Source organism: Lepisma saccharinum, chromosome 2 (assembly GCF_977018435.1).
Source record: "Lepisma saccharinum chromosome 2, izLepSacc3.1, whole genome shotgun sequence".
In the NCBI taxonomy this organism is placed as follows: Eukaryota; Metazoa; Arthropoda; class Insecta; order Zygentoma; family Lepismatidae; genus Lepisma; species Lepisma saccharinum.
In genome coordinates this window covers 28,190,124-28,314,888 of record NC_139230.1, presented here as the reverse complement: position 1 = coordinate 28,314,888, position 124,765 = coordinate 28,190,124, and the positions used below count along the sequence as shown (strand labels likewise).

The window sequence follows — 124,765 nt, the reverse complement described above, 5'->3', positions numbered from 1 at the left end:
CCCCACTTCGAGTTTGTGTTTTAAGTCCACATTATTCACAGTAAGTCTAATCGGGACTGGACCTATAGTTGAAGGTAGGATCCGATCTACTATGTGCCTCCACCGGGTATCGAACCCGGGACCCCATGAGTACAAGGCGACGACGTTACCACTACCCCATCGGGTAGCGCCCCCCCCCCCCAACCTCGTCACTTCGAGAACTGAGCATAATAATCTGGCCAGTGACTAACAGCATTGTGAGCCCTCATATATTCATACAATTTCAGTTATAGCTTTTATATAATATATAGTTATAATAGAGGGTTAGTTATAAACTTACATTCTTTTTATATTTTACTACATTTCAAAAATCCCGTCTGTGGCCCTTGAAGAAGTTTTTCCTTTGCAGATGGAGGACCGAAGTTGTAGTCTCCACATAGCAAACGTGGGTAAATATTTCCTTGTAGAATACAAACAGAAGGGCGGTTTCATACCACAGCCGAAACTCAGTGTACATGTGACAAAAAAAATGACATGTGTAGGAAAATAATAATATCTAATGCCCCGAAAAAAATGCACCATGAAGTTAGCTATCCTTTCCTCAAGGATCGCGGCTTCGAATCTCGGTATGGGTGTTCATTGTGAGTGTTCCTTGATCAATTTCATCTAATCATCACTCACCCTCATCTTCATAATTAGCCAAAAGTGGTAGAAAAGCGAAGTAAAATAAATCTGTCAATCAATTGAATCGTTCCAGTTTATGAACTAGAAGAAAAAGAACTTACAGATGCCAATTTAATTAATCGCATTTTCTGAAAACAGGTTTTTGTCATCTTTACAATAGAAATAATATAAAATTAATAACTTCTCTTGTTGAAGTTAATTGAGTCAATCTTTAATACAAGACTTACTTATAGATTATTGAATAATGCGACGTGTTCCTCACTGTCATTTCATAACGCATTAAGAATCCAAGGGTTGGAAGTGGACCCTAAGTTGATCGTTTGTGATTGTTCCCTGGATCCAAATTCTAAAATCATTCTGATATGATGACATTGATGAATGGACACTCACTAACATCCATGCACATGCCGGGATTCGAACCCGGAACCCCTGGCGTCGTAGCGCGATGTGCTAACCTCTCCGCCACGGGGGCCGGCTCAGACAATTAGAAAGCCATGGCTAGCCTGCCTGAACACATCTAAAACCACGAAATACACGTCTTGAAACTTAAAAGTAGGTTTAATCTCAGAAATTACTTACAAATCGGAAGTTAATTAAAAACAATTTTATGGTAGCAAATCTATATCTCTATGCTGCATTACGCGCACCAAGCACATTTTCCAAAAAATTGGTATTATGAGGTTAAAGGTCCACCATTGCGAAACTCTTCAAACCGTTTTCTTTCAGATGTAATGATAGACCATATGCTGCAACGGATGCCCTAAAATTGCAGCGAGTATTTTTTCTTAGGCTCTCTAAATGCTATTCAGATAGAAACTTTAAAATATCAGCAGAATTTTGATCCCCCGCAACATATGAAATCGAGGTTTATTTTTGCTATCTCGAAACACTTTGAAATGCATTTATCGGTATCACTCAAACAATAATAGGAGATCACTGTTTCAAGACAAAGTTTCAGTTTGCTCCCAGAATCGATTGAAAAAGTGCTATGGCTGCCACAGCTAATTGAGGCCTCCTCCTTAGCGTAGTGGCTCACAATCCTGGTAACCAACGGTTCCCGGGTTCGATTTTTTTATGGAAACACATTGCACAGCTCTTCGGATATCATGTGCACTTTAAACTGTTGGTGCAGTGCATGAAATGGACTTAAAACTTTGACGCAACTAATTGAAACAAGCACAGGTACAAAAAAGGAATGTAGATGAAAAGAGATCCAGGTTGATTAATTTCTCTAATTTACTTCGCTTTTCTACCACTTTTGGCTAATTGCGGAGATGTGAATGAATGGCGATAAAAAATGATGAAAGGACAATCTCACACACACATGGACAAGACACAACAAAAGCCCCAGAGAGGATTATACAGACGCCAGAGCCTCGTTAGTCTGCAAAATGCAGTCCAGGGTTTATGGAAGAAGAGGGGTTGACATTTGGATAACCCAAGATGAAAAATGGTTTATTTAATCTTCAACATACGAAGGGGGAGGGATAAGTTCAACAAAAAGTACATCCGACTTCAATTAAATGTAAATCATGTAAATTGTCCGTAGGCTATATCCTGAGAAGGAATGGTTCTTTCAATTCCAATTATTCTCACACTAAAAACAACAACTGCCGCAACTAAGTAACAACTAATTCACCAAATAGATTTAGAATATTTGAAACCTGGAAAGTTTCGAAGTCCATACGTTACATATATGATAACCTTTGGTAGTAGCAATGCATCGAAGATTATCTCTAGTGTGTTTCAACACTCCGGAAGCACTAGAATGATGTTGGCTACTAGGAAGGGCCGTTGTTATGAATGTGTGACAAGAGCCACCGCAAAAGGGCTTCTGCTTTCGAAATATTTACATCTTGTGCAAACATGATAATGATCGCATTAGCGATACAGTCTCCAGCTAAGTACCATAGAAAAAAGGAAGCCTAAGTTTCAAGCCTTCTGTGAAAAAATGATGTTGAAAGAAAATTTCCGCCGGAACACAGTTAGATTTCTTGTTTGTGATCTTAACCTTCTACAGATTTTAGGGATGTGACGAAGCTGAAAATTTACCGATGCCGATGTACTCACCGATAATTTTTGGAACCGATACCGATGCCGATATTTAACCGATTCCGATACATAAGATTATTAAACAGAAATGGGATGTTATTTTCAGCATGACAAAAATAAATTTGCTATGTACATTTCTATTGCATATCATATGTATATACATGTACGTATATTCTCAAGAGATGCGAATGTACATTTGCATCTACAAAATGTTATGTGAACCTTTAAGAAGAACATGGATTCCCAAGAGATTAAACATTAGTACACAAGCAGTTCTTTGAAATGCAAAATGAATTCCTGTTCTGCCAGATTCAACTTCAGAAACACGAGATTTGGAAGCACTTCAGGAAGTAACCTACTTCTTCTCTTATCTCAAATCTGTTCAGCAACACTGAACACTCAATCACTGAATACTGATGCAGCAGGTATGCCCAAGTAAGTATTTTCTCAGGACTTGCTTCAGGTTTGAATATTCATTTTTGAATTTCCAATACAACAGCAGATCCTGGTTCAGCAATGTACTGTTTTATTTCAGATTTATAGTTAGGTTGATCCTCTGAATGAGTTTGCAATAATTTTATTACAAAAACTCTACAATAATGACGAATCATAACCAAATTTTCAATAAATCTTACAAAACTGTGATATAAAACTTATTAGAAGGTAAAAACTCTAGTATAATCTGTACCGGTTTAAATATCGGATTTTTGCCGATTCCGATACCGATGCCTATGTGTCAATTTCGGCCGATTTTCATACATCTGTAATCGGCTTCGACACATCCCTAACAGATTTCCTGTGGTAAACTACTATTCTAGGATTTTACGATGTAGCTAAATTGAGAAAAAGAATAAACCGTGGCAGGGGAACTTATTCCTTTTTGTCTGAAACAAATCCGCAGCTGAATTATAAATAAAGATATGGGAGACACTTTTAATCTTGCTTCCTCGAAACCAGGGTTGCTAATGCTCCAGGAACCCTTAAATTCTAATGTGTTCTATTCGATTCCACAACAGGACCGGAACCTATTCTCTCGCAAAATTTCAATTCGGTCCAAGTTGCGTATTGTGTCATTGAAAAAAGGTTCCTGGACCGTATTTAAATTGATCCGGAAAAAAATACTCCTGGACCGAATTGAAATACCTTACAGATAAAAAGGTTCTTTACGATCCAGAACCCATTTACGCTTGCTGATTTTCTCTCCTGGACCGGAATGGAGTTTATTTAAAATTCCTGGACCTTTAACAACACTGTTCGAAACCCTTCGAAAAGGAAAAACGTTTGCCAATTGAGCCAGATTTTGTTAACAAGTTTCAAGTCTATTATTCAGCTCGGTCGGAAAAGAATGAAACCGACTGTGTGAATGAAACATGTTTTGCGTCATGGAAAAGCGATTGTGGGTCATGTAACTAGGGACATTGGACTGTCAACAAGCGAAAGTGCATGAGCTTTCCCGCGAGTTGGCGCAAGGGGGGCGGGCGGCATTTCCATGTCAGCAGATTCCACATTCGACTCATTGTACGTATATTTTGTATTTGTTATGTTGCGTCACTTTTGTGACACTTCTGGGTTATCACGACAACGATGATGATTGACTTTTATATTAATGGCACATCAACGCACAGCTATCCCCCCCCCCCATCACAAAATACAGACAAAAGAACAGGGCCTAACGAAGTAAAATGAATGTTAAAAACTTTATATACATATATATATATTTAATAATACAGTCATAGATTCCTTAACAAGCTAAAACTACACTAGCTCCGAGGATAAAATCTCCATACACTAGTTAAAAGCTGGGGTTGTAAACATGAGCGTCCGCAGGTTTTTTTCCAGGGAAACAAACCACATCCCCCCCCCCCCGCAATAGTGTTGTTCCCTCAAAAAGCATTGCTCCAATTTGAATTTATCATGTTTATGCAAAAATTAAGACATATTATTGTGGCTGAAATGAAATTATATGTGTGAAATATATAATTTTTGGTTGCATTGATTTTCCAGGGGGGCGTGGCCCCCTTTCGGACGCCCATGGTTGTAAAGGGGCACTCTGCACATATAAGGAGAGAGACAGGACAACGCGACCCCACAGAGGATTATATTGGCTTTAGGTCCAGGCGCCGGAGCTAAGCTGGCCTACAAGACTGCAGTTAACATGTGGAAGTGAGGTTGACTTTTGGAGATTATCCCTTATACCTCATCAGTGGTGAAGATATAGTACAAGCAATGCAAGCACTGCTTATTAGAATATTATTTATTGTACTTAATGCCTTTTAAGTTTCCATCACACTCGATTTCGCAAAATTTCACTCTGCTTTCAGTCGCTGTATGGTAAAACCAACGCACCCAAAGGATTATATGGCGAAGCGTAAAATCTTGTTGGAGAAATGGTCCTCAGCCCTCCTGAGAAAAGCTGAGCATTCTACAGCCATAGTGCTTCTCGGAAAACAACCGAAAGCAGGAAACATTGTCAGCAGAAACCAGTAACTAATGTGTGTCTTCATGAGCATGTAAACAAGATCGTGAGGATAATAATAATTATTATTAATCATAAAATAACTGAAAGAAGCTATTATCATTCTCTAATTTCCATGGAGGCGAATGAAAATGCAAATTATTTTGTATTTCACGAATTTTAAAACTCGTTCAAAATTTGGCATTAGGGGTTGGGGCAAACATGGCAAAGGCGAGCGCTTGTGTTTCCTGGAAGAGGAATGTCTGCAGTCTGCACCCTGCGTCCAGCTCAAATTACATCATCAGTGTCGACAGCTACCATTAAGTCACTAGTGTTGGCAAGTAATTCAAGTGAACTGTTTAACAAATTTTACAAGTAAATTCAATAAATTCATGGCTTTTGAATAGAACTTGCGATGGGAAAAAGTATCTGAAAAAAGAACAATCTTCTGATATTTGTACAGTGCAAAAGTAAATTGTACACATGAGAACATTTTGTATTATTATGCCTTTGAATTTGTTTTAAGTCCACTGTATCCACAGAAAGGCTAATCGGGACTGGACCTATAGTTTCAAGTGGTATCCGAACTACTATGTGGCTCCACCGGGTATCGATTACAAGATGACGACGCTACCACTGCGCCATCGGGGAGGCCCTGTATTATTATGGCACTTTATTGCTTAAACATTCTTATTCCACAGCATAATTTCTATCTCAAAACTGCTACATCTTCTCTCCCATGAGTGATAAAATTAAGAAAATAGGTTGGTATCATTCTGTTGTTTCAGAGCTTTTCAAAGTGATCTTGTTTGGATGCTCTGAATTAATTAATCCACACAGACAACCAAAATACCTCCTTCAGTGACCAATTTCAGGTAGATATCATGCACCCTTTACCCCAATCCAATACCTCAGTATGAAAATTCTGGTAGGATGGTTGCATATAAGCTATGAGCCCAAGGCTATTTGCTAACCTCACCAGCCAGCCCAACTACATCACTCACACATTATCTTAGGTATGTCTAGAAGACTATCTTCCAATAAATCCAAACAGAAAATCTGCAATGAAATGCAGGTACTAAATTCTAAAATTACAAATTAAAGATTCGAATATACTAATGCTATGAACAATTTTTCTTTAAATAAATGAATGAACTTTCTCGGCAAAAAAAAATGTAAGGATTGTAATTTATTTGCAGGGACGTAGGTAGGTTGATCAATTTGGGGGGTCCACTTTATAGGCCCCCTGTGAGTGTGTGTGTGTGTGTTAGAAAGGAAGATTACTTTCTCCTGTGGACCGCCAACAATAACAATTTTTACACACAAACTCTGGAAATCCAGGACCATTATTTAGGAATCTAAATGCAGAATGAACTCATTAACTTAATAACGTCTAACAAGAAATTCTAGAATGTCTCAAGATATCCATGTATTTTTCTGTTATATCAGATTTGAGCCACAAAGAAAAATATGTCAATAGTCCTTATATTTGTAAATTTCTCTGAAAAACATTGGATGTTGCATCCTCTGGAAAACCTCTTTCTGATAGTCTCTTGGTGGCCTGGGATGAGCTAGGTTTAGTTGTAAAAGAGGGGTGTGATAATCGCACAAAAATGACTTTTACTTTTGTAAAAAATAATATTTTTATGGCAGCACTGATGATTTGATGGCACTGGATATAACAAAGCTTCCACGCACTCAAGTGACTGCTTTCTCATCTTTGCTGATAGAAGTCGCAGGTTTGATCCCTGGTAGGAGTTTAAAACTTTCTGTGATACCCCAGCATCCTGAGGACAATAGGGGAGCTACTTGAAATCAATATGGTAGCAAAGTTAGATTTTGAAACCAGAAAGGACTGTGTGTTGTCCATGCATGAGCCAATGGAAAACCACCTCAATGGGCTGATGTACCATAGAATTTAATTTTATTTACTAATTTTAGTTCTTTAGAGGACCTATATAAGTTTTTATCTGATGTTCGTTCTTTTCAGCCCACTTTTAGTTTTTCAAAGAATTCCGCTCTCAGATGCATCAGCACAACATGCTACGAAATCAGCAGTAGCATAGCATTATAGTACGCCCGGCGTTCCCAGATTTAAAATTTCAAAAATGCTTAAATGCTGTGATTATAAAGTAAAACGTGACTAATTTCATAAATGTTTGACCTTCATGGCATTATAATAGCTATTTTTCGCGATCCGCTTGCAACGCTCCACTCTCAACACTCGTTCTAGCATCTCTTTCCAATGCCTTTCCAGGCCGGACGCCGAGCAGGTTCGGCGTACAGGATTCTATATTCCTTGCTGCCTTTCTGGAGGGAAAGCTTCGATGTCTACAGCACACGCGTAAATGCTGTCTCGTACGCCAGCGTACGGTACGGAGCAAAGAGGTCTACCATGATTGGTTCATGTGACCCTTCCTGCCTTCTGAAGCAGACGACAGTGGTAGAATTCCTACCCGGTTCTTTGCTTTTCGCGCTCATGCAACTCGTGCCATGTGATGCTATAATACGCAATATTGACTGACGTAACTTTACCAATCTCAAATATACTGTTTCTTAATGGCCACTGCATTGTATAATTTATCGCACAAACAGCGATGTGCATTAGAAACTAAAAGATCAACACAGTTTTTGTCAAGTAAGTTGGTGAAGTCCTCGTGGTAGAAATTCAGCCTGTGGCTGCTCTACCACTTAACCCGCAAAACTATTAATTTTTTTTATTGTATTTTTTCGTTATTATCTAACTACTTAATATTGTGTGAATGGAAATGTTTAGCATTCATTTGAAAACTCTTAACATCGAATGGTCTCTGGACAAAATTATTTCAAAACGTTTATCAGCATTCTCAAGATGTAATAAACAGTGGTCTGAATTACTAATCGGCACTGTTACGTCAGTAGAGTGTACAATATTTGGATCATCCACTCTGCTTTGCACAGTGCGCCAAGACGACAGAGGTCTCTTGTTCGAATCTCGGCGTGAGCACGGGTGTTCTTTGTCAGTGTCCCTTCATCAATATCATCACTCATATTCATATTCGCAATTAACCAAAAGTGGTAGAAAAGCGAAATAAAATAAACCAAATCAATCAGTAGTTGGATCATCCACAACAATGACGTCTACTGTTGTGCAGAGGCACTTATGATTCAGGTAGGTTTTTAATGACTTGCATCATGCAGAAAGGTATTAAAAAAGTATAAAACACCAGAGTTCAAAACATTTGTGGCATAGTGAGGCATCTAATTTTCTAGCTAAAACCATAGAAAAGGTAGGTTTTCTATGCTAAAACATGCATTAAAAAAATCCGTCGCGCAACAGCCCATGAAGGGCCTAGGCATACCTACCGACTGCCGGTCTCCCTCCCACGCTTTCCTTCGTCACCTCTAAGCGTAGAGATCTTCAACAAGTATTGGAATAGTCGGGGGTCAGCCCGACGTATCCCCAGCCGTTATAGTAGGTCTGAAAACCCAGCTGACTTCAGGCAAATAAACAATACCTGTGGCGACTAATACCATAAGTAAATTATTAAGCAAGAAAGGGCCGACCCTACCTTCGGACTTGGCGTTCCTTTCCCTGAAATGTCCATGCTATGCCACTGGAAATCAGTGGTCCCAGATTTGGACCCTAGTCAGGCATTATTGCTAATTATTCAAGTCATCATTCATCATCATCATTGCAGTTACCAAAGTGATAGAAAAGCGACGTATAATCATCAAATTAGAAAAGAAAAATAGAAAATGCTTCTTGAAGTTGCAGGAGCTGAGTTCAACACACAGGTTTAGATTTCTACTCCCACAAGTAGCCAAAAATGACAACAGAAAATGCTTCATAAGTTATTTTGATTCTCTACATCTCATGATTACATTATGTAACTATTGTTTGCTATATATGTACAGTGGGTCCGGATAAATATCTACTAATAAGAAATTAAATTATCTTGGCAACCAATAGTGATAGGATCGTCCGGCTTTGTTTGTCTGAAAGAGAAACTCAAGTTTTATCACCAAGAGGTTGAAGGTGGCAATATTGCTAGAGCACATTCACTTCGTGTTTGTTTACAAGTGAGCAAAATGGCTTCATTTACAGTGTCAGAAAGTTGAGTGCTGTTTTTGGTTTGCTGAATTCAAGTCTCCTGTTATCGTACAGAGAAAATTGGAAAAAACAATATGGACAGGAACCACCAGAGCGTCATTCAAATGTTCGATGGCATAAACAATTGTTGGAAATGGGTTCTGTATTGTGGAAGGAAGGCAGTGGCACGAAACGTGTGATTGAGCCAAACGTGGAGGCAGTTCGGGAAGCTTTTTCAATGCAACCCACGAAAATCGATTAGTCGAGTGAGTACACAACTTCAAATCCCTCGATCAACTGTGCATGACATTGTACATAAATACACAAGAAGTTTCGGCTTAGAGCTTACAAGATACAGCTCATTCAAAAAATTAATCGTAATGACAGACCTTGAAGGAATGAGTTTGCTATTAAAATGTTATTGGCCATCCTCGAAGAAAGGCATTTGCTATTGATGAAGACAATGAATTCCTAAAATGTGTAGCATTTTCTGACAAAGCCACTTTCCATACATCAGGTAAAGTGAATAGACATAATGGCAGGATATGGGATGAGGAAAATCCCCACTTTGTGGTAGAACATTTAAGGGACAGTCCCAAATTAAATGTGTGGTGTGCGTTGACTCATGATTCTGTGATCGGGCCTTTTTTCTTTGAAGAGGATACAGTTACAGGAAAGACCTACTTGGAAATGTTGGAACATTATCCTGTATGCTGTATACCACATGGATACACATTTCAACAGCACGGAACTCCTCCGCATTACGCATGCAATGTCAGAAACTTCCTTGATCACCATTGTCCACAGAACTGGATTGGAAGAGAAGGACCTGTTCAATGGCCCCCAAGGTCCCCTGATTAGACAGACCCCACTAGACTTCTTTCTATGGGGGTACGTCAATCAAGACTCTTGTGTACCAAACACCAGTACAAGACTTGGACAATCTTCGGAAAAGAATTATCGTTGCATGTAAATCTGTGATGCCTCAAATGTTACAAAACAACTGTAGGGAGGTTGAGTACTGCCTTGATGTTTGTCAAGCAATAAAAGGAGCACACATGGAGTATTAAGGTGAGTGCATTGAATATTGTGTGTTGGCGATAAAACTTGTTGAGTTTCTCTTTCAGACAAACAAAAGAGGACGATCCGAGATAATTTAATTTCTTATTGGTAGATATTTACCTGGACACCCTGTATATTAGCATTAATTTAATTTGTATGTCTGTGTAACTTTACATCTAAGCAACTGCCAAATTTGCTAGTGGAAATGAAGAAAAATCTCAGAACAATAGGCGGAATTTTGTAACCTAACATTCCTAGGGCATGGACACTATTGAAAAACTCTTACTACATACATCGTTTTTTCCTTCAGTGAGGGGTGACTTATTCTTCAATATGAGCTGTTGCTGTCTTAGCAGAAAGCTTCCCATTTCCCCCTCCCCCACCCAAAAGTCTATCTTGCAACTTCTATCACATGCAACCCAGTGGCGGATCCAGAAACGTTTTGAGGGAGGGGTCCAAGATAATAAAAAGCTCTCAAAGCATACATCCTCAACAGTGTATGCATTATATAATATTACATGTATATTTAATAAAATATTTTATATTTCAATTGTATTCACGCCACTCCCAGTGAATCACTGCAGATAGGAATTGTAGAGAGACAAGTTTCAAACTTGTCTGGAAATTTCAAGGTAATGCAGAGAACAAGACAGACTTCTGCAAAATCAAAAATGATGCACTGATGAAATTCATGATGGAACAAATATGGTACAGTACCTTAATTAGGTTTCAAACCTGGCTTTAGCTTCGTACCACTTTACGCTAACCACTTTGCGTATCATTTGATTTGTCTCGTAAACTGGATGCACATGTATAAACATTCTAGTTTGGCCTTATTAAAAAATAGCTGAACTCTCCAAACTATCCATTGTGCATTGCACTGTGCCATGAGGCACATAGGAGATGTTATGACTCTAGCACCAGTGTTGAGTGACTTTTACCCTTTACGGTTTCCCCCTTTTATGAAAGGCCGAGTGTGTACCAGATGGACTTATGCAGTGATATAGGCAGGAAAATTCTCACCCAAGATTAATGACCTTGGTGACTTGTGAGTGAACCTAAACGAACCGCATGGTGGCATCTTTCTCATTCATCCCGGTTCAGGCAAAGGTTCGTCTTGTTGTTGTCAAGTGTGTCGTGTCTTACCATTTCAAAAGCATGAGGATATCCTTGCTGAACCATCAAATAATTAACTCACAGAGTTCTAGCAATGTATCCATAAATAAACAGGAATAGTTTTCAAAGATCCTGGGAAGGAGTGATTGTGATCTCAAGTGAATATGGACAGCTGTTACTACTTAACTGGTGGCCAGGGAGAGAAAGTGCATTTTCAACAGGTCTCCAACTTCCCTGAGTGGAACTGACCATAAAACCATTAAGGGCCATATTGGACAAGGAAGAATTGGGAAAATGAGGGAAGAAATGCCTTGGTTGCAGTTCATACAGGAGGAAAATTCAAGAGCAGTGTTTCAAACTGTAAGAAAAAATTACTGAAAAACTATTTTGCACCATTTATCCAGTATAATATACAGACAAATTTGCCGGCCACAGACTTTGGGGGGGGGGGGCAGTGCCCCCTGCTACCCCCCTTAACGTCGTCCCTGTTTATTTGGTTTATTGATGTGACTCAGGAAATACCATTACATATTTTTACTTGTACATACTTGACGGCAACTTTCCACAAACGAGAAGCCATTCTGACAATGAGAGATGATAAATGAAGGAACAGCAAGACAGGCCAATTTCTGTTTCAGTGATTGCTGGATTATGTTTCCTTGCTAGTTCCTTCACCTAAATTTGTGTTCTTTAGTATTTTATTGAACTTGCTGAGCTTGTGCAAGGGATAAACGTATCATTGTACATTATGAGGCATGATAGAATGCAAATAAAATCAGTTTTGTGATTGGGATTTTCCATAATTGGTGTCAATTCAGAGATAATGGGTCTACAGTTACACATTTTCCTGATATGACTAGTGAATGCTCCTTGTGATACAGTGAATTTCCTGGAAACTACATCACCGACCCATCATATCTTGTCCTGAACATCATCAAAGGTATCTGACTACAGCATAGAAAAAAGTTATTTCTCTTTTTATTACAACTAAATTAGCTGTCCAAACATATCTTAATTTCAGTACATTGGTTTTAACAATCAGGCTGAAGTATTCAAGTATGTTAAAGCAAATCTGCTAGGACATGCCAGGTGTTATGAAGAAACTTCACTTGTTCGACATGTAAAACTAGAAGTCTATTAGGCCTTTAGCAACAATCAATTACATCAGTTTACACAGGAATGACTACTAAGAGAAAAAGTAATCCCAGGTTGTATCAATGGGCAATTTGATTTTGAAAAAAGAATATCATCACAAATAATTCATTTCCACTACATTTCAACAAGAGAAGAGGAAAGAAGAAATGAATGACTTCACTTGAGACTTAAACTTGTGGTTTAAGAAAGAAGACCAGCTCATTTCCACTCTCCTCCTCATACAAGTATAGGAATGCTGAAATTCTGTCGAAAGTAACAGAAATCTTGAATACTTTACGAAGCTACTTGTACTTACTGTCTCTCACTTTTTTAATACCTACAACAGACTTCAGGGTCTACCACTTAGAACTTCACTTCTTTTCAGAGTTTGCAATAACCACTGCAAACAATGAGCAAATAATGCAAGTACCAGCACTGGAGGGAAAAAAAATCACACTGTAATGGACACAACCATGTCCAATTAAAAAAAGTACAGAAACACAGACTTACCACTTTAACATGAACATGAACACTTAATAAAGAAAATGGTTGAATTTTGCATTGAGTTTTTTGAAAATCAAGCGTATTCAGGAGCAGTTTCAGATTTGCATGTAAGCTCGCTCATATTCTATTAACTTCTGAAGATGCATAATTTACTTGTGAAACAATTTTCACTCTTGTTCACATGAGTGCAGACTAAATACGGAATGTAGAATTTGGGAACCACATAACCAAACATTCAAAAGTTGATTTCTCATTGCTATCATCAATCAAGAAACTTCATGATAATTCTTAAAGACATATAAATATCTCTTGAGATGTCAATATGTAATGCCATGTCAAGTTGCATTTTTCAAAAGTCTATTATATTATACTGATTGTCAGTGGCATATTCTCAAAATGTGACCTGGTTTATAACAATTCTTATTCATTGTATATATTTATTATATATTAGATGTAATATAAATAAAACACCAATGCAGGCATGCAAGTAAAACAAAAACAAGTCCAACAACTTCAAAAATTCTCTGGCAATTTCAATGTATGTAAAAAGTTGGTTTACCGGTAAACCAGTTAACATGGGAGAATATGCCACAGCTGATTGTGCGTCTGGGTGCCAGGACCTTGTTGGCCTGCAACACTGCAGGACTGACTTTTGTGTGCCTTTTCACCAGGCTACAGTAATCAAAATCAGGGGCCTCCCCGATGGCGCAGTGGTAGCGTCGCCACCTTATAATCAAGGAGTCCCAGGTTCGATATCCGGTGGAGGCACATAGTGGTTCGGATCCCACTTTAAACTGTATGTCCAGTCCCGATTAGCCTTACTGTGCATAAAGTGGACTGAAAACGCCAACTCAAACCAAAGTAATCATAATCATTATCAGTGATGTAAATTATGTGTTCACATACCCATGTTGTCTACATTTAATTTACATGTTATAGAAACAAATAAACTGAAAAGTAAACAACTGACAGTTGAATATGACCATATATTTCTCAAATCTAAAATATGTCTCATATGCCTTATACTTAACTAGAAACTGGTCACTACTGAAAAAGAATGGCACATACTTCCTACTTTTCTTTCATTTATTCTAAAATCTAAGACCTCGAAACATATTTTTGCAATGTAGCATAATCATATTCCACATTCACATCTGTCAATAGGCCTACTGTAAGCACCATGTTTACATAGAATTCTTTCAATGATGACTCATAAATCACTTATCACAATGTATATTAAGGAACTAACATGACTATCTGAAGTAACTTGGTTGTTTAGTTTCCATGACATCAACATCATGGCAAAAAGGGTTGTCATTAAAAACTGGAAACTATTTGTTAAGTGTGAACAACTTCTTCCTTTGCACACATTTTATTTTTTTAAAAAATGTGACTCTCTCAACAACTCCTTATTCACAACAAATATAACTAAAAAAAATCATCGAAAGGAACAATTTTCATTTACTGACCACTGACCATTACTGTATTTTCAAATATAAACATTAAAGAAAACAACAATGCCAAAAGAAATATTAATGTTCCATTCTTTGCTGTTTGCTTTAAAGGGTTTACTTGTGTTCTGAAGAAATAAACGTGCCATATGTTCAACTAATCAAACATTTTAAAGTTTGCATCCAGCTGTTTTTTACTTACAAAGCTCACTGCTATATGAATTGAATACATACGTGTTGCATATAAGCCAGTTTTAAGATCTGGTCATAAATAGAGATTGAATCTATGTCTGAAACTAAAAATGGATGCTAACATAGATAATTATTGTTTGTTCTGAAATTAACACCACTTTAAAAAGCAAACATTAGTCACCATTCTTTGCCATCTTCCATTGCTTTGCATTTCTTTTCTTTCTTGCAAACACTAATATTATGCTGAATATGTATATACCACTTTAAGGATGCAACTAAATTTTCCTTATCTTCCAAACAGCTGATTTTCTGATCTGTTATTTTATTCTACATCTCATTTAATACATATCTAATGTGTCTTAGTTTTTTCTTTACATTCTTTAAGTACAAATCTCCTGATTTTAATGCATTCTTGCCTGTATTAAAAATAAATATGAATCTGCTTCCAAGCAATTGTATATTTTTACTAGGTATGGGCCGATATGAAATTTTAGCCGATACCGATAAAGTACTGATATAAAATTTACCAATACCGATAACCAATATTCTACTGATCCGATATAAAATTAGAAATGGTCCTTGAAGAACCTGAAATGTTCATTGATCTCCTTAATAAATGTGTGTTTCGTGGTGACTGCAGTGCAAAAGAAGTTGAATATTTAGATATTTACTTTTTTAGAAAGAAGGGCATGTAGATTATCCATAAAAACTACAACAAAATGGCAGAATTTTGCACTAAATTATCAGATATTTATCGATATATCAGATCGGTAAAATAATCGGTAATTTTACCGATAAACCGATATGCCTATATCGGCCGATGCCGATAGAGTACCGATTAATCGGTCCCATCCCTAATTTTTACAATGCATTTGAAATATTTCTCGTAATTTGTTCATCATAGTTTTGTTAGCTGTTCAGATGAATTAATACTATTTGTATATATATCCATCTTAGGAGTATATAATATCCTCCTAGCAATATAGAATTAGTAGTACAGTCAAATCAAAATCACATAATTACAACCAGAAGGAACATGGTATGACAAGACAAATGTTTAATGCATAGATAGCATTCCAAATTCACATCATGTAAATACCTGAATCTCAATGCTATTACAATTGGTGTTGCTTCAAACTGTTTCCTACATGATGCAGTATTCAAAATACATGATCTCTTTACATCACGCCAACAACCTCATATCATTACTCATACCTGACAAGTATATGTTTATCTTCTAGAATATAAACTACCACATTACTAACAAAATAGCAGTCTTAGAAGACATCTAATAATGCTAGCACGTGTCAAGACTTATTGTATGAATCAATTTCTGTCATTTTTGAATCTACATTACTTTTGACATCAGATGTTTCACTAGGTTTCACTGGGGTTTCTTCCAAAGCAGCCAAATCAAGTTTATCGTCTTTATTATCCTCATTTTCATCTTCATCATCATCTTCGTCATCTTTCTTATTGTAAACTGTTGGGTACTCAGTCATACAATCTTGCATTGCTTTGAAAGTCTCATAACAATCACTGCCCTTAGGATCAGCTGAACTGTAAGAGAAAAATGAAGCTAATTAATATCAAAATAATTAAAATATGGAACAAATTTGAAGTGGCAGTGAACACATCATGAACAATTAATTCCAAATATAATGTAACTTAATGGAGATATTTATGGTATTTCTTGTGTATTTGGTGTCAGATAGGGAACGGTAAAGTGAGAAAGTGTAGTTGAGCAAAAGAAATGGGGAAAAATTAAAGCTGAAGAGAGAAAAAAAAAGGTAAAGTGCTCCCCTGTGCTATGCACCATGCCATGAAGCCGTACAGCTGAAGGGTTCAAAATTTATTTTTAATGTTTTGAAATGGCATAACAATGGTGAATTATTCTTACAAGTCCTTACTTTTCCTGCACAGCTAGTATTTCTTGGTCTTAGAAATCTCGTTGGCTTCTGTTATCATCCCAAAGATTTACAAGGAAAAAGCATGTAAATGCAAGTCATATATTGAAGATCACACAATCTTAGCAAAAATTATGACAACATAGCTTGGAAGTCTACATTTACATCTTAAATGTGAGTCCAGGCAGATGATTTGACAATGTTGACAACTATATTATTCAAAGTGTAAAAGTATGATACACTCTTCCTTAGATTCTACAATATGAAAATTTGTGAAAACATTAATTACCTTATAAAAAAAGTGGAATGAGGGCTTCATTTCTTCTCTAATCATTATTTCTCTCTCCAGAAATGAGAGCAATCAAGAGAGTTCAGGGTAAGTGACAAATTGCTTGATGTAGAAGATGGTCTACTTTCTACTTTGGTTATTGTGCATTACTTTTCTGCCTCAATCATGATGAGAATGATTGATAAAATACATGTGATCAGAGAACATGCATGCCTTAGTTCAGATTTGAATCCATGATTCCCTGTTTCGTAACACTATGCTATGGAGGCTTAAATATACTGTTAATGGTATTACGATATATTTTGGTCTTAAGGAAAAATAACTAGCCTCTATGATCTAGTAATTAGCATAGCGTTCTGCCAAATCTGCTTGTGCGGTGTGAGTGCACCCTTGTATTGGTTAACTTATTCAGTTTATTTATTTAACATAAACTCTATTTGTGGTGATTTGTTGTTGAAGCAGATACCTAAGGACCTTTTCACACAAAGTCACTTGGTTGAGTGTTTGTGGATCATTGTTGACTGTCTGTGGAGATACTCATGCCACACGTCAAATGATCCACAAATGTGCCAATATGTGCAACCACATTCAGCCCATACAAACTCTTGGTAGAGATTGACTCCATCCACTGAGGGTGAGTAGTGCCACTAATATTTTCTCAAAAATTTTTGGGCTGCATATAGCGGAAAGGTCACGGGTGACAATTTGAAGATAAATATTTGTATAGATCATCTTGAAGCATGGAGCAAATATAAAAAATGTGTTTCTCTTAGCACTGTTTTCTATGGACTACAGGGCCTCACTGATGGCATAGTGGTAACGGTGTCACCTTGTAATCAACAGGTCCCAGGTTCAATACCTGGTGAAGGCACATAGTGGTTTGGATCCCACTTTAAACTGTAGGTCCAATCCCAATTAGCCTTACTGTGCATAAAGTGGACTTCAAACACAAACTCAAACTCTAGTGACTACAGAAAATTTTATAATATAAACTCAGGGTCCTCCTGCTTTATGGAATATTGAAAGTGATGATTACAGCAATAAAAAGTAAAAGAGAATACTTGAGAAGTTGTTTTACAAAATTTTAATAAGACTTTCTTCTATTGTTTCCTTCTCATCCAGAAGAAACATCCTGTGATTTCAAATTTGCAACTGAAAGGATCTCTTTACATGGGACCACTGACTAGTTCCACCGATTGGCAAGTTTGTGGAGCAGTAGTGGCTCAAGGGATGGTCCTTAAATTTGTCACTGCCCAGAATGCATATCTTACTATATGATCTAGCAAATGCTCAACATCCACCACAGATGGTTCACAAACATTTCACTGAAGTTTTCAACTTTGGAACCTAGATTTCTCTCTCTCTCTCTCTCTCCTATAAATTCTAAAACATCTATTGCCGAATTTACTTCTACTATAACACTAGTATATCTTACCTGTAATGAAAGCATGAAAATGCCTCCCGAAATTCCACTCCACAAGGGCCAGTTACCATACCACCTAGGCATGGGCAATCCCAATTAATTTCGCCATTTGAAAGGATCAAACCAGTTGGTTCCTCAGGTTCGGGCAACACTACTGTGCTTGGAGTTTTGTGGTCCTCTTCGGTTGCAAAAATTATTTTATCCTTCCCTGTACATAAAGTAATTTAAGGTTAATTATAATTTTATGTATAGGTGAATGCACACATGTATACGAGGCATGTCCAAAAAGTAAGTTCTGATGATGTCCATATGCGGCAAGAAGAAAGATGGGAACCCTAATACAGTCTACTGCTAACTATCATGTGCCATAATCAGATTGTTGCTGGACCCTGTGGCTGAGTGGTTAGCACATCGTGCTGCAACGCCAAGGGTCCCGGGTTCGAATCCCACTCAGGCATGGTTGTATGTGAATGTAAAGTCATCAATTTCATCACTCATTCAAATCTTCGCAAATTAGCGAAGAGAAACAAAATGCAAAGTAAAATCAAATCAATCAAAACAGATTGTTGCACACACAGATCCACAGACAACTGTCTGAGGTGTACAGACCAGATGTCATGAGTGACAGTATGGCCAGATGATGGTGCAGACACAGAGAACCAATCCAAGGTGCACAACCCTAAATAGCAGAGTGCATGTGGGTTCTTTTGCATCACTTCAAATGTGAGATTGAGGATTGGTTAGCAGAGCACACTATGATGCCAGAGGTCCTGGGTTCAAATCCAAGCCTAGATATGGATGTTCTTTGTGAGTGTCCTATCACCAATTTCATCCTCATCTTTGTGATAGCCAAAATGGCAGGAAAGCAAAATAAAATAAACCAAATCAACCAATCAAGTGGGAGATCTTTGTCCAATTTCTGGCTGGACAACATTTTCACAGCAACGGTCTTTCGCAACAGATACATTGCTTCAACAAATACCTCAACAATAGTGGTGAATATGTCAAAAAGTAGGTTATAAATAAAAAAACATCACAACTGATGCAGTAAATATCAATTACTACTCATGTTCTTGTTTCATTTTATGGCTAATCAGAACTTCTGGGCATGCTTCATACTTTATTGATGGTTTGTTAAGAGGCAGATCTTTTAAGAGTGTAAGACTAAGTTGCTCAAATGGGAACTAACAGAAATACACTCATATCTTAGTTAACAGGTTGGATATTTTAATATAATGTATAATTATTATTAATATTGTGTATTACAGCATTATCATTTACTAATAGTCATGTATTTTTTATGTGACAGCACGGCACACAGCAATGTCCGTTGAACAACGGGAACTGCCGGTGGACACTACGAGTCAATGCTTGTGGTGTTGCCATGTTCTGCGTACAGCGTTACTCCGCTGAATAAAAATAAAATCGGTTTTGAAATGTGTATTGACAATGATAATTCATTTTAAAAACAGCTGCAAAGAGCTTCAAAACAAGACTAAGATTCTATTTGTAGGACTAGCCAATACTAAGAAAAAGTTGTTTCTCAAAATTGAAAAGAACGACTTTTTGACAAATTTTAAAAACCTGAAAATTAATAATAGTGCCATTTCTGCCTACATCCAAACTAAAATTTCATAATGATCGGACAACCCGTTTTTGATTTATAGAATTTCAAAGAGAGCGATCGTTTGAAAAACTCCATGAAGACAAGACACACTCGAAAAAAAAATTTGGTTAGCATAGATTAACGCATAATTGAAGAAGCTAAATTTTGATATAATTCGTTTTTATGTAGGTCTGCTGGTTAATTCTTAATTGGAGTCCAAACTCGAGTATCTATGATTTTTATTCCGATAGTAGTAATATGGGCAAGCAGTGAAGAAGAAATACAGACACAGCTTGATAGTTGGAATGAGGAAATCAGAAGAGCAGGAATAAAATTCAGTGCAGAAAAGAGTGAGGTGCTAATAACAACAAGAAACAGAGCCTGAAATGAACCAAGAATAAAGATGGACACTGAAGAGTTGAGGGTAGTGAAGAGCTTCAAATATCTAGGAAGCATAATTGAGAGAAGTGGAAGAATAGATGAAGAGGTAAACAAAAGAGTACAAATGGGTGGTGGACTATATCAAAGCATTCGAAGATTAATATGGAAGAGGGATGTACCTATGAAATGCAAGAAGGTATTATATAACACATACTATGTGCCAGTAATTATGTATGGAGCAGAGACTTGGACAATGACAGAGAGAGACAAAACAAAGATGCAGGCAGTGGAGATGAAATTTTTAAGGAGTATATTGGGGAAGACTAGAAGGGATAGAATAAGCAATGAGGAGATCCGACAGACAGTGGGGGTGGTGAAGCTTCAGGACAGGATAGATCAGGCACAGACAAATGAGATGGTTCGGACACATGAAGAGAGGATAGATGCAGAAAGACTACCAGTAAGAGCTTACAATGCACAAGGAGTGAGCATAAGCCCAAGGGGGAGACCAGGATATCAGTGGAAAGAGAGGAGTGGTGGAAGACCAGGAAAAACTGGAGAGGCTTGACTTTTATGCTGACCCAGCCAGAGGCAGGAAATGGCAAAGGATGATGTAAAGCTACCCGAGTACTGATTTAGTTGGGACAGTCCATTCGTTTTTAATCTCTGTCCCTACTTTTTTCCCCAACTGCAGTCGATCACCATTTTTAAAAATCAGTGATATGTATAACATCATAAGTTCAGAAAAATTGCTTTATAACCATGTTTCATGAAGTTCCTTTTTATCATTTGAAGAATCAAGAAGAAAAATTACACTGGAAGAAAGCTCCTTCCTTATAAGATAACCTTGTTTGAGCCTGCTGTGTTGTTTTCTGTCTTCATTACCAGAACTATGGTTATTGATTGATAGAGTTGGTGTTTGAAGTCCACTTTATGCACAGTAAGGCTAATTGGGACTGGATATACAGTTTAAAGTGGGATCCGAACTACTATGTGCCTCCACTGGGTATCGAACCTGGGACCACTTGATTACAAGACGGCGACGCTACCACTGCATCATCGGGTAAGCCCTACAACTATGGTTATTGTTGAATATTGTAAATACTAGCATAAGCAGATTTTTCTTTTGTGGAGGGTGCTGGAATTGTAAAGGTGGATATTACATAGATACGAACGAGGGAGGGGGGTACACAATTAAATATTTCATAATTCCTGTTTTTAACCTTATTTTTAAAAGTTGTTCAAGAACAAGAATGGTAATCGGGGGCCATTTAAATGGGGGATTGTATTTACCACTTTGTTTTCTTCCTTGAGTTCTTTACTGCTTTCATTTGAAAATTTTGATTTTCTCAGAATTCTGGAAGGAGCTGTAACTCCCATCCGCTCCTCCTCTGCATATGCCAGTAGTTGTAAGAGTATACAGCTGTGATGATGACAATGAGTGGCTTGAGCTCGAAAAAGGAGAAAAGAAAAATCTCTCTTGTTGTATATGGTAAATAATTACATTCGGTTTTAGTGTGGATAATTAATGCTAAAAGAGAAAGAACAATTTTGTGTACTTTTTTCATGAAGACTAATAGATTTTCTAAATCTGATGTATTTTTCTTGAGGTAGAGATTGAACTTTTTCCCAATATTTCAACATTCAAGGTTCGTCCATGCATAATTATTTTCTGTAATTTTCTCTGTCATTCAGTCTTAACTCATTCAGCAAATTCATATGGTTGCATAATGCTCGTTACAAAAACTATTTCCATGGCCAGAATCTTATGTCTTTTCTTTTTTACAAATGCACTAGCTAAAATAACACCAAAATATGCAGCTCTGTGTTTTGAGAGCACAGAAGCCATGTCTTGCTGTGAGAAATGAAACACAATGGGTAGCTACGAGCAAACAACAAAAAATTAGCGGAGTTGATTTTCTCACTGCGAGAGTGTAACAATTTGACTTCAGCTTCAGGCAAACGTAGGGTCTCGGCAATGGGTTGGGGGCATTTTCCCATCATCATCTCTGTAAATGGATGGCCTGCTTTAGTGTCCTTAACATTAGCCCCATTCGCCGAGCCAGACAAACTCAAGTCATCTTGAAGATCTTGCACATTTAGCGTCCGGTCGGCGGAAGTTGACGTCATGTCTTACAGAGTAAAAGCATCTGGCCATTCAGATGGCTTACAGACATCTTGCAGCCAAGGAAGTCAAGGAAAAGTTGACTTGTTTCATCTGCGCAAGATGGCAGCATCCGTGGAGATATATGCACTTTGGGATAATGTTATTGTGGGGATGACTATATTTATACTTGGCGATGCCTGACAACATTGTTTGTATTCAAGATAAATAAATTATACTTTGAAAATGTTTAAATATTGGTTTGAAGCGTAAGAAGAGAGAAGTCAATTGTTTCTCATATCAAGACTATGTTCACTGAATATCTTGTCTGCTTCAAAGAATGAAGAGCGTAACTTTGATTCAAGATTTGAACAATACAATCTACTTTAATGAATGCTAAGTATATATCCATAATGACACCTAACTTTCTTTTCTATTTAGAATAAATATTTTGATTGAACTCTGATTATTATGAAGCTGTATATGAAAATGAACTAAAAATTGATTTCAATTAGCCTACTTAAATTCAATTAAACGTATGACCAAAGAAGATATACCACATTTACCCCCTTTCCAAGAATAGTGCCTATTTTTTCATTCTTTCCTAAATATATTTATTCTCAGTAATTTTCCCCCTTACAGTTTGTATGCTAGTTGTTGCATTGACTAGTTTAATCCACAGACTGTGTGTGACTTGTTTTATCATCCAGTGATTCAGCTAAGATGATCTTAAGCCGGAAGCTGGTAGTCTCGTGTTTCCTCCCAGGTGTACCTTGCAGATGTCTGGCTCACCGAAAGGGGCTATTAAAATAACTTCCCTAAATGCTTCCAACAGCTGATCACATAACATTGGGTCTCAAGCAGACACGTGGGGGGTACGAACTAAGTGTCTCAGATATTATAATAATAATAATAATAACAATAATAATATTTAAATTAAAATAATTATATTAAATCAAACTAATACTAATTACAATACATAAATTAATATTATATTATTATTACACGAATAGCTAAAAAGACTCTATAAGAATATAGAATAACAGTGCATATTCATTACGTAGCTTATCTGTAGTTAAGATCGGAATAATTTACATAAAAGCAAGTGTCCGGGCAATGAAATTAATGTCAAATAGATGAATAATTGAATATTTATCGAATAACAAAAATGATGTTACATGTAGTTGGAGAAAAGTAAGTTTCTGATTAATATCTTATGCATATTATTTTGAGTAGTAGTGTACAGAAATATTCTTTGTAATGTCATTCAAAGCCATATGATTCCAATATAATCCTTGCCTTTAAAAAGTTCAGAGGAAATTAATAACCATTGATTATGCAACAAATGCTAATATTTTCATTACTTAATTTTAGTACTTGGTAAGTCTTTCGGGGGGGGGGGGTCCGGACCCCTGAATCCCCCTAAATATGTCTTTCCTGACCTTCAAAGCCGTATGATCCCAATATAATCCTTGTCTTCCAATACATTAGAGGAAATTATACAACAAATGCTAAACGGGTATTTTCATTATTTAATTTTCGTACTTACGTCTTCCCGGTGTGTGTGTGTGGGGGGGGGGGAGGTCCAGACCCCTTAAATAAGTGCTTCTTGTCCTTCAAAGCTGTATGATCCCAATATAATCCTTGTCTTACAATAAGTTCAGAGGAAATTATATAACAACGGCTAAAAGAATAAATATTTCACTATTTAATTTTAATACTTGATAAATCTTTCGGTGGGTCCGGACCCCCTGGACCCCCCTAAATACGTCCTTGGTCTCAAGCACCAAATCCACCTCAAACCTCACATGAAAATATGCGAAAACCCCATGTCTGAAATGAGAGTAAACCAATAGGCCTACCCTCCCATAGACCTCGTTAAAATCATTTAACAAATGTAATTCAAACCTCACTTGCCATTACACATGAATATCAGTATAAGCAAAACTCATTCTCTGGAAAGTCATCACCACTGACCAAGCACAAGTACCTGCAGATCCCTTGAGAGAATGTTAACAAGATAATAACACTAAAATAGAGCAGCTCAACGATGGCATGCGGACCACATCACTGGCAAGGTGATTACTTACTGCATGTTAGGGAAGTATTTTTCCAATATGCATAGCTCTTTACGAACGGCCATTCGTTTACATTTGTCTTGGATACGGACTGCTGCTGCAATTGTGTCATGTGACGGGAGCTTTACGTCCCTAAATGTTTTTGTTTTTAGGTTAGGCAGGTCAGGTTTGGGGCTTTAAGCATTCAAATAATGAACCTAAATGTTGATCACGTAATATCTGGACTCAAGAACGGAATCCACTTACGAGCTCTTGTAGTAGTATGGGTGAGACGAACGTAAACCAAGAAAAGTGGCTCGTTGGGATGGGAAGCACGGATGCTTGCGTTAGATACTTCGATAAAATTTTAGTATGCCCGAAACTTATTTCTTCAATTTTTCAGGAGAAAGTACTTACTGAACTGACTTTCCGTACACTTTTGAAAGGTCATGGAAGTGTTTTTTCCCCATCGCTGAATTTATTTTGCCAGTAAATCATGTATTTTTGAAGATTAACGTCTCTCCAATGCACGAAAGCTGTTGCCTCTATGTCCTTCCACTACCTGAATCAAATGCATGTGTTCAATGATGTAACCCCTGGTCAGGGTTTCCAACCACACCGTTGTTTTCCAAGAACATGACAATTTTGAAAATGACAATTTTAACTATGTCTGCCTAACCTAACTGAACCTAACCTTGCATGGTTCATGGGGCTATTTATGAATGGTCTGTGGGGCTACGTGCGTGGTTCCTGGAAAAAAAAATACAAAATCGGTAACACGAAAGTAGGTATTTTTCGATGAAGAAGGTTGCAACACTGCATAACCATCGACAACGCTAGTCAAGATTTTTCCGCGATATTACGTGAACGCAAGCGAAAACGAACAAACAAGAATTACTCGATATGTCGAAAATTGAGATTATTTGCGTGAAAAAAAACAAAACGAAATGGCACCTTCAAGAATCCTTAAGAATGTATAATACGTACGTACCAATGTGAAAAAGAAGAAGATAAAGGAATTTCAGACGTTTCGGGGATACTAAACTTTTAATGTTTCTCCAAGCTTGAAATTTACTTCCACAACCATTTCCACTTCGCCAAAATAGGTCCTATGAAACTTGCAAAAATCATTAAACCATCGGAACTGTTGCCAACCTTAGTGTAACTATGATGTAACACGGCCCGTGATTAATTGCCCAAGCAGTTACTGAACCCGCATGCAAATGAGTTTGGGTAACCAGGCACAATCATTTTTCCGCTCCCTGCAAAACAGGCTAATAGCTATTCTGAAAAATGGAATACATTGATCGATTTTGTGCCCTTATACACGTATTCCGCATATACAAGCATGTAAACCATGTACCATGCCTTTTTCTGAAGTTACATGTTAAATTGCATGTTCATTTACTAGTAATATTGGCACACTTACCACGCTGCTTGCAATAAGACATGTTCCATTACATTAATTTTCTGCTAGGTAAGAACGGTTATTATCTGTCACTTACAGAAAAATATATGTATAACCGTTTAGAATAATGCAAAATATTTCTTCAATTTAAAGGATCTGAAAATTTTAGATTTAGCTGCTTGCGTTACTCGCATGCCGGATGAAATTACAAAGCTGTCTGCATTACTCGGATCTCCCTTATCACACAACACTCGAGCAACATTGTGTTCTGACGTCAGAAGACAAATGCCTACATTGTTATGTTAGGTTTGGTTATATTAACATAAATACAGTGAAAATTTATAATTTATCCTAAGAGAACTAAACCTAGCTAGCCTAACATAACAACTTAGGCTTTTAGCGGAATAATGAAAGTATTCTCCAAGGACGTCAGAACGCAAGGTTGCTCTAGTGTTGTGCGATAAGAGAGACCCGCACTCTGTACGTGCTTCGGGTTAGTGAAATTATCCCCCACCAAAATTCCAATGAATACAGGATATCACCATAGAATGTGATATCACAAGATAATGAAATATTGTGTAGGGAATAAATGTCACATAAAAATGTAGATGTGCTGCATATAATGTAGCCTAAAACATATTGTTCTTATGTCTGATTAAATTGTGAATGGATAAACTTTGTGGCCAAAATATTTCTCACGAGTAATTAATGATTTTTATTATATTGGTTGCCTTTGCATATGTACCATTATTCCGATTCATTCATTACATATTTTTCTGGAGAAAACTCGCAAATATTTATCGTACGGAACGTCGGATTTTTAAAAATTTCGAATCCCTACCAATAAACTTCCGTCCTGCACACTTCTATATCATTAGTAATGTGGTACTGTATTTCTTTATACAGCACATTAGTCCATTGGGTCCAAGTGTTCATATTAAAATTCAGAGGTTTAATCTCTCCCTCATGCAAAACATGGGTCCTGTTTGTGTATACCAAAACTAATTTTTCTAAGGATTTTCTTAATGTACCGCTTTCATGCATACAAACAGAAATGATGTAGCGATAAGAGCTACAAGCAAAAGTCTTGGAATATCGTCTGCAGATCGTCTGCTTGTTGTGTACAAAGCATGGCAGATTGTGATGAGGACGTTGTGTATGAGGTAAATAGTATTTGCTGTTATTAGGTGCTTAATAATGAAATACATAACCACTTTTTATTTCTGTCGTGCTTGTGTAATATCTTAAAGTCGGAAATTCTAAGTTTTCTCTGCGGAAGCAATTATTTGTTCTAAAATGGAACGCAAGCGAGCCGTGACGCTTAACCTTCTGAATGCATATTAAAATTGCATGACTTAATAACGAGCACAGTTGACCAACATACAGCTGATAACTTAAGCCGTCGTAAACATAATGATGACTTGCTTTAGAAACTCTAAGGAACACCTTATCTGACCTGTTTTCAGTTCACCATTAGTATACCGCTGAGAAGAACGAATGCTTCGTGCTTCCAGCCTCTTTTAGTGTATCAGTATCTGTTTCTTTTGTGAAGTTTGAATGAGAATGTCGTCAGTAAGTGTCAGTTTAGCCTGATGATGCAGCCTCTTTCGGAACATTCAACATGCAACTCTATCGATCAGATTCAGGAATCGAATCCAGTATGTAGCCATGGTTCTATCTTATGATATGGGCTATATATTGTATTTTTTTTACTTTGTATACAAATGTATTTCGGTGTGTGTGTGTGTGTGTTTTTTTTAAAGTGCTATGAATTATAACTTGTTACTAGTGTCATGTTGATACCAGTTGCTTGTTAATAAAATAAACAGTGGTAAAATATATGAAGGTACACTGAAACAAAAATTTCAATGGTTTGTTAGGAATTGAGATAAAATTTGCTAGTGTCACTTTATCACTTAATGAAAAGACAGTTTAGGCTGCAACAAATAGGAGAAATCTCGGGTGGATATGCTAAGTCGAGAGAACCTGAAAAATAAATTTGTTTCATATATTTATCCTTTTCCACAAATATGTATTTAAGTTCACATCATTCACAAGACCATAAAGTTTCCAAAATTATAATATGATTTTGAATTTGTGTAGCCTTTTTGCAATGTGAGGAACTATTTGTATGGGTTCCCCTTGTTCCAAATTCAAACTGTGTAATTACGATATCACCATGTTACACTGACATTTTCTACGTGTGTATAAGCACATACTGAACAGGCTTTCTGATTACTTACTGCTTTTTTTGTGCAGAACAATTCATACCATCTCAATTGAATTGTACACATGTGAGTAGGTTAGGCACATCAGGTTTGAGGGCTCTTAGCATTATAATTATGAATCTACTCATTTACAGTGTTATTATTTGAACTTTCCTTCATTTCTTGCACATGTATCATGTATGCTTGATACAATGCTTTTATGTGCTTTTATACAGTCCTTCAGACAGTGGTAACTTGTAAGCAGTCACATGCACAACCTATTTTCATAGCGTAAGTGCTCACAAACTAATACTTTCTACAGGTCTGTTCACCAGCACATATTAAGCAGCCACTCCAAGCATTGATTGCTGCCATCTCTGCAGCTATATATTTAGTTCATTTTGCAGAAATAGGTTGAGTTTTTTTTTGTACATATTGCATAGATTTGTGGTTTTTGTGTGAAATTATTATTGCTCTATCAAAATGCTTCTGTTAGAAGGTTAGCAGATTTGCCATAGTGTCTCCTCCCCTTCCATCATCTCTATTATGTGTACAGAACATTATTGAAACTGAAGAAGTATCAGATTGGGTCTCCCCGATGATCTAGAGGCACAAGTGGTTCAGATCTCACTTTAAATTGTAGGTCCAGTCCCGATTAGTCTTCCTGTGCATAAAGTGGGCTTAAAACCAAAACTTCAATTCTCACCTGCTGCAGCCAAAAGTTTTGATTTGAAGTTAAATTTTTGGTGCTTATACATGTGGGGACCCAAAGGAAACCAGAATCATTCTCTGGTGGTCAGGCCCATTTGTAATACATGCTTCCACCGCTTTGTAACTTTCTTTTGATGCCTTCTGCATCAGTCTGCTGTCTGGTGTCATTGAGTGTAGTCCTGGTACCACATAGTAAATTATTTTGTTTAGCACCTTCCGCTTGTTCGTCGATTTTTGTGATGGCTGCAAAGTTTGAACAACGTGTGGCTTTGAAACTCTTGTTTTCTGTTAGGAGAAACAGCAGAGGAAACAGTTGTAATGCTTGAAACAGCTTACAAGGAAGCTGCTCTGGGGAAAACACAATTTTTTTAGTGGTTTTCCCGCTTCAGGAATGCAGACCAACCTCGCTCAGGGCGACATGTCAAGTCAATGCTGATTGCATTTTTCTGATGTAAATGACGGTAATGGTTCCAATTGTTTTATGATTTCTCCTAGCACAAAGACTAATTATTGTAGAATTTTGGAAATTATTGTCACATGAAATTTGAACCTTCCTTAAGGCAATGAGCACTGTTTGGTCAAAAAAAGTTATTTATGTTGAAAAAAACAACTTGAAAATTACCTTACGCACTTCTCATGGACAAGATATTCTCCGTCGCCAAGCAACAGTAAATATCGTAGAAGTGTGGGAATGAATGTAGAAGTAAATCGGAACCTTAGTAGAATGCATTTAGGGACTTTATTTTAATGATAAGGGAACCAAACCTAACCTGCCTAACCTAACCACGATACCATAATGAACAAAACCTTAAGTAATCGCTAAAACTCTGCAGTATGTGCTAACAGACGTACATCGAAATCGAACCATGTAAAAATTGTATTCGTAGCATGATGAAATCACAATAAAACAAAAGGAACTTGGGCCTAAATGACATTGTTCATGCAGAATTCATTCGTAATGGTCAAACTGATTACCAAGCATTTTACCTACAAGTTCTGAAACGTTTGCATGATGCAGTGAGACGAAAACGTCCCAAGTTGTGGCAAAGTAGGGAGTCACCATGACAACGTGCCAGTGCACAAAGCTTTGAGTGTGAAACAATTTTTAACTAAAAACAGCATGACCCAGCTTATCCACCTGCCATATTCACCCAATCTCACTCTGAGCGACTTGTTTTTATTCCCCTGAATGAAAAAAGTCCTCAAAGGAAAACATTTTGTGGATTTGGAAGAGGTGAAGGAAAAAAAAACGATGGAGGCATTAAGAGACTTCACTTTGCAATAGTTTTAGAACTGCTTCGAAAAGTGGAAAACACATTTAGACCAGTACATTACATCAAATGGATAGTACTTTGAAGGAGATTAAATTTGTTGCACCTAAAATAAATACCCAATTTTTTATTATAAAATTCCAGTTTCTTTTGGTTCCCCCAACATACAAACTCAAAATATACCTCACCTACTTAGATCTTTTGAGTAAACAAATAATATACCTACTGTAAAATCTAAAAATGTGTAAAATTTTTATTATATTGATCCATATGTATTTGAAATTCTGAGATATTACTATTAATATTACTATTTTCAGGGTAGTGAACTTCATAAATATCTGGTTGCTAATGGATTAACAGATTTTGAAGTTGTAAGTCCAAGTCATGACAACATTCCACACAATATTGGATATGACAGGAGTGTTCATAGAAATTGGAAATACAAGGTAATGTAATAATATATTGCTTGTGAAAAGAGAGAGAATGATTAGTTAGAAAATAATATCTTTTTTTGTTCTTTTCATAATTCCTGGATTTATGTGTCATTATTTGACATGGACGTATATATAGAAAAGGAGAAGCATGTTTCCATGAAATAAAGTTTTCATTCTTGCATCTTCTCTTTGGTACAAACTTTCACAATATCACCTTAGTCCAGAATTATGACAAAACCAGTAGCGTATGCAGGATTTTATCAAGGGGGGAGGGGTTATTTCTAAAACTTTCTCCAGTTTCACACTACCATTTTTTTTATTATACTTTAATTAAATAATAATACTCATAATTAATTAATAAAACTTATAATTAATTAATTAGCTGAATTACTACCAATACCACTACTACTATTAAGTAGTAGAGATCTACATAAATATAGTATTTATGAAAACAGTAGGACAAAATTACTTTCTAGTCATTCGATTTTTATCAAATTCTGGGAGAATTTTTTTGTTTCTTTGTTACGAAATAATTGTCTGGTCAACAAGGTGAGACATTTTAAGTGTGAAGAAAATCCACAAAAACAAGAAAATATATTAAAATACATTGAAATAATCAAAGTATGGAACTCATCAAGGAGCTGCAGTGGTCTGGTCGGTAGAGCATCTGAGAACCACGTGGGAGATCCAGGTTCAATTCCCAGAATTGGTTGGAATATTTCCGGCTTCTTCCTTGCACAAATGTCGCCAATAATTCACATCTGGATTGTCTCGCTGTTCTTACCAACAAAACGTTTTGCAATAGTTAAGCTTATTGTTGTTTGAATAATTGTCTAGTCAACAAGATGAGACATTTTAAAGAGAGAGACATTCAAATGTGCTGCGGTAAACAATGAGAAGGCGGACTGGTGACTGTATTCTTGTCCGCCTAGCCTTTGTCTATACATTAGCCACTTACAACGAACCAAGAACTTTCTTTAGTTAATTCTCATTGTTCGCACAAAAAAATATATGTTCATTGAACGCTGGTGTGCGTAGAGGGGTGGCTGATGGGGTTACAGCCCCTACCGAAATTTTGCGAAAATCAGGTCATAATTATTTCCCACGTTGTTCCCGCATAAAACGGCTCTGGGCTTCATCCAGCCTCAAATTAATGGGTGCCTGAGGGCAAGCCTGGGAGGTAAGGTGCCCGAAGAGTGGTGATGATAACATCAAACAAAATGGCCGGTATTGAGAATGTGTGTGGCCCTACCCCCCACATTCCCTAAATGAGCCTTCATGACATGAGCTATATGCACAGGGAATTTACCTTTACCTATGCATGTAATATTATTTTTCGTATAATGCTATCTTGCATAAAATGGAAACAAGTGTGTTTCAGATATGATTGACCAAATATAGTATTTTTAATAGCCTCAAATAAAAAGAAAAAACTTTGTTCGCCACTTGCCACAGTTACTGACAAAGTTAATAAATTCAAAGTTGTACACTCACATTAGGTGCAAAAATCATGACCCTTTATCAGTTTAAGATCATCTTTGGAGTAATTGTTTTATTATAGACGAAAGCACTTTTAGTTCATCTTCTAATTCAGTAGCCTTCATGTGTTAACATTCCAGCAAGTTTTCTACACTTTTCAGATGAAAGATCAGATGGCATGTCTTTATGCTTACTAATATCATAACATATATTGAAAAATTCACTATGATTTTTAAGCTGATCAAATCTTTCTCTTAGAGCTCTCTAGGACCTGGTAATAAAAGTCAACTTTGTACCTTTTTGGTGCATCTTCAACAGTTTCATCATACTGAAACTGCTTCTTCTTTCGATTTCGGTCCTGTACAGTGTTGCCCATCTGTGGATCATTTATATCTAAATTCAATGCCAATTCTCTATCATCAACCGGGACTCACAGGTCGCCGCCCCCCGATGCCTCCACAAGTGGAGGGAGGGAGGCCCTGCCAGGCTGCCAAGTGGTGTCTAAGAAACTTTGAAATTTTTCATCACTCCTACCTTTTTCAAAGTGCTGATATGTTTGCAAGAAATATAACAGCATCTATCAAATCGTAGATTAATGTTTTGAAGACATTTGCTCATTACATTATGTGGAGTAAAAAGTCCTACCAGATAACTTGTGAGCACAGGAGCATAAAGCCACACAACTGGTTTGCAATACATTGAGCCTCATGTGCAACCATTTGGACAGTTTTATTGTCGCCAATTATTTGAAGGAGAGCACCATAGACCTCTCCCACTTGATATCTCAACGGAGTTAAGGCATCGAATCTGCTTCCCCACATTGTGGCTCTCGGTGGTTTTCAAGTGAGACTACTGATATGTTCCTTCAAAACGATGGGTTGACATATATTCACTTCCAAGTTATATAATATATTATTATAACTTTCAAGTTTTCAATAGGCTTATTTTTTTCTTTTCTTCAAATTTTGCTGTCCTGAAAATTTGCTGCTTTGGGCAGTGGCATGGTTCGCCCCCACCCCCTTCCGCCGGCCCTGCATTTACTATTCCAGCCCCTCCCGAAAAAAAAATTCTGCATACACCAGTGTATTGAACATTGTTGCAACTGAGATACAAAACAACTTTTTTTCTCTTTTAAATCATAGTTGCCCTCATATTTTATTTTCAAGAATTGGTGTTTATTTTTAAGGCATTCACTCTGAAAGATGCATGTGTTTGGAATGCTGTGCTTTTCTCCGTGCTGCGTGGAAATAATAATTCAAATTATTATTATTATTAGTAGTAGTAGTAGTAGTAATATAATAGTAATTGTATTGTCCCAGATCTTTGACTGTGATAACTTGGCCATTTTGAATTTTTTCCACATCATTTTTCATAATATTTTACAAGCTCAAGGGGGGGGAGGGTTAAACCCCGTAACCCCCCCCCCTTGTGTACGCCACTGGACAAGACCCTTTCCATTGGGAATGTGATATGCATTCTTTACATTTCAAAGGATTATGTGCATATAAATGAATTGGTTATTGAGGGTTGTCGCATTGCATATTATGAATAATATGGAGCACAGATGCTTGAGGTAAATCTTCTATTCCAAGACATCTTGATCTATAGAAATCCTTGCTTATGGTTATGTTGGATTTGGTTTTGCAAATTTATATGTTTATTTTTTTATAATAATAATAATTTTTTCATGCTGAATCAAGTGCTGAAATAGATTCCACCCTGTATCTATTTCAATCACTATGAGCTTTTCTATCATCTGTATGTACTTTTTAAGCTACAGTTTCCTGTCAACATCCTGTTGCAGTAGTTCTTGCTTGATGTGGCTCACAATGGCCAATAAACTTTTCATTGTCACCCAAGTAATGCAAGAGATAAAGTTTAAAGAGAGTGTGATGGTATACTTGTCATATTTGCTGAAAGAAAAGAATCAATTAGTGGTCAATCATGTGGCTATGCAGGCCAGAGTAGCTCTGCACCAATGTTATCCTGCACTTGCCAGAATAAAAGTTTGGCCAAAAATGGATCTAATGTAACCACTACAATGCAACAAAAATACATGAGTAGAATTTGTGTGGTGTTGACAGTATTATTAAGATGCTTGATATTGATTAGATATACTTCAGTATGAATGGAGTATGCACTTGTCTTACCCACCATGTGGCTACACCACAGTGAACAATTTAATTCCAGATTACATACAGCATGTTGCAATACTTAGAATTCTGGTTTCCAGTCTCTCCCAAGTTTTGGCATAAGTGTTCAATCTTTCTTATACATATATTGTCATTCATCCTCATTTGTAGGGCCTCCCCGAAGGTGCAGTGGTTGTGTTGTCACCTTCTAATCAAGGTGTTCCAGGTTCAATTTTCAGTGGAGGCACATAGTGGTTTGAATCCCACTTTAAACTGTAGGTCCAGTCCCAATTAGCCTTACTGTGCATAAAGTGGACTGAAGACACTAACTCAATCAATGAATCATTCTTATTTGTGTTTTGTTAATTTTTTACCTTTCTAGGCCAATCACAATGAAGATAAATAGTGCTTTGATGAAGAAACAAACACAACGAAATGTCCTTGCTTTACCCAGGATTAAAACATGGGACTCCTGGCTTCACAGCATGCTTGAACTTTGATTAAGGGGAAAACAATATGTTAAGCCTTTAATTTCAGTAATTGCTTCAAACCAACCATGTGCCATTTAAAATTTATTGTCTGTGATAATATGGAGTGGCTCTATACACATTCAGAACATGATAATGTGGTATGAACCTCAGTTTCTGTCTGAGTGGAGTCCTCATCTGATTTGATAAGGATATGATTTACTATTGTGGCATGGTTTTCTTTGAATGTTTGTGCATTTATCAGAATGCATTTGCAGTATTTGATTTGTTTTATTTATTTTCAGGAACTCTGGGAGATGCTAAAATTCTCCATCTTCCAATGGCTGGTATTCATTCAAGATGGTGTGTTTGGAAGGTCTGAAGTAAGTCAGTGTAACATGCAGTCATTTAAGAAAGATATATTGTAGAATAATTATTGGATATTTCAATTATTGTTTTCATATATACACAGTATTTTCAAAGATATATTTATACTCATACATTCTGAAGAAGAATGTGAGTGCATTCAAAAATTTCAGATACATGTCTACAACCTATGTTTGAACATTTATGTGTACGTATGTATTTACATTAAAGAAGGAAGAAAGAAAACACTTACAGACACTGGAAGAATTTAAAATTTTGCAGCCGCATCTTCAGATGTATAAGATGCGGGAGTGGAAATTTAAATTCTTCCAGTGTCTGGTGAGTGTTTCCTTTTTGCTTGTTATTTAGCTCTTATGGTTCTCCTTCCTTTGATCTACAGGGCCTCCACGATGGCGCAGTGGTAGCATCATTGCCTTGTAATCAAGGGGTCCCGGGTTCGATACCCGGTAGAGGCACATGGTGGTTCAGTTCCCACTTGAAACTGTTGGTTCAGTCCTGATTAGCCTTACTGTGCATAAAGTGGACTTAAAACACCAAATCAATCAATCAACCAACCAACCAACCTTTGATCCACCTTTACATTAATGCATATACATACTTATATAACTCTCGTAGGCTTTCATTTGTAGCTGTATTTATTCACAAACACATTAACATGAAACAAAGCACTCAAAAGGTTAAGGAGATTTCACACTGAAGTGATGAGCGAAGTTACATTTCTCTAGAAGCAAATGCAACCTTTCTTCCCAGAGTGCCTCTCCAATGGGATAGTGGTAACACTGTCAGCTTGTAATCAAAGAATTCGAGGTTCAATCCTTGATGGAGGCACAGTAGTTCAGGTCCCTTGAGAACTAAAGGTTCTACTTGCATAAAAGCAACATGTACACTGCCATACACTTTCATGCCTTTAATTAAATGAAACATTGGATAAACTGTTGTTTTCTCTAAATGCATGCTATCCACAAGTGCTTTCATGCTTCACTCTTTTTGAAATAACATGCTTAATCAGGAAAACCGAAATGGATAAAGAAAGACATTTAAGTGGATGTAAAGGAGAATATAATGAAGAAATACATCAGCGTTCAATCTAGAGATACATAAGCTAAAGGTGTTAGAAGATTGTTTGGTAATGATGGTATCATGGTAGCATACAACCCCCCACTCAACATCAGGAAAGTGTTTAACAAATGTAAACATTTAGAAAATGGGGAGATAATGGAAAATCTGCGAGTGTATAAAATAAAATGAGGAACATGTAACAAAAGTTTTGTATGTGAAACAATCAGTTCTTTTCAAGAAATATTCAATGAACCAGGTTCAGTGAACATGTGATATTCACCAGACATCCAGTAGGGGACTTTAGTCTGAACTAATACAAAAAAAAGAAATTGAATGAAAAGTCACCAAATCAAGATGAATGTGTGAACAACGAGTATAAGAATTAATTACAATGAGAGCAAAATAGAGAAGCATGGGCTGAGTTATTAAAAAAAATTCAAGAGTAAAATTTTCCATTTCTTGTCATGATTGTTTACCAACTACTTGGGTGAGAAGGAAGAAGGGAGGAAGGAAAGTTAACAGACAATATTAGCTGATCCGGTGTTACTCAGATTTTGTAACATATGCTTAGAAGGAAATTCTACCAATCACCTTTTTTGACTGAACACTCCTTAGTTTGTTTTTCCTCTTTCATACGAGGTGTGGCTAGAAAAAACCGGACTGTTGCTACAAAATCTTTTATTGGTTATTTTGTACAATACAAACATTATCCCCTTCAAAGTACTCCCCTGCACTATCGATACACCACTCCATATGAATCAACCATGTTCATGACCTCCGTCGCTTTTGTTTTCACAGATTCTATGGTCATAAATCTGGTTCCTTTCAGTGCTGATTTGACCTTTGGGAATAAAAAAAAAGGTCGCATGGAGCAAGATCCAGTGAATAGGATGGATGTTTTAACACTGTGATTCTACACATGGCCAAAAAAGCCTTGACTGACAATGTCGTGTGGACAGGAGCATTGTCCTGATGAAGAATCCATGACTTGCTTTTCCACAAATCAGGTCTTCATCTTCTAACTCGCTCACGAAGGCTCATCAGCACAGTAATGAAATAATGTTCGTTGACAGTCTTACCTTCAGGTACCCAATTCGAATCACTTCACCGACATTTGCAATGTTGGATTCCGTTTTTGACGTGCAAGGCCATCTAGAACGCGAGTCGCCTGCAATCACTTCTCGTCCACCTTTAAACCTTTGAAACAACTGAAACACTTGTGTGTGTGATAAACACTCATCTCCGTACACTTCCTTCAACAAACCATAAGTTTCTGTGGCGGATTTTCCGAGTTTCATAAGAAACTTCAGATTGATACGCTGTTCCACTTTCACACTTAACTTTTTTTCCGACGGAGCATAGATGTACGGTTTACTTCGTCTACAAGCTACAGCGGAACTGAGCTCCGCGCATCTTGAGCAATCACACAGTCGATAGGCAGGATATCACGTTATACACTCATGCACCACTTGACCTTGATGTTTGTCGACATCAACATCAATCCGGTTTCTTTCTAGCCACACCTTGTATTTTATCATTTTTAGTCTTTTACCTATTGACTAATTTTGTAGGTATTTTTTTTTTTAGCATTTTAAACTTCTTTTGCCTGCCAGAAAAAGGCCAAAGGGTCTAAATGTTGTATTGGAACCCAAAAAAAAATACTAATTTAATATTTTTCTTATTGTGAAAAAGTGGTTATGTGAACCTTCAATAAAGTGTTAATATTTTTCAGTATGATCCATATCTGGGAGTTGCAGTGGACCATATACTGAATAGTCATCTGCTCTTTGAGGAGGATGCTCAACTAGTAGAAAATGTAAAGCCTGATATAAATCATGAGGCAAAGAAAATATACAGTTCCAGGTTAGCCTTTTTTGTTTTGTTTTTAATTTAAACTTCAATTACAGTTTCTAGAATATGATATGTTCTTGCTGACCCAATTAATATTTAATGCTGAGTATTTTAATTATGTGAGCTTATTATAAACATAAAAATGTTTAGGTATCTTTATGATAACTATGATCTATGTGGATGTGTGGCCTGGGTCGAATTAAATATGTGAAGTGTCTAATTAAAATTGTTCAAATGGTTTCAAGGGGCCTGTAAAAAATCTTAATTTATACGTCTGAGATCCATTTTTCTGTCTAGTGTAGAAATTAGACCATTTTCTGGTGTTTCGCTGATATTGAATTGAATTGAATTGAAAAGTCTTTTTATTTACTACAGAGCGAGATTCAGCCTTGGGCTGCTCTACCACCTAACTCTGGTGAATAAAAGTTACAATACATACATTTATAATACTGAATAATACTGAAATCAAATAACATAACATGAATGAATTTGACATAAATGAAAAATAATAAAATTATAACAGAATACAATGCACATTAACACACACACACACATATACACACGTGTACATACGCAATTTCCAAATCGATACTAAAATAGTATGCATACAGGATGAAATAAATATTCGTTGTGTCAGATAAGTGTTTGCAAAATACATGGTTTTACTTTACTTGATTCCTGTTGCTTAGCCGTACGAGCTAATGCTCGATTGTTGTCTTTGCAATAAAAATAATACGACTTGTTCTTTGAAGTTTTTGGGTGTTGTAACAAAAGAAACTTAATCGGGAAGAGCATTCCAAACCTTTGCAGACCAGAGGGAGAAGGAGCCTTCGAAACTGACAGCAGAGTGGCGGGGAATGTCGATTTTTCGCCGACCTCTAGTATTGTATGGATGTATGGAATTTCTAAATGCCAGTTTCTCGTGGAGATAGCTAGGTGTTTGCAATTTTAATACTTTATATATTGTAGAACACTGATGCAGAAGGCGTCGCCTAGACATGTTAAGGATTTTGTATGTATTGAGCAAGGGTAGGATGTGCTGATTTCTCCTGATCGACAGAACGTAACAAATGCAAGAATTCTGTATTTTTTGTATTCTGTTCGATATTTTACGTTGTAAATTCATGCCGTACACCACATCACAGTAATCGAAAATAGGATATATTAGAGTTTCGATGAGATATAATTTCGTTTCTTTAGTGGAAAAGTCTCTCCTCCTGTAGAGTGATCTCATTATTGTTAGCGCTTTTGTGCATTGCGCTGAAATATGCCCTGCCCAGGAAAGTTTGGGATCAAAAGTAAGGCCTAGATTTTTAACGGTTGGTGCATAAATTATGTTTTGGTTTTTAATTTTGATGTTAATTGTATCATAATTTACTTTTTCAAGATAATAGTTAGAGACTAAAATTGTGTATACGCATTTATTCTGGTTAATTGCGAGCCCATTTGCAGTGAGCCACTTGTTAAGGGTATGTAAATCATTGTTTAGATTATCTATCTTGTTTAACAAATCCGATGGTGATGACGATATCATCAACTGCGTATCATCCACGTAACAATGTATATTACAATGGCTGATGGTCTTTGATATATCAGCGACGTATAAGGTGTATAAAAGGGGGGCCAGAATGGAAACTTGCGGGACTCCTCCGTTTAATGTTGTCGGTGATGATCCAGTGTCGGCAGGGTAAAAAACCCTTTGTCTTCTTTCGTGTAGATATGATTGGAACCAGTTTATTACAGGCTTCGAAAAACTGTAGTATTTCATTTTTGCTAGGAGAAGGTTATGATTGACAAGATCGAAAGGTTTAGAAAGGTCTAATAATACTAGTATAGTTAGTTTTTTATCGTTAATCGAACGTAAAATATTGTTCGTGACAGATAATAATGCCGTGGTTGTACTATGAGAAGTACGGAAACCTGATTGAGAATCAGGTAAGATTTTATATTTTGCAATGTACTCTTTTAATTGTATAGATACTATCTTTTCTGTGACTTTTGAAAATATTGATAGAATGCTGATTGGTCTTAAATCGCTTAGAGAGGTTAACGTCTGCTTTTTGGGGAGCGGAATAACTCGAGCTTCTTTCCATGCATTTGGAAATTGGCTGGTTTTCAGAGAAAAATTTATGGTATGCATGAGTGCCGTAAGTATGAAGGGAAGGGCCAGTTTAAGCATTTTGCACGTAATGTTGTCCACTCCTGCAGCATTTGATTGAATACTGTACACTGCCTTTTCAACCTCGGAATCTTGAACCTGGCGAAAGGATAATTTTTTTGCATCGTTTTGAAAGAAGTTCTCTAAGAAATACTTGCACTCCTTTGCAATAATGGCGTTGTCTCGAGGAACACTGTCGTAGACATTTGCAAAATGCTTACTAATTTCAGAGGGACTGCTCAGGTGAGGCGGAAGTTCTCCCGCGTTCCGTTTGCTACCGATACCAATTGTTTTCAAGCTATTCCACATATTCTTTGAATTTCTCTTGTTATTTACAATAAAAGAAAAATAAGCTTTCTTCTCTTGCCTCGTAACAGAGGTGGTAAAATTTCTTAATCTTTTATTTTCGTCCCAATGTAAAATTAATTTGCTTCGGTTGTATTTACGCAGTGCACCATCCCTCAGTTTCATGAGCAGCTTAAGATTATCCGTTAGCCACGGCGCTGGCTCTTTCGTCACCCTAACCGTTCGTAATGGGGCGTGAACGTTAAACAGGTCGACGAGATTTTTCTCAAGAAATTCTATTTTAGAATCGATGTTTCCAAGTTTAAACGTTTCATTCCAATTGATGTTTACAGCATCTAGACAAAAATTTTCATATTCAAATTTCTTAAAATCTCGGTACGTAACGTACTTGACTTTATCCCTGGGTTTTGCGCAATGCAATGACACGCTCGTCAAGCAGTGGTCTGAAGTTCCGATTGGACTCGCGATTTCGAAAGAAGATACAATGTTGGGGTTGTCAACAATTATTAGATCTAACAATGTTTCGGAAGACTCTGTTATTCTAGTGGATTTATCAATCAATTGTGTTAAACTATACGATTTTATAATATCTTTAAGAAACAGGGTCTCCGCTTTTTGTGTGTTGAGCATGTCGCAATTAAAATCGCCTAGCATAAGGAAAGTGTCTACACTGGCATAGTTATCTGAAATAATTTCTTCTATGATGGCGAGATTTTTATAGGGTACATTTGGTGGACGGTAAAACGTGCAAATGCCCAGCTTTAAGTCACTTACACTAACTATCATGCTAATATATTCAATATCATTGGCTTCGTATGGTCGGAAGTCTACGAATTTTACTGCCAGCGCCGAGCGGATAAATATGGCAATGCCCCCGCCTTCTTTCTTGTTTCTGTCGTTACGGAAAACCGAGTAACCGGGGATGTTGATTTCGTTCGTCCCGTCTGCGCTACAGAGCCACGTTTCCATTATTATTACGATATCGTAAGCACGTTGGCGTACCACGAACCTCAGTTCGTGTATTTTCGGGATTAAAGAACGAACGTTTGCGTGTGCTATGCTGAGGTCGGATAAATTAGGCAACCTCTGCTTCCGAACCAGGGTGTCGTGGGTCTTTGACCTAGTAACGGGGGTTGAGACTGTTTGATGGTCAGGCGGGTAGGAGTCGCTCTCTCTCATGACGTTTTCACCCATTCTTGAAAGAAAAAGGCGCTACTGTTTCTCCTTCCCTCCCCTCTCTCTGCGGCCGATCAGAATACGTAGCTGTGGGGACATTCTTTGATCAAAAAAGCGAACAATATATCAAGGCAAGCACTTACCTGACTTACAGGAAAATTTCTAAGACACACATCCAGGTTATTTCTTCTCTTCATCGGGTGGAAACGAGTACACAAACAACGACACACAATCACACACACATTTACACACGCTATTGCTTGAGACGAAGACACAAACCCATAATATTTTAATGGCAAAATAGAATTAAACATATTTAGATTATTAGTTTTCATGGCTCTTGTAGAATACACTTCCTACGAGCGACATAGGAGGCACTTGCTGCTATCCCAGAGTTTTTTTTTTTTTTTTTTTTTTTTGTTTTTTTTTTCCGCGTATTACGGCTAGATTGTTTTACAGGTTTGATAGTTGTCTACACGATGTGACATAGTGTTTCGTGTTACCTTTCCTGACCACTATTTTCCCATCTTCCGTGTACAGTCATGGAAAAAAGTTCTTCCCCATAAGGCTTTAATAGGAGCAAGTAATGCAGGAGGGTAGGCAACACATATTGCACCCTTCGATGATCGGGTGATTTTGCCTGTCTTAACTCCGAGAAATGTGTTCCACGCGAAGGTCAACATGACAGGAAAGCAAAGAGGGTCACGTGACTATTGGTTACGTGGAGTGTTGTGCTTCTCCACGTCCCCAGTTCTTGATCCACATTGCAGAAAAAGTAGAGCTGCATGCAATATATGAAAATAGGTTGTTTTCAACTACACGCTTAATTATGATTTTCCCAATTGTAAATCTATCAGACGTGTCTCCCGATTTAGTCCGGACAGTCTTTTACTTTGAATTCCTGTTTGTCATAGGCGTAACTTGACGGGAGCAGAAAGGGCATTTGTAACCCCCCCAAAAAATCAGGTTTCTTAAAGCTGCTAAAACAGGAATTAAATAATATGATTTGACGCGTCCAAAAAAAGTATTATATTGAAAGATTTTTCCCAAATACGTAGATAGAAATTTAATACTTTGAAAGTGTCTCAGATTTGTTTATTGTCACAACTTAGTGTGGCACAGGTCTACTACAAAAGTGGAATTTCGTAACAGAAATATGAACCCACTCCTTTTATTTCGTAGCCGATTTCATCTTGAAACTGAAATTAAGAATATTAGTTAACAATGTCATTGGTAAACAATAAAAAAATGTGTTAGACCCAATTCTTTAATACCTTATCATAATCTTTATCGCAAGTTTAAATTTTGTTGTAAGTCCACTTTATGCAAAAAAAAAAAAAGGTAAAGTTCTCACCTGTGCTTGGCGCTACACCATGAACGCGTATAAGGGGTGTGGGGGTAACGCCCCACACTTTCTTGATTCGTTCGTGAGTGGGGGTGATGTGATCAGCATCACGCCCCTGACCGCCTTTACCCCCAGGGTTTCCCCCAGGTACCCATGTCATTCGACGCTGGGTGGGCGCTGGGGCCGCTTCCAATGTTAGAAAAGTTCCCGGGCTTGAACCGGCCGGGAATCGAACCCGGGGCCTATAGCATGGTAGTCAGACGCGTTACCGACTGAGTCACCGGCACAGATAGACTAATCTGAAGTGCATACAGTTTAAAGTGGGATCCGAACCACTATGTGCGATCACCTGGTATCGTACCCCAGACCCCTTGATTACAAGGCCTTCCACTACGCCATCAGTGAGGCGCACACAATCTTTGTATTTCGACCTTTTTAAACCTATATGTATCGTATAATAGGTTGTTTAACGTTGTTATGCCTCTATGGATTATACAGGGAGGTTATTTCAGTCGTTCACCGTCAGACGGTCGGCCGTCGAGCGCCCCGTTCATGCAACAGTTCCCGGCAAATTGACTTACAGGAAGTCCGTAACAGAAACCGCTTGCTTTGTAATGTTTCCACTTTTCACAATTACAGTTACAATTACAATTGAAATAAGCACGTACCTTATCGCAAGGATGCTGGAAAAGGTGTCCTCCCAAATACAAATATTTCTGGCACCTTATTTCTGACATCTAATCCTAGATTAGACATCGCTACTTTATCCTCAGTTTTTCGCGACAGCGCCGGCAGCTTATCGGGGGTCGGGGAGTTGTCAGCCGCGAGAAGGCGCTTCATACTGAACGAACCCAACACCTGTCGCCAGTGATGCCAACCGTAGGGACATGTCCCTACGTATAGGAGACTTTTACTATATTTCGCCCGCGTAGGGACAGATTTTACCAAATAAGGGCAAACTTAGGGACTTTTTTCAATCTTGAAAAAACAACATTTTATTGTGCAAAGGTGCAAAGCTTCCTCGCCAATCAGTTGCACTTTCTTCGTGCTCGGTTTGGAATGAATGGATTAGTTTATCTGGATACTTTAGCGAGGAGGAGAACAAAGAATTAACCAACAAATCTCCATCAGAATTTTGAAACATGTTATCGGTTACCAAGAACTTTCAAGGCAAGTTCATTTTTGAAAACATTTCCACTCTCGCGAAAATAGTGCTAACATTGCCACATTCTAACGCGGAAACGGAAAGAATATTTTCAATGTTAAGTGATACAGAAACAAAAAAAGATAAATAAAATGGGATCAGAATTGTTGAAGACTGCAGGAAATACAGCATCACCAACCAATATCTATCTCTTCACAGCAGCGGCATGTATGACTTCAAATAACATAATCAACAGTAAATGACTCAACGTTATTCATTAGGGGTGTGCGGGATCCCGAAAAGTCAGGACCGGGATCGGGAAAAAATTTCCCGTCCCGATCCAAACTTTTCGGGATCCCAAACAGTGGGGAAATACCGAATGGTCACTTTAAAAAGTCGTTAATTCTCGACGTTTTCTGCATTGTAAGTTTCTGGAACTTATCGGAAATTGTAAGTTTTTATTCTAGAAATGCAAAAACAATCACTTAAAGTGAAAAGCAAATTTTTTCGTCCCGAATGTCGGGATTTACAAAAATTCCCGTCCAGACCCAAAAAATTCTGTCCCGCACACCATTATTATTCATTAAGGCAAGAATTTACAATACCGGACCATTCTGTAATTTCTATGCTACGTCTTATACTCACGAAATAATTAGTCGTGATGATTTATCTCAAGTTAACATGTTGGGGTGAGGTAAAAAAAAATATTCATTAACGTGAAGAAGTTGTAAAATAAGCTTTTCAATTCTCGCAGTGATTCTCAGTATACAAGTATGGTAGCCATATTTGTTGATATGAACAATTGACGACGTTGGCAATTAGTTACGCTGTCTACAGCGTTGCCACACTGTTGATTTCATACTTGGAGAGCATGGATCGTGTAAGAATGGCGGAAGAGAACAGTAAAAATGTTGTAAATGTTGTACAGATTGTTAGGTGGAGTGTGCAGGAGGATGGCCGTGGGCTAATTAATAAACTTATGGATTTCGGTATATTGCCCAAAGAAGATGCTTACATGTGACAGCGACAATCACGATGTAGAAGAACATGTGGAGTGTGGACTGATTTGATTACAGGTAAGTTTGGCAATAGTGCATCGATCGTAAAAGTGCAGGATACGAAAATGGCGTCTTCGATGATGAACGTTTGCCGTTAAAGTGCTACGAAAATAAGATTTTTTATCGGTTCGTAATCACAATTAAATCAAAACTATTCACGTATAGCCCCACTGACCATTCTAGGTAAGGTTAGGTTAAGTTAGGTTAGGCAAGGCAAACATAGTTAAAATTTGGGGTCGAAAAACCATGCACGGGTAGCCCCACAAACCATTGACGAATAGCCCCACGAACCATTCAGGTAAGGTTAGGTTAGGATAGGATAGGCAAACATAGTTAAAATTTGGGGTCGTAGTAATATCAGGAATGTATATTTCGTTTTTTAAGTATTGGAAACACAAAATCTTCCGGTAAATAATGAGCAATCGTGCCGATCGCGGACCACTCAATTTCACTTATTTTGCAATTTCTACAGGTGACCCCCAAATTTTAACTTCAAATTCGTGATTATAGGAGGCCTCAATTAGTGAGTATGCGAAATATTACAAAAATCGGGGAGGGGTCCTGTATTGTAAATTCGCTCCTCCATTAATTGTGTAAGCACCGAGCAGAAAGATTTCGTAAGTAAATGTGTATATTTTATCTTCTGTTTTGCATGCTCATGAGGTGTTGTTTTTTTCAGTCGCTTTACTTGGCTTTACGTGTTTGTAGGGACATTGCCGAAAAATGGTTAGCAACACTATCGGCTATCAGACGTAGTGAGTGTACCGTACCCTCATGCACACTTCAGTTTGCGTTTATCAGTACGCGTGTTTTTTATACTGTTTTATTGAGTTAGTGCTATTCAGTGCTAGTGCTTTATTGTGTGTTAATTGTTATTCATTCATTAGTTATGCCGCTAAACAAATATAGTCTTGAACAAAGAGTTTTTAAGTACGATAATTACGTGAAAACGAATTCTTGCAGAAAAGTGGTCAGGCAATTACGACAGACAGGATCTCTTGAACCTAAGAAACGTGTTGTATTGCTGTTGAAGGAGGTCATTTTCAACATCTCTTATAACACAGGAGGTTAGTGATCATCATTATTATTATTATTACTATTAAATATCATTTTAAGCTTTCGGTTTGCTTTATGCGCCGGGATGCTGTCTTCTATTTCTGTCAAACTGAGGATAATGTCAGAAATAAGGTGCCGGAAATATTTGTATTTGGGAAGACACCTTTTCCAGCATCCTTGAGACAAGGTACGTGCTTATTTCAATTGTAATTGTAACTGTAATTGTGAAAAGTGGAAACATTACAAAGCAAGCGGTTTCTGTTACGGACTTCCTGTAAGTCAATTTGCCGGGAACTGTTGCATGAACGGGGCGCTCGACGGCCGACGGTCTGACGGTGAACGACTGAAATAACCTCCCTGTATTTAGCCAGTATTCGAGCACATAGCGTCAGATTTCATAGAATATAAGCTTCTCTTCCATGTTTATGGTTTCCTGTCTGCAGTAGAAAAACTGGCAGGTTCCCATAGCTTTTCTTTCAATAGTCTTCCAATGGTTGCATATCATATCACTCAAATTTGATTCATTCGTTTCGAACACAATCCCCGATGGCGCAGTGGGATCGTGGGCGCCTTGTAATTAAGGGATCCCGGGTTCGATACTCGGTGGAGGAACATAGTGGTTCGGATCCCCCTTTAAACTGTAGGTCCATTCACGATTAGCCTAACAGGACATAAAGTGGACTTAAGACACCAAATCAAGCAACCAACACAATCCCGTTATTGTCCAGATTATCGAATCCAGAACCTTCGTCGCGAATAACATAGGCAGGAAGACAACGTGAAATAACCGAACAGAAACAGAACCTAAAACCTACATCGGATAGATTGGATTAAGTCGACGATACAGCACGGGTTCTGAAATGAAAAAGAATACGAAAGTTGAATGACCTCTATACGCACCCACTTTTCCTCCACTCAATGGGGAAGATATCCTTCTAGCTGAGAAGCCTTTACGTAGGAGTGCCCTGAGGGAACTTCAAGGTCAGGACGATAAAGTGTGCAATGACGGGACCAAAACATACGTCAGATAGCTGTGTTCGTCCTTATTTCGTACGCCATTGATAACTGGAACACGTGACCTCGTCTTTGGTAAAGCAGAAGCTTGCTTGCTTGCCACCACCCTTTAGTTCAGTGACCTTCGCCCGTAGTCAGCAAGAGTGAATGACTCACCATATACTTGTTGTCTGTGAGGCTACACAAGAATAGATATTTCGTCAGTGGCTGTAAGTATTGTTTCATCTGCAGTTATATCAGTTAACATTTCAATAGTTTCCTTCCTAATGGTTACGTTAGTGATAAACATGTAAATTAGTTCTCGAGAGTTAACGTTTTATCTATTTGAACGGGGGATTTTTATACAGCCTGCATGTATTATTTTTTCCTGAAACAAGAAGAAATTCGAAGACGCAAAAAGAGTTGTATAAGAGTAGTTAACAAAAGGAAAAAAGAAGAAGAAAACGAAAATGTAAATGCTGAAATAAATTAAGGTAGAGATCGAGTGAATAACATTTTGTCATGGGGACTCCTCGATGGCGTAGTGATAACATCGTCGCCTTGTAATCAGTGGATCCCGGGTTTGATACACGGTGGATGCACATAGTGGTTAGTATCCCACTTTAAACTGAAGGTCGAGTCCAGATTAGCATATCTGTGCACCAAACCAAAACTAAGAAAGAAATTGTCACAGTGTAAGAAAATTTCATGTTCAACCAGATACGAAACAAAAGGGAATAATATATTGCAGGTTGGAGTTCACATCTGTAGCATCTAACCAGCACAATTATGAATCGCAACATATCGTATCAGATCCATTTTTATTATACATGTATGATAATATAAGAGAAGTAGAGGAAAGAGAAAACCAAGCGAAACACGGACGCCTTCTCCAGAATTTCAAATCTCGTTACATAAGGTTCTGGGTTGGAGTCCCGAACAGGCATGACTTTCTTGTTCTTGCCCTTTTATCTGCTTCATTTCATCATAATTCATCGTTATGGTTTACCTGCAGGGGAAGAATAATGACAATAATTGCCAATACAAAGCCAATGACAAACAGAACAACTCGATTACGGAGGTGCCAAGGAAAAACGAGACTTGACAGTGTCTCCGTCTCTCGGTTTGTCGAATTGAAAATTGCTCTCCCGTTCTCGATCTCGATTAGTTAAATATAGAAATCGAAAATGTATGTGAATGAATATACATGTATTTTATATATTCCGGTTTTGTAGGAGATTTCGTGAGAGATGAAATAAGTACTCTTCCATCGTATTTATTTTTATAATTTTTATTCCCTGTTCGATGATCGCGACGATAAGGACGAGTGACCATTACATGAAATTGATGACGAAATAGTCAAACACCCCCGACAAGGACGGTATTCAAACCCGGGAACTTTGGCGACGATATCGAATGTCAATCACTTAATGAGCTTGACCACCGAGCCTGCTTAATGTTGTTTCTGTCAGGTAATTCGTAATAATATCCCACATTCACTATCATTTGCTTCATAATTTATCTTATTGTTGTGATTAACCTGAATTCAAAGAATTAGTTGAAAGGCAAAAATGCAAGATTGAATGTCTCTGATGTTACTTCGTGCCGAATAATATGACGTGGTATTATGATATGAATTTATTAATCATATAATATTCATATTCATTCCATTGTTCGATCCCAATTGAGCACACAAAATATGGTATAATGTCCACTCCATGGAGGAGTGGTTAGCACAGCGCGCTACGATGCCATGGGTCCCTGGTTAGAATCTCGACTTGGGCGTGGGTGTCCTTGGTGAGTGTCCCTTCATCAATTTCATCATAGCATCACTCATCTTCATCGTTGCTATTTGCCAAAAGTGAAAGAATAGCAAATCTAAATAACAAACATCCAATCAAATCGAACATCTCTACCGATTTAATTCTATACGGTACCGAATTCCCACTTTATTACTTTATGTTACGTCATTTTACAGCATCTCAATTGTTTTCCGATTCGAAAACATTTGGAATGTTGTTTTGTGCAGTTGATTGTGCATTGTTTCGTTGTTTGGATTGTTTAATTAACGTCGCATTAATTAGTTTTAGACCAATCGTGACGGAGGAAGCAAGAGCACAAAGAAAGCGAAAAAGACAAGGAAGAGACCACGGCTTTCTTTAAAGATAGCATCCCGTGAATACAACTCAAGTGACTGCAGAACATTATGAATAAAATTTATTTCGCTTTTTCCTTTTATTTCTGTTTCAGTTATTTTACTTCGCTTTTCTTCTACCACTCGCGTTACTCGAGTCGGTGAGGAAGAATTATAAACTCGTGAAATGGACGATGGTACAAAAAATATATGCCTCTCCCACGGTTCGATTTGATTTGGTTTGATTTGGTGTTTTAAGTCCACTTTATGCGCAGTAAGGCTAATAAGGGACTGGACCTACAGTTTAAAGTGGGATCCGAACCACTTGTGCCTCCACCGGGTATCGAACCCGGGACTCCCACGGTTCAAAACTGTCAGTACAAAATATTGTCTTATTTTTAAAATTTACGGGCAAATATGGTTTGTCACGTAGCAATTTTCGCTTATCTCTTTCTCAAGGGGTTCCATTGCCTCTCTGATGTCGTAGTGGTAACGTCTTCGCCATGTAATGAAAGGCTTCCGAATTCAATACCAAATAGAGAGGCATTTGGTTCGGATCCCATTTTAATCTGTAGGTCCAGTGGATGAACTGGACTTAAACAATTAACGTGTGGCATGTGGTCTGTGATGAGAACCATCATTTAAGCGAACCTTCTTGACAATGACTCTAATATCACTTGAAAGAATAGTATTTCCTTACGAGTAGCTCTTGTCAAGAAACCAGTTCCTGAAATTTTCTTCTGGAGGCATCGTAGCACCCAGCTGTTTGTTGTGGCTGGGGCACGAGTCATGTGACTAATGCTATCAAAGCTCAAGCCTTCCCGAGAACTCGGAATCACCAGGCAAACTTAAGCGAATATTTTGTTATTTGGGTTGCATAAACAACAGGCTTTAAGACGTTACAAAATTCTACGTCCCGTGGTCCAGGTATTTTTTTCTAAGACTGTACACCTGTTTGAGACCGAACTTCTCGATGGCCTTCCTGAGAAGCTGCAGCCGTGCACTGCAGAGATTTTCTCTTATGGAGATTCCAGATTTCTTTAGTTTCCTTTTGTTCCTGAAAACTAGCGACCTTGCCCTGTAATTAGTAAATTTCACGATGATGCCTCTGTGCGACCCGGGAGACTTCGGACCTACCCTGTGCGTTCGGCACAAATCACCGTTGCTTACGTGAACCCCTAAATGCTCCTCAAAAAGAGACAGGGCGATGTTGTCGGTACTTTCCCCTTCGGTCTCTGGAATTCTGAAGATACGTATGCTATTTCTTCTTTGGTATTGTTCCAGATCCTCTGTTTTTTCTTGCAAATTTCGGATATTTTCGTCTCTGTCCGCGAGTTCCGCGCGAAGGGAGTTGACTGCTGCACTTTATAATTAATTACAAGTCTGTCTGTCACAATGGTCATTTTTAATAATAATCCGTCTCTTTTTCTATTATAATACTTATTTTACTGGTCTGTTTTATTAGGGATGTGACACATTAATCAGTCAGTACACTACTGGTATCAGCCGATATAGGTGTATCGGTAAAATTACCAAATAATTTACCAATCTGGTATAGCTATAAATATCTCATAATTTAGTGCAAAATTCTGCCATTTTTTTGTTATAATTTTATAATCTCCATGGTCTACTTTTTAAAAAAGTAAATGTCTAAATATGCAACTTCTTTTGCACTGCAGTCACCTGGAAACAAACATTTATTCAGGAGGTCAATGAACCATTCAAGTTCTTCAAGGACCATTTGAAATTTTATATTGGATCGATTATTGGTATCTGTAAATTTTAAGATAGTGGAGTTAATTTACATTTATTGCATGTAAACTTACATTTTAATGTCCTGGTGTCATTCTATAAATAAATAGTATGTGCATATTCACTATTTTTTACAAATACAGTGGAACCGAATTTTGCATTCCCAGATTTTACATTTTCCCACATTATGCATTCAATCCTCATGTTCCCAATGTAACGAAGTGTTATAAAATTTTCACCAATTTAAAATTTTCCCACATTTTAAGTTTTTCACCTTGGCCCCTGGAAAACATAAAAAATGAGGTTCCAGTGTATTAAAATATTTGGAATGTGTTTTTAGCATAGTGTTTCCTTAGGGAGCTCTCAGACTGATGTGGCATGTGTCCCTGCTTCTGCATCGTGTCAACTTGGTCTGTTGGTAGCACATGCATGGCGAATGCTTTTCTACAGACTGGATGGAGCCAGTGTTGCTTGTTGCTCGTCACTTCAGTGTGTTAACCCTGCGTCTCTTATCACTTCAGTCCAAAAGCTCCCTTAGTGTATGATTTCAGTGATGTGCAAAATTTTGAAAACTGTTCCCAAACTTGTTTCTGGATTTTCACATCCCAGGGTAGAGGGCATTGCTTCTGGAAGTACTTGCCCCAATATCACTCCTTAGGACTGACTCTGCTGTAGCCCAATGTTTACAAGAGTGCAGATCCTGGTAAAAGCAAAAGTATGTTTTACCATTGGTGCACTGGCAGAACAAAGATTTAAGAGAAAAATTTAAGGCATATCTTGAATTGTGGTGTACCTTGAATGGAAGAAAAGACAATAGAATGGACAAAACATTATTTTCTATTTCCTTTTGTCATCTTTTTATGCATGTTTTATATCAGTGGCAAATTTTTAATAGGAGGGGACAAATGCAGTTTTTGGGTTGTTGGTCATTTTTCAGTAGTGGAGACCAGGACAAAGTGATCCCTCTAAAGTATAGTAAACCACATTTGTTTAGTCACAATTCATTCAAAATTATTACACTTTTTTGTGCACAGCTATTATTAAGAATTGTTTTGGAAATTGTAAATCAGAACTATAACTCAGACTAAATGCTTACATAAGATAATACAGTTGACCAATTTGCCCAGGGTGTAATGGGTACTATGATGCCCCCCCCCCTTGTTTTGTAGTTCATTTTAGTTATTGTTATTTTTAGGTATGTTACAACAATTTATATATTAGGGCATGAGGAATAGTTTCTGTGAGGTTCTTCCCTCCATGGCAGCTCAGAGCACTGTTGCCAGCTTAGCTCTTTTGGAATCAGATCTGGCTCTTTCATGCATTGAATGATGCCATTACTGGTGCTGGCCCACATAGACCAACTTTTGCCATGAGTATATATTTTGCATGTGACGTGATATTGTTATATTGGCTGCATAACCCCACCCCCTCTTACCTCCCTGTCTACTTTTTATAGTGCCGTGGCTGACATGAGGATGACATAATATTGTTATTAGGGAATCCTTTATTTTCGATTTCATACGACCATCAGTGGATTATTGAGATGGATGATGCTGCCAGATCTAGATGGTGAAAACTAAGAATAATTTGTCATCACTTTAAAGTTAATGTTAATAGCAGCATCCCCACACCTTTGACACCTAAAAATACCCTATGAGGCACTTTATCAAGCTTTCATAAATCTAGCTCCTTGAAAGTCAACTTAAGTTTCATTTAATGTGAAATTTAGCTCTTTTATGCATCAGGTTTGGCAACACTGTAGGAGGCAAGGAAAATGCATTACGCTTATGGGAGCATTATTTTATTTGTTCTTTCGGGAATATCAAACATCCAATGGCATAAAAAAGTACATGGATGGAAAAATGACAAGTCGAAACTCCCATTTGATTAGCTGTAACTGAAGTTGAAATTGATTCCCCATAAGGAATACATGAGATTCTGTAAATACCTATTCATGTTTTTCGAACATCGTGTCTAGCTTAATAATCAATATAAAAAATCACTTCCACTTGCAACATGGATAAAAATTCATACTCTCTTGTCCTCCCCAATGGCACAGTGGTTGCATGGTTGCCTTGTAATCAAGGGGTCTCAGGTTCGATACCCAGTGGAGGCACTTTAAACTGTAGGTCCAGTCCCAATTATTCTTACTGTGCATAAAGTGGACTTAAAACACCAACTCAACCAATCTCTTGCTCAGTCGATGTTTTTTTAGTAGCCGTGCCCATTCCAATGATATTGAAATAAATGCACAACTGGTGTGAAACTGTCACTCTTCCCCTTAAGTAGAACATAAAACTACACACAAAATGCAAAACTAAGACAAATTGCAAAACTATCACTTAACTTTACATCAAGAGATCTTGAAATAACTTTTTCTTCTGTAAGTTTTAAGAAAAGATTCAGAATAACATTAACTCACACTGGCAAACCTCAGCTGAAGAGGTGGTTCATGACTTTCCCACATGATGGAACAGAAATTAAGCATGATCATTTTGTCGTGGTCTTCCCTATTTTTGCAGATTTTTATTTCATGTTTATAATTTTTTGTGTTTCTTAACTGCATATTGCTCCATCATTCTACAATTTTATTTTATTCTCATTCTCATTTTATTCTACAATTGAAAACCAATCTCTCATTTTGGCACACAAACAACTGAAATGGGAAGGAACTGGAGAATTAAATTAGCATGCAGCTGCAAGTAAGAAATACAATTGCACTTTACCTGTCAGTGTCCCCCTTAACTTTGGTAGTTTACACCACCAAACATCCCATTGTGTCAAATTATTTAAGTACTTTCCAGGATGTAAGGGATTGAAAATTACTTGTAATAGGGGATACATGTGATCCCCTCGAAAGTATTGGTGCCCTATTAAAACAATATCATTGCCAGTTTGCAAAGATATTGATTTTTTTGCTCGCTGTGCTCGCATTACAAGCTTTTCTTGTAAACAAATAAAAGAAAATAAATAAATATCCAATTTATATATATATTATTTGTTTGTTAGTGAGGATGTGTTTTACAACTTCTTAGTGAATAGTTCCAATAGTATATGCAGCTGTAAAAATACTATTAGTGTAAACTGCAGTCTGCATGTCGTAACAACTGTACTAAATTTCACTTTAAAACAAAATAATTTTTGCAAAATTTGACATCAGGCAATAATTGAGGACATTAGAAGGGCAAAATATTTTGTATGACTTGACTCCTGATGTCAGTCATAAAGAGCAAATGTCCCAAATTTATCATTACATTACAGTGTCTTCAGATGGAGAGTGCAAAATCGAAGAAAGTTTTGTTGGCTTCATTACTACTGACAACAAAACTGGCGTTACCTTAACTGAAGACATTTTACATGCTGTTCAGAATGATGGCCTTTCCATATGAAACTGCCATGCTAGTGCTTTGACAATGACAGTAATATGTCGGGGAAATACTCCGGTGCTCAAGCTCGCATTTCTCAGCAGTTTTCTACAGTTTGCTATGTTCATTGTGCATCACACTCATTAAATTTAGTTGGTGTTCATGCTGAGTCAGCAGACACAGAAACCATCAATGGATTTGTAGCAATTCAAAATGTTTACAGATTTTTCATCATTGGGGTGGTTTTAAAAATCATGTTCATATTACTGTGAAGAGTCAATCAGCAACTAGGTAGTCTTCAAAAGCAAATGCAGTACAATCTCTAAGTACCCAATTTCCGGATGTCTGTGCAGCTTTGAAGGAAATATGTGACCTCTCAAAAGAGTCACCCAAAACAGTACACGGTGCCAAATGCTTGCTACACATCCTTAAGAAGTTTAACTTTCTTGTGTTGTTATTCTGCTGGGCTGATATTCTTCGATCTATAACTTGACAAGTTTAAAAACAAGATGCTGCAAATAGCTGTTGCGCATCTCGCACCACATTTCCCAACTCCATTCTCTGCAGTGACATTGGTTCGATGTGTTGCAACCTGGAGGGAGCAGAATGGTCTGAGGATTTTCAACGAAATTTGTATTCGCTTTTTCCTGGGCTATTTTCTACCTGTCAGAGTACAGAAATTCAACTCATGTTTCACCAACGACTCTTTTCCTTCTTTTAAAATTTGGCCTCACCGATGTCGCAGTGGTAGCGTCGTTGCCTTGTAATCAAGGGGTCCCGAGTTTGATTCCCGGTGGAGGCACATAGTGGTTTGGATCCCACTTTAAACTGTAGGTCCAGTTCCGATTAGCCTTACTGTGCATAAAGTGGACTTAACAACAAATCAATCCAATCCTTTTAAAACTTGAGAAACCATCCATTTAGATACTCCCATGGCAGCGCTTGTGGACTCGACAACATTATACTTAAGTTTATGTAACTCCTTCTGATTTCGCAAATATGTTGCAACATTGTAAACAATTTATCTGGTCTGTCCTGTAAGGGGCTTTCCAGAGCAGTTTGTGGATTTCGTTGGACCCGGCATGATTTGATTTTTGCATTTCAAAAATATGCAGCCAAGAGTAAAGAGCAAGATGTTTCTCTACATTATAAACCTTAACGCGTGTGCGTAATTCTACAGTTTACGATCCGGGCACCGCACGCATTTTCAAAGACCGGATTAAATCAAATGAACCACTGATAAACTGATATGAGCCAGCACCGTCAATCCACACAGTACAAATAGTTTGTCATATTTGTTTTAGCTTAATTTTGCTGAGTTGGCACCACTCGTACTCTCAAGGCCAGACCAGTACATAGAAGAGTGGTCGGGAGGATGATGTAACAGGAAGTGCTCCACAGCGATCTGCGCATATCGGGACTTAACTTGTCATGCTATATTAACGACGTTAACCTACGGCTACAAGAAAAGTCTGTTACAGTAGATATAGGTGTTAGTCACTTACAGGGACTGCAAAGCTTTCTGTCTGCCAATCGGGAAACAATTGTGACGAACGCTTTTGAGAAAAGCAAACAGATCTGCGATGATATGGACATTGCAAGTAGAGAACAGCATCCAAAAAAGAAAACCAAGTTTTCGATGAAGTTGCAGAAGATGAAAGTGTAGCCATAAATGAAGAACAAAAAATTAGGAAGAGCTTATTTTGTGCATTGGATTCAGTTTTGTCACAAATAGGCAATCGATTCAAGCTAATAAATGGAGTTTTGGAGGATATTTCCGTAATTATTCCAAGCAATATGGCAGTTATGTCAGAAGAAACGTTGAGAAAGGGAATCTTTGATCTGGCTTTATTATACCCCAAAGATATCAACGGAAGTGAGTTACTTCATGAACTGTTGTTATTTAAACATCATGCCCAAGAATTTTTAAAATACTTTCACTTGGAATGCTTGCCAGAATTGTCACCACTTGCTGCTCTCTCATTCATTCATAAAATATCATGTATTGAGTTGTACCAAAATTTTGTCACTGCATTGAAACTATTTTTAACTCTACCTTCGTCTATTGCATCTTGTGAAAGGAGTTTTAGTAAGCTAAAGCTTATAAAGAATTACTTGCATTCTTCCATGAGTCAAGAAAAGCTGACTAACCTGGCTATTTTGTCTGTTGTGAAGTACAGAGTTCAATCACTTGTGTTCGATGATGTTATTAATGACTTTGTTGCTCGAAAGGCAAGAAGAGTGAAACTGTAGCTAGTATGTTCGCACAGGAGAATTGTCAAATAATCATGTACTGATTGTAGTTCTTAATAAGTTTTTGTTTTCATTGTTGTTGATTTCAGCTGATCAGTACAACATTTTGCAGTGTAAGTAATTTTTACTTTATGAACATTACATTCATACTGAATGATTTTAGCTAGTTTGTACAATGACTTTGCAGGATACTTGAAAGGGTTTCATGTAATGAAAGAAACATTACATTACATTAATAATCTTTCTTAGAGATTTTTCTGCTGCCTAAGAATCTTTCTTTGAGATTTTTCTGCTGCCTAAGAAATATATATGCTATTCATATGGTAAGATATTTTTCTTGCAAGGATTAGTTTCATTTCTAGGTTATTTTATCATTGCACACCGAAAGGTTAATAATGATCCTTGATTCACAAGAATATGTGTATAAGCACAAACAACTCGATAGTTGTAATTGCTACAATTACATACAATTGCTACAATTATTAGCATACGTGAAACATCAATTTCAATGAACGACATTATTTAAGTAAAGCACAACAACAAATGCTTCTACTCCTCCCTTAAAAAAAAATGGTAGAAGTTCGACAAGGTGAGTGTAGGGGGTGCCAAAATTTATTCTCGCTCCGGGCGCCGAAATCTCTAGCTACGGCTCTGCTCTCTTCCATGTAGTACACAGATTAACGAGGCTCTGGTGCTTGGACTGCAGCCAGGATAATCCTTTGTAGGAATTCTGGTGTGTTATCCATATAATCAATCAATCAATCAATTGAAGTTCTTTCTCAAGTACAGGACTTTATTGCCATTTATGAAAAATTCAAATTTAAATATTAATGTCTAAAATAACTTCATATGTTATAATAATAACAACCCTATTGAGAGGGCCTACCTTCCCAACTGCTGGCCTCACTCCCACCTGATTCTACACACTCACCTGAGGTGGAATATTGTCCAACCAGTTATTGGGTGAGTTGTGGTCAGCAAGATGAACCCCCAGTTGTTGTTGTTGTTGTATGTTTTCATGACTGGGTTATGCTACTCACTCATAGCTTCCTAATTTCCTCACAATGGTGGGTGACCACAAGTCCTATACACAGGCTGAAATCACAAGAGAAATGTTATTATGCTTCCCCCAGGAGACTAGATCCTGCATGCGTCCCATAGCCTAATGCCTTAGACCAGTGGTATTCAACCTTTTTTCTCCGCATACCCCTAAAGAAACTTTTCCACTCAAGCGTGTACCCCCCCTTTCCCCGAGTTATCCTTAATTCAGATTATACATAACTACATCTGAAATAAATTATGCAAATCATTACCTATTAAATAATACAGTTTTACTATAAAAAGGAGAATTATAAAATAAATAAAGAAAAATTATGGGTATAGCAAAAATATATTATGAACTTTAATATTTCTTACCTGTTAATGAGATGGCTGAGCTTGTTTTCTGCACACCGGCTCCTTGATTCGTGGCTGAATCTTCGCTAGTGCGAGTATCAGTGGTGATTCTGGATTCAGGCGATTTCTGTGTTTCGTTTTGATGGCTGTCAATGCAGAAAAACCCTGCTCACACAAATAAGTGGAGGGGAAGGGAAGAAGGAATGTGATGGCAGTGTCACTAAGTTCAATATACTCTCTGCGTGCATAACACCAGAACTCGCAAATAGACACGTTTTCGAATTTTATTTCAAGTGATTGATCAGTGGACATTTCCAGCAGACTTTCTTTTAATTTTACAGGCGTCTTTCTCAATTTCTGGAAAGTATTTCAAAAACTGTAACCTGAGATTTTCTAGGTGGAATTTGATTATTTCCAGAAGTTCACCAGCAATACTAACATAATTTTGTCCACAATATTCCAACACAGTTGGAAAATCTGCAATATTTCCTTCATTAACGCAATCAATCCAAAGTAATACTTTCTTACAAAATCCCTGCACTTTCTCACGGGCTTTAAAAATATTTTTGTCGAAGCCTTGGAGTTGAAGATTGAGATCGTTAAATTTGTTGAATATATCCGTCAAGTAAGCTAGTTGGCAAAGCCACTGTTCATTCTCAAAATACGTCACCAGATCGGATTTTAATTTTGAAAAGAAACATTTTTCCTTATTTTTCAGTTCAAAAGGCGAGTCAATACGCATCCTCGGGATAACCACCGCACCTCGGTGTGCATAAACAGTTGAGTGTGTGCGGATCCCATCTCCTTGCACTTTTTTTGAAAATACGGGAGTTCAGTGCACGTGACTTGATTAAGTTGACTACTTTTACAGCAGTGTTTAGCGTTTCGTGTAAATCAGGAGTTATTTTTTTCGGGACCAAATTTTCTCTGTGTATAATGCAATGTTCCCAAATTATTTGAGGGTTCATTTGGCGAATACGAACAACAAGACCAGTTTTCTGACCTGTCAGTGAAGCAGCACCATCTGTGGACAAACTTACACACCAGTCCCATGACAAATTTATTTCTAATGTTATGAAATTATTAAGAATTTTAAAAATATCCTCTCCCTTTGTATGTTCTGGTAATGGTTTACATCCCAGAATTTCATCACTAATAGCACATTTCTGAACGTCAAAATACCGAACATATATAAGTAGCTCGGCATCATCGGAGACACCCACTGATTCATCGATTTGCATCGCAAATCTTTTGTCCATTTTTATGCTTTCTACTATTTGCTCAACAACATCTTCTGCCATGTCATGAATTCTATGCCCTACACTTTGTGTCAGAATTCGGAATTGTTTTATTACATTGGCGGAATTTTTGTGTAACATTTTATCTGCTATAATCAAAGTGCCAGGAATGATAAGAGATTCAACCACTGTGTAGGGTGATTTATTTTAGGCAACTAACAACGCTAACTCATACGATGTTTGCAGTGCCACCTTTGTTGATTGTGTAAAATTCTGTATTACATTTGAACTTTTACCTAAATTTTCCACTTTGCACCTGAAAAATTCAACTGGGTTGTCTTTATACTCGTTATGATTGGTTACCAAGTGTCTGTGAAGAAGGGATGGTTTCATACACTTACTCGATAAAGTTTGATTACAAATAACGCAGAGGGGAACAGGTGGTTCACACGTATTCGATACAAATCCATATTTGATATAAGATTTATTGTAATACCTGTATTTCACATCTTTTGAGATTTTCGACTTGCTCGTAGATGGTTCAACACTATTTTCACTGATATTCGGTGGAGGAGGAACTGATTCTGCAGCACTTTTCACTGTCGGTGGTTCAACACAAGTGCCACTTTCACTTGTCTCACTGATTTTACGTTTTCCTCTTATAATGAATTTATCCATGATGCAACAGAAGCTAAAATCACCACACTAATAACGAGAAACTGAATGTAACTATAAAGAGGGAGAGACGAGAAGAAACCGCACCTTCACACAACAGTCACAAAATAACACTGAACTCCCCTTTCTCTCCCCTCTTCCCTCCCTCCCCCTCTTTCTTTCTTTCTCCAGTCCGTAACGTACATTCACAAACACTCCCATTATTGTCAGCGTTTGAAACAAACAATTCAAATACAATGCAGAGCACGATTAGCAATGAGCGCAGCTGCAAGATTTCATTTTTGCAAAGATTAAACAAAAGTGATTCTTGGAAATAGGGGATAATACAAGTTCTGAGCATAACAATAAATCAGAGTTAGAATCCTTTAGGGTGGTCGGTGGGGGGAGTAACATGAAATCCCCAATCGATCCCTTTTTATATTTACTTTGAGGAAAATGTTGACAAAGAAATGTCTATTTTCTTTGCTTCCCTTTATTTACATTTTCAAGTTATCTGTCAGAAACAGTTTTCATTATTTATAATTATTTTAAATTGTGCGTACCCCCTAAAAAGTCTTCGCATACCTCCAGGGGTACGAGTACCACAGGTTGAATACCACTGCCTTAGAGCACATGGTCACAGTGTAGGACAGTTTATGTATTATTTTGTTAATGTTTTGAAGTAAATTTTTAATAATTATAAATAACTTAAAATATTATTTTAAATAATTATAAGATGATGATTATGTTTATAAATGATATCAAACAGCATGATTCTGACATTTGCATAATAGTGCTTATAAATGTAGCAATATATGCATTTAGAAGATAATATTTGTACTCTCTTACGCTGTTTACAAATATCGCTAACTGTCACGTGGATCAGCTATCAGCTATAAAATTCCTTCACCCTCTTATCTAATGTATGTAGCCATAGCTGTGATGAATTTTGTTTAGAAAAGCAATGTGCAAATTATAGATTTATTTACAAAACCAGAAGGCATAAATTATATCTTCCACAAAAACACAAACACAGGATTTTACACTGAGATACAGGCTATAGAAATTTCAGATTGGTAAAATTTTGAAAATTCATTTGTCAATGAAGTACTGATAATCCCATCCCTCTAATATTGTGTAATGCATATTTTATTATTTTTAAACTTGCTGCTAGAAGCTCTACATGTTCTTGAAAAGATCATGATACCTTCTGAGTTTTGTAGTTTGAAATGTGACTAACCATGATTCTTTCCTACATTGTTGCAGGTCTTTGAAAGCTGAAACCATTGCTCTGGGTGGTTCATGTGTTATTGGAAGCCTTTCTTTATGGTGCTATTCTTCGCAAGCTCTTATATTGGCACTGTCAGTGTCATTCTTCATTCTGGTCTATTTATGCTGGAAATGGAGGAAACTGATTCTAAGAACTCATCGGATTCAGAAAATTATCAGTCTTGTAAAACTGCTTCAGGATTTTCGCCTTACACTGAAGAAATCTTTAAAATTAGTACAAGAAAATGACTTGATTTTGAGAGGATTTACATTGTAAGTACACAGATTACATTAATTATTCCTATATGTATTTATTGCTATGAAGTAGTTATTTTTTTAAAAAATAATAAGTGAAATAATGTGCTAAATCATGTTCATCTTAACATCATCCTAGGATAGTTTTCTGGCAGACCAATGCAAAAATTTGTGTCTTCCCCTTCTACCCAGTTTTTAACCATGAGGTTTGGTAACAACATTCAACATATGAGTAGAGTGTATGGTATTTACAAGTAACACAAAAAAAAATTATATTGGTCGGAGCGAATTGACAATACCGGAAGCCTCTTCGATTGTATCTTCAATGTTTATACACGGAAGATGCCATTTTCGTAACCAGCAAATTTGTATGCTCGATGCACTGTTGCCAAACCTACTTTTAATCAAAGATTTAAGGATGTCGAATCAATCCCTCTTAAAATATGTTTGATACATCATTGGAAAGTTTATGAATCAAGGATTCCATAACTGTAAAATTTGAGGTAAGGAAAGAATCTGAATTGGAAAAAAAGTAGTATTAATTGTCCCCCGATTCCGTGCTCTGTTACTGGGGTAATTGACCTACCGCCCCCAACAGCTGCCGTGGCCCCGCCTACACTATGCTCCGGCTACACACCTTTTTCTATAGAGTCCCTTTTAATGAAAACATTGAAAAATACGAATGAAAACATGATTTTAAGAAAGTTTAATTCTATTTGAAATTCGCATATATTTATGTTGAATCATAATTAGTTCTCATCCATCCTCCTCCATACTCCATTTCACAATCTGTGATACATTAACAACTTTCTTGCGCTTATCTTCTGGCATTCCTGCACGATCCATGATTCCAAGTTTCAAGTCAACAGTCTTGCAACGCTGTAGACAGCGTAACCGATTGCGATCGTCAATTGTTTATGTCAACAAACATGGTTTACATACTTCTATACGGAGAATGAATGCCAAAATGGAGAAGCTTATTATACAACTCCTACAGCTCAATAATTAATTTCTTCACTTCACCCCAACATGTGAACATCAGATAAACCACCACGACTAATTATTTCGTGAGTATAAGAAGTACAATACAAATTATAGAGGCTTCCGGTATTGTCAATTCTAGCCTATTGGTCTGTGTGGACATCCTTAGCTTTCCTGAAGCAGGGGGGGAAATGAAAGAAAAATGTATCTAGGAAAGATGGTTGAACCATAAAAGAAGAGGCTGAATTAAAATGTGCAAGATATGAGAGACCTTGAACAAATGAAGTGAACATCCACTCAAAGATATTGGAAAGGTAAAAGTAAAGAGGGTGATTCAGAATGAAAATATCAAGTGTACGATTCAGGATTGGTCATTATGATGGAAGGAAATATATTATTATTTGTAACCATGGTGTCATTAACATGATGCAGTTGCCCATCCCATGTACAGGGATCATAATAATAGGAAATAACATAGCTGCCATACATTACTGAGAAGCCCTGAAGCATGGTGTGTCTCTTGTGCTGGTACTTGGCTATGGCAGCTTTCCTGGGCACAGTTTCATTTCTAGATACTGGTTTGTACTCCACTGTCTTTTTGTTCCTTCCTCTTCATATAAGTTTTTAACCTTTAGCAGTTGGGAGTCTCTCCCACCCTCTAGCCTCTCTGGCTGGGAACTTCTTTTGAGGTGCATGCTTTTCAAACTTGCCACCATGTACAAAAAATCACAGCAAGAAAACTAATTGTCTCAGAGAGGTGATTTTGTTTTCTAATGACAGGACTTGTAGCAGAGGTGAAATTTGTACATTTTAGCTTCCAATAATGAACAATATAAATTACAATTTTACTTACGTTTTTTGTGAGTATGGTAAGTTTTCTTCAATTACGACGTTTCGAGAGATAACTTCTCTCTTCTTCAGGTTTCGTTGTTATAAGCAATTCATAAAGTCGTTGCTTCCTCAAGATATTTCTTCCATAGTCAACAGGTTAGATGAAATGTGAGCGGGGAAAAAATATAGGAAAATCGATTGCACACTGACAATTTACGTGCTTTAAAGCCATCGTTTACTTAAGTTAAAACCTATTATACAAACTTATTTGTTCTCCTGTATAAATTTCTCAAAAACTGTAAAAACTTTTAAAATTCTAAAAACTGTTCACTATTTCACAGTCAAGTTGTCTGCAATGAGCTTCCCTTGCGAATGTGGAAGCAGTCGAACGGGCTGTCTTTTGTTCATGATTTCCCCTCCCTCCCCTCCTGATTACGTCATATCAGTTCAAAATCTTCTTCTTTCGAAGCCTTGCGCAAAACTTCTGGGGTGACATGGAATCCAAGGCTCTTATATTCTTTCTTATCCCATTTTTTAAACATTCCTGTCCAAACTTCATGTATATTCCCATCGTCCCTATTTAAATTGTTCTCTCTTTCTTTACAAATATATGATCCTTCATAAACATTCCTTCTTCCTAATTTACTCTTCTCCCTTAAAACTCTACTCTCCACAATTACATGGCCTTCTTCGAGGATATGTTCTGACAAACCCATTTTGGGAACCTTTTCTCTTATGTCTTTATCATGTTCCCCCCACCTTATGTTCATGTTTCTCCCCGTTTGGCCGATGTACTCTTTATTACATTGTAATTTATATTGTTAATCTTGTGAGTAATTCGCACATAGTAAATATGAACATCCAATAATGAAAGTTAAAAAAAGAAGAAAATCAAAATTGTACACTAAAATTCATTTTCACCACCCTCCTATGGCCACCACAAAAGACCAAAGTGAATTAAAAATGTAGTGTGTATGTGACTTGATTCCTACAATCACATTGAAGGTAGGTGGATAATTCTTGGGAAAAAAAAAGTAATAAAAAGTGTAAGGAAAGTAATGTAGACATCTTACTGAACAGATTTTTGGAAATTCGCTTCTGGCATCTACCCTATGGTCACTGGATGCACCAAATTTTCATAGAAACATGACAAATGACCACTCTTCAAAAGAATGCAAACCTGCCCTCCAATTATGCACATCATTTTTGAAAGAAATAAAAATTTTGAAGTAATTTTGAAAATTGTAGATCTCCCGCTGGACCCCTAATTTTTGTATCCCAAGAAAAACAGTTCTCATAGTTCATGTACTGTATACAATCAAACATTTCTCAGTTCCAGTGGTAGTAACAAAATCTTCTGACTCTGACCTCATATTTTCAGTGATATAAGGGATTCAGAACACAAGCAGCATAATTCCACTTTTCATGGAAATTGAGTTATATGTGTAACTTAGAACTGTGCAGTATCAGCATTTCAGTGCTAGAAGTAAGTATCTCATAAGTTTCAAATTCTTGCTCTTAGAGGCACCACTATGTTTGTGCTCCAACAGCTAAACATAATACTGAGTTACCTAAATGTGCCTTTTTCTCAAAACTGTCTTGAATGGAGTTACGCCACTGGTGCTCTGATCCCCTCATATGTCTGGACTGAGCTTTGTTTGTGAACAATACCTTGTAAACATCTCAGTCCCTTTCTGTCATTATATTACTGGTGAAACCACGTTAGAAGAAGCCATCAGTGAAAAATAACTACCACTGGTGGAACAAACCTGCCTCTGAAAGGTCGACAATGAACTCGGGTCCGTAGGAATTCACAGCTGGAACTAAAGCATTTTATTGAGCCATGCCTTCCTGTCTTTTCTCTTATCTTAATACATGGAACCCTGGAATATGACACAACTTCCTCCCCCTCTCCACAACTATTGATTTGATAAGGGAATGCTAATGGGTGAACTTGCCTGATTGTTTGTTTTCAGAGACATGTTTGCATGCCTAGTAAAGCTTTCTCAGCCAGATGTGAACATCTGCATTGAAATTGGGTTCCTTGGTGCATGGAATTTATTTAGATGCATTTCATGTGTGTAATGTGAGCGAGTGATTAATGAACTATTGATGAAGCACTTTACCCAGCTTCCATGTGAGGATAAACTGTCATGCCTAAAGAAGAGAAGAATGAAGTTGATTTGATTTTGTTATGCAGCATCACCTTTCTGACATTTTTGGCTAATTGCGATGCTGAGAATGAGTGATGATATGATGAATTTGATGAATTGACACTTACAAAAATACCCATACCAGGATTCGAATCTGGGACCCCTGGTGTCAAAGCATGCTTTGATAACAATTTTGACACAGAGGTTGTCAAGAAAAGAATGGTGTTTTTACTCAAATGGTATAGTCCAGGTTAGAAGTTTATTATATTGTTGCACGTAGGCCTACATAAATATTCACACTACGGTATGATAAGACATATTTCTGTATAATTTTGTAATAATCTTGCATATAAAATCAGCTATTTTATAATTTATTCTTTGTACCTTTAGCGCAATGGATAGTTTGTATTATCGATGGCAGGATAAGGAAGTTGCTGACAAAATTGAAAGCAAATGCTGACTTTTCTTACCAACTAGTACAGCAGGCCCGTAGCTAGAATTGATCTTCAGGGGGGGGGGGGGGCTCATGGGTTATCAGGAGGGCTTTGTAAACCAAGTTCAATTTTCAAAAGTTTAACAGTATAAAATGAAGGTAAAATGTGTGTTGGGGGGGGGGGCATTAATTTATATGAAATTTAGAAATATCATACAAATACTACATTTTTTCTACGATATATCTCTTAAAACATAGTTGTTGTTTTTTAAGTGTTGACTGCTACTGAAATCATCCCTTATTGCACACTTCATACTTTTGATGATACAGATATTTATGTCATACAAGAAGAAATGCACAATATTCAATCATAGTGCCTACAGCCCCGGCGGAAGCAATGAAACTCCCCTTTGTTTCAAAAACTTCGGGGCTGTTTACCTTTGACACAGATGCGGAGGGAATTTACATGATGTCATCAAAGTCACAGATTTCTGTCTAAGTGGGAGGTTGCAACATCGGAAGCGATAGTACAGATAAAGAAGCTGCCCTGTGAAAGAACCTTCTAAAGTCCAGAGAAGAGAATCTTCTAAATACTTGCCACTACTTATACTTCTTCTTACAAATAAGCTGAAGAAATGTGTTGGCTGTTGTTCATGTTCTGTGAGTTGTCCTTCACCAAAGTTGTCAGCAAAATAATATCTGCTGTCTACTTTTTCACTTTTCGCTGCAAACAAATTACAGAAAATAGTTTTGCCTAATGTCAAGGGGACTGAGGGCAGTGCCAGGGGGGGGGGGCTTATGGCAGTTCCAGGGGGCTCAACCCCCCCCCCTGGCTACGGGCCTGCAGTACAGAACAATAATATCCACCCTTTTTTCTTATCCCACCGACAATTGATAGCCGTGCGAACATTATTGAGGAAAAATGTTCTCTGTCATTGTTGTGAAGACACCGTAAACAAGTAAACAAGTACACAAGTTTCAATTGTTCTTTTTTTTTTTTTCTCACAACAATTTTAAATAACATTCAGAACATTACAGCCCCTACTCTATCGGCAATCAAGTACGCTAGTTTCAAAATCACTTGTCGTTTGAGCCACGCACATATCAGTGTGTATATTCTGTCCTGGCTCACTTTGGGGCAGGCAAACGAAAACAAGTATCTGTGCAAGTAGTGACGCGAGACTGCTCCACCACCAATGAACATGTGAGAGGGAATGGGATTACATGAAGGGGGGGGAGTGACACTGCAGTTACCAGCATTTGTAGCAGCATGTACTACTTCGCTCTTTGTAAGTGCATTGTGGGACGGAAACATATTTAGTGTAACTTGTTCTGACAAAAAAATTGTAGGTTGTTTTTTCAGATTCTATATAGTTAAAATCTGCCTAAAAAAGGTGTTTGTGTATTGATTACCTAGATTTACCAGAGCTGTAGTGAGCTGCTAATTATGCTCTAGTTTCCACATAGGTGTAACTCTGACACAATAGTAAATGAAACATAGGATAATTACAGTGAACCTCATGATATTTTCATTATTATCCCACTACATTCTTCAGTTAAAGAAATTCTGACTTCATTTAATACCCCACCCCCACCCTAGTTGATCTTCCCTGGAAGATACTGACTTACCATATAATGAGAAATTCGAAAGTACTGTTGTGCATATTTTTGGCTTTACTGGAAATTTTTTCAATTTTTGTGACATAATTACATACATATTTCATTATAGGATATTAAGTCCCGAGCCCTAGTGATAAGTCATGAAGCAATGAAATAAACCCATCAATGAGGTAACTGCATTATGTAAAAACATTGAGAAGAGAAGCTTTTTGCCTACACATTGAGCAAAAAAACTTTAACATACTTTCTTTTGCATACAAAGCAATGTACAATGTGATTACAATTTGGTTAATAAGAAAGAAAGAATATCATGCCTGAAACACAGTGTGTGTGCCCAGGTAATGCATTAATCATCATCATCACATGTAGTGTGGATCCTTGGATCACTTGTCACAAATGCAACAGATCCACTTCGTACGTACATGAAACTGAAACCCATCAGGTCCCTTGTACATGTAGTACTTGCATTTGCATATCCTGTAAAAATCTTCAGGTGAAGATGCTCCAGCGCTTGTACAGAGTCCAAGCTACCATGGTTCGATGCCCCTTTTTCTTTTCTGTGACTTGCCAGTATAGTAGTGGAGATTCTGCAGCACCTCTGCAAGGCTACAATCCATGTCCTTTCAAACACTGGTAGGTTGTTGCTGAGTCTTCCGCTGTAGCACTTGTTGAGTACATGGGTACAATCCTGTACCATGCTCGAAATGCGTTCCTCTTTACCCTATGTGGCATATTTTCAAATGATGAAGTCCCCAGATGACTAAATTATTTGTTTCATGGTATAACTTGTCAGTCCTTTTGAATGTAGTGTATAATTTAGGAATGCTGAAGTGACTGGGAGTTGTTAAGTTAATTTTCTGACCACAATTGGAGTTGAATTGTGGTATCGCATGTGAGTGAAATTAGACAAAAGCACCCTAAGACAACATATGAAAAACAGATATTTCCTATAGTAATATAATTAAGCCTTGTTTCCATATTAAAAACACTAAGTTGCTGACCAAGGCAGATTTATTAAGAAATATATACACTTAACAAGTAACGTTTCAACCCTGTATCAGGGTCTTCCTCAGATGAAGAACTAAACTAAAATGACGAAATACAGATACAGAAAGATTACATACACATAGCAGGGTGACTAACCACACAAAAACAAATCATCTTGAAGGTCCTTACCTTGGAGGATTTCTCCAAAGGAAATAAATACACATCACCTCTTGACAGTTGACTAATGGGCCTACCACACTGACAGGTGATTGACAGGTCAAGATTAGCCAGAGTCTGGAACTACCTGTTTATCATTCCCCCACCCCTCCTGCCTTTTTGGATATGGTTGAATACCTCCTCCCCTGGACTTCTTCTCTTCTCTTTCTTCCTTGTTCGTTCTTCTACTTTTTCCTTCCTTCCTTCTTCTCATCCTTTCAATTTTCTCTCACACATTCTTCCATTCCTTGTTTATCTTGAGTCCGCCATTCCAATTCATGATGTCTTCTCCTTTCTTCTCTATTTCTTTGGCCTCCTTCTATTTTCTCACTAGTTCTCTCTTCTATTTTCCTATTCACCTAGCCGAATACCATTATACTTCATGTCCCGTTTCTTTAGTGTGTTTGAATATGGCATTCCTGTCTCTCTTCAATCTCACATCATCCATATGTTGCTTTAACCTGTCTTTAAGTCTCTTCTTTGTTTCCCCTATATATACACTTTCACATCCTCTACATTTCACCTCGTAGATAACCCCCTCCTCTTCTTCCTCTCTCTTTTCTTCCTTCTTCTTGTTGGCTATACTTAACACAGTGCGTCCTCCCTTCCTGTAAGTTCATATACCCACTTTCCTCAGCACTTTGCATATCTTCTCTGTGGCCTCTCCCATACTTCGTATACCAAACCATCTCTCTTTTTCTTCCTTCTCTTTTGGTCCTCTCTCTTTTATTTCTTTCCTTCTTCTGTTGATGTTGTGTCTGTCTTTCTTTTCATAGCCATTCTCTTCCAGTTGTTCCCACAGGCTATTAATCTTCATTTCTTCTTCCAATTTTTCTGTGCATATCTTCTTTATTCGGTCTTCCACGTTCCTTATAAAATTATGTTTTGTTGCATCACCCACATCACTTCTCTTGTGGCAGAACACTCCTGCCGAACACTTCTTTTGATACCATGTAGCCACAATCCCCATTCCTCTCTTCTTCTTCATCATAATATCCAAGAAATTTAATGTCCCTTCCTGTTCAGTTTCGAGCTCAAGGAATATTCCTGCTCTCTCATCTTCTATGTCTTTAACTAAATTACTCAGCTGCCTCTTCATTCCATTCCATATCCCAAAACAATCATCCACATATCTACAAAACAGAATTAACTTATCTCCTCCTTTCACTATCACTTCCTTCTCCCATTCATTCATAACCAATTCCGCTAGCACAGGGCTCAAGCAAGAGCCTATATTCAGACCTTCACTAATCTTGATGATTTTACCTCCCACTCTGCTGTACCCAAGTTCCCAAATGGTTTCCAGTGCTTGCACCACTCTCTCACTATCCCATTCCCCTATAATGCTCTTCCCCATCTTCCTTCTCACTATATCCACTACGTGCCCCCTTTTGATGCTCAGGAACATGCTTCTAACATCTAGGCTGAACATTGCGGTTTTATCCCCAGTCTCCTTCAGACCTTTTATAAGGTCCACCACCTGCTCACTGTTTTTTACTGCTCTGCTTTCTTGTTCTCTCACTAACACTTCAATTACCTTTTTTAGGTCCCGGGTTCGATTCCCGGTGGAGGCACATAGTGGTTCGGATCCCACTTTAAACTGTAGGCCCAGTCCCGATTAGCCTTACTGTGCATAAAGTGGACTTAAAACAACAAATCAATCCAATCCAATTACCTTTTTTAACTTCTTCTCCAAGGGTTCCAAAATATTGTCCCTGCAATCCATCACTGGTCTTAACTTTATCTCTTCTTTATGTATCTTGGGAAATCCTTTTAAATTGGGTAGTCTTCCTGCCTCCTTCATGAACTTTTTAAACCCCCTCCTCCCACAATCTTTTATGATCTTCTCTCTAATATTGCGTTCGTCTTCCATTCCACAAATCTCCTCATATGTGTCCCCTTTCAGGTCTTCAAACTTCTTCTCGTACCATTATTTTTCCATCACGACTGTGGCCCCTCCCTTATCTGCCTGTTCCACCACCACATCATTCCTTGTCTTGATTCTTTTCATACCCTCCCTTTCCTTCTGGCTCAAATTATCTAGTCTTCACTGTTTATCCATTTCTTTCTTCAATATTGCTGCTGTTCTTCTTCTAATCTTATCCCTTTCTGCTTCTTCTTCAATCTGTAGCACTGCTTCCTCAATGTCATATACAACCTCTTGATAGTTGACATTTTTCTCCATCACTTTGAAACCTTGGCCTAATTTAAAAAAAGCTTCCTCTTCTTCCGATATTTGAACGTCTCTGATTATCACCACTCTTCTCCTGCCATCATCGCCTCCTTCCTCTCCTCTTCTATTCTCTCTCCATCCCAGATTTTCTCCTTTCCTCTCCATCTTCGGTTTCACCTTCTCTCTAAATTTTAATTGACAGCTTCTCATTTCCTGGAATGTGAATTCTCTAGTAAAAATGGCGAGTCCATCTTGTATGGTTTCTTCCATTCCTGCCAGTTTCTCCTTCATTGTCCTTATTTCTTTCTTCCTCTTTCTTATTTCGTTCCATATCATTTCTTTTTCTAGTTTCTGTACTAACCTCTTCCATCTCCTGGTGCGACAATCCACTCCCTTCTTACTTATCTTCAGTCCCTTTGGTATAGGGGAAATGAAGAAGAGGCTGAAAGACAGGTTAAAGCAACATATGGATAATGTGAGAGTAAAGAGAGACAGGAATGCCATATTCAAACACACTAGAGAAACGGGACATGAAGTATAATGGTATTCAGCTAGGTGAATAGGAAAAGATAAGAGAGAACTAGTGAGAAAATGGAAGGAGGCCAAAGAAATAGAGAAGAAAGGAGAAGACATCATGAATTGGAATGGCGGACTCAAGATAAATAAGGAATGAAAGAATCTGTGAGAGAAAATTGAAAGGATGAGAAGAAGGAAGGAAGGAAAACGTAGAAGAACAAACAAGGAAGAAAGAGAAGAGAAGAAGTCCAGGGGAGGAGATATTCAACCATATCCAAAAAGGCAGGAGGGGTGGGGGAATGATAAACAGGTAGTTCCAGACTCTGGCTAATCTTGTCCTGTCAATCACCTGTCAGTGTGGTAGGCCCATTAGTCAACTGTCAAGAGGTGATGTGTATTTATTTCCTTTGGAGAAAGCCTCCAAGATAAGGACCTTCAAGATGTGGTTAGTCACCCTGCTATGTGTGTGTAATCTTTCTGTATCTGTATTTCGTCATTTTAGTTTAGTTCTTCATCTGAGGAAGACCCTGATACAGGGTTGAAACGTTACTTGTTAAGTGTATATATTTCTTAATAAATCTGCCTTGGTCAGCAACTTAGTGTTTTTAATATGGAAACAAGGCTTAATTATATTACTATAGGAAATATCTGTTTTTCATATGTTGTCTTAGGGTGCTTTTGTCTAATTTCACTCACATGCGATACCACAATTCAACTCCAATTGTGGTCAGAAAATTAACTTAACAACTCCCAGTCACTTCAGCATTCCTAAATTATACACTACATTCAAAAGGACTGACAAGTTATACCATGAAACAAATAATTTAGTCATCTGGGGACTTCATCATTTGAAAATATGCCACATAGGGTAAAGAGGAACGCATTTCGAGCATGGTACAGGATTGTACCCATGTACTCAACAAGTGCTACAGCGGAAGACTCCGCAACAAACTACCAGTGTTTGGAAGGACATGGATTGCAGCAACTTTGTGTTTTTAGATATTTCCTATCTTGTAGACATATACTATGCTATATACGAGGGCAAATCAAACTCTGCACCTAATTTTTTTCTAGCTTGTTATAAGTGTTATTACAAAAGCAAGATATACGAGCGATGCAGTAGGCTTTTCTTGGAACGGCTCTATTGTAACTTTCGATTTCTTCCATGGCACGGTGCTGTTATCAGTTGGCAAAGATGGCCGGAGTGCTCAGGAAGTCCACGCCATATGAGCAGCGAAGTGTTATTCGTTTTTTATGGTGCAAAGGACAAACAGCCACAGATATTCACAGGGAAATGGAGCCAGTGTTTGGTGACAAGTATTTATCAGTGCGAAGTGTGCAGTGGTGGTGCAAGGAGTTTTAAAATGGACGGGAAAATGTGGAAGACAATGAGTGATCGGGCTGACCTCATTCCTCACTGACACCGGAGAACATTACCCATGTTGATGAAATGGTGAAAGCTGATCGACGTGTTCATCTGAAGGACACACCACACCATGCTCTGCTGTTTTGACTCGGGAGTGTAATGCAGTATCCACATTTCATCGCCAGTGACAATGAGGTCCAGGAAACTGTCACCTTCATCGACGTAACGCTGCAAATGGTTCAGTGACATGACCATTCACTTGCCCTTATGGACATCATCAAGAAACTTAGGAACCCACCGACATGACACCTTGCGGTATCCCAATGAATCGTGAACAATGTCGTAAACACTACCATAGGAAATGCCAAGTTCAGTGGCAATAACAAGCTAGAAAAAAATTAGGCGCAAAGACTTTTTCGATTTGCCCTCGTATTTTTCGGAAATTTTTTAGACTTTTTTTTTCAAAGTAATGAAACAAATTTGACAATAATTTCAGTACCAATTTTTGTAATAATTTTTTTTAAATATATTGGTTAGTTTAAGAGGATAGTGGGGGCTAGTTTGCAAATGTTGTGACCACATTAACTGTTGAACATTGAGAGCTTTAAAGTTATGATTTTTAAGGAAACTAGGCAAACTGGAGGATTGGTGTGGCATTGACAGATCAATGAGGTCAACAGTCTTCCAAGACAGAGGATGAAAAAAACAAGTACTCGGTCTTGCAGGGTCTCCAAATTCTGCTTTTATTGTTAAATCTCAGTCTAGACTGTCTTTTTGGAGATAAAAATTCCAGCAATATTAGGGAAACATCATTATCCTTCGCCGTTTCCTGCCTCTGGCTGGGTCGGCATAGAAGTCAAACTTTTAAGTAAAACGTTTGTAATATTGAGTTGGTCCGATTCAAATGTCCAGCAGACACGTGTCACTTCCAGATGCTATGTAAATCAAATCAACAATTCCTGGTTAGTCAAAGCAGTCTCCCTCTGCATCCACACACTCTTACCACTGCTCCGTCATTCGACGATTCCATGGGAAAGAAGTCAGAATTCTGTGATGTGAAGAAGTGTCAACTGCATGCTAGACACCTCTCTCATCGGTGAATTTTCCTTTGACCAAGGACCGATTAAGATGGTGGAAGATGGGGTAATTGGTAAGAGAGAAGTTGAGGGAATAGGTTGGGTAAGGGAGGGTTTCATACTGGAACTTACTGAAGGCCTGCACAGTTTTTTGTGTAATGTTGGATGGGCATTGTGATGCAACAAGAGGACACCATGTCTGTTGACCAGTACTGCATACCTGCAGACAGGTTGATGGTGCATTTCATGCAGTTCTCCACTGTAATAATCTGCAGTAATAGATGAATTATGAATCGCCACAATAGTGGACAAGCAACCAGTAGCGAACCTTATCTCTGTGGAAGGGTGGTTTTGGATAATGTGGTGAATGTTGATCACCATTATTTAATTGTGCTGATCATTTATGATTGTTGAACCATATTAAGCATACAGGGGAAAACAATCAAAGTCCACTTCTTAACTTTTTACAGGAATGCAATTTGAAGTTTGAAAATGCTACAGAATGAAGCAGAGAAAAATTTTCCCGATACTGATTTATGCAGGACTATGAGTGTTTTTCCCCCTCTAAAAGTAGGCATGTGGGAATGTAGTACACCATGCCTACAATAGCATGGTATCAAAATCTCAATATTCACCAAAAGTGGACCTAGATTGTTTTTTCCTGTACTCTTCATATCTAGTTTTCATCAGACACTATAAGCTGAAATCCCTGCAGTTTATTCTTCAGACTAAGAGACTTGCACACATCCAGACAACATGCTTTGTTGACCAGTGTCAACTCACGTCACACCAACATGCCCAACTTCTTCACCTTGCTGGTGACATTGGGGTACCGAACAACAGTGATATGGTGTATACTGAGCTTATCTGCAATAGCACTAACACTTTGCTGTGGGTTAGCTTTGACAATATTCTTTCAGAGCTAAACTGAATCTGCTGTCGGTCCGTGGCCACCGAGCTCAATTTCCAGTGTTTTATTTTCAGAACGAAATTTTACATACCACCAGTGTATGATGCTTTCGTTTGCCATACCTTCTCCAAATGTGATGTTAAGGTTATTCACCCCAAGTCATGCAGAATGTCCGAGTTTAAACTCATACACAAAAATAACTTGTTGAAGATGTATGCTGTCCATGGTTCTTTGACACCCGTTCAGCAGCATTACACCTACTGATGGACTGGGTAGCACAGCTGTCATGTGGATGTGTGGTGAGGTTGCAACTAAGCATACCTGACTTTGGTAGACCAGTGTTCGGAGGGGGTGTTTTCACCATACATGGAATTAGACATTCGAATCGCATTATCCCAGTATAACATGTGGTTTAGTACATGCAGGGATGGAAGTGGGTCAAGTAATTAATATTGTGACCTTGATTATTTCTGTAAATTTAGAGTTTTTGAGTTCTGATTAGCTAGATACCCTGGATGTCCAGTATTGTATCTGTGTGATGCTGATTGACACTTTTCAAGATGGCTGATGGATGATTTAATTTTGCTATGTTGCGAGTGCTCCAAATTTTGCTCATATTTTCTGGACTAACCAATAACACTCAATTTTTAAGGCATTGATTTAGTACTAACTTTTTTTAAATATAGTGTATCTTTGAGGAGAGGCAGGTAACTAATTTTTGGCTATTCTACCTTATGGTGTAAAATTAGCTTTTTAGTAAAAGTTTCATAGCAGCTAGATACCTAAAGTACTGACATTATATTGCCTTTAAGCCTCTCAACTTGTAATCCAGCCCCCCTCCCCCCCACCCAGGTGGAGCTGCATTGCACTTTAAATTGTAGATCCTGTTCTGATTAATCTGTCTGTGCATGAAGTGGACTCAAAAGAAGCTTTACATTTTGTTTGGTATTTCATTATAATAAATCAGTCAACAAATTTTAAGAGGCCGAACCTTTTTAAAGCTACTGTAACAAAATGCTGGAAAATATATTTGGCACATGTGATGAAGAGAGTTGCCTAAACAGAGATACATAAACAATTCAAGATACCTATGCCCCAGCCATTCCATTGCACTATATTTGCCAAGAGCACCTTTGACTATAGCATGTTGAATCTGCATAAAAGAGTTATGCAATGTCTCCAAAGTGAGGTTGCAGATGGGAATTATTTCATGGTATTGAATATAAGTGACAGTGGCAAAGGTGATGAGATATTCAAATTTGCCACAGTCCTTGAAGATGGCGAAATTTTTGCTAGGTTTTCATTTGGTCCAGCTGTATGTTGCACTAAGCTTATCTCAGGGCTGTACTCAAACACCTAGGTTTGTGGGCATTCCCATTCAGGACACAAAATTTAAAAGTGTTTAAGATTCTAATACAGTGTTTGTTGCATGGGTCAATTTTAAATATTAGGCTATAGAACTGAATTTTCTTTGTAACAATAATGATGATAAATAATAAATAACAAATAATGTCTTTTATGTAATAAATACGCTATCCACCAAAAATAGGGTGACCATACATCCCGTTTTGACTGGAACAGTCCCGTTTAGGAGATTTGTCCTGGTCTTCCCATCCATATTTTAAAAATCCTCAATGTGTCCCATTTTATAAACATCTAGAACCAAAAATTAATCTAAATTTGAGACATTTCATGTTAAAAAACTCGATGAAATTTTAAAAGTAGTGTCATGGAAATGTCGTTTCAAGTTATTCATAGAAATTTGTTATTTTTTATATTTAGCATTGCTTTTCTGCTACTTTTGGCTAATTGTGCATAACAATCCAATTGCTACAATTTCGTCAAGACTATGAATAGGCAGCAGTTTACTGTTTAAGTTAGCTTGCATCACGGTTTTTATTGTTTTGTGTGTGTTCCGTTATTTGTAGAGCAGTGAATAAGTATGACCAAGAAGCGTACGTGCAGTTTCAATGCGGGCCTGCATGAAGAATTTAAATTCCTGAGTCTCGACACAAACTCGAAAGACAATTCCTAATGAATTAGTGAATGCTAATGTTCAGATGACGAATCAAATTTTTTGGGTCAGTGGTAATTTGCAGAGCAATTGTAACATAACTTCAAGAAGACTGGAAAGGAAATAAAAATAAGATTTGTTTGTCCGATAAATGGGTAGATACAAATTTTGTTGTCAGTTAGAAGTGGACCACTTATGTATGACGCCCTCCTGAAAGCGGTGGAAATTGTATTATGCTTGCCTAGTACATCCACTCCTGTTGAGCATGTTTGTTCAATCCAGAACAATATGTGGACAGATGAAAATCTTGCTTACATGTTTCAACAATGAAGTCTATCTTGTTGGTATGAGTTAACAGAGAGTTGGGGAGGGGTCAGTTAGAGATTATGAACAGTTGTGGCATTCTTCAACTTTAGCTTAGGCTTAACATCAAAGGCTGATCAGGGGATTGGGGAAACACCATATAAGTCATTCTGAGCCTACTTTTATCCTTTTGATAATGGTAGATCATATTTCATTTGTTGTTTATAATTTATCACTTATGTAATCCATACTTTAACTAATAATAATAATAGTTTTATGATTGCTGATTTTCCAGGAGGGGGTAAACTAACTTACTTGGGACGTACCATTTTTGGGTCAAAAATATTATGGTCACCCTAACCAAAAAGTAATTGTGGTGTGTGATGTGGGGCTTATGAGCAGCTGCTCTGCCTAATCATCCAAGGTGGTGGGTCTCTGTTCACAATGTTCCAATGGAGAAGGATGCCCCTATTGCTGCCTGAATATCCTGTCTGATGGTGGCCATCAGCTGTGTCCAGTTTTTAACAAGTTCATGTTTCTTGGTTTGGCGATCTCTTTTGGTTACCTGGAATGTTTGCCGTTCCTACAATGTCCCTCCACCTTCCACTTACACACAGCGAATGCCACAGCTGATTTGGACCTGCTTAATTTTTCATCTGTTGTCCTGCTGGACAACCTACTGAGGTGGCATCCTACTATTTACACCCTTATCGAAGTCAGACAGCTCTGCACCATGTCCTTCACAAATGGTTCTCTTGCTCACTGAAACAGTTCAGGTAACATGAGGGTCGCACAAGTATACAGCGTGTCCACAAAAACACTCCTCGATTTTATTTGGTTATAAAATGAAAACTTTGAGGAATATTGTGTTCATTTTTTGGGTAAACATGTAAAAACTCATAAAGTTTCATGTGATTGAATTTCATTACAGACACTCAATGTGTGCCCCACCTGTCACACGACAAACATCTAAGCGATAATCGAGCTCATTCCAGACTCTGGAAAGCATATTGTGCGTGATTATGTTTACAGCTTCTGTGATTCTGTCCTGCAGAATTTCAATGGATGCAGGTAGGGGAGGTACGAACACTATGTCTTTGATATACCCCCACAAGAAAAAAATCGCAAACACTAAGGTCCGGTGACCTAGGAGGCCAGGGAAGAAACACCTGATCATGGCGTCCAGCACAACCTATCCATCTGTTTGGCAGGACCTCATTGAGAAAGTTACGGACGTTACGATGCCAGTGCGGTGGTGCCCCATCTTGTTGGAAAAGGTAGTCACCTACCTCAGTAAGTTGAGGCATCAACCAGTTTTGTAACACATCCAAGTAACTGTCGCCGGACACAGTTTCGCCTTCAAAGAAAAAAGGACCATAAACTCTCTGTTCAGATATGGCACAAAACACATTACACTTAGGAGAATCACGTTGTATCTCCAGCGTGGCGTGGGGATTCTCCAATCCCCAATATCTGCACATTGTGTCTGTTTACCTTACCATGCAGGTGGAAGGTTGCTTCATCACTGAAAATGATCTTCGACAGAAGATTGTCATCATTTTCCATTAACTGCTGGAGATCCGAACAGAACTGCTGTCGCTTTGGACGGTCTTCAGGTTTTAACTTCTGCACCAGTTGCAGTTTATATGGCTGAAAGTGCAAGCGTCTTCGTAACACCTTGCTAATCATACTTTTTGGGATTTGTAGTTCAATACTCGCTCTGCGCACTGACTTTTTGGGGCTCTGAACAAAGGTTTCCCTCACACTCTCAACAACTTGCTGTGGGACTGTCGGTCGGCCAGAGTGCCCTTTCCGCTTGTCACAGATGCACCCTTCTTCGACGAAATCCTTGTACCACTTCAAAATGGACTTGTTTGAAGGTGGTTCCACACCAAATTTACGCCTGAACGAACGTTGAACAGACAAGACACTCTTTGTTGTGTGTAATTCTAACACACACCAACTTTGTTGCTGTTTTGAAAGCGCCATCTTGAATTTACTGCCCTCTAGTGGAAAAATGGGTCAATTTCACAACCTGTAGGGAATAAACAAAAATATTTTGAGTTACTACACCTTCTGACACCATACTTACAAACATATTGCAAAAAGTTTTCATTTTATAACCAAATAAAATCGAGGAGTGTTTTTGTGGACACGCTGTATTAAAAAAGAAGAAAAAATCTGTCATGGGATGCCCAATTACTTTTTGATAGATTAAATATTCCAAGTCAGTGCATGAAGTATTAATATTGTTTTACAAGATTTGATAATTAAATAACAGTAACAGCAATGAGTGAGTGGGGAGGGGGTATTTTCCTGAGAGCCATCACATTTATCTAAATGTTTATTGAATTACCAAATTTTGATGGCATGTTGGAATGAAATAAGAGGCTGAATTGCTCACCAGCTGAGTTACGATGTTCATCCCTTTGCATTTCTCTAGCCTCTGAACTGCAGGTAATTCTACTCTGTAGTGTGTGTGTACAGAGTAGTGCTAAGAAATAAACTTTCTTCCTAATTATAGTAATCCGTGACAAGTAAGCTACTTCTGCTACCCTCCGTCCCATGTTGCCCAGGGCTGTCTGTACAGCCATACCTGTAGGGATTTTTATATGTAGTTTCAGCAAGTTTCATATTCGAATATGTGGTAGTACTATCTGCCATTTTCACGACTGAGCTCTACGAAGTAGATGAAAGTGATTGGCTGCCTCCAGTGATTGTTTGTTAGTCAACAGTACTAGCAACTGAGTTGTGGCGATCAATCACTTATGTAAAAGAGTGGTATGGGATGACCTTATGGAAAGGCACTCAAAAGTCAATCTCTTTGCGTAAACTGCATGATTGCAGGCAAATGAGGCTCTGGCTCTTGGACCCACAGCCATTGTAATTGTCTGTGGAATTTGTGATCCTGTGCCCTGTCAATATGTGTTAGTGATTGTTCCTTCATCCCTCTCATCTAATTGCCATACACCCAGAGGCACAACACAAGTACCAGGATAAATGTAATAATAATAACAACAACAACAATACTAATGACATTATTATTATTATTATTATTATTACTAGTGGTAGTAGTAGTATCAAAAACGTTATTATCCTCATAAATTACGCAAAGAGGGGGTAGAAGTCAGTGTTAAAGCATTTCTTTGGAACAAACAATTTGAAATGTTTTTTCAACACTGTCAATTTCACATTAGCTAATAATGGAAAACAAGCTCAGAAACTGTATTTTTGAATGGCAGAAAATCTATGATAAATGCATTCCAAGCCGGCCCCTGTGGCCGAGTGGTTAGCACATCGCGCTGCAATGCCAAGGGTCCCGGGTTCGAATCCCACTCAGGCTTGGTTGTTTGTGAATGTCTGTTCATCAGTTTCATCACTCATCCCCATCTTCACAAATTAGCCAAGAGGCACAAAACGCGAAGTAAAATAAACTAAATCAATCAATCAATCATTCCGTAGATAATAATTTTTGTACATACTATAACATGTATAACTTTTGTGTCTTACACACATACAGCATGAAGCGACATAAAATACTGTATATATGCAACATGCTAACATTAATTGTGCACGTATTGAAAGTTCATTCAATACATATATACAACACATGTTATTTAAATACATTACATTACAGAAAATAACCATATTTCGAGCGAAGCGAGCAAGAAAATTTTTACATCGAATTTTTGCAATTTGAAACAATATTGATTTAATAGGGCACAAATAATTTCACTGAACGCCATGGCGTTCTCTCTTATACAACTTTTTTCATTCAGATCGCTCGGCATCCATGGCCGACTCTCGCTGCCCCATAGCTAAGGGTCTGAACTTGACAAGCGAGTAAGAAAATTTTACAAAATTTATTTTAATTTGCATAAAATTTGAAATAGAAGGGAGCAATCTCTCCTCTGCACCCCCCTTGCAGGTGCCCTTGGCCGTCAATGTTTGCATCCCCCTTGCTCCCCCCATTTGCTTCTAATAGTGCCCAAATAATATCACTGGGTTCCAAGGCATTCTCTCTTTTAGAAGGTTTTTTCATTTAGATCATGGCTGACTCGATCGAGCCGCCACCTAGCTACTTCTCTGAAGTTGACGAAACTGAGTAAAGCAGGTATTGCGAGCAAGAAAATTTTACGGAATGTTCTTTTATTTGCATAAAATTTGAAATCGAAAGGGGCGATTCTCCTCTGTGCCCCCCTCCTTTGCAGGTGCCCTTAGCCGTCAATGTTTGCCCCCCCCCTAGATTTGACTTCTGTCGAAACTTTGGGGAATTCCCCCCCCTGTGGTTGCACTACTGCATACACCTGTATGTCGCGATTAGCTAAAGTGGCAGAAAAGCGACGTAAATAACCAAATACGATTTTTAGCTATAAACAATGAAACTTTAATCCCAGTGTGGCTTTGTAAAAACATTTCATAAAAAATCTCACTTTTCCTTGGAGACTTTAGAAACCAAGATGTAACCTTTGCGTGCTAGATATTTTTAATTATATATATATATATATATATATCTATATCTATATATATATATATATATATATATATATATATATATATATATATATATATATATATTCACTGCAATGCTCATCCATTCTTTGTTCAGGATTCGCTTTTCTTTTTTCATCGTTTTCGTCGTTTCCTAGCTTTAACAGTATTAACTGTTAAGGAATTAACTGGGCGGAAACTATGCAAATTCGGACGCATTGAGGTTAAATATGCCTTCGCCACATTTCAAACTGTAGTGTGAAAGTGCAGTGATTTTTTTTCTTGGAAGATGCTTATAATTATAGTTTTGATCCTCATACCAACTTTTATAGCGCCAGACGAAGCTAAAGTACATCTTTAATTCCTTCTTTCCATTCTGTAATGGTGTTTATTGCATTATCGGTCTTTCAGAGCTGGAAATAATTCACTATTATGTAATAATAAAAGGACTCAAGAGCGTACCGCGGTAAACTGCAGTTATTCAGGACATATCTTGCATTCTGATTCTTAAAGGCACGACATTCCATCGTTTCAGAGACCATTAGCAGTCGCTTGAGTGCAGTAGGAAATATTGGCCCGATTCCGTGCTTCTCATTTTGTGCTCGATTGGTTAGGAGCCACGGATTTAAAAGGGGAGGGGTGTTCAGCACAGGACCTTCAATTCGCGATTAAAATTACCACCTGAGCGCTAGTGTCGCTTCCAATATGGCCGCTCTAAGTAGGATAAATCTTTGTTTACATTCAGCAGAGTACAAAATAGCAGCGTGTTGTCATGACTGGTATGGTAGAAAACGTTTAAATTACGCATTATTTTTAAATATTGCGAATGCGATGTGAATTCCAGGTACTGTAACAAACGTGAAGCTGTACTGAGAACGAAGCATTTAATTATGATAGGCAAAAATAACATGGAAAATGCAGACGAAACTATGTATACGCACTGGTTGTCCAAAGCAGTGCTGTATCATCTGCACGTCATATTGTAACTGGGGTTTCTCGGAAATTATTTGAGAATAAAGGAATTAAAATTGGCCTGTACTTGAAAAGCTGGGACAGGAGAAAATTGCAAACATATCGTTGCAGTTCTTTCTGGAAAGAGAAAGGCTGGTTTAATAATAATATTCACGATTTCATGACCATGCTATACGCACTGAAAAAGGACATCGTACTGAATGAAACAGTAACATTAGCATGTCCACCTTTTTTTTTTCTGGTTACATTTTACATTAATTCATTCTCAAACTATTTTCATCTTCTCTCTTAATCGACTAGCGCCTGTTCCAAATTTCACACATACGTAATACCGGTAATACATGGACGTATTGGGTAAGACGCTTCATGATTTTTCGAGGGAAAAAAAGCTTTATTTATAAAGTACACTTTAAAACTTTACTTTCATGGTAATATATATTTATCTCTCGAAAAATAAAGTAAGCAGACTCGTGCATTCTTCGTAATTTCCTTGTCGAATTACAGTGTTATATCCCCCACACCAATCTTCTGTCAATTACGTTTTCCCTGATTTATTAACAAAGTTCATTTTGTTGATTCCAAAGGGTGGAAACACATGAAAACTTTTAATTTGTTCTGACCCATAAAACGACTTAGAGCAAAGAAAAAGCCCTTAACAGTAGACCTTACTCTCTCGCATATTCCCCATGCTTTAAACGACTTCAACACAACGTATCCTACTTAGAGTACTTCCTGGAAATCCCACCAGATGGCATATCGATTAATTTTAATCGCGAATAGGAAGAACAATACTTTGAAAAGGGCCACAACATGAAAAAAGTGAGACAACTCGGCCTAACAGTTATGACTAGACCTCGGATTTTAGGTTCTAAAAAGTGTGCTTTTAGGTTCCTAAAATATGCTCTAAAAATCCTAAAATAATTTCGAAAAATCCTAAAATAAGTCCTAAAAATCTTGTTAGGCTCGAAAGATCCTGAACTAGGTTTAAAAGAAACCTTAAAATAGTTCAAAATTCCTGAAAAGTACTGATTAGGTATAGTCACCGGCAATGAAAATGGGACACCTATATCCTGAAATACGCACTATCTTGCATAACGTTGTGTGTGGTGCCTAACCCTACGGCGATGGCAGAACTTACCATTGGAAATTTGCTATTAAAATCCACTCCGCCGTATAGTTAGGCAACAATTATTTTTGATGTTATCCACAGTCAAACTCCGCAATTTTGTCTGTGAGGATCATCTTATATGCTGAAAATAATCTTTCAACAAAAACATAGTCAGTGGCGCAAACTTCAGTGTTGAATGCCAGAAAGCACCGAAGTGACGTGAAAGTGAGCAAGGCCACACATATCAGAAGTTTGCACTTTGGGCTGTACAGATAACAGTGGTACCAGACATTGTGCTTTGTTTAGAGCTTTGAAAAATCACCATGGACTTGGAGGAAGGGAAATCGACAGAATTTTTTATTTTTTTCGCGACCAAACAAAGCAAATGCCTCTGTGTGACACAGAAGTCCTGTAAAACCTTTAAAAATATATAAAAACCTAAAAAAAAGCTTGATTTAGGCGCACAAACCTAAAATAGGTTCTAACAAGCATAATAGTTTTTTTAGGCACTATAAAACTTCATCAGTTGTTGCGTTTTTTTTAACGAAACGCTGACATAACATCATTTCTTACATACGTGTAAAGAAAAAATAGGTTAAAAACCTAAAATCCGAGGTCTATACTGCAGGAGGCCTTAGAAAGAGCTTTTCGCGGGCTAACAGCAGACGTCGCTTGCACACTATTGCCGATACTCTGCTGTCGTCTGCTCCTCAGCCCAACAAACAGGCCGAGGTAGCAAGAGGCAGAGGTCACTCACCCTTCCAGAAGGGTGCAGCGAACTAGCTGTGGCAACCGGACTCACTCATTCGCGGACCTGATTGGTTCTCGCAGACACACCCCCATATTGTCGTGTGCTGTAAGCCCGCGAAGCAATCTTTCTAAGGCCTCATGGATTATAGTTATGACTAACGTTGCGTGTGATAAACACACACATAATTATCAGTATGGGGGTCACGAATATGTTAGCCCTGGCCCTCGCGTCCGTTTAACGCTTTAAACTAGTTACGAGAACTGACCTTTCATCAATCATGTGAACAGTAGAACTTCAGGGTTTTCCCCAATGGCGTAATTGTAACGTCGTTTCCTTGTAATCAATGCTTCCTTGGTTCGATACTCCTCGAGAAGGCACATAGTGGTTCGGATCCCACTTTAAACTCTAGGTCCAGTGCATAAAGTGGACTTAACTGAAATTGAACTTCTTCGCGTATACCGGGGACCAGGAGGTAGGTTTGTTCCATCGTCTAATACTGATAGCCGCATGTAACGTTGCAACTCTGAACTGTAGTCAGTCTCCATGATGGAATTGTTAGCGTAGTGCGCTATGAAACCAGCGATATTGGGTTCGAATCGTGTTTAAGGATGTTCATTGTGTTACTGCTTCGTGGCTTTCATCTTCATTCTCGCGATTAACCTAAAGAGGAACAAAAGCTATTTCAAATAACCAAGATACCGATTGCAACTTCGAAGTGTACAAATGTTGTTTTACGTCTTTCGGTTAATCGCGACGATGAGGAAGGTTGATCGTAATGCCCCATCACTGGCAGGGCGCGTTGAGTGGTCGAATCGCGATGGTTTCGGTTTGGTGTTTGTTTCTTTGAGTGTCCTCTCATCAATTTCATCTAATCGTTATTCATTATTATCGTCGTCGTTAGCCTAAAATAAGAGAAGAACGACGTAAAATGAAGAAATACAAATCGGAATGTTGATTGCATGAAATAATTCTGCTCTGGACTCCCACAATCTTTACGTGCAAGTTTAGGAAGTAATATAAAGCAGGATGAATGCATTTTACTATCAAAATAATATGTCTATACTGCTGGTAGAAGACACCGCGATTTGGATTTGTAACTGAAGATTTGCAATTTATTGTAGAAAGTGTTTATTGCTGAACTTTGCACATGCCAAGAGCGTCTCGTTGAAATAAACTACGCTTTTGGAATAACTATGATGAAGTTTTGACTCAAGAATTTTTCAAGTACTACCTTATTACGATATAAATTTGATTCTTTATCATCCGCGTGTTCGTGCGAGTTGATATCAAGTGCAGAGAGAAATATTTGTTCCACTTACAAACTGCTAATTGTTAACATTGTGGGAAACAGCTCGCCTCGAATTTAGGAGTCAACAATTAATCGCGAGTGTATTTTCTATAACAAAAATACTGTGTGAAATATTTAAAGCTACTTATAAAAATATAATATCAAAACAACTCTTTCTACCTATCCTTGGAAATAATAATATAAATTAATCTGTAGTTATATCAGAATGTAAAAACCTTGCAGTGGTAACGCTGTCACCTTGTCATCAAAGGGTCTAGGGTTCGACCACACTGGAACCCATTCATCCTCATCTTCGCGATTAGCCAAAAGTGGCAGAAAAGCGATGTAAAATAAACTAAATCAATCAAACAAACCAAAGACTAGGTCGCTTCAAATCGTTGTTTTAGTAACTTCCCTCGCATTTCCAAGAAACTCTCCCGTTTTTGGTGGACAATTGACTGCCACGGTGTGAAGCAGAATTTGGTCCGAGCAGAGTTCTTGGTTCCCTTCTGTAAAAGCAAATGTATGTGATCTGATCTTGTTTTCGTATCGCGTGTGAAAGTGTCACCAAGTCTTCCTCTGGAAACCGTGTATCATAATCAACTGAACCACCATATTTGGCAAGACACAGACGTCACTCCCGATGAAGTCGTGGACAACTTCTCAAAGAAAAACATCTTCGATGGGGTGGTTTGCTAGGGGTGCCGCGAATAAAATTTAAAAACACAATTGAAATGTATATTTTGTGATCATTGATACTCTATCTGACGAGGGCTTTTTATTATCTTGGATCCTCTACCTTTTCTGAATCCACCATTGGTACAATGGGCACAGTATCGAAACCATGAATTTCCGGGGAGTTGATTTTAAAGAGGAGTATATAACTTATTCTAGTAGTCTGTCCTATATTTTTTCATATTTTCATGTATCCGAAGTTTTTTTTAGTTTTTTTTTTAGCTTTTCTAACAGGGCTGTTATGACCTCCCCGTTGGGAGTGGGCGCACGTCCTTGAGCAACACATTGTCTTGACAAGAACTTGTAACGTCCACTCACGATCTTACCATGTTGCAAAGTAACCTTTTGAGTATTTTGCGGACTTAATTCAGAAGTCATAGCTGCTCTTTTAAAAGGCCTTGCGGAACTGGAGCAGGGGCTTCAAGTGTCTGACGCTTCCGGCCGGCTGCACTGAAGACCAAGAGGGTGCTCCAGAACACGAGCAGGGAACATGTTTGAAAACACCAAAAGCTTTTTTGTTCAAAGGGGTTGTTTCGCTAGAAAGAAAATCAAACCGTAGAAGAGGTTAGGAGGAACATTAATTCAGTTAGTATCAATAGAGCATGCAGAGGTTGCTGACAAAAAGGACATGCCTGCGTTCGTTCCAAGTGGTTGCCAAGTTTCTGGCGTGCCACTCAACCCCCTTTCCCACCCCACCCACCTTCAAATCTCACAACGTTTGGTTTTCATTTTTAAACACTGCGCTTGAACTCTATGGTCGCTGGATAGATGTACTTAATAGATTTTCATCCGAATGTTTCGTTGTGATCCATACAACTCCCAAACATGAAAGACTCGACGAACTGCATACTGTTACACCCCTCGTTTCTCAACAGCCCTTACGACATTATAAGGAAATACTGAAGCTTAGTAATAGCTCTTAGAAGTTTCAACAGTTTCTAAAGATCGCAAGGCTGTGTGTACATTGTGTCTTAATTTCAAATGAAGCTTTGAGTTTACCGATTTCTTATTCCATTCTCAAGATGTTGAACTTGATTGCCGTTTGCATTTCCAAATCTTTGTCTCGGAGTTTCATTTCGTCTTTGATAGACTTATTCGGGGCTGGTCGTCCATTGTTCGGCCTACGTAAGGTTTCCTGTGAATTCCGAGTCTTTCGCGTGCTGAACAGATGTTCGATCCTTTCGATTTGGAAGAATCGTGGAGCGGAAAAGTTGAGTGTGTTGTTATTTCTTCGAAGCAGGACGTTGCCACACTTCAGTCGAACAGATTTAGTGTTACGACCTTCGTGTGTACGTCGCATTTCGACTCCTTGAACTTTTGTAATTGTTGTTAATTTAGATTTCAGAATGTTTTCTGTACGGAAACTTTTCCTTTTTCCAATTGGGGCTTTATGACCATTTTGTGCCACCGAAGATCGATGTAAATAGCCTGAGGCGGGGGGGAAGAAACTGAGTTTTTCCGTACATACTTCGTTTCTGCGTCGATTCAGTTTCGGCGATGGTGTAGTGTTAACGTCGTCGCTTTTTTTAATCAAGAGGTCCCGGGTTCGATACCCGGTGGAGGCACACAGTGGTTCGGATTCCCTTTTTAAATGCAGGTCCAATCCAATGCATAAAGCGGACTTAAACTTCAGTTTCGCGAAACGCGGAAATATCCGACAACAGAACTTCTGTTGCCTGCTATTGAAATTAAATAGTGTAACGCGCGGAACCGAAGCAGGAATTTCCGGCTAGAAGTCTGCCGCGAATACAATTTAAAAACACAATTGAAATGTATATTTTTGTGATCATTGATACCCACTGAGACGCCGGAAGTGAAACTGTTCCGTTCTGTTGCAACGCTTCCGGCGTCTCAGTGGGCGTCAAGCTTCATACGGACACTTCTGGGTCGTTAGAAACCCATTGACTTTCAGTGGAATCGTTCCGTGACGATACATCGTAGACTCGATTGCTATGAAGTAAATTTAGAACATAATTTTGAAAATGCACGTCAACGAACGCGTTAAGTATTGGTTTATGATGCGAGGTCAGAAGTGCGTTCTACCAGTGGCGCAGGAACCCTTTTGATTCGGAGTGGGGTATAAAAAAGTTCAACCTACACATACACACACATGGGCTATTCTATTTTAGAACAGGCCACAATTTTTCAAATATACTTTGCATAACCTTGAACTTTTGAATATTTACAAAATAATTTTGATTTTTAAAAAATGTGGCTAATTTCAACATAGTTGAAACATGCCCGAAATGGACTGACTCTCCGTGAAATCTGCAGGGCATCTTACTGAAACAAATGAGGACTAGATTTGAAAGGAATTTGTATTTGCACTATCTGTGATAGTGATATGAAAATTATAGTCCTGTCAACCCCCATCGATGTTGTTTGGGGGGGGGGCCTCTGGACTCATGTTTTAATGAATCGACATACTAGTCGCAGTACTATAGATCGACCACAAGGAAAAAATCTTGGGACGAAAAGTCCCCGCGCAACTTTCCCTTCTTCCGTTCAGCTCGGGCCATAAGGAAGCATCGTCCACTAGCCCCCTCCCCTACTCGCGGGAGTGCGGTGCACAGGAGTCGCGGGTCTGCGCAGGTTGTTTTGCTCGTGGTTCCACTATATTTAAAATGACTGTCTGCGCCAATTTATTCGTTATTCGTGCAACAAAATCGGCGTGACTTTCCCTACTGTTGCCTACAAAACGGATATTGAGAATCAAAACAAGTTTGAAAGCAGACGATGCCATTTTGATGCACCAGGCCCACGAGCTCTGTAGGCTGCTGCAAAAGGATGACGTCATGACTTAATCTGGTGAAAGTTCTCGTGGACAACGGTGAATCCCGAAAAGCGGCCTGTGGTTCGAGCTTTACGGGTCTCAAAAATATGGCCAGCCGAATCGGTGCGGAGTGACGATGCGAGGCCGCGGTATGCGTAACTTCGCAGCGGCGCTGCAACGGTAGTACGCACTGCCAGACTCGAATTTCGTACGTTCGAATTCCTAGTCTGTCTCGGGAATCTGTGGAGCAAGGTCGCGCATAACAGTAGTGATGGCGAGAAATCGAGTATTCGGAGCAGAACAGTACGCTGGTAGCTGCATCCGCGTTTCCCCCCATGCACTCACTTTCTCTCTCTCACACGCACTCACTACTTGCGCAGAGGACTTGTTTTCATTCGCTTTCTCCAGAGATTCCCGGGAAAGTTTAGATCGGCCAACTCTTTGGAAGTTTTGTGTGTGTGTTCTCTCGTGGCTTATGTAATTAGCATATTTTGGGTCCCGTGTGCAATTTTGTGATAGAATATAGCAGCTGGTGTCATTTTATTCGTGATGTGAACATACAGAAAGGTGATGGTAACCATCTCGGACCCGCGACTAGGAGAGAGGGTGGGCTGCAGCCACAAAAGTTATGAAAATTCCTATATAATACATTTTTGTAGAAATTGAGTATTTTTATCAGTATCATGAGATAAAATTATGATCTATATTTCCAAATCGGAAAAACGGCATGATTGTTGCAATATTGGCTATGGTGGCCGAAAGTAACTTTCAATTTATTTAATTACTGCATTCCGAATTATGATGAAAGAGTAGTGATGGGTATCATTTTATTCCTTATTGGATGGCTTATAGCGTGGGCGGAGCAAATTTTTTAAGACTTCTGGGAAAAAAAAGTTGTGCTAAAGCTTTCTATGCAAACATTGATTTATCCGCATCCCCTCCCAATGTTTTCAGAACACTCCCCCATCCTTGTAATTCTTTAAACAAATGTCCAATCTGGTACTAAATTTCCCTTATCCCCAGAAAACGAACTTGCATCCACCAGATCAATAATTCTGGATAAACCTCTGTATGTAAATATGATTTGCTTACATAGATTATACAATTCAGGGTTCTGAGCTAAATTTGTTGATATTGTCGCCATATTGAATCCAATACACTGGAAAAGCATTTCTGACAGAAAGCAAGCTTATTACAAAAGTAATTGTGATAATGCATAGGTGTTGTTTCCTTCCTAATGTTATGTAATAGCAGAGAACTAGGGGTGATGAACTTCGACCCACAACTGAGGCATGGGTGGAGAGGGCAAAATTTTCAAAATTTGTGAAAAAACTATTTGTTATGTTGAAACTTCCTATTAGGATTTGGATCATTTTTATTCTCTATGACATGCATGTAGATTATATTATGTGTTTTTTTTATTTAATATATTGATATATATCCACCATATTGAATTCAACCTGGTGTAAATGCAAATTACCATTAATTAGTGGTAGAACACTGTAATAATACATCAACTATGGTTGATTTCTCGCACAAAAAAATAGTTCAGCCTTATAATACAATTTAATTAAAATAATGGTAAATTTCTCGTATGGGACAGACGGCTGAAATTTGCTAGTTCATTTATTTTGAATATTCGTACTTACGTATTTTGCATTGAGAAACATTGTTGAAGGTGGCATTTCGCTTATTTCATGGAAATAAGCTCTATTTGCGACATATCGAGTAAGTTTTCTTCGTTTCTTTTTGCCTTCGGTAACACACAAAATGGCGGGCACAGTTTCACTACCGTACTCGGCGTGCAGTGTTTCCACCCCACTGCACCCAAAAAATACCTACGTAGCCCCACAAACCATGGACGCATAGCCCCACGAACCATTCATACATTTATATCGAAAAATAGATGATTTACCGGCAAAATTCAATGAACGATGTGAGAAAACACTTCCCCGAACTTCCACAAATAGAAAGAAACTGCATTCGGTAAGTAATTTCTCCTGTAAATTTGAAGAAATCTGTCTGTCCCTTACGAGAAATTTACCAAAGTAATAACAATATTATCTTATGTAATGAGTATTGTAAAGTTTTGATCATGAGAGTGGTAACGATTCAAACAGATTGTAGTTCTCTTGCAGTCTCTACATGAAGTGTAGATTTTGTTCAATATGTGGAATAGTGGCACCAGGGTTCAAGCTAAAAGGAGTGTCAAGGAATTCTCCTTACATTTCATGTACATAATATGATGATGGTGAGATAAGCATCTTACTCTTAGTGCAGTCTTTTGCCTAATAGTATGTTTAATCTCTGATAATTTAACCTTTGAATATTATACTCAGATTTATTTTGTGTTTAGTGTGGTTTCGTGTATTTTAAGTGAAGTTACTTTAGTGAAATTACATCGAATGCCCTTAATTATTCTGTATATTTTTGTGATGTGGTAAGTTTTGATTAATTTATTTGACTAATTAATAATGTAATTTAATTTTCAGGGTTAATACAGGGAGCCAAGTGTGGCGACTAGAAGATTCCACTCTTACATTTCATCCAAAAAGATGGCAACTTATGCCTGGACTTCGTATTGCTATTTATGAGTTTGGATGGGATGCATCAAACCTTATTACATCAGCTACTCGTGAACTGTTGAAAGCTTTTCCATTGGCTGGTCATGTGGACAATGTAAACCATTACTTATCATTTATGGAGCTAGAGGATCTTAGTCTGCCAAAATATCATCCTGAGAAGACTGTTGATTTATCTATCAAGGTTCTTCAGGTGAGCTGTAGATTAAGTGTTGAGGGGTGTCAAAATACACAGTATCTCACCATGGGACAAATAATCTCAACTTAGGCACTAGCCTGAGACCCCATGCTACTGCCCGTGCCTCCCCACCAGTTTTTTGCACAGTTTATTATGAGTTTATGGGATGTTTGTGCTTCCAGTTTAGCAACTATAAATTACTTATAATCTGATTTTTCCTGGCTTCATGGATTGTTTGACATACTTAAAAATTTCAAAATTTTCTGAATTATTTTTTAAACAACGTATCACATAAAAAGTACTACATGTTCAAATATTTAAGTCAAAACTAGTTAATATCCACTGTTCATTTAATTGTAGAATGACATCATGAAATGTAAATATTATTTTACATGAAGCAGTGTAAATTCACTATAGCATAAAATTCAATGAAAAGTGAACAAAAGATAATTATGATAGACATTGCTATTAGATGTGATTAAAAATTACGTAAAATAATAGTTTTACATTGAACGCACCCAGTTTTTGTATTAAATGTAATGAACATCACACCAGTAACACATCAGAAATGAAAAAAATACTAATTTAGAAACATTTTTTATTAGGCTCTCATACTTCTTGCTTTCAACCTTCAATGTGTTCTGATTGATTTATATTTTTTTTATTATACTTTGGCTTTCTTCTACTTTTGGCTAATTGCGAAGATTCAACATGTTTATTAATTGCAATAATGGTTATTTTGTGATTATATAGGACAGCTGTACTTCAGACTAAGAAACAGAAATATCTGATTTTCTCAGACCGCCGAAAAACTTTGGTTGTAGGCCCTGCATATATTGTATGCCCCAGGCCCTGCACCCACCTAAGGCCAGCCCTGACTCAAGTTAACAAGGTTCCTGGGTTCGAATCCCACTCAGGCTTGATTGTTTGTGAATGTCCATTTATCAATTACATCACTCATCACCATCTTCGCAAATTAGCCAAGAGGCACAAATCGCAAAGTAAAATAAACTAAATCAATTAATCAATGACTCAAGTTAACTGGAGCTTGCTTTGTATATATTTCTGAAAAGTTTAAATCTTACCCTTGGAATATTTTCTTACCAGCAATGCGGTCAAGGCATCTACTCTGTATAATATCATTTACAACTGGTGATTTTAATGATCGAAGGGATTTTGGAATTTGTGAAATGTAAATTGTTCTAAGTGCCCATAAATTAGCAAGAGGTTGTGTTGAGTGTAAGAGTTGCATAGACTTCATAGGGACACCTATGGAATAAATTGCACAATTTCTTTATATATATATAGCCGGACCCTGTGGCTGAGTGGTTAGCATATCGTGCTGCGATGCCAAGGGTCCCGGGTTCGAATTCTGCTCGGGCTTGGTTGTTTGTGAATGTCCATTCATCAATTTCATCACTCATCCCCATCAAAAATGAGACTGATCATGCATAATGGACATTAGGGTGAGTCGAAAAAATCAATTTTTCAAGTATCGGATTCTAATAGGGCTCAAAAGTTGCGTATTTGCATGCTAATCAACGTTGGATCTTCAGTTCGCTTTTAATAGTTGCCTGAAGACAGAAAAATTATATTTTAAAACCATGCGCTACATTTTGAATTCGTGCAAAAGTCCTAAAATTTTAAAATTTAAGTGAAATATTGTTTTTTGTACCGTTTTACAAACAGACGCACTGTGGTATTTTCAGTTATATTTAAAAGGCCATCTTTCTTAATAATTCGTTAATGTGAGCGATTTTATACATTCCACGGCCACCCTGGCAGAGTGGTTAGCACATCACACTATGATGCCAGGGGTCCTGGATTCGAATTCTAGCTTCAGCATGGGTGTTTGTGAGTGTCCATTCATCAATTTCATCATATCTTCACTTATCCTCATTTTCGCATATTAGCCAAAAGTGGCACAAGAAGTGAAGTAAAATATAGCAATTCAATCAATTCTTCTTCTATTTAAAGCAGCATGTAGTGTAAGAATAATAATGAGTAGAGGCATGCATATTTCGTTTTTGACAAAACACAAAATGTGAAATAACACATTGTGATGTTAATTTTTTATGTTTCTGAAATATGTGAGGTCCCTTCTTCTACCCTGTTTTGTCATGAAATGAATTGCAAAATACGAGAGAGACTCTTAAACACAAAATTTGGAGTATATTTACCAACATGACACTTTCTGAAGTTTGAATTATAAATTGTGAGTTATGCAATTCACGGAAAATTGATTAATTCTGCTGTAAATATTTGAGATGCAAAAATGGACCCCTTTATACAGTAATAAAGTAAATACTTGGGTAACTACATAAATGCTATTAGAAGGGATATGTTTATTTTGTGTAATAAGTGCAGTTTTTAAATCAAATTTAGGATTATATTCACAATTTTAAAACCAAAATGTCATTTTATACACCGCTTTTGATCCGATTTTTCACCACTATAACACCAAAATTTTATTTTACTTACTGCCTTTAAACCTGAAATGGACTGTTTTTGTACCGAAATTTTGTTTTTTATTTACCAAAAATATGTACCTCTAATAACGAACTCATATTTTAACTATTTTCTTGATGTTTTTAACTAAAAATGTTTATGTGATTATTACTGTTGTTACATGTTCTCTTCTTGATTACTTGCAGGATGTGTATCATACTTACTTGCTACTCCAATCAGAGTTTCTTCGACGTCTTTCCTTATGTTTTTGCCCTGATCTGTGGTTGAAGGGATCAAATTTCCAGTTGGATTCAGCAACTGAGATTTCTGCCAGGCTTTCAATAAGTTATTCAGATTTGTTGAAAGATTTAAATAGAGACTATAAACTTTTTTCTTCATATGGAGTTTCAGAAAGTAAATGTAGTGAAGAAGATAATGCTAGTACCAAGCAAGACACTCCCAAGAAGGATTATTTGAAGTTTGTTGATCCTTATGTGGCAGTTCATAGTGCAGGGCTTCATTTACAATCTCTTTTGATGGGTGTCAGGTCTGTAGAAGAAATGTTGGAAAAGGAAGAAAAAGTTGCCAATATACCTGATGAAGAAGGGAAAGAAAAAATAAACAACGTCGAAGGTTTACAGGAAATTGAGGACCAGCTAACTAAATTACTGGAGGAATTGATATCGTGTAGGGATTGTTTTGATGAAGCTCTGGGTCAGATATCAAAATTGAAATGTCCAAGGAATGAAGTTCCACATAGTCCCCCACCAACGCCTGTGGATGATAACAAGAGTGAAACTAGTGTGAAATCGCCAATACCTGTCGGATACACAGATTTGGATCCAAAGGTTCAAGATGAAATATTTGAAGCATACATTACACATGAAATATGTGATAGTGATGGTGAGAGTGACTATTTTGCGTTGACCTCGGAGGAAAAACAGAAAAAGCAAGAAGAGAAAGAACATTCTAGAAGGTTGTTGCAGGAGTTAAAGGTTGTTCTTATTGAGAAAGCTCGTCAGTGGAAAGATCGAGAAGCCAAAGCCATTCATAAAATATCAGACAACAAGAAATCTCGCATTGAAAAATCATTTAAAAATGTTTTACCTGAAAAGGAAAAGTCAAACTGTAAAGCAGATATTGGTATACCATTAGGAAAACCAGAAATGAGTGTGGATAAAATTAAATCTGCTTCAGATATATTACTTGATGGGAGAGAAATTACTTTACCAAAAGGAACAGTTAATTTAAAACACAAAAAATTGTTTTCCCTTGATTATAGCTCATCAGAATTCCCTGAAGCACAGGCAAAGAACATTAGTTCAAAAAGTGATCTTGTGAATTCACTTTCTAGTTGCCAAAACTCAACTCTGTGTGCTGACCAGTCAATTAAAGATAGTTTTCAATATGTCAGTGACACCTCAACCAATCTTAACATTTTAACAGCAGGTAGTAAAACAAAAGTTGGCAGTAGAAGTGGTGATGATTCGGTTGAATTGCCTCTAGGTATTGACTGCCTTGAAAGCAGTCCATTGTGGCCTTTGCCTAGATTCAAACGACCTGCACCTAAACACAGAGCAGGAAAGAGTTTAGCTCACATAAGAAATATTCGTGCTAGTAGTAACAAAACTTCAGAACTAGAAAAAAGCCCAATTCCTGGTTTTGATACAAGCTTGGCTTTACAGGCTGTTGCTAAATTTCAGCTTTTTAATACTCAACAAGAGATTGAGACATATTGTGGAGCAGGTGAAGATTCAGACTGTGAACTTGTAGAAGAAGAAAAAAGTAAAAATATATCATGACAACCATGCCTTTTTTATGTTGTAAAGTTGCATGACTTATGTATTATTTCTATTTGTGATAAGGAATGTAGAATACATGCTAGTATCACTTTTTGATTTGTTTGAATAATATTTTATTAGTAGTAAGTGGTTAGAATTTTTTTTCATGGTTTGTGTTATATTTAGTATAATAAAGCTACTGTTGAGGATGAAAATATTGGGCCACATGTCTGTGCTTGCAGCTCCTGATGAAATTGGTACAATGAAAAGCAATCTCTCTTATTGGAAAGCTTGAAGTGCCTATTAATGTTGCCACTATTTTCTTAACCCTCCTTCACCTTGATTAGCATTTCTTCTTGTGAGCTAATTTCTAGCCATACTTTTCTTTTTGTTCTTAAATCTTTAATTTTGACAATTGTAAGGAAAATAGCAGTAGCTCTTCTTCTACAACATTCTTCCTCAATGCTTTTATGGAGAAACATATAAAAAAATGTGGTTTTTCTTGCATGCAACATAGGCATGCAAACTGCCCTCTCCTAGTTTTTCCACTTAGAAGTATTTTCAAGCTCATGAAAGTATCATGAACTAACAGGTGACAAAGTACCACACCATAAGTCCAAGACCAAACAGCAAATCTATAGCTTTGTGTGATTCAGATTTACATTAGAGTATAGAATATTTTCCAAACACTGCCAGAGTTCATCCTAATGTTGGACAAGCAATGTTTACACTATCCAATATTTGTAAATATATATGCCTTTAATTTGTTTTAGTTTAAACCTCCGTAACCCATGCAGTGGCACTCAAAAATTTTGAATTATTTTCCTTACCAGCACAATAATGGTTGGGAAAGCACTAGATAACCTATCTACACTATTCCCATGAAAACAAGAGGCATTTGCGCATTTATTCTGGCATTCTCTCAGTTGCTTACACGTATCTGAAGTGACCAGTCCCCCTTTGGTGGCACTCAGTACTGCACGCATGTTTCCTACCTTAAATCGTAGCATGCCAGCCATGAATTTGGCAGAAATAAGAAGAATAAAATGACAGTATGTTGTTTGGAATGCAAATTATTTGTATGCAGAAACCATTGCAGTACCCATATGAAATGCCAGAGTTGTCAAAATAACGATGTTTGCAAATTGACAATAATTGGATCCATTTATTTGAGTTAGTATATATTTTTTTACATATATCTCATATAAACATAGGAGAAACATACCCCTTAAAAGTATTTTGTAAGTTTCTTCAAGTTGTGTTTCATACATTTTATTGCTTTTTCTGCGAGTCAGTAAGATTTTGACTGAAAATTTTGGAACAAATAGTTTCTTTCTAAGTCCATATAAGTTGTACAATTTCAATTCATTTTGAAAAATCCGTTGAAAATTGTTGAAAAATATGTTAGAAATTTTGCAAATAGTGAGTTCATTTTTTTTAGTTCCTACAGTATATGGCAAAGTTTTAATTATTTTTAGAATAACATTTTGGTGCATTTGCTTTAAGCGTCTAAACTTGTAATTCTATGAGACACACTCATTTTTTAAGTTTATTTCCTTTAATAGCTAATAAAAATGTCCGAAATGGACATGTTTGCATTCACATATATTTCCTCTGATTTCCAGTAAGTGCTAGAGTAATTCAACATCGATTTTCATCAATAATTCATGTAAATAACATTGGTTTTGATAGTGCCGCACACAGGACATTTGTTCTACTATGAGGATGCAGATGACGGAGGGTTAAGAAGAACTGTTAATTTTCTTTATATTCTACTTTCCTTTAGTTGGCAAGTAAATATGAGTTCCATTTCTACATTAAATTGATTGATTGATTGATTTTTGTTACTTGATGTTGCTTTTCTCCCACTTTTGGCTAACCACAACGATGAGGATGAATGATGATATGATGAAATTTATGAGGGCAGACTCTCACAAAGAGCACCCATGTCCAGGCCGGTATTCGAATCTGGGACACCTTGCATCATAGCAAGCTGTGCCAACCACTCTGCCATGGAGGTTGTTAAGATAGATAGATATATATCTCCACTTCCTGATTCAACTAGCCAATCTTGTACTCACTTGCAATAACTTCCGCTATGGAGACCAGCACTACCTTCAAATACGTGGCACAGCCATGGACACCAATATGGCCCCCTCCTATGCGAACCTGTTTATGGGCAGGCTGGGACAATAGTTCCTAGACTTCCACCAACTAAAACCACTCCTCTGGCTAAGATTCATTGACGACATTTTCCTCCTCTGGACACATGGTGAACTCTTACTCACGACCTTCCTAAACAAACTGAATGACCTGACCACCCTCAAATTCACCTGGTCCCAGTCCAAAACCAAGTGACCTTCCAAGATGTGGATATTCACATCGTGGGAGACCACTTGGAAACATCCATACACATCAAACCGACCACCAATATCTCCACTCCTCCAGCTCTCACCCCTGCCACACCAAAAAAGCCATCCCATTCTCCCTAGCTCTCAGAGGCCAACGTCTCAGCTCATCCCCCTCATCCCACCAAAACTAAAACCACACCTGCACAAAGCCCCAATCAACTGTGGCTACCCCTCCATCCTTTTCAACAAACAAATACCAGAGCCACTTCCCACACCGGCACCAAACAGTCAAATACCAACCCTCCTGCTCTGATAACCCAATACCACACTCACCATATGAAAATCAAACATACTCTCCACTCCCTCCTTCCCATTCTTCACAGTGACCCTGACACCAGTGATATCTTTCGGGACAACCCCCCCACCTAACTTCAGGAACATCTTGGTCTGAAATACACCAACCCCTCCTAGCCCACAGGTGCAACAAACCCAGATGTAAGACCTGCCCCATATTCATCACCTTCCCCACCCTCCAGATCCCTACTGCTGCTGGTGAGTTCACCCGAAGGGCACCTGCCACTCCACCAATCTTATATACACCCTCATCTGCCAAATATGTAGTAACTAGAAGGAACTTAGAATATGGGTACAAAGGGACACCTGATAATGGGAGGGTACAGAATCATGTGCAACCAACAACACTACAGATGTATAGCAAAAGGTTACAATCTCCAAAACCTATTATTACTGTTCAACTGCAGAATAAATATGGTACTCCGTCTCCAACTATATCCAGTTTATCCGTTGGTAAAAATGTGGCCAGTCAACTCCTAGCAGTTCTAGGTGATCATTTTGCCACAGTACACCTGCAAAATTGAATCCCTTTGAATCTTATCTGAGGGAGAGGCTTCATTTGCCAGTATGCAGTCCTTCAGTGTTCTCAATGCAGAAGAAAAGCAATAATGAGCAGGAAACTGAATTCCGGTGGTCGATGGAACATGTATCCCAATTATATCCTGCCGTTATTGAAGAAAATCCTTCCAACCTGGCGAAACTTCCATCCCCTTGAACCTCGGAATCAATAACCATGGTTCCTCCACCCAAAACTCCAACCTCACCATTGCCACCCACATCAACAGCCATAACCACCTTTAATAACTGTTTGTGTTGCCATTATCCATCTATTATCCCCCCACACAGACTCCTCTTCCTGCTGGCAATTGGGAAGGGCCTACATATCAGGCATTCATGCCACTAACCCCCCCCCCCCCCCCGACTCAACCTAGTCACCCAATAAATGCTCCCACTCCCTTCCTTGTCCTCCCGAAACCCACCCACAACTAAAATACAGTAAACACTTGTCACCTTTTTGGTCAATGCCCGTCTACTATTTTTACTTTCTGGCTACACTACTATGTACTGACGCCTTCCTCAATAGTCTGTGCCTCTTCTCCATGATCATGCAGCTCCTGCAAATATTGGTTTAATATTTCTTTTGTGGTAAGTGTTTACTGTCTTGTACCTCTCATATTTTTGTATAAGTATACATACATATATATGATTTTTGGTGGGACCGGACAGACTATATACGCCCATACCCATCATGAGATGGAATTAGGTTTCTCTTTCCCCAGCTGAACATCCATCATGTGTTCCCCCCCAATCAGTGGGTCTGTGCACACCTGTCCTGCAACAATATGCAACTTGAAGACAAATGTTTATATACTTTCTGTGGTTTATCATTTTGTCGTGACATAAAAACATAAATATTTATTTTCATATACCATTAGCTGTGGTTACATTGGCAATCAGTAAGAACTTTACAGTATGCAACTTACAAATTTGCAACTTGCAGCAAGCAAATCTTAATAGCTTTGATCTCCTGTAACTGTAAAAATGTAAGGCCCAGAGAAGATAAAAATTGATGTGGTTTCTTACCTAGGTCAAAGCTACAAGTATACAAAATTTCGTTGAAATTCGTGTCGATAAAGAAGGAATGAAACAAAGGATAGAAAGAAGGCAGTGAGTGACGTGGCCTGGGTAAATTGACATGGAATGACCCTATATTAATTTGCTAATGAGGCATCAGAGTGTAGTACAACTGCCAGAATACATGCTGCTTAATCCTATTTTGATAATAAATGCTCGGTTTGAAACAGTGTTTACTATTCCTTCTCTGTGTAGAGTAATCAGAATAAAAATTAAGGATAGCACATTGCCTAGAAATAAAAAAAATCACTGTCCACCACTGTATAACTCTGTAAAAAGAGTAAACATTTCTTTTACCTTTCCAATATAGGTATATTACATTTTTTCTCCTCTCATGCAATGAAATATTAGAAGCGTGTAAGCAGAGGGTAAAATATTTTTATACTGTACATAAGTCTTTATGAAGGTTATTAGCTGATGAATATATTTTAATTTTATCGAAAGATTTTTAGAATAGGTAATATTGTAAATCAGAGTCAGAATTTGTGATATTGCATTTTGCTCAATGGCAGAGAATGAATGATAAAATAGTATAGTTTTAAATAATGTAAGTGTGTATTTGTGGAATCTAACAAGGTAGCTATTATAGTTAAGGTCATGGAGGAATAAGTCAAAACACTTACTGCAAGAGACACGAGTTCTCTCACTTGGAGTAATTATTGTAAGTTATTAATTTATTTACTCAATGCACACACTAACATTTGTATGACGTAAGATTGTAATGAAGTCTATGATAAACCATTATAAATATTTTTAATGATAGTGTAAGGTTTTAAAGTATCATGACATATGTCTTTCTATGTTGACTGTTTAATTATAATTAAACAGTTAAAATTATTATAATATTTAGTGTGTTAGTAGTTGTTTTTTATCTAGTTTCTTTTTTTTTTTGGTAATGCAAGTTAGGAGAGCTAGATTATATTGTTTGTATGTTAAGTGCCAATGAAGTGGCTAATGATTAATTGAAATTATGTAAATAACTTTGCACATCTAGTATTGGTTACCAAACTTGTACTGTGGCTCAAATAAATGATATGCAAGAGGTGACAAGTGACATAATTTTGCACATGCTTCGTCCACCTGGAAAATGTTAACATGAGCATATTACATGAAAACTGTTATATTCTCTTTATAAAATATTACCCAGAAACATAATTCAGTTTTAACCTTTTTTTAAGAAAACAAAACTTACAGTATCTGATGAATGTGCACATGATAAAGGCCAGAAACATTTACCAAATGTATATATAAGAGTGGACATGTGCTCATATCTTTTACAAATCAATTAATTCAATTGCTCTGTTATTATTCCATTGAGAAACATAATAGTGTGGGGTTCATTTTAATTGCAAAAAAGACTGAATTAAGGGTTTGAGAGTGTAGGAAGGAAGATCAGTAGACAAACATCATGCTTGTCTGTCTCTTTCAATCTGGATTTTTATTTACTATTGTTTTGTATATATATAGACACACACACTTTCAGTTCAGAATGCCTTGTAGATTCCAAACGATAGTTTTCTTGGTAAGCTTCTAAAACATTTTTGTACAGCTTGTTTTTAAATAAGTTGACACACACTTCTTGATCGTTGGTTTCATTTTCTTATGTGCCAATATGAACACAACAGGTTACTTTGTACGTGATGGTGTGTTTGTGTAAAAATCACATACCGCTAATTACCATTTCTTTTCTGAAGTAACCTTGTAGTATTTATTATTACATAGTGTAAAAATACATTTTTTCTCAATATTGATGATAGCTAGTGATACATTAACTATATGGTTCTCCCTGTTCATATTGTGTTGAATGAGTGTTACAATATTCTTGGGCTATTATTACAGATTTTTTTTTTTTAATTGTGAGAAACTTAGAAGTTTATTCCCTTTGCATCATAACTCTTCAATTGATATTTTAGATTTTCACTTTTTAATAATAAATATTAAGTATTTAAAAAATATATTTAAAACTACCAAAATATAGTTTACTTATGGTTTGTGAGTATGTACAGTATGCCAAACTACGTTTTGGGAGTCAACTGCTTCCTTCCTCAGGTTATCTCCTTGGCTAGCGAAATTGCTTCATAGCCATGTCAAATAGAAGTAAAACAAGGAGTAAGGTGATAGGTCTTACTATGGTAAAAAAAAGGTTTCCTAACAACTTGCCCATTCCTGATAAAACTCCCATACCCACATTCCTTTCCTTGTAAAGCTACCAAAAACGTAAAAAGTCAAAAATGAAAACTTTTTACACTTTGGCATACTGTACATACTCACAAACCGTAAATAAACTATATTTTGGTATTTTTAAATACTTAATGTTCTACTAAGTGAGTAATTTGCACACGTGCAAGATATGAGAAATAATAAATAATTTCTTCCACAATACTATTTCTGCTACTGGAATATTGTTTCATCCACAGTTACTTCTCATTATTTGTTTTTGTTATTATAATTTTCCAAGTAACAGAGGCATACAATAGTTTAACATATTGTACTTTTGTAAGTAAGAATTCGTATCACTAAATGATTTATTGAAGGAGGAATAATGTTACCACTGTAAACACCACAGTTGAAGTTAATTTATCATGATTTATTTTTTTGTGTAATATTGTATGTTAAATTGTATCACATACAATTAATTTAGACAGTGGAATATGCTGTTCAAGATATTTCATTCAAACTGTAGTTTTCTGTGAAAACAACTACTACATTTGTGCCTACAATGGATTGTGGTATGTTAAATGTGTGTAAAAGAGAAAAAAACATGTTTTTTACGTAATTTTATATCAATTATACATGTAACAAGAGAAGGTCATGAAGTGGCTACGTAGCATGGGGTTGCCCCTTGGACATTTTCTTCTGGTAGACAAATGGCACAATGGTAGATTTTGGAACTGAACAGATATCCGATCTACTTCTTTTCCTACTTTCATATTAAACATATGAGATAATCTGATATACTTTCTGTTGCATAATTAGCATCTTGACGCCCCACATATTGCTTTTTTTCCTCTGCCTTACTCCATTGTTGGTCTTATGCATTTTGTTATCAGAAGTTTTATCATGTAGGCTTTTTCTAGCATGTCAGGGTCACAGTCACTGTCCAAAGTGCAACTATCACACCACACTGGGCAGTGACACTATCTTTGAAAATATAATCTATCACAAGGTTGAACATTTTTTCTGCATTTTTTTTTTTTTTTTTTTTGCTCTTATTTGTAGATCTTCCAAGATTAGCACCAAATTCCTGTGACACTTTTTTGGTGTAACTGTTCTGTAGGTTGCCTATGCATCAGATATTGGATACTCTCATGCAGCAGTCTTTTAGATCAGATATCTGGATGTTTCTCTATGGTTGTAAAATCTACCATTGCACAGTTTTCTTTGTTCATTAAAAATATGTCTAATTTTCCCATGTTATCTGGTTTACCGCCCGTAAACCAACTTTTTTCATATATATAGAAATTGCCAGAAAATTTGAAGTTGTTGGACTTCTGTTTTTGTTGTACTTGCATGCCTGAATTGGTGTTTTGCTTCTATTATATCTAATTAATATATAATAAATATATTAAATAACAAGAATTGCTGCAGTAACCAGGCCAAATTTTCAGAATATGCCACTGATCTGATGCTAAGTAGCCACTTTGCAACTCACTTGCAAGACAATTGTTGACTACTTCCACATAAATATATATTTTTAAATATAACAGTTCTTTTAAGGTTTCATTTATTTCTAAGTGAAATTGGCACACGCAATTTATGAGATATGTGGGGTGTGCTTAACGTCTATTTCATATTCAGTTAACAAGTCAGTCAGGTATATGCACCAGAATATTATAAGCTTTGTGGAATTATTTTGTTATAATTTTAATTATCGTGTATTTATTGTAATGAATATACTTACACAATATTTTAAATAATATAAAGCAAGTTGTATCAATATATTTTACACATTGTTTAACAAATTTGTTTTAAGATTTTTAATGTTTTGCTATATACTATTTAAAATTAAATGAACAATGTTTCAAATTAAAACTAATTGATCTCTTTTTTTTTCTAGATATAAAATTATTAAAATGCCGTTAAGATTTTTTTAAAATGGATGTTCTGGTTGTTGTTTCTAAGAAAAATAAAGTTGTTAATAAAATTTGGGATTTTTTTTCATATGTTATACAGTTGTTTTAACAATAATACCTGCAGCCTTTTATGCAAAGAAATTAAGACATGTTTCTTATATTACAATTATTGTCATATATCTTGTGAGGAAGATAGTTTTGGCTTTAATGTAATTATTTCTAAGAAGCCGACACATTTGGAAATATTTGAAGAAATGTTTTTCTAGTATATTTCTGAGAATTGTTAATTTAGATTTTCACTAAATGGCAATAATTTTAAGGGAACTTCATGTAGTAACTTAACAGAGTTTTCTCTAATTTGGGTACTTGTTCCTTAATGCTGAAGTTTAAAATGATTCTTCTGTTGTGTGTAGCTTGATAACAACTTGGTTTTGCAGTCTTATTATTACAATCTGAACATGGGGTTATGTTAATACCTAACACATACCACAGGCACTGACATGTGCAGTTGCCCATGATGGTAACTGTATGGCCACTGCAGTAACTTGTATAAATGCCTCAACAGAAGTGGTCTACTTGAAATCAAGATGGTGGCATATGAACATCTAATGTTACTACTGTCTGTTTAAAAAGAAAATTCTGTCAAACAACGCATTCGTTATTTTATTAATGACTTTGTCACAACTGCAATTACATTTATTATTTCATCTTGCTAGCACCTTCGGACTTTCAACTCCAATTTGAAATGAAACTTTGTTAAAGAACAGAACAGCGGATAGGCGGCAGGTGTTTACATCAAAGTGAAGCTTTCATCACTGAAGCGAGATAAAATTACGAATGTGCTAAGTGACTTGCTCTGTCTACATGCAGCAATACAAAACAGTGCCCACTACTTGTTGACCAGATCAGTTCTGTGTATTTTACATGGTAGCTGTGGCTTCAGGCACACCCAGTGGCTCCATTTGCAGCAACAGTGGATGCATTTTCTTGAGACGACATAATGCAGCATTCAACTACTACTTTGATCATATGCAATGCGAGGTACAAGAGTAGAAACAAAACGTCAAATGACAAAACAGTCACTTCTCCAATGTCAGAAAACTTGCAAGAAATAAGCTAAAAGAGAAGAGTTGGCTGGTTTACTCACAGTTACACCACCAAAGATTCCAGGTTCGAGTTCTAGTCGGACATGGATGTTCTTTTGCGAGGATCCTTCATCAAATTTCACCTAATCATCATCTGTCCCAACCATTGTGATTGCCCAAGTTCTAGTGATGGTGACAGGTGTGCACACGGGTGGGCAAAATTTCCTGTGCCCATTACAAATTCAATAAATATAGGGGAAATGTGAATGGTTCAATATATAAATTTATTTTAGCGTTTCCTCCAAGTATATTTTACTTTGAAATGTTCACATATCATCATCCCATAAAACTCTTTGCTGTCTTTTGCCGAAACATTGTTCTAGTGAATGAATTTACGAACGTCAGATCAAATATTATGTTGAATGAAATTAATTTAAAGTTTTATTTCAACTTCGTTAACTTTGTCACTCAAAAATGAAAGGAATTACCAGAGCTCTTGAAACGAAAATTGATGAAAACTAATGAACACTTGCATGACTAGAAGCATCCAGTAGGCTTAGGAGGCTTTAATGGAGGCGCAAAATTATGCGGGATATGATGAAGATGGGATGAGAATTTAGGGGACTTGAGGGCTGCAGCTCCGGAGCTTTATGGGGGGAAATTTCTTGTAAAAGTGCCACATATTGAAAAAAAAAAAAAAATAGATATGCAGAATGTGTTAAAAAACAACAACAAAAAATAGTAATCTTCTAATACTAATAAGAAGCTTGGCCGAAAAGTTATAACTGAAATTGAGTGTATAAGGGGTGGGAGTTCTTGATGTCAGCTCCGGGCCTCCACGTGTATAAACCCCGGTCTGAGTATGATTGAAGTAATCTATAAATAAACAAGAAATCTTCTTCGCGTTGTTTCCTTCAGCAAAACACGATCTTCTTTTTTTACTTTTTAATTAGGTCTACATTGAAATACCAGGAAAACGAATGATATGGGTAATCTGATGTGTCCCTTTCTTTATTTCATAATTTTTTGTACCTGTCATCTTCAAATAATGATATGGTATCCAAAATAACACTTTATTTTTGTTATACTAATAAGAAGCAATCAGAATAATCATTACAATACCGAGGTGAATAATTTTTGATATAACAGTTATGCAGGTTTGATAAAAGCTGCAGAATTATTGAGTTCATAATGAGTCTTAATCCTATTAGAACTCTTTATACCTATAAATTTTGCCTATCAGTTATGCAATCATGTGATTGACTTACATAGTATTCAAAAGTGGGAAGAGGCGGAAGGAAACTTTGATTCCAGGGCATCGGAGACGTATATTTGTAATCAGACACGATAAGAATGGTTTAAACTTGGAAGCATCAGAGATTCAGCCTAAAATTACAAGAGATCTGTACTGCAGATGCAGCTGAAGTAAAGGAACAAAGTTACGTCACAAAATATCCAATAGACGTTTTTGTTTGATTTTAAGCCCACTTTTATGCTCAGATAAGTCAATCAGGACTAGACCTACGATTTAAAATAAGGTCCGAACCAGGGACGTAGCTAAGCTGGGGCAGCCGGAGTTGTACTCCGGGGCCCCCGAAGTAAAAGGACACCGACAGGGCGGCATTGTTGTATTGTCATCATATTACAATAATGAAATGCACGTATCAAAGGGTTCAAGAAAATAGACTAGACAAAGGAAGAAATGAAGAAGCTCTAAGATGTTCTACTTCGTTATGAATATGCTTATTGAAAGAGCTTGCTGATCTCCTTGTGATACAACTTAGTTTAAGAGAGAAACATTTGAAGAATGGAACGAGAGAGACAACACGCTGAGAATGATAGATATAAGGCAGTAAAGAGGAAAATAAGGAAAGGAATGAAAAGAGGCCAGAGGAAAATCGGGAGTGTAACATCGGTCACATCGAATCGGAAAACGAAAAAAAACCTTTCCACATACTCTATTGAAAGGTCTTGATGTGCAGATTCCGAATCTGCAATCGCTTTCATTCTAGCTCAATTAGGGGCAGAGATACGTCTCTTTGAAATTTTGGGGGGTTTTATGAAATTTTCCAGTTTTTTTATTTATATTTTTAAATCGCCATATCTCCGTTCCTCATTGAGCTAGGAGGATGGTTGATAGCTCGTTGGACTACGAATGGGGGTTTCCATTTAAAATTTCACAGTTGCCCCCCGTCCCACTCCCAGGGGGCGAGGGTGGGAATCAAGTGTGATATCATTGAATAGCTTTCTTTCACTTATTCAACACGTATTTTTTCGTCTTCCGATTCGATGTGTATTTCTCACGATATTTGACCGTTCCGGGACTTTTGGACCACCCGGTATATGTAAAATTCATGTGATTTTATATTGAAATTGCCCACCTGAATTTATCATTATACAGCTTCTGCCCACCCCTATCGAAAATTTCTGGCGCTGCTTCTGCAAAGTTGGCAAAGATGCAGTGTAAAATAAGAAAAAATCAGGTTATTCCTGTTATCTTTGCCAGCTGTTGTACTTAAACCACAATTATGTTAACTTGCTAGTCTTCCCGCACTAGGAATGGATGACTCGACAGTTCCTGTTTCATTCAGAAATGAGAAGAGAAAGTATTCTGCAAGACAAAGAGGAAGCAAATAGAAACCAGGTGAGCAAGGCTTAAAGTCGCGCTGGACCTTTCGCCTGTTGTAGTAAAGTCTTCGTTTTTTAAATTATTTTTTTAAACGCTTTGGTATTCTTAATTCCTAAAAAATATATATCTGTTAAGAATTCATTTTAGAGCATTGAAGAGAATTTTTGTGTGATTTGCTTTAGCTGCTGTGAAGATACCTGCACGTTTTTCATGGCACCAATACCATAAGCATATTTTCTGTTACAAATTGAAATAAGTTTCACTTTGGTGATCTAGATTCCAAAAAGACGCAATTTTCATAATTTGGAATAGCATAGTGATTTTTCGAAAATGATCTTTCTTACGCAGGGCAAAGGTTGCCTTGAGTTTACACTTTCGTCGTGTTTGTTGTAGTTTAATCCACACATCATTTGTCTTTTTGGGGAAGCTCATTTTGCAAATTTACTTTGGTGGTGGTCAAGCAAACGTAACTCATCGGACCAAGGCCTGCCGACCAGCATTTCATTGGGTGATGCGTGGTCAGGCCATCGAGTCCCATTGCCGCTGTTTTCTGGTTTAAGAGATCGGGATCCGCTACTTGCTTTCGAAGAGTTCCCCAATTCGCCCTTGTGATTCTGGGTAAACACCCATCGAGAATCGAACCGGGGACAGTTCGCACCAGAGGCGAGAGCACTAACCTTTAGGGAAGATATGGTGATGGTCATCGTGCTCTAAATTCGAGCAATACAATTTAACTTACCCAACAGGATGTAACGGCAACGCAGCGTGATTTTGCTCGGGAGGCAATTCTCGGCAAGCTATTCTCCGTCCACGGCAAGAACGAAGTTTGTGTAAACAAAACCACATGGCTTCTGAAATTAGTTCCGGTGTTATTTTTGCCCATGAGTATATTAGTCGTAGGCTGGCCCGCGAAGAACCAAGTTCGGAACCGGGACAAACTTTTTTTTTTCGGGCCCTCTCCTGCGAAAATCTCTTTACAATGGTCATAAATGGATCCGAGTCTGTTAATTTATCTTCTGCATTTTTACATTTAAAAAAAAAGATAGTTATGCAAGATCGGCAGCAATGAACAAATTAATTATTTATTTTCAGTATTTTGAAGTATAAATTTTATCCAATGATTATTTTACTTTGCTTTTCTGCCACTTTTCTGTAATCGCGAAGTTGAGCATGAATTGTGATAAGATGAAATGGATGAACTGCCACTGCGCATGAGCGACACCAGACCGAGATGACACGGTGCACGCCATTGAGAAAATGGCCCAGTACGAGCGACATGTGCAGCATGTGTCGCTTCGGTACGAAACTTTACATTTGTTTCTGAGGGTTCGTTCCCAAGTGACACGTCTCGTTTCTGTCTGAAAGCTTCCTTAAAATACTCAAAGTATCACTCAACATGTCTCTGCGACCGAGCGCGTTGAATACGATCTCGGTACCGACTGTCGCAGGCTGGCGTGAGTGTTCCTTTCCAAGTGTCCATTAATGTCATGTAATTATTTCCAGGGTTGTTACAGGTCCAGGAATTTTAAATAAATTCAATTCCGGTCCAGTAGAGAAAATCAACAAGCGTAAATGGGTTCTGGACCGTAAATAACCTTTTTATCTGTAAAATATTTCAATTGGGTCCAGGAACCTTTTTTCGAATCAATTTAAATACGTTCCAGGAACCTTTTTTCAATGCAACAATACGCAACTTTTACCGAATTGAAATTGTGCAAGAAAAATGTTCCGGTCCTGCAGCGGAACCCAATAGAACCCATTAGAATTTCATCCTCGTCCTCGCAATTAGCCCAAAGAGGCAGAAAGGCGATTAAAATAATTTTAAAAAATACATGCAATTGCTCGCTGCGTAAGCTCCGTCGTTTGCTTGTTCAACGAGCTTCTTGAAATGTGGTGAAGAGTGCAGCGCCCCTAGTGGAAGCTAGTGATACTATCCCCGTAAGTATCGCCGATTTTTCACTCTCTTTGCAGTCTAATGTTTAGTTACAAAGTGTCGTCTACTTCGTTGATTTGGGGTCAATTAGTGTGTTTGGTGTCTGCTCCGTTTGCACTACGTTCTGGAGCGGTCACGTCTACGTGCTAACCAATCAAATGAACATTCAATGCAGTAGCCAGGCATTTGTTTAATCTGCTGAACCTGAACACAATTTCTTTGCTTACAGCGTCTAGTCGGTTGAACGCAATTCTTTTGCACCAACCTGACATTGAAATGCACCTGCATTACACCTAGTGTCAAAAAGTGCAGACTAAGCTACTATCGTGTTATTGGAAAATTCTGAGTAGTGTGGTCAGTTAATGTGTACGGAAGTTTCTACGTAGAATTCATAATCATGTTGCAAATTCGATTGAGAGTCAAAATTGCCTTCGCGAGTGGCTGTGGAAAGATAAAAACAAGGATCCGTCGATTGTGACCAGCTGCTTGGATGGAAAAATGGAGGTAAGCCGTTAACATTTTATGTTGTAATATTTTCTATTCTGTGGCAAATGTAGATAATATTGATACTTGTGCGAGAAACATTCTTTACTGCGACAATGTAGTAACTGCCTAGTTCATTTCCAGTTCAGAAAATACTCGTTTGAACGTCAAATGTACAGTGACTCAAAAAAGTATTCAACTCACCACAGGCTTCAGACGGAAACATGTACAACAAGCAGAAAAGGAACGAAGATTGAAGTACATGTGCACAGAAGTTTAGTGCATACTATTGGGGTACAAACTACACAGAAAAGAAACACATTTAGTAGATGACAGAATCAGTACAGAAAAACAAAAGACAAGATGCGTAATTGGAGCTCAAAAAAATATTCAACTGTAATACTTGCGGCATACAATATTTGGTGTGTGTGACATCCTTAATACCTGCTTGGATCCCCTTTCCTCTTGATGATTTCCTGCAACCGTTGTGGGACTAATTTCACCAAGGTATCTGTTGTTTGTCGGGTAATCTGCCCCCATTCGTCCGACAAAAAGCGCTTGAGGTCGTTTTTGTTGAAAATGTGGTGTTCTTGGATTCTTTCCTGGAAAATATGCCATACATTCTCGATAGGATTAATGTCTTGCGATTGGGGAGCTGTTTGCAACCAGCGTGCGGAGTTGTACAATAACCAGAGCTCGGTGTTGAGGGCTGAAAGTTTCGGGTCATTGTCCAGGGTGAACATGTAGCCACCAGTAAGCCCGATAATCTTCACTGAGTTGGATACGCCTTCAAAATGTTGATGTAACGTGTGTGGTCCATTGTACTATCAATGAATTACAAATTACCAACATGATTGGTACTCTTACAGTCCCACACCATTACACATCCCCCACCGTATTTTGTTGTAGCTGTAAGATTTTTCTCATCTAGTTCACAGATCTTATGTAGCCAAGCAATCATGTGTCCCTAGGCTTAAATTTCATTGCAATTACATAACATTAAAAGAAAGAATTACAAATGGGCTAATGGGCGTCTGATGGGCGCATGATTGCTTGGCTATATAAGATCTGTGAACTAGATGAAAAATCTCGCAGCTACAACAAAATACAACAAAATTACAGTTGAATACTTTTTTGAGCTCCAATTACGCATCTTGTCTTTTGTTTTTCTGTACTGATTCTGTCATCTACTAAATGTGTTTCTTTTCTGTGTAGTTTGTACCTCAATAGTATGCACTAAACTTCTGTGCACATGTACTTCAATCTTCGTTCCTTTTCTGCTTGTTGTACATGTTTCCGTCTGAAGCCTGTGGTGAGTTGAATACTTTTTTGAGTCACTGTATGTCTGCTGTATGCCTTGATTGTGATCGGTAGGCTGCGGTTTTTGCCTCTTTCATTCCTTTGTATCGAAAGGCAGGCTTGGATGTTTAAAATTCATTTCATGTTGTTCCGAACCTGATAACACATAAGTATTTATAGTGCCTACAAGCACCTATTTTGAGATTCCGTGCCTTATTTCTGCATAATATTGCCCAGAAGTATCATTTTGGATATACTATACTACATATGCTTATTCCGTCGCTTTGGCTCTCTCGACAGTGCACTGCAGAAGGTGATACTCTTCGCTAATCGCGACGATGAGGATGATTAGACTAAATTGATGAAAGAACACTTTGCAAGGAATTCTGATGTTCGGGCCGGAACTCGAATCCCGGAACTTCGCTGGCGAGATCGAAGTATAACGTGCTCGGCCACCTAATCGTTCATTGTGTCGCCTCAGTCTGTTCGTAGCGCATGCGCAGTACTAAATGCTTTTCTACAGACTAAATGGTCTGTGTCGCTTCGGTGTGAAACCCGCGTGTCACTTGTCGCTTAGGAGTCGTTTTTAGCGAAGTAATTGATGGTTTTATGTGATACTACTTATCAGGTCATGTCCTCGTCGCTCATGATAATTGTACGTTTTCATTTAATTATGGGGTGCACGTGTTATTAATTGTTAAAGAAAATTGTGATAGTATACTTCGGGATAAGACGAATTGAACTAACGTTGGTCACACAGATACTGACGCTTTCACGAATTTCCTTTTCGCACCTGCGACTTCGTAAAGGGAAATGCACATTTTCAAGACATGTGTGTGTATGTTTCTTGACGATTGTTTTCTTTTAGATGCAGTTGGATTTATTTGGTTGGGAGTGTTAAATTTGATGGCGCTAATCATTTTACGTTGTTAGGTTGGAATGTTAGGTTCGATGCTCTTGGAATTTGTGTTTTTTTTTATTTGTGTGTGTGCAATGACATTTTGTTTTAAAAGAATGTGTAATTGCTCCAGAATACGAGCAATTTGACGAACCCTGTCACATTTCGGGGCTAAATATCTCAGTTATTTTCGGTTTCCGCATCTTGAAAGAAATGTTGTATTACGTTAAACACCGTAATCTCTTGAATAAATAAAAATAAGACATTTTCGAGGGTGCACGCTCGGTCACTGGCTCAGAGACGTACCCCGGGTGATTATTGAAAAGTGTATAAGATGTTAGGTATCGGTTTGCGGCATATCACATGATTCAGCGAAAACGTCAAAACAAGTAGCTCATGAGTCATTCCATGCCAAATCAACACAGATATGTGCAATTTTTAACCTGACCATCTCCGATTTTCATGAAATTTGGGGAGTTGAAACTATGCATAGAACTTAGTAACTATGGAAATGTTTAGTCTCGTGCGTCTTGTAATTGTTAAATTATTCAAGGTCAAAGTTTGCAGAAATCGCCTTTTTTGAGCCCGCTTAGCTATACTAAATCTGCTGTAACTCCGCCCCTATTTCGCCTAGAAAGCTCAAATAAAGCTTATTGTACAGGGAATTGAACAAGCTTTCTAGTGATATATAACAAGCCTACCTTTGGATAAAAATATAATTTTGTCACGTGACCTTGACATTTGACCTTGAATATCTCAAAACATGTCATCACAAAAAATCGTGAAAAAAATATATTTGGTCCCTCATACCATACTCTAAAACATAGCAAAAAATCATTTTGGGACTGCAATGGGATCACAAGATACAAAATAATATGTGTAACTATGTGACTGATAAAAGCCCCATTACATGAACTATGAAGAGTCAAATGTCCCTTAACACCCCCTACAAAATGTGAAGGAGTTATCCTGGGTATAATTGGTCATGAAAGAAATAGGTTAGGCACAGGGAGATCCCTAGCCGTGTGTGTGTCAAGCGCAGATCCGGCATATTGTTGACCGCCATATTGAATTCAACGCAAAAATTTCAAAGGAAAGGGGGTGATGTGATATATCAAATGAGGCTAGAATTTCACGAGAAATGAAGTGACGAAAGTTTATCCAACATATATTTAACCAGCAAAAATTTATTACTGCATGCTTGTAAACATTTTCTCCTTTTCGAGGTGTTAAAAACAAAGCATTGGAATGCTCCTAACGTGTTAGGAACTCATCGAGATCCCGCTGACATCTTGGGAGAGAAAGAAGTATACGCACCATTGCATATGATTTTAATCAGCTACATTCACCAAATAGTTGAATAGTGAACAATATTGGGAAAAGTATCTCAAAAAATTACGTGACACTTCCTTTGGAATGAAAAATTCTTCAGTGACGAGGCAAATTTTTATGTTCACGTTAAATTAATAAAAATCATATGCAATACCTGTGATTTGCTCAGTCGAATGGTTGTTGCTGGCAAGCTAATTATGTGGTATAATGTATGGCGAACGGAAATGGTTGGTCCATATTCAACAACGGAACCTTAAATGGTGAGGGCTTCTTGGATTTGTTAAGTGAACAGGTTTTTTCACCCTTGCTTACGGGATATGGCACTTTTCGAGAGTTTTGAAACAGGACAGAGTGTGACCACACTATGTAGACATTTTCGCAATTTCTTCATGGTAATTTTCTAGGTAGATTTATGGGCACACGGGGATCTATTAAAAGGCCTGCACATTCCCCAGATCTAACATCTTAGGAGGACTTTTACCTTCAGAAACATTTGAAGAGAATGGTGCATGCACTAAAAGTCCCTGATATTGACCATCTGAGAGAAGGCATAGTTGCTGCTTGCGATGTTGTTGCACATGCTACATTACCAAATGTTCTATGCGAGTGTGAGAGACGTCAACGAGTGTGCTCACAGGAACATTGACAACATTACAATGTGCATATATCGTAAGTGAAAGATATGTGTATAACTTTTTTCTGGCGTAAGATACGTTGGAAAATCCTTCGTCACTTCATTTCTCGTGAAATTCTAGCCTCATTTGATATATCACATCACCCCCTTTCCTTTGAAATTTTTGCGTTGAATTCAATATGGCGGTCAACAATATGCCGGATCTGCGCTTGACACACACGGCTAGGGATCTCCCTGTGCCTAACCTATTTCTTTCATGACCAATTATACCCAGGATAACTCCTTCACATTTTGTAGGGGGTGTTAAGGGACATTTGACTCTTCATAGTTCATGTAATGGGGCTTTTATCAGTCACATAGTTACACATATTATTTTGTATCTTGTGATCCCATTGCAGTCCCAGAATGATTTTTTGATATGTTTTAGAGTATGGAATGAGGGACCAAATATATTTTTTTTCACGACTTTTGGTGATGACATGTTTTGAGATATTCAAGGTCAAATGTCAAGGGCACGTGACAAAATTATATTTTTATCCAAAGGTAGGCTTATTATATATCACTGGTAAGCTTGTTCAATTCCCTGTACAATAAGCTTTATTTGAGCTTCCTAGGCAAAATAGGGGCGGAGTTACAGCAGATTTAGTATAGCTAAGCGGGCTCAAAAAAGGCAATTTATGCTAACTTTGACCTTGAATAATTTAACAATTACAAGACGCACGAAACTAAAAATTTCCATAGTTACTAAGTTCCATGCATAGTTTCAATTCCCCAAATTTCATGAAAATCGGAGATGGTCAGGTCAAAGGCTGTGTTGATTTCGCATGGAATGACTCTCATGCGAACGTAAACGTTATTTTATGTAATTTGTGTCCGCCGGTAGTTGTTAATAGAATTTGTTATAAGTTCAATTTGTGCACAGATAGGCTAATCGGGACCCGAATCACTCTGTGCCTCCACCGGGTATCGAACCCGACATCCCTTGATTACAAGGCGAAGTCGATACCACTACGCCATCATTGTTAGGGGAGTTCATAACGCTGCAGTATGACGTTGTGTGTGGTTGTGCCCCAGACGAGACAGTTCTTCTGTCTAATGGTTACGAGAGACGAGGAATCGAACCAGGGTATCTGACATACCGTGCCATTGATATACTAATTGATCTACTGAGCTAGCGAGATGCTAAATTCGGGTTTGAGTCATGATCGAGTCTGCATTTTTGCTTAAATTCCTGCGTGGTATACATGTCAATACACTTCTCTGTGACGTCCCTGAACACAGGTGTTAACGTCCATGTAATCAAGGGGTCCCGGGTTCGATACCCAGTGGTGGCACATAGTGGTTCGAATCCCACTTTAAACTGTAGGTCCAGTTCCGATTAGCCTATTTGCAAAATGTGGATTTTAAACAAAAAATCAAACATCTCTGTGTGCCTAAACGCAAGGTTAGGAAAGATGCTAGTTGATAGTATGTCAGCGAGGAATGTGATGAAACAATAAATGCACAAAGTAAGGTAAGGAGGACGCATTAGTACTTTACTTCCCCACCTCCGAAAATTAACGCAAGACAAAAGTTAATCTTTTCACGTAACAGTTAACAACAGCCGGAATATTGGATGTGACCGGAACTGTGCAAGCCAAATCAGGACGGCATGCATGAGCAATTCAGTATGGTTCAAGTCCTGATTGGAATGACACTTTACTTCAAAGAAAGTTCCGAAAGAGTTTCCCTCTGACAACCATATGTCAAGTCCACGTGATGCACAGTAAACCCTCCCCTCAAACCTTTCCCACCAATAGCGTCCGTTTTAGGAACTGGCAGTATTTGTCAAGTCCACGTGGAGTAAATAAAATGTTGCCAATTCAGTTTCTTTAGATATTTCATAACGTGAGGTTACGGTTATCTTTGCTAGGTTGTGCTATTTTTATTATATAATGTGGAGACCTTGGGAGTGTAACATTGTCGCAGTTCGTGTTGAATGTCTAAACACTGCAGGTAAAAGTGACAACAGCGCTTCTAAGAAAAACAGGTGCTGGCTCGAAACCAGATACGCGTCAGGTCGGCTTCCTCTCTATGTCAAAGATACCGAAGTGGCGTTCCAATCACGATTTTAACTTTACCTATGCATGCTAAGTCTAAAAGACTGAAGTCAAGCTGCGAATGGCCGATAGTTGGGAGTTGACATTTCAGCTGCCAAACAGAAACAAGTTACTGAATTCCTTCCGTTTTCATAAACAAACCAAAAGGTGCGTTGGAAATACAGGCCCTGTCTGTTTTATTTCCCTTTGGTTTTACGAGCTTAGAAATTTGTCCAAATTGTGTGATTAGAGACAGCAAGGACTTCCCAAGAAGAAACTGCGAGGCGTATTTCAAGGTAGTGGTTGCTGGTGCCGGAAAATAAATGCTCTGTCTATAGACATAACAATTTTATTAGCAATCGTTACACTATGGCGACGGAATCAAATAATGATGAGTCATGGTGTTCCTGAAGGCAGCTTTGAATATTTTAGAACAGAGAAAGCTTCGAACCTGTTGCAAATGTGGTGATCGTTCTCGAACACGACAAACTCAAATTGGGGAGGAGGTGGATGCGACTTCGATCTTTCATGGCTTACCCTACAAGTATATTTTTCAGCGTTCGTGAAGAAAGAACACCGCCTATGGATAATCATTAGTCATAATGCTGAAGTCACATAAACAAAATGCCCCACCCCGTTAGATAATTGCCACATGTGGCAGTCATAAGTCTTTCTATGGAAACCAAGTAGACATCTGTTTGTTGTGTTGTCGGATTTCAAAGGGACATTAAATGATCGCGATCAATCCATTTCCTGGCTTAAAGTAAGCGACTTTTTGTGAAAAATTCTGAATTCTGTTTTTATTACTGTCATCATTTTATTAAGGCAATCGTTCAAAGGCAAAGAAAAAAGAACAAATAAATATAGTCCTATGCTTGTTTTCTTTGTTCGTTTCAGATATGCTCAAGCGATTTGGGGATTATATACACCAATTGTGAGGATGATCTTTGAAACAACGTTCAGTGCGGGAAACATTGGAATAAATTAGCACTGACAAACTAAAATTTGCCATTGTCACTAATTGTGTTATTTATCTTGTATATCGGCTAATCTAGGACCATTAGTTATGTAAAGTGACACACTGAAACGAATATTGGTGTATAGAATCCACAGTTGATACTGCAGGTTTTGATCTAGTCAAAATATGGAACTTTTTTTTTTTTTAATATAGTGTGCAATGCAAGCTCGCACGACTGGACAAGAATTTATATTATTTTAATGTGCCTCTGGTTTAAAAATACCACATATACAGATAATCTGTTGAATAAATTAGCAATTAGAATTCGGTTTGAACCGACAATCCCAAATATAGTCTGTTTGTTAATTCGCAAGGATGAGGATGAATCGTGATCAGATGAGATTGGTGAAGAGAAAATCTCAAAGGATCACTAATTTCCAGGGCGTGATTTGAACAGAGGCGCAACCACAAATTATTGTTTTGGGGGGCAAGTACCAGGATAAACGTACCAATAATAATAATAATAATAATAATAATTTTAATATTAATAATGCTAATATTAATTATGTTAATAATAATAATGTTAACATATTATTATTATAACATTGTTATTAATTTGCTACATTTTACTTCGCTCTTGTGCCACTTTTGGCTAATTTGTGATGATGGGGATGAGTGATGATATGATGAAACTGATGAATGGACACTCACAAACATCCATGCCCAAGCCGGGATTCGAACCCGGGAGCAACATTATTATTATTAGTAGTAGTAGTAGTATGAAAGACGTTATTACCCTTGTAAATTATGCAAAAAGGGGGTAGAAATTGGTGCTAAAGCATTTGTGTTCGAACAAAATATTTGAATTATTTTTTCAACACGTTGAATTTCACATTAATAATGGAAAACAAGAACACAAAGTATTTTTGAAAGACAGAAAATGCTTGATAAATGCATTCCAAATGTAATTATTTTTTACATTAACATGTATAACTTTCATGCACGATATATGTTTCACACATATGCGACATGGAGGGACTTTGGATTGTGTACGTATTCAAAGTTTCTTTAATACATATTATAACAACATATATTATTTAAATACATTACACATCCAATTCATCCATTTCACAATAAACCTACAGCCAAAGTTACATAAATTGTCTCTGAAATGTGCACGCTCCCTTTCTTGAAAACAATTGTTCATGCATTTAAGACAAAAATTAATTAAAACAAGTCTTATATCTCTGTCTTGGAATTCCCAATGCATTACAAATAACAACCACAAATTGCGAGCGAAGCGAGCAAGAAAATTTTTGGATAGAATTTTTATCCAGGCTGAAATCAATATTTATTTAATAGGGCGCAAATAATTACATGGAACGTCAATGCATTCTCTCTTTTACAACCTTTGTGCCTCCTCGATGGTGTAGTGGTAACATTGTCGCCTTGTGATCAAGGGTCACCGGTTCGATACCCGGTGGAGGCACATGACACAGTGGTTCGGATCGCACTTTAAACTGTAGGTCCAGTCCCGATTAACCTTTCTTTGGATAAAGCGGACTTAAAATCACAAATCAATCAATCAATTTTACAAGTTATTTTTATTTAGATCGTTCGGCATCCAGGGCCGACTCCCACCGCCCCCTAACTACGGTCCTGAACTTGATAAGACCAGGAGAAGAAGGCATTGCGAGCGAAGCGAGCAAGAAAATTTTACGAATAGTGTTTTTATTTGCACAAAATTTGAAGTTGTGGGCGGTAATTGCCCCCTGCAGGTACACTTGGCCGTCAATGTTTGCCCCCCTAGACTTCCGTCGAAGTTTGGGGGGGAAGGCTATGCCATCCCTGTGGTTGCGCCACTGGACTTGAATCCGGAACCTTCTAAGAAATCTTGAAAAGTAGTGTAAGGAGTTGACCCTTTGGATGGTACTCAAAATATCAGCTTGTAGCACGTTCTGGAAACTGAATGCTTGCAGGCTAGCGAGCCTCAAGTGCCTGACTACAGACAGAATATTCCTGTTATGTTCTTATATGTACTGAACTGATTTCCTCTATGAAAGTACCGGGTGGTTAGAATGAATAGAAAGTAACTTAATCCGTGCTTCGAACGAGCTCCAGATGCTATGTGTAGGGAAAGTTCAATTGTAAACACACGGTATCAGTTTTTTTTGCCATTGGTATAAAGATTTTAGGCCTCATATACGTATATTTATTGATTTTTTTTAAAATTTTTGTTAAATAGCGTCGCTTTTCTTCCACTTTTGGCTAATCGCGCCGATAAGGATGAGTGATGAAATTGATGAAAGGACACTCACAAAGAACACCCGTGCCCAGGCCGGGATTCAAACCCGGAACCTTGGCGCCGTATATGTATTGATATTTGATTCAATTAATCAAATAAGTATTCTTGAAAATAAATCTCTTTGGCTGACATCTTTGGGGGAGTGGTTAGCACAGCACGCCACGGATCCCGGCTTGAGCTTTGGTTGTGTCCCATGATCAATTTCATCATATCATCACTCAGCCTCATCGTCGCGATTAGCCAAAAGTAGAAGAAAAGCGACGCTAGACAACAAAAATAACTACAAATCAATGCTGTTACTGTGTTATGATAAGAATTCTGAAACCGAATGATTGTCTTCTTAAGGTGAAGCTGTCAGACGATCGACCAATCTAACACAAATTGCATTCCTTGTTTATTGTGCCAACGACCTGTTGCTGCAAATCTCTAAAGTTTATCCCCTTGGCGTTGTGGATTCAGCGGCAAGGTTTGAGATTTCGGTTTTGAAAACGAATCTGATTTTCTCCTCAGTTCGGGAGTTGATGTTTGTTGGTGAAGTTCCGGTGAGATTCCCCCATTTAATGCTTGGTTCGAATGGAGCAAGAGCTTCACCCCCCTTCCCCTCTCTCTTCTCTCTCTAAAGTTGGGCGCACCTCACCAGGAATTCCAGCGTGGTTGCCTGAAGTAATTGGGCGCTGTTTGCCGAGACGGTCGGACAGCCTCGCTCACCGTCAAATGCTCCCCACTGGAGCACGGGGGAGAGAGGTGGCTGGTTGTGTTTGTCTTGAGTCGATGTTTGCTCACCGGAATGGGATCAGGCAGCAAGCGGGGAGCACGATAAATTTGTTCATCTCTCCACACAGTCAGCCATCATGCAAATTGATCACGTGGCTGGGGATTCCCTTGGCTCCTTGATCCCCCAGCTTAGGATGAGCGTGTTCTCCGGGGGTAGGAGAGAAACAGAAGACACACGTCACGAGTCAATACTTGTCCCAGCGTAGAAGGGACTTCAGAATTTTCTGTTCTGTTGGAAGAAAATCCTCTCTTTCAGGCGGTGCATGTAGAGAATTCCTTAACAAAAATACGCTCCTCACAAAAGTTTGGAATATTGCTGTATCGGGCACAAAATTTGGAATATTGTTATATTAGGCACAAAAAGTTTGCAATATTGTTATATTAGGCAATAGGTGATAGGCAAGGTGGCATATGTCGGCAAACGTCTAGCAGACAGACAGATGCCATGTGGTGTTGAATTCGAAGGCCTTGCCTATCACCTATTGCCTAACATAGTCCAAACTTTTTGTGAGGAGTGTATTAAACGTACACAAGTAAGAAGAGAGCTTATGGCTTATTTCATGCCATCATGGTTCATCTACACCATTTCAGTGCTCTAAGTAATCTATAAGATCAGAAAGCACATCTCCTAATTACGGCGTTATTTGTATTTTGGTTATTTTACGTCACTTTTCTACCTATTTTAGGATAATTGCGACGATAGCAAAGATTTGGTGAAATAAATACGGGAATAAACACAATAGCCCATCTAGTTCGCTGCACCTTTTGGCACTAAACGCACGACCATGAAAATAGGTGGCTGGGCAGAATTGCGCTGGTGCCACATATTAGAAAGGCAAAGCGAGAGTGGGACAAAAGTATAGCGGGTTTCGAATTCCCCGTTACACCGGCATCTCTTGATGACATTTTGATTGACACGTAATTCTTCCGTAATTCTTGTAAGTTCTGTTCGTACATTGTCTTTCAGTTTATCTATAGTTCGGGGATTGTTTCTGTAGACTATTTTTTAAGGTTCCACACAAATAATAGTTACTTAATTTCACTCGAGGGCTGCAGAAACACTGCCTGGGTAAATTTCACCCAACGCGTGGTCATACGTTTCAGTTTGGTATTCCAACATGTTATTTTTTCCCTCGTTTTTATCAAATGTGTGATTCAATTCAAATGCCCAAAATTAATAAAATTATATTAATCAATGAAGGTATTACTAATTATACATGCCTTAAAACATTTAAAATTCGGACTTAAGAAGTAATTTTTCATCTGGGTATTTTTTACCCAGCGCGCGCCCTTACGTTATGGCAGAAAACGCTCTTACCGTCTTTTTTTCTCACCTTTATCTTTGCGTAATGAAATATTCATCACTGATGATATTATCCTGGAGAGACTCAATCTCAGGGACCTTAAGACCTTTCATGCGATACATGTTTCACTTCCAAGATCCAGGGACGGCGCTACAGGGTGGCTAGGGGGGGGGGGGGCTGAAGCCCCCGAAAACAGGTTTCAGTCCGCCCTGTAGCCCCCTAGATTTTTCGTAGTACGGTATACGCATTTCGAGCGAAAAGTTAAAAAGTAGAATAAAAGAGTAATGATTTTTCTTGTTATGTACGCATTGCTTGCATTATAGAATTATTTATCTTGTAGTCTACTGTTGTTACAAGAATAAACACACAGTTGTGACGTTTCAGGAGAACACACGCTCCCTTCATCAGACATTTATTTTTATTTCTTTCATAACTAAACTAAAAATAAATATCTGATGAAGGGAGTGTGAGTTTTTCTGAAACGTCACAACAAAAAACTCTGTTTTTATGCTTATAACAACCGTAGACTACAAGAGAAATAACAAAAGAGTACACAAACTACCTAATTCTTAAATGCCAAAAATTGTAAAGATTAAAATTGGGCTCCCAGTCCCGTTAGTCTAGCGATAAAACTGCTACCATCATATCAAGCGGTCCTGGGTTCGATCCCCGGTGGAGGTAACATATTATTCAGTGGTTCAGATTCTACTAGAAGCTGTAGCTCGATTATCCTCTGTGCATTCAGTGAACCTTAATACAAATCAAATCAACTAATCATTCCAATACAGTACGAAAATCAGCACGGTTGAGCAATTTTATTGCTCGCACTCCTAGTCCTACATGTTAATTATCATTTGTAGGGTTCGAAAATAATTCTACAGTACCTTAATAGTGACCAATTTTAATTCCGTGCAGGAGAATTAACCTTTAAAGCACATCTAAAACTATTGATCCAATTCTGAACAGTATTTATGCATACTATATTCTGAAATAAAATCATAATCTTCAGCAGTCATTTTCTCCAATCAAAATACCCAGTTCAAGAGTTGCAACTGTATTCATTGCTTTATGTCAATGTATTACTTGTCTCCTAGTGGAGGTGAATTTGCAGTGAAAGTAGGTTTGTTCCCTGAGAGTGGCACGGACGGTATTTCTCGCATGCTCCCCATTTTTAGCCCTAAGCTCTGAATTCCAGTCTTTGAACAAACGTTGGCAGAAAAATTGGTATCATTAACACACTTTCTATTCAAGGGTGGTATTGTTTATTTGATGTCTACTTTAATGTTAGTGTCGCTTTTCTAAAGCACGAAAAGCTACAATCTTTCACCCCTCCCAACTGTTGCGATTTGGTCAGTTTAGAGTTATGGCACACTATAAGGCAGAAAGATCCTTCAGCAGCTGCTTGCAATGGTTGAAATTGAAACATTTAAGATTGCCTTTTACGAGCTTTATAAGCTTTGTATTATTGAAATTTGCATACCCCATCAACTGGTGCTTACGGCAAATCAAGTGTTGCCTTTGTAATCGAATTGGTAACGAGTCGTCGAGTGGTCCATCTATTCTGTCCTTTGAGAAAGAGCTTGCAAAATCTGTGGATTTAAATAAGATTATAGCTGCCCATAAATACAGACGTATCTTATCTCAGTTTCTTGCCGTGGTTCATTTTCTCATTTTAGCAAAAGATACTCACTCTCTTCACATAGAAATCGTGTTACGTGTAGTATTTATACGTAGAGCTATATCCAGCGAGTTGATAATGAGTGTAGTTTTTATGGTGTATTTTGTACTGTCCATATGAATAGTAAGTCTGCAATATTATTCCACTGAATAATGGCTTAGGAAAAGAAAGCAATATAATTAAGGCATTTTATTTGACATGAAAGATGGGACCAAATGCAAAATCTCGGTATTTTATCTTTGGATCTGATTGTAAAATATGCCACTGGTAAAATGATTCCGTAGTAAAGTATTAAGTAAATACCTTTTAGCCGGTATTACTTAGACCCCCGAGAATTTGACTCCGAAATCTGTAGCCCCACTTATTTCAGGCTGGCGCCGTCACTGCCTAGATCCTAGAAAGAATAACAATAAAATGATTGAAATAAATTTGAACATTTTGCACATGGCACATGGATATACAATCCCGTGCACACAACACACATTTATGTATAGAGGGTGGAAGAGTTATTTTCTATCCCTGTTCATATCTATATTTAATTTCTAATTACTTCTCATATCGTGTAAGATTCCTCTCATTTCTTCTTATTGCTCGATTTTCCAACATTCCTCCGATTTCGTAGTAACTTCTTTCCAGAATTGCTGTAAGATTCCCCCCTCCCTGCAAATACTAATTCGCCACACATGACTCATAACGGTTTCAAAATATTGATTCCCGTGCATTCAGTCTTTCATGACGCTTGAGAAGTATTAATCCATGTAATCATAAATTTTGTTTTTTTCTCTGTTGAATACATATTTAATTTAATCTCAAATTGAATTGTTTCTCATTTTATTCAACATTTATTTCTT

General features: G+C 37.6%; 2 protein-coding genes across 3 annotated transcripts; one reads left to right on the top strand and one right to left on the bottom strand.

Moving 5' to 3' along the window:
* Positions 1–13,138: 13,138 nt before the first annotated feature.
* On the bottom strand, positions 13,139–26,100 carry LOC145983971 (mitochondrial intermembrane space import and assembly protein 40-B-like). The gene is made up of 3 exons (XM_083117197.1): positions 25,898–26,100; positions 18,333–18,528; positions 13,139–16,261 (listed from the first exon to the last, which is right to left on the bottom strand). Exons 1-3 carry the CDS (start codon positions 25,917–25,919, stop codon positions 16,009–16,011), a joined length of 471 nt encoding a protein of 156 aa, XP_082973323.1. The 5' UTR covers positions 25,920–26,100; the 3' UTR covers positions 13,139–16,008.
* Positions 26,101–26,876: 776 nt separating this feature from the next.
* LOC145983970 (vezatin-like) lies at positions 26,877–99,648 on the top strand. 2 transcript variants are annotated; one of them, XM_083117196.1, is made up of 7 exons: positions 26,877–27,039; positions 30,383–30,511; positions 34,883–34,960; positions 37,756–37,886; positions 61,168–61,443; positions 91,615–91,897; positions 94,537–99,648. In XM_083117196.1, the coding sequence occupies exons 1-7, from the start codon at positions 27,007–27,009 to the stop codon at positions 96,130–96,132; spliced, it is 2,526 nt and encodes an 841-aa protein (XP_082973322.1). In that variant the 5' UTR covers positions 26,877–27,006; the 3' UTR covers positions 96,133–99,648. The 2 variants fall into 2 exon arrangements, with proteins under 2 accessions (XP_082973322.1, XP_082973321.1); XM_083117195.1 differs by lacking the exon at positions 26,877–27,039 and adding an exon at positions 27,355–27,534.
* The last annotated feature ends 25,117 nt before the right edge of the window (positions 99,649–124,765 follow it).

Bases quoted from the DNA above. Each gene is read 5' to 3' on its own strand.
- LOC145983971 (XM_083117197.1), bottom strand. From the start codon at position 25,919: ATGTCTTATTGCAAGCAGCGTG. The intron at 18,529-25,897 runs GTAAGTGTGCCA...CTTTATGTACAG, and splicing joins GTCTTATTGCAAGCAGCGTG to GGAAGGATAAAATAATTTTT. The intron at 16,262-18,332 runs GTAAGATATACT...TTTCTCTTACAG, and splicing joins TTTTCATGCTTTCATTACAG to TTCAGCTGATCCTAAGGGCA.
- LOC145983970 (XM_083117195.1), top strand. From the start codon at position 27,469: ATGATGCAGCCTCTTTCGGAACATTCAACATGCAACTCTATCGATCAG. The intron at 27,535-30,382 runs GTATGTAGCCAT...TACTATTTTCAG, and splicing joins AGATTCAGGAATCGAATCCA to GGTAGTGAACTTCATAAATA. The intron at 30,512-34,882 runs GTAATGTAATAA...ATTTATTTTCAG, and splicing joins ATAGAAATTGGAAATACAAG to GAACTCTGGGAGATGCTAAA.